The sequence below is a fragment of the Xyrauchen texanus genome, chromosome 13 (genome assembly GCF_025860055.1).
Source record: "Xyrauchen texanus isolate HMW12.3.18 chromosome 13, RBS_HiC_50CHRs, whole genome shotgun sequence".
Lineage (NCBI taxonomy): Eukaryota > Metazoa > Chordata > Actinopteri > Cypriniformes > Catostomidae > Xyrauchen > Xyrauchen texanus.
The window spans coordinates 32,234,253-32,378,431 of record NC_068288.1 but is presented as its reverse complement, the minus strand read 5'-3'; the positions used below and the strand labels follow the sequence as shown (position 1 = coordinate 32,378,431).

General features: G+C 37.7%; 3 protein-coding genes across 5 annotated transcripts in view; 1 reads left to right on the top strand and 2 right to left on the bottom strand.

Moving 5' to 3' along the window:
- Positions 1–2,173, top strand: part of cnga3a (cyclic nucleotide gated channel subunit alpha 3a) — a 4,902-nt gene extending 2,729 nt beyond the window's left edge. The window contains exons 5-8 of the mRNA XM_052141330.1: positions 1–9; positions 196–297; positions 379–485; positions 774–2,173. The exon at positions 1–9 is cut by the window's left edge and continues 156 nt beyond it. Coding sequence (XP_051997290.1) covers positions 1–9; positions 196–297; positions 379–485; positions 774–2,173 — 1,618 coding nt within the window. The remainder of the gene's footprint in view (positions 10–195; positions 298–378; positions 486–773) is intronic.
- Positions 2,174–2,956: 783 nt separating this feature from the next.
- Positions 2,957–19,134, bottom strand: ube3a (ubiquitin protein ligase E3A). 3 transcript variants are annotated; one of them, XR_007971912.1, is made up of 12 exons: positions 19,009–19,134; positions 17,982–18,054; positions 14,385–14,698; positions 10,779–12,025; positions 9,564–9,708; positions 9,067–9,272; positions 7,584–7,748; positions 7,327–7,482; positions 7,171–7,244; positions 6,647–6,790; positions 4,256–4,589; positions 2,957–4,169 (listed from the first exon to the last, which is right to left on the bottom strand). XR_007971912.1 is itself a non-coding variant. In XM_052141419.1 (11 exons), coding segments are annotated over exons 2-11 (2,574 nt in total). In that variant the 5' UTR covers positions 17,984–18,054; positions 19,009–19,134; the 3' UTR covers positions 2,959–4,468. The 3 variants fall into 3 exon arrangements, 2 of the variants coding, with proteins under 2 accessions (XP_051997379.1, XP_051997381.1); XM_052141419.1 differs by having other exon boundaries at positions 2,959–4,589; XM_052141421.1 differs by having other exon boundaries at positions 2,959–4,589; positions 14,385–14,502.
- A 27,392-nt stretch (positions 19,135–46,526) lies between these two features.
- LOC127653935 (phospholipid-transporting ATPase VA-like) lies at positions 46,527–143,723 on the bottom strand. Its single transcript, XM_052140806.1, has 21 exons — positions 142,963–143,723; positions 104,282–104,486; positions 103,572–103,657; positions 97,831–97,937; positions 97,467–97,598; positions 95,821–95,951; positions 89,746–89,998; positions 89,190–89,406; positions 88,880–89,075; positions 85,753–86,314; positions 81,176–81,279; positions 77,325–77,451; positions 76,665–76,849; positions 69,399–69,741; positions 65,143–65,219; positions 57,993–58,118; positions 57,624–57,824; positions 57,002–57,082; positions 56,283–56,387; positions 50,088–50,275; positions 46,527–49,867 (listed from the first exon to the last, which is right to left on the bottom strand). Exons 1-21 carry the CDS (start codon positions 143,388–143,390, stop codon positions 49,165–49,167), a joined length of 4,557 nt encoding a protein of 1,518 aa, XP_051996766.1. The 5' UTR covers positions 143,391–143,723; the 3' UTR covers positions 46,527–49,164.
- Between the last annotated feature and the right edge of the window lie 456 nt (positions 143,724–144,179).

Sequence of the window (144,179 nt, the reverse complement as noted above, 5' to 3'; positions counted from 1 at the left end):
GGAGCCTCAGTGAGTATGTCACACATTACAATGTAGTAGCAATCGTAGTTTTAATAGTTGGCTACTTGTGAGAACACAACATTGATTATTTTAAAGTTGTAATTTGTCTTTTCTAATAAGACTTCTATTATGTAATTTAGTTTGTATGTTGTTCTTTGAAAAAAGTCTTAAGATAAACGAAAATGTTTGTTTTAGGAAAGAAATATGGATCATGGACCCAGCCACAGACAAATATTATAGATGGCTCTCAATCATAGCAGCACCAGTTTTTTACAACCTGATGATGCTGGTGACAAGGTCTGTTCATCTCTCATGATATCGATGACTTTATATGTGCGGATAGATGTGTTATGTGCAGCATTGTTCTTATTACTGCAGGGCCTGTTTCAATGAACTTCAAAACACATACACAACCCTTTGGATGGTCTTGGACTTTACCTCAGATGTAATCTACTATACAGACACATTTGTCAGATCAAGAACAGGTATGGTCGCTTTTCATCGAGAGAGTCATTCAGAATGCTATTGAACAACTTGTGTTATTTTAATATTTACAAGCTATTCGTCTAGTACAGTGGCTCTCAAAAATGGTCCTAGATAACCCCTATCTGACACACCCAGTTCAGGTCTTTGAGCCTCTACTGATGAGTCAAACCTGGTGCATTAAAACAGACATTCAAGAGTGATGGTGTATTCTAGGACCAGGATTGAGAAGTTTCACTGTTCTGTGTACTAAACTCTTTTTTTCCCCTCTCCTTTATTTTCGATTTCAGGTTTCTTGGAACAGGGCCTTCTTGTTAAAGATGCCAAGAAGTTGATGGATCATTACAAGAAAATCCCCCAGTTCAAATATGATATGCTTTCCATGATTCCGACAGATTTATTGATGCTCAAAGTGGGGTACAACAATCCTGAACTTCGTTTCAACCGTCTCTTCAAAATGGCACGTTTGTTTGAGTTCTTTGACCGCACGGAAACCAGAACTAACTATCCGAACATTTTCCGTATCAGCAACCTCGTACTTTATATCCTGATTATTATTCATTGGAATGCTTGCATTTTCTTTGCCATTTCCAAAACTATTGGCTTTGGGACTGACACGTGGGTCTATCCAAACATCAGCCACCCTGAATATGGCCGCTTGGCCAGAAAATACATCTACTGTCTATACTGGTCCACTCTCACTCTCACCACCATTGGAGAAACTCCACCTCCAGTTAGAGACATAGAATATTTGTTTGTCGTTGCAGACTTCCTTATTGGTGTGTTGATTTTTGCTACCATCGTTGGTAATGTCGGTGCCATGATCTCCAACATGAATGCTTCTCGTGCCGAATTCCAGGCCAAGATAGATTCCATCAAACAGTACATGCAATTCCGTAAGGTAAGCAAAGATTTGGAGGCTAGGGTCATCAAATGGTTCGACTACCTGTGGACGGAGAAGAAAACGTGTGATGAGAAGGAAGTCTTGAAGAACCTGCCAGACAAGCTCAAAGCTGAGATTGCCATCAACGTCCATTTAGACACATTGAAGAAGGTGCGAATCTTCCAGGATTGCGAAGCTGGACTGCTTATTGAGTTGGTGTTGAAGCTGCAGCCTCAGGTGTTCAGTCCTGGAGATTACATATGTAAGAAGGGTGACATAGGCAGAGAAATGTACATCATCAAAGAAGGAAAGCTTGCTGTGGTGGCTGATGATGGCATCACTCAATTTGTGGTGCTCAGTGATGGTGCTTACTTTGGAGAAATCAGTATCCTCGGAATCAAAGGCAGTAAGGCTGGAAACAGAAGAACGGCAAATATTCGTAGTGTGGGCTACTCTGACCTTTTTGCCCTGTCTAAAGACGACCTCATGGAAGCACTTACAGAGTACCCTGATGCCAAAAAAGCCCTGGAGGAGAAAGGAAAGTCCATCCTAAGGAAGGACAACCTTCTTGATGAGGCGGTGGCAGCCGCAGGTGCAGATCCCAAAGATCTGGAGGAGAAGATTCACCGCCTGGAGGGCAACCTTGATGTTATGACAACCAAATTTGCCAAACTCATGGCAGAGTACACATCATACCAGAGCAAGATTAAACAGAGGATTGCCAACATGGAGAACAAAGTGAAAACAATACGAGTGGAGGATCTGTCAGAAGTTGTCAAGGACAAAAAGGAGGAAGACAAGAAATAATGAAGTCAACATAAATTAAAACAGCATAGACTTTGGGGTTAATGGGGTTTTCCTATGTACATATTTCTTAACATAGTATATTACTTTTAAAATGTTTATACTTACATTTATACATTTTAAATACGATGAGATTGTATTACTTGCCACATATATGACATATGTATTTAACGTATGCACTATGGAACAGATCAGATGACATTCATTACCATAAAATGCAGTACCTTATTTATCTGTCCCAGGAGTCACTCTTGCATGCTATATTTAAAAAAAAAAAAATCAGGGCTTCATTTGCAGTTTAGGCAAAGCAGTCATCGTCTACTTGTTTCATTTTGCAGAGCTGTGAGAACACTTAATTTATTCAAAATGATTCAGTACTTCTTATGATGTTCTGAATATCTTCATAAAGCAATCACATTATTTCAATTGTATTGCTAAGTGTTGCTCTAAGAAAAGCAAGAACTTAACATGGACTTCTAAAATCATCCCTCAAAAACATTTTAGTATGCCTAGAGCACACATATTATTATGTACCTACACAATATTTGGCAGGTGGTTTTAATGTTATGGCTGATCGGTGTATTTAACTGAACTTAAGCATTTTCACTAGATTTGGCCTTCTACAGGAAGAAGTGGAGAGCTTGAATATTAAGACCAACTACAGATTAATTTTCTTAAACAAAAGTCTGATGTGAAACACCAGATCACACGCAAAAAATCAACAGATTGAATCCTTAAAGTTTATTTTAAGCTAAACTGAACATTAGAGTTCAGATAGGAGCTTTGTTTCTATTGACTGTAGTTGGAAGGTACATTGGAAGGGTGAAAACGTTCTATTTGTAGTTAAAAGTTTTGGATTTGCTCACAATAGCATATACCCATAAGAATAATTTCTTGGTAATCCCATTTTGGATGTGTTACAACATTAACAAACAGTAATGCATTTTATGGTTTTATTCCACTACAGAAGAACTAATGCTGCAACAAGTCTTCTCTGCATCACAATTTCACACTTGGCTGTTTGTTTTTCAGTTTTGAATTTATTTAAGAATAACTTGACAATCAAATGTTTTAATTCTCAATATCAAGTTCTGTTCCCCCCTTTTATGTTAGCGCCATCAGCAGTGGAACAAACCACAGTCACATTTAATATGCAAGAGGGAAAAAGAAAAACAAAAGTGTAGAGGGCATTTCTAAAGTGGGGTTATGCTGATTCTCAGCATAAATGTTTGGCACAAAATGATAGTAGTAAAATGTGTGCCAAATTCCCCTAAATTTCCTCCAACAGTATAGCAATTTGGGTCAGACACTGTGCAGAGCAAAACAAAGCAACTCAAATATAAACAGTTTCATCATGGTGCACTGCCAATTAGCTTTCATTGACTAAAAAGTCTGCCATCTTGAATTAAAACAGAAAGCAAAATGAAACACTTTGAGGAAGCTGGGCTGAGCGAGTCTTATGGAAGGGTTCGATTTCTCTTTTGCAACACTACTCAATTTTTGTCAGGAGTGCACAGTGAGTGTAGACTGATAGCAAACAGATCAAATAGAGGAAAAAAATAAAAAAAGCGTAAGAGAGCAGAGCTCTGAAGCAATATGCAGAACACTGGCAATAAAAAAGCAGCACAACTGGCCAAGCAGCATTACAAACAATGCAGTTCCTCAATAAATACAGATTCCTGGAAATTAAATTGAGACAGGAGCTGCTCTTTACCTTTGAAATCATTGCTGCAAGTGCACATGGACTAGGGAAGACCTTTTATACATATGCAAAAAATAAATGGCAAAAGGGCAGATGTCAAAAAGAAAAAGCTAATAGACATTCTGAATTTTGAGTTAAGTGCACTTTCACATTTCAACCATAGTATGACAATAAACTTCCACCTCCTTCCTTTGATCTTTTTGTTTTAAGTTTAGATGGTGATCAGTCCTGCAGGTGTTGAAAACGTCTAACCGTCCCTCCTTTTTATGAATTGAAACCAAAGAATGAGTCGATTTCCTGGCAGACATGACAAAAGAGATTTTATCCCTTAAATAAATAATGCTATATCTCAGTGCATACAAAAAGGGAACATTAACACTTACATAAGAGGGAGAGAGCCAAGAGTCCAGTGTGGTTGTATCAACTATTTAGGCACAGGTACACGGTCACCAGAACTTTCCCATTTTAACCCATTTCAAGTTGCCTTACATTTATACTTGATATTTACTTTTTAGTTGTCGATGTAGCGGATTTCTCCTTTGACGGACAAATGAAACCTCTGAGGGTGAGTGAGTTATTTTGCTGATCCTGGTGCCTCAGAGCATGCCGAAGCCTTTGGCGTAAGTGATGGCTTTCAGAAGTCTCTCTTTTAGTTTCTCCTTGGTGGAGTATTCAGGGAGGAGCAGCACATTGAAGCAAGTATGAGAGGTTGGTAACCTGATCATATGAAGAGAAGAGGTAGAGAAATGTGTTCCATGTATCTGACATTTACTCAAATGATTGTGGTAAAACTGTAACTCTGCTTGGATGATGCCACTAAGTAACAAGAGTAATAGCTCAGTTTGGAAAAAAAAACGTCCGTGTTGACATAAATGAAACAATGGAATCTATTGGGCAACTGTTGGTTGTGTGGTTTCCCCATAGACTTCTATTGTAAGTGCATCATTGTCAACATATATATATATGTATATTTTTTTTTTTCTGGTTGCTGTTGTTCTGAGAAAAAATATTTTCTTTCTCAACCTTTCACTAGGAGTTGGATTTTTCTTGATTTCATCACAATGAAAGGTTGAAAAGTAAATAAGGGTTATTCAATGTCAATCAACCAAATTTCAAAAACATCCCCAACTGAAATTTGAGATTTTGTTTATAATTTATAAGAAGATAAACATAAATGATAATGAAAGCCAAAATATTAAATACCCTGGATCAATATTTAATGAGTAATCCAGTTATTTTGGAAGACTCAAATGTCTTAATAATAGTTCATTTTTGGACATTTTGGATTTTTGGAGATACTGACATTATTGTTTACATGAGAACAAATAATAGTACATTTCTAGTTTCATCATTATAGGTATAGTTCACCCAAAAAAGAAAATGCTCTCATCATTTACATACCCTGATGAAATCACAGATGTGTATGACTTTCTTTCTTCACCAGAACACATTTGAAGAACTATAATGTCTTAGAATGTAGGTCCTTCAAATGCAAGTGAATGGTGATTTCTCTTTAGGAGCTCCAAAAATCACAGAGAGTCAGCATAAACATCATCTATATAACACCAGATGTTAAATTAATGTCTTCTAAAGTGACATGATCACTTTTGGTGCGAAACAATATCAATATTTAAATACTTTTTAACTATAATCAAATGCTTCTGATAAGCTTCACGAGAATGTAGAGTTCAAGCGTTCTCTCGTGTGACGAATTCACGTTGCCACGATACAGACATTTTCACGTTCTCCAGTTGGTTGAGACATCCAGGATAAGCACACAAATGCACAATTGTGTGTAAAGAAACAGAAAAATACAGATCTAAACCAAAATCAAGCAAGCTACTGTACAGCGTTCCTCCTACTCACTTCTAAACAGCGCTGCTCTTCCGGGTGTGACGCACGTGCCTCAGTTCTCATGTGTTGCAAATGCGATTATGTCACTCAGAAGCGCATTCCACTGCAGAACGGAAGCATGATTTTAAGTTAAAAAAATGTCCTTAAATATTTATATTTTTCGGACCTAAAGCGATCGTGTTGCTTTAAAAGACATTAATTTAACAGCTGGTGTCGTATGGATGATGTTTATGCTGATTGTCTGTGATTCTTGGAGCTTCAAAAGAGAAATCTCCATCCACTTGCATTTTAAGGACCTACCGAGATAAGATATTTTTTTTTTTTACAATTTTCTTCAAATGCGTTCTGTTGAAGAAAGAAAGTTAAAGTAAATGAGTAAATAAAGTGAGAATTACAATTTTTGGGTGACCTCTTTTAATTGTTCTTCAGACCTTAAAAAAAGACAAGAAAAACTAGCTTCATAACCTGACCCACATTTGGTTTTCGTCCATTGAAAATGGGTAACAATTCATGGATGGAGCCACATTGATGTCCCCATATCTCTGAGAATTAACCATATAGGGCCATAAAATAAAGACTAAACAAAACGGAAAATTACAGACACTCTAAAATTTGTAATAAATATTACAAATATGTTTAAAAAAATTCCAAACATTTTCAGGCTCACACCATTGGCATATAATGGAACAACAAAGGGCGCTGAAGTCAACTGATAATAGTAAAAGTAAACAAAAAGGAACTGTAGTTGAGCTGGGGACTACTGGTGAAGTTGACATGGAAAGACATGCCCCCCACCAAACAACAGTGGTTGACAATGCAATGCTACAGACAACAGTTCTAATAATGTATGGGGCAAAGAAAAAGACATCAGCAACTGACTGACAGTGTAGAGGCGCATTGCTTGCCATTATAGAAGTTACCTGTCTGAGTCAGGGCCATTTTTGGCGATAATCATCTTCAGTTTGCCTAAGCCTCCAACAGGAGCTCTATCTGTGCCAGTGGTGAACTGAAGAAACAGCCTCTTCTGCTCCTGCCCAAAAGAGTGCACCGTCTCCCAGAAATCCCTAGAAATAATATAAAATAACACCTCTTTTTATGATCTGCATCAACAAACGCCATCAACACCTTTTCCTCCACTTAGGTAAGTAATATGGTTTTTCAGTGCCGATGCAACATCAATCATCCATTGACAAAGTTGTTGGTAGATCTAATGAACGAACACTTCTAATATTGATCACTGCTTTTGACCGATAATCTCAGAAATCATCAATATATTGGCAATCATAAAATACAACTATAAGGTTAGTAACATCTTAACGCAGAAAGATCCACAAAACATGCAAATGCATTAAAAAAAGCAATACAATGTCACTGCATAATAAATAACATTCCATGTATCCAGAAAAAGTTGCAAAAAATTTCTATTTAATAAGCATTCACATACTTAATAATACAGGAGTCTTTGTTGTATCCACCATCATATTCTGTACTTTCTTCAAGTGCTTGAAAGTCAAGATTCTGTACGAGAAAAACAGGTTAACATGTACGAAAGTTCTGCATATGTAAGAACAGCCTGGAAGTTCAACTGTAGTCTACTCACCCTGCTGCCACAAATAAGCAGCTCAATTTCCTCTGATCGAAATAGATACTTTAAAGGAGACTCGTTAGTAACCATGTGGAATCCTCTTCTGAAGGCCTTGAACTGTTTCTCCACACTTTTGTTCAGCATGTACTCTGCATAGAGTGCCACAAATTCCTGCAGAGACCCACAGGATGCAAGACGTATATTGGCACATCTGAAAAGGTTTATAAATCTTTTAAAGTAATACTGGTTGTTTCTTTGAAAACTGGACGGACCTTTCTGTTTTCATTGGTAACAGGAATTTTGTCGCCGCCTTCCTTTAAATCATGCATTAGCGGATTTCCAAACAGGTCTGTCTGTGAGATCTGGAAGGTAATCATCATGTCGTCTTCTACATTTCCCTCATACTCCAGAAGATCCTTCAGACTCTGATAAAGAACCTGCAGAAACAGACCTCAAATCAGTCAGCACTACGATGAGTAGGTCAGGTCTACAGACATTTTAAAGGAGTGGTTCACACCAAAATGGCAAGTTTATCATCATTTACTCAACCACATATCATTCGAAACCCACATCGTTCTCTTTTTCTTCCCTGTGGAACACTAAAGGAGAAGTTAAGCAGACTGTTTCATTAAAATGAAAGGGGATAGGTTCCTTAAATGTTCCACACAAAAAAAAGTCTTATGTTTGTGCTAGCTGTTTGTAACTGTGTAATCCAATTTATCGGAGTATAGCCTTTTTGTTTAAAAGTGCAGAATGTACAGCTTTACTCTTGCTAGCCCTGCCCATCAAATGACCACTATGTGACAATGACAAAGCATAGACTGGCCCCAGATATTTTGATAAGCAGTCAGCATGTGCTAAAGCCATAATCATCCTCTCTGTTACTAAAATGCTAATGTATTTTCCAACATCCCCTCCTGCAGTTACTGCTCTAAATCTACCAGTGCGATGTACCAGTGAGGACAGACAGCTGTTTCTTAGAATGCCTCTATTATGACTAAGGACAGAAGATACACACTTAGGGGCCATTCACAACAAATGCGAGAGACACAGTGCCAAGAATAGGGCCGAACACATGTGTCTCAAGACACGTCTTTAACAGTTGAAGTTTTTGAACTATTTAACTCGGCATGGTGCCCAAAAATGCAGCGCTCCTGTGCGAAACAATGAAAAACCAATATGACGTGATGGTCAAGTACGTCAATCTAGTGCATGTTTACAAAGGAAAACAATTGAAAAACAGCTCAACTCAAATACGTTTGGAGTGAATGGTAAAAGTAGCTTTTTATCAAAACAGAATCTTACAACAATCCAACAGTTTACATGCAGTTGAGCCTATGTTTCAAGCAAGCCAAAAAACTTTGATCTTCAACTTTAGGCCATAGTTGCAAAGACAAGTTGACTATGAGACCTATAATTAATGCTATCATTATGGTCACCCCCTCCTCTCAACCCAACAGGTCAGGTAAATAATAGTTGTTACAACTAGTGGTCGACTGATATGTGTTTTTCGATGGATGATGTGATAGCTAGTGAGCAGTGTATGATGGTTTCCATTTACATGGTAAAATTTAATGATTGCACATGAGACATCTAAAATGTTCTGCCAAGTGGAAAAAAGTACTGCATACATGTGAAGAAAAAAAAAAGATAATTAAATCATTGGGTAACAGATCTAAATTTCTAGTTTTAATTTCTGTGTCCAAAACAAATGTTCTCATAAAGAACAAATAAATGTAACCAGGTATGTATTACCGGATGAGAGTCTGCAAGGTCTCGAAACGTTCCTTTCTTTCCCATTAGTTTTCTGTAAACCACCATAGGGAAGTGTACGTCAAGAATGCAATTATTGTAGATAGCTAGGCCCAAGACAATGCCTATCAAGGTGAACTGGCCTTCATTTTCAAATGATGAAGGGTTGTACCAGAAAAGTTTTGTGCTTTCATCATAGGCAAACATGCCTGTGGGTAAAAACAGAAACAGAATGCATAAGATAGAGCTGATAATTGCAATCTCACAATCACTGAAATCTAAATCTAAATTGAGGAACTATATAAGAAATACTAAGAGGAAATTTGTAATTTCTTATTCCAGATTTAATCTATGCCTATTAAGACATAATAACGTTACATTATATAATTATTAATTGAACATTAATCTATTATCGCACTCACTGAACTGCCTCAGAATGCATAAAATAGAGCCAAATGTTATGCTGCATACCTTAAACAGGAATGATTTATGACAATTACCTATATCTGGGTTAAAGATCTCCTCTACAACGAGTTGAAAGAACTCTTTGGATACTCCTCCTTCGTCTACACCTTGCTCGCCCTCAAACTCCACATACAGCTGTTTCTTCAAGTCTGCTGGGTTTTCCATGGCAATCATCTCCAGCTGAAACCAATTAGATGGACATGATCATGGAACACATTCATTTTACATCCACAAACATACCTTGCACAAGTGACATTCATTTTTGTCCTATTTGGTCATCAAAATGGTTAAATAACAAACAATAAGCAAATAGTTTTTAATAAATTAAAGAAATAGTTCACCCCAAAATATAATGTCATTATTTACTCAAACTAATGTGGCTCCAAAACTATATGACTTACTTTCTTCCGTGGAAAAACAAAAGGATAATTTTTCAAATGTCTTTCCTCTTCTGAAGCACTACGATCAATTGTCTTTATATGCTCATTTACTTTAATCAAACAATTAAAGGGATAGTTCAACCAAAAATTACAATTCTCATTATTTACCCACTCTCATGTCATCCCAGATGTAAATGACTTTATTTATTTTGCTGAACACAAAAATATTTTTTAGAAGAATATGTCAGCTCTGTAGGTCCTCACAATGCAAGTGAATGGCTACAGAAATTTTGAAGCTCCAATAAGCCCATGAAGGCAGCATAAAAGTAATTCATAATACTCCAGTGGTTAAATCAATATCTTCAGAAGGGATATGATAGGTGAGGGTAAACAACCGTAGGTGGCAATATGCTTAAAGAATGCGAATTGCCAAAAACTAAATAAGTAGCATGTGGAAGTGAAAATAGAGATTATTAGTAAAAAAGAACTTAAGTATTGATCTGTTTCTCACCCACACCTATCATATCTCTTCTGAAGACATTGATTTAACCACTGGAGTCATATGGATTACTTTTATGCTGCCTTAATGTGCTTTTGGAGCGTAAACATTTTGGTACCTATTTACTGGCATTGTGAGGACCAATAGAGCTGATATATTTTTCTAAAAACCTTTGATTGTGTTCAGCACAAGAAAGTAAGTCATACATCTTGGATGACATGAGGGTGAGTAAATAAAGATAATTTTTGGATGAACTATTACCATAATAAAGAGCTAATATCAAATAAGAATTAAAATAATAAATTGAGGGTGAACTATTTCTTAAAGTAACCAATTACAAAATGAATTGTTCCATGCAATTCTGGACCTACCCTGACAAGAGCATCATCTATGACGTGGTCTCTGCGCACTTTGAGTCGCAGATAGGGGTTCAGCTGTTGTCCCTGCACCAAACTGTAGAGGGCAGTAATCCTGCGCTCGCTGTACATACGGATCCTGTTATCATAGTACAGGCCTAGATTCTTTGTCACAGCATTAAGAATGAATGGGCAGGTCATAAAGGAGAACTTGCTCTCGGTCTCCACCTTAAAAAAGGTGTAATCTTTGTCCATTTCCAGCACCTCATTAAGCGGCTCATTGATGAAATCCTCAAAAGGGATAAGAGGTTTTCGGCAGTCTGAAGCACGAATGCCCAGTTCTGTTTCCAGTGGATCCACGCGTGGGCCTTTCTTATTCCGTCGTTCCTCTCCCAGCAGCTCCTGCAGTGTCAGCTCGCTGGACTCTGGGATCGGTTCGTCATCCTCCTCCTCATTGTGATCCGTGTCCACGTCGCCACCCAGCACGTTTGCATAGTAGACGATTTTCAAGCACTTGGTGGCTGCCACAACACCATCATCCTCATTGACCAGGTTGTCACTGCTGAACTCGTTGCTGATGACAGTGTAGGTTATAAGCTGCTGGAAGGTCTCGATTAGACGTCGGATCTGGTCTGCACCATACTGAGACCACAACCATGCAAGCTTGGCCAGAGCCGGAAGAGGTAGCTTGCTCATGGCCTTGCAGAACTGAGGCAGGGCGATCTCCAGGTATTCCGGACTGTGGAGGTTACTATTCTCCATGACAATAATAAAGACGTTCAGGTAATTAGGGTCGGTGGCGTACACATTATGATAGGTAAGGTCACACTCTACATTGGGCGACAGGTAGACTAATGCATTGAGGAATGCAGCTTCGATCTTCTCGTTTGATAAAAGTCTGTCGTACACTCTTCTAACTGCCTCAATGTCTACAGAAACTTCAACAGGGCCCAACTTTTGGACGTTGTTCTCGCCATTGGATGGCCCGTCTCCACTTGATGCCGAGGCCTCAGGTTCCACCTCCATGGCTGTGGATGAACCAGAGGCTGTCTCTTCCTCATCTCCATCTTTGTCCTCATCCTTGGCCTGAAGGGACTTGAGCTCCTCCTTGGTGTGCTGTTTCGCCTTGTGGAAACTCTGGACGAGGCTCTCTGCACTTGAGAAAACCCTACCGATGACACGGATTAGAGGAGAATAGTCTCCAGATTCACTACAGAGGCTCAAGATTTCATACACCTTCTCCTCCGTCAAAGAATTCAGATCTGTATGGTAAAGCATACACAAAACATGGATGTGGTAAGTTTCTTTAAAGCTGTGGTTCAAAAGAGAGAAATGACACAGCATTGTACTGCCTGCCAACATATCTGACATTACTACAGTAACCATAGTTTAACTATGGTATTTGTAGTAAAATCATAGTAACCACAAAATTAACATGGTTACTGTCATGGTTACTATATGGAAACACAGTATTACTGTTGTAAAACCATGACTTCTGCTAAAAGTAAACAAACAAAAAAAAAAAAATCACTGTGACAGCAGTCATGGTTACTACAATATTACTATAGTACAACAATGGTAAATTTTCAGTTGGGACCTTACCCAAAATAAAATATATATATAATTACTATCAACAGTTTAACTTAATACCTGAACTATTATGCTACATGCATCAACATTAGGTGCATTTCAAACTCTTTTTCAAAAAGGAATAACTTTGCGATTAAGATGAATACGAGAAGGACTGTCGCAACAGTGCTTGAGTGTTTTAATCATAAGTGAAAATCCCACATCCTTATCACCAGAGAAGGGCAAAATAACTTTGGCAATGCACACCCAAAACACTTTAGTTATTGTTTCATGTCTGTCCGAACTAAGTGTGCCTGCTTAAAAGCAAAAGGGAGTGTGTGCAGTTTCGGGCTCACCTGTAGCTCTGTGCATGCAGCGTGCTATCTTTCCCTGGTTGATGTCTATGTCAATTATTAATCATATATCAATACATCACCAGTATATGACACCCGCGTTGAGCGATGTCTACAAACAGAGCCTGTTTTGTAAACGTTTTAAACCATCACTGTTGTAATTGACTGCAAAAAGAAAATGTTCCAGATATGAGACTTGAATAGCGCAGGCAATTCTCTATCAGCGGCTCGTTTTCTCCACTTGCCATTTTCAAACACACACAATGCACGCAGAACTGTAAAGTCATCAAGTTGACCCACGTGCAACAAAGGCGGAGCGTTTCCGTTTACAGATCCATTCAGGTGCAATAGCAGAGGTGGTAACCGTTCGTGTCTATAGGACGTTTAGTTTCTTCGGCAAACCTTGTGCTCCAGATGCATCATTAAACTCGAGGAAAATCGTGGTGCAAACTGTTTATCGAACCGTGGTTCGATTGTGCCACAACCATTGTATGAACCATACAATTTTTTGTACATTTTTTTTTTTTTTTTTTTTTACAAAGAACTGTTACAACCCTAATAAAAATACCTTCATTTGTGTTCCACAGAATAAAGAAAATCATGTAAGCTTGAGACGCCTTTAGGAGGTGTAACTGATGAAAGAATTATAGTTTTTAGGTGAAATATTCCATTAAAATGTCAAATAAGTAGTCCAAATGACTGGTACATGATATTTGGGTCTTTTAAGAGCTTTGTTGGAGCAAAAGACTACAATTTTAACTGTTATTCACCGACAATCTTCCCCTCCGTCTGAGCGCACAAATCTGCTTTGTGCTTTTTTCAATTCAAAAATTGCACATGACCAATCAGGTCACTTTAAAAACATAATGGCAAATTAAAATTGATCACACCGGCTTCAGAAGACTTGGAATACAGCACTTTAATGATACTTTTGTGGTGCTATTTTGTACTTTTGGAGCTGAAAAAAATCCTCCACTTTCGTTACGAAGATCTCCCTTTATATTTTATGGAAGAAAGGAAAACATACAAGGAGCAACATAGGGGTTAGTAAATTATAACATTTACATTTTTGGGTCAACTAATCCTTTCAGGTTTAATTTTCCAAAAAGATACAAACTCTGAGAATTAGAAGCATAATTTTTTATTAGCACCCACTCCACAAGATCTCCATAATGTTTTAAGTCCAAAGTATACTTTGGATAGACGCTAAAGCCTAGGTGACTGCAAACAACACGTGTGATGCAAATTTCGACATCAGCAGGTTGCTTGAGCACTGAACGCATGCGGCCAAATTTTCATAACTGTGTGTACTCCGAGCGTGCAGTATGTGCATGCGTCTGGAATTATTTGCACTAATTAGTGGGTCCACAAAGTGGTAACACTCACAACTGAGCCATTGCGTTAACGAAGAAGAGCAAGATGTAATCGCTGGTAAACAACTGAAGATGGTGGATACAACAACACCAGATGTGCACGTCAAGAACGCACGTGTGATGAGGTCAGAAGATACCTGCATTTGTATAACTTGAGTCTGAAGGACTATCAAGACATCTTTATGGATCTAAACTCCTGAAGAGAAATAGTCCAGTATCTCATAGCATTTGTAGCATGCATGAAAGGCTGAGAGTTTGACTATACACATACGCAAAGCGTTCGCGTCAAAACCAATGTATACTTTGGGCTTTACTGCAATGCTCACCTCTAAAGTCCTCCCTTGTGGCTTGCAGGTCCTTATGGTTCATCTTCCCGTTACTGCACGCAGAGAAGTTGTGAGCTCCTTTGGCACTGTTCTCCGGGAAGACTGAACTGGCTCCTTTCTTAGAGGGATGAGGATCACACAGTTTGGCATTATTCTTATATAACTCCAGGGCCTTGATGGCCGCTGCATTGTTATCCATGCGCTGGAAACCCGGAGAAGAGCCACAAGCCTCATTCGTGCAGGCCTCATTTCCACAGCCCTCTGTTAACTGGTGGTAGTAGCGCTCAATTAAATGCTTTGCAGCCGCTCGCTTCCTGTACCAGACAGTCAAACAGGACAGCAGGGGGATTAGTATGGTTCAATCTCGAAAATAAGTTCACAACAGAGCAAATAGCACTCTACTAATCAAACTAAAAAAAAGAAAAATTGATTATAGCCAAATCAGTACCCTCCACTTCAGTTAGGAAACAGACATTAAAACATGACCACTGCATATGCACAAAACAAACTTACTCTCAAAATGACAAACAATTTCACTGACTATATTACAGACCATGCCATCAATACATATTTTAATATACAATTGATGATCGAGCATTTTAACTGAACAAGTGTTACAAACATATGCATATTGCTTAAACGCATGCATTATACCATACTGCATTATTAGAAAAGGTTTCTAAAAATTGGATGAAAGGAATATCCCTGCAGTAATTCTTACAAAACCTGTTCAGAAAATGCCCAGGGGTCCAATTTTACACGAAAATCAAACTAAACTAATTCGAAGTTTTTTTTTTTTTTTTTTTTACATTTTAACGAGTTACATTTTACCCATTTCCCGCAATGCGAAAAAAATATTGTCAATGTGATACTAGTTCCTGCAATGTGAAAAAAAAGAAAGATGTTTGAATTGTAAAATACTTAAATACGTCACAGTACTCCTTTGGTACTGCCTTTTATTTTTATATACTTTCATGAAAAATCTAAATTTAACGACAGCATTTTTTACCCCTGTAATGCATATCAGCATTGAAAACAATTTTGAAAATTCAAAATAAAACGTCTAGATGCTTTACAGTACAAATGTCTTGAAACAATGTCCTAAAAATAACAATAATTCCAATATTACAATGGACATTTTTTTTTTTACAGGATTTTTTATTATTTTTTTACTATAAATTTGGATTACTTTTATGCTGCCTTTATATGCTTTTTGGAGCTCAAGTTCTGTCCACCATTCTCTAGCATTGTACAGACCTACAGAGATGCGATTAGGGCTGCACGATTATGACAAAAATCGTAATTTGCCTTGATATTGTAATCACAATTGTTAATTTCGAAGAACAGAATTTACATAAAATTATTTTTTTTATGTGGGGCAATTTACAAACCATTTATTTATTTATTTAGTTTTAACGCCATGTCAGCAACCAGGCTATTCACATGGCAAACAAAGGTCCATCAATAAATATTTACAATATTAAGACACAAGATTCATACAAGATAAAAACTGTAAAATCTGTTCAGATGGTACTTTAAAAGAAAAAAAATATATATTAAACAAGTCTCTGTATAAATGCGTTTTCTGATAGTTCCAAAAGTTTTACAGCTCAGGAAAATGTGCTTGATGGGCATAGGGGTTTGGCAAGGTATGCATATGGGAGGATCTTCAGCAGTCAGTAAAAACGCATGTGTTAGTCTTGAATGGCCCAGTCAGCATCTGGTAAACACTATTTGGTCATGCCTAGATTTAAAAATGTAAGAGTAATTTATTATGGATCCTGGGGTTTATTTTGTATAATTTATTGCTGTTGAGCTCATTCCATTCTGATTTCTGATTGCCACTTATTGGTGATATACGAGTTTATTAATGGCTTGAGGTCAGAGGGTGGTATCAGACATTCAGAGATCTCCAAGTTTAATGCCTCTTTTGCAGCATATCTGCCTTTTAATTTCCTGCCAGACCAATATGTCCCAGCACCCAACAGAGGATAATGTTGAAATCCTTATACTGTATTCGATATATTTTAGTAAAAATGTTTATGATTATGGGATGATCAGTCCCCATGGATTCAAGAGCTTTAAGGCAAGACTTCGAGTCTGAAGCGATTCAAAAGTTCCGTCCTCGACCCTGCTCAATGCTTTCCTGTGTCAGTAGCAGTGCTCGGGCCTCAGTTGTGAAGATAGAGCTCTGATCTGGAATACATATGCCATATTGTTGATCTCCAATCACTACTGCTACTGATACACTGTTATCCATTTTGGATCCATCCGTGAATACTGTACTATGGAGTGGGAAACTACACTTCAATTCCAAGAATTCCTGTTGATACACATTGGGAAGTGTTTCTGCCTTTTTTTTTTTAAGCTGTGCCAATGCCATAATAATAGTTGGTTTTTTCTAGGTCTAGGCAGAAACTGTCTTATGTTGTCCAGATTGATGTTCAAATTCTCTAAGTATGGTTCAATCCATATTCCAAAAGGTTTGATCGCTTTAGGTCTTGCTTCATACAGATTAGAACATTCTGGTCGGAATACTGGTGTAAAGGCTCGATTTGCTTTAAGTGACTGCATATTGTAAGGCCATTTTCAGATGCCTATTCTGGAGGAAAGGTTCTCATTTTTTTATGTAAGCTACACCTCCAAAACTAAGAACTTTGTTCCTTAATTATTGCTGTCATTTCATTTTATAAAAATGGGAGCGTTTAAGTTTTGTTGCACCGTCACTGACAGGCTTATGTACTCAACAATCATGTCTGCGATCGGTTACAATGCTAAACCACTCAAAAACATAAATAATAATGTATACACAATTTTACTCAATGGGTGTAGATCTAAATGGAATGCTGTAATTTACACTTTTCACAATTGGTTAATTGCAGCAGCCATGATTGTAATCTCAATTATTTTTTCGATTGCGCAGCCTTAGCTGCGATATTCTTCTAAAAATGCATGTTCTGCAGAAGTCATACATGGTAATGTAAATGATGAGAACATTTTTGGTTAACAATTATTTTCATGATCCTACTGATGCCTACGTGTAGGCTTTTTCTTAATGCAAAATACAATTTACTACTATTTTCTTCTACAGGTTTTGTGTGAATCACCCCTTAAAAATGCTCTAAAATGCAGTTAGTCATGCAAAGAATCTTTCGCAAGGAACAAAAATTACTCATGCAATATCCAGTCACAATGTATCATAATAAAGCACATTCAGTCCATAGTTAATCCTTCATATCACCATTGTTATGGTTTCATTATAATCCTGAATTCAACACTGACATTAAGGACTGCTATAATGATAATGAAGAAGTTGTCTATGAATTATGCAAACTATAAGGCTCATAAGGGCTTTACAGACCTATGGTGTGGATATAGTTTGTACTGTACAGTGCAGATAATTAAGAAACAGCCTATGTATTTTGTTAAGAAACGCACTAAATATACGATTTCATGTAAACACCCACCAAAAAATGAATAAATAAAAAACACTGGCAATTTCCACTTCAGTATTCTAGCACAGCAAATAGAAGAATACTGAATAAAAACAGTCATATTATGTTGAAAAAACACAGGTATATAGACAAAGACACTTACATTAGACTTGCTTAAGGTTTCCAATATCACACTCCTCTACAGCTCTTAACCAAAAGGTTGTCAGGTAGCAATCCTGCATTGAACAGAGAAATCTTTTAACATTAAACCATCAGCCATATACTGTACATCAATATATTCACTGCTGTAGATATAACAAGCTGAATAACAATTGCTCTTGACCATTGAGAAACTCTCTACAGTTGGTAAACAAGCACCCAACGTGCTTCATGTCTAAAGAGGGACAGAATGTCAGCGTGGACAGTGTTTCAAAACTAGCTACCTACCGAACTAGACAGCATTTTGGGCATCCTAGGCACGTTTAGAATGTTATGATACCCAAAAAATGCAGTATGTCTAGTCAGCTCAATAGGTTTTGAGACACAAGCAATGTGTCAGTAATACGAGTAGAGCCGTATAAACCTAAACAGAACCCAGAACTAAAAACACACTGGGTGGTTTCGAAATGGTAACATCCTGTGTGCTGGTAAACACTCGTGCACTCCGAGCAGGAGGAGAGGCCGCAGAGGGACAGGCAGGGGGTATGACAGTGCACAAACACCTTCAGCCCCCCACATACACCCTCAATCTCTTATATATCACTTAAGACACATTAGTACACACGAGGCAGGCAATAATATAGTGTTTAGATAATGAACGGGGCGTTGAAGGTAGACGGAGTGCAACAGATCTAGTAACCTTGCAGCAACTATCACGAGGAATAGAGGAACAGCAAGAAAGAGCTGACTAACCAGTTAGCCTAGCTGGAGCTAACCATGATCTGACATTTCAGAGTACGGACGTATTTTATTTATCGAGTCTATTTGCACAATCGAACGCGAATGAACGACTAGAGTAGAAGTACTTACGCGACTGGCACGGACTGGTTTCGCTTGTTTACCAGAGAGCCCTTCTGTCCCTGCCCGGAACGCGTTAGCAGCGCGGCTAACTGGCCTACAGCGCCTATTAAGAGCATCGATCGGGTGCGATTTGGACGGGAGGAGCGTGATTGATTGTTTTGACAGCTTACTTGTGCAGGTGTTCTGACGCGGGCGAAAAAATCTGGACTCTCAACATCACAATCGCTCCAAATGCGGCGTGTATTCAACTCCAGCCCCTCCACAAAATATTCGCGGCCATCTTGATCGGCTGACGCAAAAACAGAGAGCTATCCCATAATGCACTTCAGGGGAAACGAGGACGACCATCAGCAGGGCTGCCAGTTTGATTTTGAATACCTTAAATAGCGAGACAGTGTACATATCAAATAGAGAGAATATAAAGTAAATGGAAATAGACAGAATGAAATAAACAAGCAATTATATACTTGGAATTATACAGCACACATTTATGTTGTGCAATGTGTCATTAATTAACTTAATTTGTTAAAAGATGAATAAAAATACCCCTATTTGCCTATTTTTTTTTCTTCATTTTGTTAATTTATTTAATGCTTAATATTTTTGTACTGTGATACTAATATGTGTACTAGGCTATACGTATTAATGTGCCATGCTTTACTGTTTATTCATTTGTATTTAAAATTGCCTTTATAAATGTGCTCTTGTGCTTAAGAATAATTAGGCTATACTAATAAACAGAAGAATGCATGCTCTGATAACCAATAGCAGACAACAGATTGATATCTATCTATCTATCTATCTATCTATCTATCTATCTATCTATCTATCTATCTATCTATCTATCTATCTATCTATCTATCTATCTATCTATCTATAGAGAGAGATAGATAGCGATAGATAGATAGATAGATAGATAGATAGATAGATAGATAGATAGATAGATAGATAGATAGATAGATAGATAGATAGATATTATAAAAAGGATATATACGTCAGCCTGTCCTATGTCTTATTGTGTATTTCAATACATGTGCAAATAATTTATTATTAAGCAATATAAAAGACATGAATTATTCTGTCTCACTGTTATATCTTTGTGTGTATACTGGAAGATTCTGTCACTGAAAACAAATTGTGCGCGCGCGTGTGTGTGTGTGTGTGTGTGTGTGTGTGCGTGTATAAATACTTGGCAATAAAGCTCTTAGCTCTTCCTGATTCTGAATAATAGTGGTATAAAGATTTTCTGATTTATGCCAAGATTTTTTATACAAATCTTACTGTAACATGAATAAATAAATATAAAAACAAGAAAGAAATATGAAATTTGATAAATTCAAGGCTCCCGCAGTTGAGTACCCTTTGCTTACTTACATCTTTAAATGTTTTGAGATATTGAAATTGACATTGAACTGTACAAAACTGGTTGTCCAAGGTTTTTTTATTAAAGGACTGATTGCGAGTCACTCCACGTGACTGAGATATATGGAAATCTTTTGATTACAAATTGCTTGACTAAAATTGATGTCAGTAATGCAATCTCTTCAACTTAGTATTACTTATGTCACATACATTTGAGGAGAATAAACTTATAATATTTTGACATGATGTTGCTTGAATCAGACAGATCAGACCAGTTGAATCAAGGTCACAAAAAATTAAATAACTCTTTATTTATTTATGTTCTGCAGAAGAAATAGTCATACACATCTGGGATGGCATGAGGGTGAGTAAATGATGACATAATTTAGATTTTTGGGTGAACCACCCTTTGTCTTTTTTTTTTTTTTTTGCCAGATATTCTTCTTCCTGCCCAGTAGGAGGCGATAGGCATGACTCATTTAATCACCAAAAGCACAAAAAGAAGAATGTGAAAGTTAGACTGAAAATTTAGCACCCATTCACTTTCATTCTATGGACCAAAAGAGCTGAGAAATTCTTCTAAAACTCTTAATTTAAGTTCAGCAGATGAAAGAAAGTCATACAGATCTGGGATGAGTAAATGAGGGTGAGTAAATGATGAGAGAATTTTCAGTTTTATGTGAACTATTTCTTTGAACTAACAATAGATGTATATGTAATCATGTAATCCATAAAAAAAGCTATTGTAATCTTTTTACGAGTATTGTAAAATTTAGTTAAATCTAATTACATTTACAAGTACTTAATTTCTGCAATAGGATTGCAAAGATTAGAAGTAATCTGATACTACCCAGCACTGTACATAGGCCTGCACAGCATAAAACCAAAATCATTGCAATATTAAGCTTCATCAGCAGATGGCCCAATTTAAAAGAAAAACCTCAAAAATAAAATCAATATCTCTGAGAATAACTCAACGTAATTAATGGAAGCAGAAAGTGAATAGCTTCCCATTTACTGGTTTCCAAGAAGCATAGACGAGCACACAAGAAGCTAGTTTATTCCATTCCTGTATTGACAGCCTGACACACCTACAACTGACCCAATTCACATCTCACTAGCCTTTCACAGCTGTACAATTTTACAATATATAGATCTGAACTTCTGGCTTTTGTCTAACACACTCAAATAAACTCTAAAAAAAGAGAGCAATCTCTGAATGCAAGATCCCTGTATCAAACAAACACGATAGCACATAGAGACAAAATCTTTATTGAAATCCATTATTCCCAAATTCATCACTGTAGAAATACATTAACATCACCCCTGTTCAACCTCACATGCATCCCACTGTGTGCTTTGCTTATCTCACACACCTGCCTGAGAAAAGCGCTAGTTATTCTGAGAAAGACCAGAGACATGTTTTCTTTTTGTGAATTTTTGTAGGGCTGAATAATGGAAAAGGTGACTGTGTTTACGATGATGCAGCTGTGGAGGATGAGGATCTCATGAATATAGACAGCTGTTTAGCCCGGAGTCAACATGGTTTGAGATTCCACTCCACTCATACAAATTTGCTTCAGCATTATGAGTTGGAGAGACTGAACTAACAGAAAGAACGCAGCTGCCGTGCAGCCTTTAAATGATTTTGTGTGTTGGCAGCATTTCTATGAAATACAAGAGAATACCATTTACATTTTTTAACACGCAGGCCTTGCAAATGCTATTTTTGGCTCATTTAGCTTTAAAATAGCATGTTCTGTGTAATGCCAGCACTAAAGTGTCAGAAAGACAAAGAACTTTTCATAATTTCAGGATATGCAGGATACGAATTATAGATATTAACATAAATGCCGCGAGAGATGCTGAACGTGTTGGCAATGCTGACGAAGGTAGTAGCTGACTTAGAGGATCTTGTTGTGATATGTTGATTGATCACTCCCAGGCAAAGTTCACTGATGTGGTTACAAGTGTGGGGGATGTCGAGAAACAGATAGATTATCTGGAGTCTTCGAAGAGGGAATTATCTAGCTAATCCGCTAGCGACCAAGGTGGATTTGGAGCGTGTCTGAGAGAAGTTGGAGGACATGGAGAACCGTAGCTGGAGGAATAACGTCTGTATCGTTGGATTACCTGAGGGAGCAGAGGGACAGGATACAGTGAAATTCCTGGATGGGCTCTTTCCGAATCTGCTTGACATAGCAGGCCATAAGATGGAAATCAAGCTCACAGGGTTCCTGCTTATCGATCTCCAGAGGGAGACAGGCCCCGATCAACTCTGGCCAAATTTCCGAGATCATCTGAAAAAGATCTTGTGTTACATTTACATTTATGCATTTGGCAGACGCTTTTATCCAAAGCACTAAGTGCACTTATTACAGGGACAATCCCCCCGGAGCAACCTGGAGTTAAGTGCCTTGCTCAAGGGCCCAACAGTGGCATCTTGGTGATGCTGGGGCATTTTTTTTCTTTGCTGGTTCCACCTAGCGGCATGTACTGGTTCCACTTAGCGACTGTCAGTGGAGTGAGTGGGTCATCTTGTTGTATGCACGTTACAGCCGAGTGGACCGGCTCACTGAACATTCGCTTGACTGTTTGTGGATTCTGCATGCTCTTTTTGTGCTGGTTCTACCGAACGGCTGGATTGTATTTTGTAGAGTGTCACACCTTCAGGACAGTTTTATGGATGAAGCTGTATGCTCTTTGTGCTTATTCCGTCTATTGGCTGGAGTTTGTTTTATAGATGAACTTTTGCTGTGTAATTCTGTCTCACAAAATTTGCATAGAAACACCAGACTTCAGTTTGAGTTTGGTGGGACAGACATCAGTTGATCCTGTCGTGTGAGTGGTTAATGTGCATGTTTTTCTTTTGTCTGTTTGTTTGGTTCTGGGTGATGTTTGTGTTTTGATTGTTGCACTAATGTTGGTGTGTCAGGGTTGAGGGCATAATAATCAGGCTAATCAAGCCTCAGAGAGGGATAAAACCCAACTAGAAGCTGCAGTGCGACAGAGAGAGAGATTCTTTTGTCTGTTTGTTTGGTTCTGGGTGATGTTTGTGTTTTGATTGTTGCACTAATGTTGGTGTGTCAGGGTTGAGGGCATAATAATCAGGCTAATCAAGCCTCAGAGAGGGATAAAACCCAACTAGAAGCTGCAGTGCGACAGAGAGAGAGATTTATGGACAGCTGTCCGACACTTGTGTGTGTGTTTTTATCTTTTTGATTGAGTTTTATATTAAACCATTATTTATATTGTCAAGCTGGTTCTCGCCTCCTCCTTTCCATTAACCCCTTTACACTGGTGCCGAAATCCACGGGATGCGCCGTAGTAGAGTTCTCGCCACTACCATCCACCCCAACGGAGCAGCCGCGACCATCCGCCGGAGGGCGGAGGAGCCCGGCTGCCTGGAAGCAGAGGAAGGGCCACCAACCGCAAGGAGAGGAAGGGCTCTCAACCGATCACTGGAGCGGTTACCGCTGCCAGGGGCACGGGAGACCTCTACCTTCCACCAAAAAAGCGGCGGGGTGTTCAGTCCATCAGGGGCCGGAGGTCTGCCTCCGATCTGCCCGGGGAGGCGTGGCTGTCATTTTTTTTTTTCTCTCCCACTGCCGCTCTGTGTTGGCCTTTCCTCTCTTTTTTAAAATGTTTTGTTAATTTTTCTTTAATTTAATCTTTCTCTGCAGGAAGCTGAACATTTTTGAAAGATATGTGGTATGCTGATAAGTAAATATCTACAATTCAACTGTCTCAAAAGGAGTCATTGTTTTAGCTGAAATTTAGGGACAAAGTCTTATTTTGGCTAATATTTATGCACCTAACTTTGATGATCAGGGCTTTTTTAGAGATCTTGAAGGGATGTTGCAAGCCGCTGGCACCATTCAATTCCTTGATCATAGTGAAGCAAAAGTGTGCAAGCCCCCTAGAGCAACATTGACGCTTCAGAGGATGTGTAAAAATCTTGGTCTTACAGATATTTGGAGATTTTTTACCCATCTGGTAGGGACTATAGATTTTTTTCATCAGTCTATAAGATTTACTCTAGAATAGATTTTTTTTTATAAATATTTAAGTCCCTCATTTCATCTGTTGCTGATTGATCAATTGGAAACATTTTAGTCTCAGATCATGCAGTCACACATGAAGAAAAGGAAATCATATAGTTGGCGCTTTATTATATCCCTTTTACAAAATCCTGAATTCCAACAAATGCTGAAGGCTGAAATCAATGTCTTTATGGAGACCAACTGGTCCTCAGTATCCTCTGTAGGCGTGGCAAGAGAGGCACTTAAGGTGGTTCTCAGGGGCCGGATCATACAGTATGCCGCATTCACCGAAAAATCCAAAGCACAAGAACTCGTGGAGTTGGAAGGGAATATTAAAGGTGCAGAGCAAGAGTTACTGTCCAATTTCCCTGATCCAGCTAGATGTTAAAAGTTTGTCAAAATTTTTGTCTAACCGATTAAGTAAAGTTATGACATCTCTTATACATATAGATCAGGTGGCGTTTACTAGGGTCTGTAGCTCTTCTAATAACATTAGGCGTTTCATCAATATCTTGTGGTCAGTGGCGAATGATCAGACTCTGGTCGCTGCCATCTCACTTGACACAGAAAATGCATTTGATATGGTGGAATGGGATTATCTTTTTAAGATTTTGGAAATATACTGGTTTGGGAATACTTTTATTGGATGGATTAAGTTACTTTACAGACACCCAGTAGTGGAGGTACAAACAAATTGATTAATTTCAGATTAATGTACACTGGATTGGAGCACCCGGCAGGGTTGCCCTATTTCCCCATTTTTGTTCTGTCTTGCCCTGGAACCATTAGCAGCTGTGATAAGATAGGATGAAGATTTTCCAGGGGTGGTGGCGGGAGGTGTGGTGCATAAGCTTTTGCTTTATGCAGATGATATTTTATTATTTGTCTCCGACCCTACTAGGTCTATGCCTTGCCTCCACAGATTTATTAATTCATTTTAAAAGTTCTCTGGATACAGAGTTAATTGTTCTAAATCCAAAGCTTTGGCTCTGACAGTGTATTTTGCCATTGCAAAGCCTTTCTATTAAACTAACCGTTGATGTTAATTTACACCCTGTTATCTCGTATTTGCACACGGTATGGACAAAAGTGTCTAATTGGACAAGAGTGTTTAATTCGGACATTTATTTCAATGTTGCTTTGAGCATATGGCTAAATCCAAAGTTATGTATTAATAAGTCCCCTTTCTGCTGGACAAAGTGGATTGTGAGGGAGGTTAATATGCTCGCTGATCTATATGAGAGTGGAGTGTTGAGGTCCTTTGAAAATATGGTTCAACATTTTGAGATTCCCAGGTCTCAATTATTCAGGTATTTACAGCTGCGCCACCTGCTCTGTACTATTTTTGGGAGTAGCATACATCCCCTAGAGCGGCAGATACTCTGAGAGTGGTGATTACTGCTTTTGAAAAAGGCCCAAAAATGTCAAGTCTATATCTAGAGATGCAAGGGTGTGCCTTATGCAATTTAAGATTTTACATTGATTCTATTTGACACCCGTTAGATTGTACAGGCTTGGTCTTAAATACACACCCACCTGCTGGCGATGCCAATCAGAAGATGGGGACACAACACATGTTTTTGTTGGTGGGATAAGATTCAAGAACTTTGGTTGAAGGTTCAGAGTTTTACGTGTGATGTATTGGGCACTCAAATTCAATTTTGCCCTAGACTCTGTATTTTAGGCTATTAAAATAGGTCATTAAAATAGGAGATAAATGCATAAAAAATTGGTTCTTAGCCAGTGTTATGAAAGGCAGACAGATTATTCTTAGGGAATGGTATTTGGCTGGAGCGCCCTCATTTCTAGAGTGGTGTACAGAGATGGGGAGGGTAGCGCCACTCAAGGAAATATTATGTATAAGGCTATGCAACTTAGATGCATTTAATAAAAAATAGGGCAGCTATTTAGCCTTTTTGGAGGGATCTTGGGGAGGGGCAGTGGAGAGAGAAGTGTAGTTTTAAATATGTGTGATAATATTTTTAATATATATTTTCACACTAAAGTGTGACCACAGGGATATATATTGAGGGTCAGGGTGGGGGTGGGGCTGGGGATTGGGAGGGGGAAAGTGAATAATAGGGGTTAACTGTTGATTCTGTGAATATATGTTTTGCTTTTCTGTGTCAATCATGAAAAATATTAATCAGAAAAAAGAATGAGCAATTTAGTGAAAATTGAATTGTTAATATCTATAATTAATATCATGCATGTGATAAAATGTTGAAAGGGCTTGCAAAACTATCACTAAAATTCTTAAGTTTAGTAACCATGGCTATTTCAGTTAGCAACTCAATTTGAACATTGAACTTGAGATCATTGAAGATAAGTTTCTATAATATGGCCCTAGATATGGCTAGGGTCCCTGCCAAACTACACGTTGTATATAGGAGTTTTTAGAATGGAGTTGTAACTTTGAGGACTTTGATAGGTCTTGGCCAAGTTGAACTAAGGAGGCTTCTTTTTCACCACAAGCCCTCAGCTGTCAAATGAAAGACTGAAAAAAAATAAAAATAATAATAATAATACACATGCCCAAAACACCTCAGGCCCATTTTTTTAGGTTTAAAACTGCAACAGTGAGAAGCCCAAGAATATTTCTACAGAAAATAAACACGCAAAGAGATGGTCATGATGTAACCCAAAAATAACCCATTTCTCATGCTCTCACAGGCTATCAAAGCTGTCCAGTTCAGCCAAGATTATAGGCACACAGATCTTCACAGGGACTCAGAATGTTGCAAACACAGACTGACACAGCTGACATGCAAGTGAAGTTTGTAGATTAATGGAGGGAATTAAGGCTTGGTGTGACGATGCAGACTTTTGAATGCATTGATTTCAGTGTTTGGGAAAGAGCCAATGTGAGAATGTTTAAAACATTCTAAGAATTTGTTCTGATGATCATTTATGTAGACTTCTGCCAAAAACCAAAGTACACATAGTGTATATTTTAAAGTTTTAAGAATTGAAAAAATCAACAGAAGGTCTTTGCACTGAAGAATATTTTTTTTATTATTTATGCAGCACTGTCCTTCATCTATTCATTTACTTTTCATTCATGTGGCCTTTTCAAATATCAGAGGACTGAAAAAAAATCATGACAGCTATGTATTGCAGAATTAGATTTTTAAAGTAATTTAGAGTGAATTGGAATGTTGGGATACATGTATCCAGTTTGCTGGAGACAAAAAAAAAAAGAAGGAAAAAAATAAATAAAATTAAACTGGTAATTTATGTACACCACACAATGACAAAATACAAACTTTAATTTCACAGAAAAAGAAAGACATTTTAACTCCTACAATCCAATAAACAAACAGTAAGTGAATGTTCAATGTCTGAGACGTCCTCTCCTTTACATTATGATATGTGCATCTTCCTAGCTGTACCATTGAGTCACACACATAAAAAGACTGACACCAAAATGTATTTGTAGCAAGTGTGATGTTCAAACATATGGAAAAGCAAATAATATGCTAACGGTTGTGATGATTTCTCCATCAATATGTCTAAATACAACGCTTGTACCGTGGCTATCTCTTCTATTGTGAAACAGAACAGAATGCATGCTTTTGTCACACATAACATGATGTGAGTATCATGTGTCATAAAAATGGCAATATTAAAATGTATTGTGTTTATTGATGGGGCCTGGCTTGCAGTTGGTTTTCCAATTCATGCCAAAGAGTTCACTGGGTTTCATATCTGCCAATAGGCCAATAAAAATCTTCAAAACTAGACTGCATAAATAATTTCTTTAGGGACCTTGCTATGTGCACAGGGACATTGTTTTGGGATGGCAGATAAAGTTAAGATATCTGTTTCTCACCCACGTCTAGCATATCCCTTCAGAAGACATGGATTTAACTACTGGAGTCTTATGGATTACTTTTATGCTGCTTTTATGCACTTCTTGGACTATCTGACTTCTGGTCACCATTCAATTTCATTGTGAGGACCTAGAGAGTTAAAAAAAAAATCTAAAAATCTTCATTTATGTTCTGCAGGAGAAAGTAATACACATCTGGGATGGCATGAGGGTGAGTAAATTATGAGAGAATTTTCATTTTTGGGTGAACTAATCCTTTAAAAAGCTAGCTAGGACAAACTGGCATGTGACAAGAGGGAAGAGCAAGTGTGTGAGTTAACAGGAGAATTTGTTTAAAAAAGAGAATACATTAGATAACACAGACTGAAAAACAGCCCAGTCCCCCTGAATATTCTATGAAAATACCCTTAGGTCTCAATCTTCCTCTACTGCCATGATTAAAATGCAAAAAAAATGTGTTGCCAATGACCTTTTGAAGAACAAGAAGGTCCAGTTATATTTGTCATATAGCTGTCCCCTCAAAGCCCTTCTTCCATTGACCTTTTCAGCAGGGCTGTTTAACAGAGTGATAAACGGCAGCATTAGGAGGACTGGTGGCTGCAATTGCTGGACCTGGAAATCCTTTTGAAATAATGAAAGAGTGAATAGAAAGAGAGATGGAGAGTATTTCTAGATTTTCTTCACAGCATGACATCCGAATCTTCATTTACTGCCTTGTTTATAAATGTGTCACAATACTAAAAAAAGAGAGATACACTGATCTATTTGTTTCAGCTCATTTATTGACTTTAAAGACTTTTTTAATTTACATAAATAATTTACACACTTCATTACTTGACACTTCATTACGCTGTCTGGTTTTGTTCGTTCAGTTTCCACGGTGCAAAAACAAACAAACAAACAAACAAACAAAAATCATACAAACAAGCAAAATCAACATGTCATGATGCATTGAAGGGTGAGAATAGAATGGGAGTAAAACGTGTTGCAAATGGTGTTTCATGTTGACTTTAATACAACATCTGTTCCCTCTTCCCTTCTCTAATCCCCAAAAATAAGTTCAGAAGTGACGTCTCCTCTCTTTCTCTTTTTTGATAATAACAAATATACACCAAAGAATGCATGTAGACCAGATTGCAGTGTTCTAATCACCAGAGTTACATGTTTCATAGCCTGTGTCTTTGTCTTCTAATCTTGAGGAGAAGCAGTGACATGACTCCAGCCTAGTCAGAACATGGCAGCAGTCTTCAGTATGCACATGATATCTCATCATCGCTCAGTGCTTTCCTTCTCATCAGTTTTAGAATCTGGTTAAATGGCACTGATGAACAACAGCTCATCAATCAGCCAGCCCGCCCCTGAGAGGTTTTGTCTGAACAATTAATTTTAATCTTGAACACAAGCCAAAAAAATTCACTTTCTTAAAGGACTAATGGGCAAACAACTTTGCTAACATCCGCACAAGACATTTTGCAAAGGTTTAATGGTACTATTTTAATAAACTGAGAGTGTAGAAAGAAACACATTTAGTGTTAATTCTTTTAGTGTCCATTGTCCTTATTAAAATAGCATATGGAAGGCCAAATTATCTTTTAATGTTCCCAGTGTTACTCCTCATAACTGCATTTTTACATTAGAGCTCTGTAATTGAATTTTTACTAGTACGAATTTCAATTAGGGAGCTCTAAAGTTTGAATTAGTAGAAAATATATTTTAGAGCTTGCTAACTGAAAAATGGCTATTACAATTATTAGTCATTTTCACTAGTAGAATTTCACAATGATCTGTCATATTAAAAATGCAATTAAAGATATGTTTAATTTCTTACTTGTTCAAATTCCAATTTCACATATCAACAATGCAATTCTTAGTTAAAATTATAGTTTTTGATATCAATAATTGCATTGTTACAAATGCAAATGGCCATTACAATCTTTGCAATTACAAAGAGTAACGCTGGGAGAATTAAAAGCTAAATCGCCTTGCCTTGCCATTTTGTTTGTTGAGTTTTAACTATTTTAAAATATCTTATAACTTATAACACTAATTCATTTTAAATGGTCCTGGGGTGTGACGTTTGATGGGGTTTACTACTAGCATAAATATTCCATGTAGTCTCTCAATTAATGTGAAGTCGTAAAAAACTGCATGCATGATAAATATAAAAAGATGAGCAAAATGTTGTTTAAAATAATTCTACATGGAAGTAAAACATTTTTACAAAGGGATGTCAACTTTCCAAAAGTATTTTAAGCCTACCTACCCAAAATATTTATAATATAATAATAATTTCAAAATATTAACAGTTTAAAAAATGTGCAATCAGTAATTTCTATTAATGTTTTTATTTAATTTTACATGGATCGCCTCATGGGGCCATATTAAGATCAAATTAAGATCATATGATGATCTGAATATGACTTATGTATCTCGCATCCCCCTGTTATTGGACACTTTCGCTAACAGAAAAAATAATCATGGTTGATGGCAAAAATAGCAGTTTTACAATTTCATCAGTAACTGAAAACATTTATTTTGCGTGATGATCATCCACACCACTAGGTGTCAGTATAAATTCCAATACGACTGCCATATTGGCTAATGTAACATAAACACGACAAGGGTGGCTGTGGCTCAGGTGGTAAAGCGGGTCGGCCACTAATCGCAGAATTGGTTACAATATTTGTTGTGTACAATGGAAGAAAAAGAAGCATCAGGGTTTTGAACAAGCATTTTTTCTATTTGACCCCTAACACAAACCCTATACCTAAACCTAACGATGAGGTCTAACCTCTTAACCAAACCCTAAATGTAGCAATGATTTTGATAGCAAAATATATTTTGTGTGAAAATATTTGAAATTCTGTTTGATTGGTTGATCTAAAAAGTAATATTTTTTTTTTTTACAAGCCAAGTCATATGATGTCTTACAATTTCGGCACTCGTACAAGTTTTCATGAGACTATGTTTGCAAAGCCCATGTCACAGAGATTGAATATCCAAATAAGACTTCCTCATTTTCATGGGATGGTTATCAACTGTGGTTTTGAAGATCTTATTTAGATCTAATTTTCAGAGAATATTGAAGTCATAAATACGCACAAAATTTTTTATAGTCTTTATGCATGGCTGATTAATGCAGGCTTAGAGTAGGTGTCGGTTTTAATTTAAAGACTACTTGGGTAGATGTTAGCCACCTCTCAAAATTAATGGATGTCATGTCAAATGCTGCATGCTTGGGCTCCTTTCAGGAATTTATTTGTGAATTCAGACTCTGCACCAGTTGCCATAGATTATTTATATCCATTCAAGGTAAATATTACAGTCTGAATTATGTTTATCATCTCATGTAAGCACACTGTGCAGAACGCATTGGCCTAGTGTATGGCTCTGAAATAATTTTTTTTAAATAATGTATGGTTTCATCTAGAAGATGTATGTAGTTCTCACATGGCCTTGAGAGTGTTACTATTCTGTTATTGTATTGAATTGGAAATGGAGTCCAACATTCACTGTGACATTTGGTTTAGGCAGCTGTCAGTTGTATTTGTGGGTGAAAGGCTTTTGTCTTTAAATCAAACATCATGATTCTTTTGAGTTATGATTATAGAAGTGGAGATTGCTGAACCCTGATGTGAGGCTCAGTTTATTCATACATATGCTCAAAGACAGACATGAGAAAGAATAACTGTCTGGTGGGTCAGACATAAATCAATTATCAATGGCCATCACTATGATCTATGACCACAACTGATTATAAAGTGAAAACATGAATAGTTACATAAAACACTGTTGAGACTAGTGTGTTTGAAGGGTGATGCTTTTGCATTTTTCATCAAACCGCAGAATACTGATGTATCTGTTATTACTCACTTGAACACTGGATGTCTCTCTAATCTCACTTGTGTGTGATATTGCTTCCATTATTTTATTCACAGTATCTATGAGGAACTATTGTGCCATACTTTTAAGTCTCAATTAAAAAATATTGATTTTTTACAAAGAGAGGCTAATGATTAATTGGTAAAACTTTGCAACTAGTTTGTTAACATTAGTTAATGCATTATGAACAAACATGAACTTATAATGAACTCTACTTTCACCATATTTAATTACTTTTTAAAAACATTTTTAAAACATTGTACACTGTTCATCTATTTATATACACAGTTGCATACACTACCATAATTAATGTATTATGAACTAACATGAACTAAGAATGAACAGTTGTGTATTTATAAATTATCTTTAAACTAGATTAATAATGCAGTATCATGCTAATATTATTTGTACAATACGGACAACAACAATATATATATATATATATATATATATATATATATATATATATATATATATATGTGTGTGTGTGTGTGTGTGTGTGTGTGTGTGTGTGTGTACACATATTACTGATTAATAATTAATAAATCAATACAACTAAATTAAATCACACATGCATGCACGAACGCATGCATGCACACACACACACACACACACACACACACACTCATGTTGGTGCAGCTATCATTAAGAGAGCCCTCCATAGACATAATGATTTTTATACAGTACAAACTATAGATTCTATCCCCTAACCCTTTTTGTTTTTTAAATGGCATTTTTACATTTTCAATAAATCATTGTTTAGTTGGGTCCACACACACACACACATACATGCATACACATATATATATATATATATATATATATATATATATATATATATATATACACACACACACACAGTATATATGCTATTTGTGCAGGCATAAACATGCAGCAAAAACAAACACATAATATTTATCCAAATCACCCTTATTCTTATATTAGGTATTAAAAGATGGTGTTATAACAGCTTAGTTTATTTTGATGCGCCATCTCATGTAAAGTGAGTAAACAAATGCAGGCTCAACCTGTGATTCAACCACTGGGACATACAAGTGGAAAAAGCAGATGCTGACCTGGAGTTATACTGTCAGCAAAATATGATGGTACATTTCACATGCTGTTAGTACATGATTTATAGTAAATGGTTTACTGAGCCTAGTGTGGTTTAACTTGACTGTCCTGCACAAAGCTCAGACCTGAACCCCACTGAAAAACCCTGGGATGAAATGGTGCACTGACTGCAAGTCGGTCCCCATTGCCCAATGTTAGTGCCTGGCCTTACTGATGTCGGTAGCCATATCACCCTGCAGCTAGTGCCTGGTTGCCCACTAAAGCTAAGCAGGGTTGAGCCTGGCCAGTACCTGGATGGGAGACCTCCTGGGGAAAAACCAATGTTGCTGCTGGAAGAGGTATTAGGGAGGCCAGCAGGGGGTGCTCACCCTACGGTCTGTGTGGGTCCTAATGCCCCAGTATAGTGACGGCGACACTATACTGTAAAAAAAAAAAAAAAAAAAGCAAGCACCGTCTTTCGGATGGGACGTTAAACCGAGGTCCTGACTCTCTGTGGGCACTTCTTATAAAGAGTAGGGGGTTTAACCCTGGTGTCCTAGCCAAATTGGCCCCTATCTATCATGGCCTCCTAATAATCTCCATCCCTGAATTGGCTACATCACTCTACCATCTCCTCTCCACCAATAGCTGGTGTGTGGCGTTCTGGTGCACTATGGCTGCCGTCGGACACTGGTGGTGGTTGAGGAGATTCCCCTTATACTATGTAAAACGCTTTGAGCGCCTAGAAAAGCGCTATATAAATGTAAATTGTAAAAAAAAAAAAAAAAGTTGTGTCTGAATGAGAGCTATATATAGTATGTATACACATCTATATCTATATATATATTTTAGCAATATCATACGAGCAAGAGTGCAATATGGCCCTACATCAGCACTGCTATGATTCGGCCTCAGGCCGAGTCCTGTAGGTAATGCAGCAGTGCTGATGTAGGGCCATATAGCACTCTTGCTTGTATGATATTACTTATATACAACAGTTCAATGAACAAGTACATTTAAATTTTTTTGAAAAAAATGAGTACGGTCATAAAAACGCATTTGGGCGTGGAACTACTTTCTTACACAACGAATCAGAATCTGCCGTTGCAGGTTAAAAACAAATGATGCGTCCAAGCCTCCATTAGTAATTCAAAAGGTTCACTTCAGAAATAGTATCACAGCTTTTGCTGTTTCAAACAAGTTATTGGATAAACAAGGATAGATGGCTGGATAAGTGTGTGTGTCTGTGTGTGTGTGAGAGAGAGAGAGAGATGGAGTGTGTGTGCAATCAACTGTTGCCACACCCAATCAAATATTTCTCAGTGAGCTTTCTCAGTGGAAAATAGACGTCCAAGCGGTTGTATTCCTCTCTAATTTGCGGTAGCCGGTGTGCAAGAGTCATTCACTATAGAAATGGAGAATCCTCTGCTATTTTAAACAGTATGTATCCAATCATACTGGATACATATCTCCGATAAAAGGTAAGTACTTGAGTTCTGTAATAAATCAGTCTGTTGTGTCTCTCAGCATGAGCCTTAATCCTGAAGTTGTTTGTTTAAAGCTAATTCCTAGCTTTGGTAATGTATTAGTAATACAAGCGATCAAGGAGCGCAGTTATATGTAAACAATGACTAACGGATTCACTTTATGTCACTGGCTCATATTACACACAAAAATTATCTTTTACCACCACCTGCTGGTTAACATATGTAATTTCAAAAATAAAGCCAGTAACTCCTTACAGATACACTTTAGTTTAGAACAGCATGAACTCGGAGTGATACACATACAGTGAAGCATCCAATTGCTCATGGAACGTCTGTCGTCCAATCAGATTCGAGGATCGGAACTAACTGTGGTATATATACTGTACATATGTACTTCACACACACACAGTGCATATACAGTGCATCTGGAAATTATTCAGAGCGCTTCACTTTTTCCACATTTTGTTACGTTACAGCCTTATTCCAAAATGGATTGAATTAATTTTCCTCAAAATTCTACAAACAATACACCATAATGAAAATGTGAAAGAAGTTTGTTTGGAATCTTTGCAAATTTATTAAAAATAAAAATCGCATGTACATAAGTATTCACAGCCTTTGCCGTGACACTCAAAATTGAACTCAGGTGCATCCTGTTTCCACTGAGAACAACCATCTCTGCAGCACTCCACCAATCAGGCCTGTATGGTTGAGTGGCCAGACGGAAGCCACTCCTCAGTAATGTGCACATGACAGCCTGCCTGGAGTTTGCCAAAAGGCACCTGAAGGACTCTCAAATCATGAGAAACAAAATTCTCTGGTCAAAGATTGAACTTCTTGGCCTGAATGGCAAGCGTCATGTCTGGAGGAAACCACGCACTGCTCATCACCTGGCCAATACCATCTCTACAGTGAAGCATGGTGTTGACAGCCTCATGCTGTGGGGATGTTTTTCAGTGGCAGGAACTGGGAGACTAGCCAGGATCGAGGGAAAGATGAATGCAGCAATGTACAGAGACATCCTTCATGAAAACCTGGTTCAGAGCACTCTGGACCTCAGACTGGGGTGAAGGTTCATCTTCCAACAGGACAAAGACCCTAAGCACACAAGTCAAGTCAAGTCAAGTCAAGTGGTTTTTATTGTCGTTTCAACCATATACAGTTAGTACAGTACACAGCAAAACGAGACAACGTTCCTCCAGGACCATGGTGCTACATAAAAACAACAAAGGACCAACATAGGACCACATGAGACTACACAACGAAATAAAATACCTATATAAAAAACCTATATATATCTATATAAAGTGCACGTGCAAACATGTGCAAAAAGTACAGGACAGTACAACAAATTACTGACAATGAACAGGACAATAGACAGTGCAGCGCCGACCAGTACTCAGTAGTGCAAAAGATGACAGTTTCTAAAGATGTAAACATAACATACTATGAGATAGTGTTCTATGCACATAGCAGTTATTGAGGTAGCAGACAGTTATAAAGTGACAGTTATTAAAGTGCAACTCAGGACATGTGTGTGTCAAACCAGTCTCTGAGTATTGAGAAGCCTGATGGCTTGGGGAAGAAGCTGTTACACAGTCTGGCCGTGAGGGCCCGAATGCTTCGGTACCTCTTGCCAGGCAGGGAGGAGGAGTAAAGAGTTTGTGTGAGGGGTGTGTGGGGTAGGTCCACAATGCTGGTTGCTTTCTTGGATACAGTGTTTTTTGAAAATGTCTTTGATGGAGGAAGAGAGACCCCAATGATCTTCTCAGCTGTCCTCACTATCCTCTGCAGGGCTTTGCGGTCCGAAGCGGTGCAAGTCCCAAACCAGGCAGTGATGCAGCTGCTCAGGATGCTCTCAATAGTCCCTCTATAGAATGTAGTGAGGATGGGGGTTGGGAGATGTGCTTTCCTCAGCCTTGAAGAAAGTAGAGGCAGCTGCTGGGCTTTCTTGGTGATAGAGCTGGTGTTGAGGGACCAGGTGAGGTTCTCCGCCAGGTGAACACCAAGAAATTTGGTGCTCTTGGCGATCTCCACAGAGGAGCCGTCGATGTTCAGCGGAGTGTGTTCACCTTGTGCTCTCCTAAAGTCAACAACCATCTCTTTTGTTTTGTCGACATTCAGGGACAGGTTGTTGGCTCTACACCAGTTAGATCAGCCGCTGCACATCCTCTCTGTATGCTGACTCGTTGTTCTTGCTGATGAGACCCACCACGGTCGTGTCATCGGCGAACTTGATGATGTGATTCGAGCTGTGCATTGCTGCACAGTCGTGAGTCAGCAGAGTGAACAGCAGTGGACTGAGCACACAGCCCTGGGGGCCCCAGTGCTCAGTGTGGTGGTGGTGGAGATGCTGTTCCCGATCCGGACTGACTGAGGTCTCCCAGTCAGGAAGTCCAGGATCCAGTTGCAGAGGGAGGTGTCCAGGCCCAGCAGGTTCAGCTTTCCAATCAGGTGCTGGGGAATGATTGTGTTGAATGCTGAGCTGAAATCTATGAACAGCATTCGAGCGTATGAGTCCTTATTGTCTAGGTGGGTGAGGGGCCAGATGGAGGGTTGTGGTGATGGCATCGATCCGTTGAGCGGTTTGAGCGATCACGCAAACTGCAGTGGGTCTAGTGAGGGGGCAGCTGGGTCTTAATCTGCCTCATGGCGAGCCTCTCGAAGCACTTCATGATGATGGGTGTAAGTCGCGACGGGGCCGGTAGTCGTTGAGGCAGGACACTGAAGACTTCTTTGGCATGGGGATGATGGTGGTGGCCTTGAAGCACGTTGGAACAGCGGCTGCTCAGAGAGATGTTGAAGATGTCGGTAAGAACATCTGCTAGCTGGTCTGCACATCCTCTGAGCACTCTGCCAGGAATGTTGTCTGGTCCAGCAGCCTTCCGTGGGTTGACTCTACGTAGAGTTTTCCTCACATCTGCCGTGGTAAGACAGAGCACCTGGTGGTTGGGAGGAGGGTGGACTTCCTCGCCATCACGTCGTTCTGCACTTCAAACCGGCGTAGAAGTCGTTCAGCGCATCTGGAAGGGAGGCATCTTTGTCACAGGCAACTGATGTTGTCCTGTAGTTGGTGATGGCCTGGATGCCCTGCCACATGCGCGCGTGTCACCGCTGTCCTGGAAGTGACTGTGGATTCTCTGGGCGTGTCGCGCTTTGCCTCTCTGATTGCCCGTGACAGTTTGGCCCTAGCTGTTCTTAGGGCTGCCTTATCGCCTGCTCTGAAGGCGAGTCTCGGGACCTCAGCAGCGTGCACACCTCCGCAGTCATCCACGGCTTCTGGTTGGGCGTGTGGTGATGGTCTTGGAGAAAGTGACATCATCAATGCACTTGCTGATGTAGCTGGTCACTGATGCTGTGTATTCCTCCAAGTTGGTAGAATACGCCATATGTTGCAGCCTCCCTGAACATGTGCCAGTCAGTACACTCAAAACAGTCCTGAAGAGCAGAGATGGCTCCTGCTGGCCAGGTTTTCACCTGCTTCTGAAGCGGTTTTGTGCGTCTGACTGGCGGTCTGTATGCTGGAATTAACATAACAGAGATGTGGTCTGAGTAGCGAGGTGGGGGCGGGGCTCCGCCCGGTGCAGCGCCTGGGATGTTTGTGTAAACAAGATCAAGCGTTAGCCCCTCTCGTTGCAAAGTCCACATACTGATGGAATTTAGGGAGCACTGTCTTGAGATTTGCATGGTTGAAATCTCCGGCGACAATAAACAGTCCGTCGGGGTGGCGTTCTGCAGTTAAGCTCATAGCCCCATACAGTTCACAGAGCGCTTCCTTAGCGTTAGCTGGGGAATGTAAACTCGGTTATGCAAACAGTGGTGAATTCCGTGGTAGATAAAAGGTCTGCATCTAACAGTCACAAGCTCCAACAGCGATGAACAGTAACTAGAGACTAGCATAGAGTTCTTGCACCATTCGTGTTGATGTAAACACACAAGCCACCACCGCGAGTCTTACCGCAGAGAGCTGTATTTCTGTCGACGCGAAGCGAGGCGAGCCCGTCTAGCTGAATGGCGGCATCGGAACTCTGTCAGCTGAGCCCGTCTCCGTGAAAACAAAGAGGCAGCAGTCTCTAAACTCACGCTGCGTAGCCTGCTGGAGTCGGATATAGTCCAGTTTATTGTCCAGGAGCAAACATTTGAGAGCAGGATAGGCGGGAGAGCCGGCCCGGCTAGGGTTTGTTTTTAGCCTAGCATGGACCCCGCCCTCTTTCCGCGCTTCAGCTTTCGCACACCGCTACGACGTCCTCTCCCCGGCCACCGGCATCAGGCGACGCCGAGGGCTGGAGGCCTGGTCTCCGCAGCAAGCCGAGCACGCGTAGCACCTCCTGCAGGTCATCATGCAGCTTGGTTTTTGCATGAGTCTTATATTTGAGTAGTGTCTGGCGATGGTAGACACGAACACTGGTTGCTCCGATGTCCATGTGTTGCAAAAGTCGGGCTTTTTTAACAAAAATAGCACCATTGTGGATCCGGAGTGGCCGCTGCGTGCTACCGCGCCGCCATCTTGGATTTTTGGACAGCCAATATAACAAAGGAGTGACTACAGGACAACTCTGTGAATGTCCTTGAGTGGCCCAGCCAGAGCCCAGACTTGAACCTGATTGAACATCTCTGGAGAGATCTGAAAATGGCTGTGCACCGACGCTCCCCATCCAACCTGATGGAGAGGTTTTGCAAAGAAGAATGGAAGAAACTGCCCAAAAATAGGTGTGCCAAGCTTGTAGCATCATACTCAAAAAGACTTGAGGCTGTAATTGGTGCTTCAACAAAGTATTGACCAAAGGCTGTGAATACTTATGTACATGTGATTTTTATTTTTAATAACTTTGCAAAGATTTCAAACAAACTTCTTTCACATTTTCATTATGGGGTATTGTTTGTAGAATTTTGAGGAAATTAATGAATTTAATAAATTTTGGAGTAAGGCTGTAATATAACAAAATGTGGAAAAAGTGAAGCGCTGTGAATACTTTCCGGTATTATATATACACATACACACAGTATATAGTAGTCCATAATAATGCCAGAGAAAGATGGGCTCCCCTACCTGAATCTGGTTCCTCTCAAGCATTTTCTTTCCACCAACTAAACTTATTATAGAGGTTTTTTTTTCCCCTTGCTACAGTCATATTTTGCTTTCCGGCTGGAGGCTTAAAGATATTAAGGGTTGATTTTCTATACAGTTGTTCACTGGGGACCTTTCAGACTTGTCAAACAATAAGGCATGATTTACGTTAAAGCTGCTTGGAAACAATGATTATTGTGAAAAGCTCTATTCACTACAAATATAAAATTACTTGAATTAACTCACCCAGAATTCTCTAGGGCAGAAGAAGAGAAACAACATTCTGTGTTCTCTGCATTGCAGCAAAACTGAATCCAACACAATGGATACTGCACATTCAGTAGTACTAGTGGATGGATTATGGCCACTATTGCCCTCTTGTTCAAGGCTCCTGGTGATCAACAGAGAGACCGTGGCTCTATCCATCAGGACTAGAAGTGTTATTTAGAGGAACTCATTCACTACTGAACCCTCTCTCAACCTTTGTCCCCTGTGTTCAGGCCCTTGAATATCACTCAACAAACAAACAAGCTAGGAGCCACACTCATGTATGCTGATTCGCTAATTACAGCACATTCAACAAATGGAAAATCGGCTCTTTTATAGTAGCACAGAGCCAATTGCATGAACTGCTATGGATAAGCACTGCGAATGATGCAGGAGGTGCACATGGTGGAAGAGGAGGTAATAAAAAAATTATCTCTTTATTAATTATTAAACAAATCTAAGTTATATTAAACACAGAACCATTCTTTTGCATAACATCTTACTCATGGTTCTAACCACAAATTCAGGATTAGGGGGGAACCAGATTTAAAAATGTAGGAATCAACATAACATTGGTCGAACACTAATTGTTATATACAAGGTTGGGAGATTTACTTTTGAAATGTATTCCACTTCAGATTACAGAATACATGCTGTAAAATGTCATTTGAAACGTTTGTAGTGGAATACAGTTACTTATATTTTGTAATTTAAATACATTATCCCGTTACATGTATACCGTTACTCCCCAACACTGGTTAAATACCCTTCAATGTTTATGGTTGTTACATTACCTTATTACACGGCTCTCTGGAATACTCAATTTTGATTGGTCAGTGCACCATCCAGCTGTCAGATATTGCTCTGTAACAACCGCATATCCGTGGATTAAGACGTATCAAACCGCTCATTTGCACTCGTTCTGCAAGCCAACTTTGCTGCTTCTCAGCTCACGGTGCGATCTCTACAAGCTGATAAAATTATTTCAACTGAAATTAATGTTTTCATGTTCATTTATTTATTTGGCAAGTAGCCTTGTAGGCTGAATACTGAGGATTTTTACAAAGTAAACACCTACAGTCCTGATCACCCTGTCTGGGTTTATTGTGCGATAACAACCAGCTGACAGTAGATTATCCCTTACTTACTGCACAGATAGTGTTGTATACCAGTGTTGGGGAGAAACTAACTTAAAGTAGTACAATACTTATGTTACTACATTTTCAGTTGCGTGACAGTAAATGGTTCTTTAAAAATATTTTGTTGACTAACTCATTTTCAAAAGTGTAGCTTGACTCTATACTACTGCAAACTACAATTACAAGCGTAACTTGGAAGATTTCAGAGGTTTTAATGGATGATCATAAAGGCAAAACACTGATTTGTAACTTGCTTGATTTACTAAGGTAGCTAACATTCAATATTACAGTAAGGCTAGCACAAACCTCACCTGTCAGAAAACTGCTTTCATGTATTATTTACAGAGAATGTCCAACACCCATCACACAACCTGATGCACTGACCTATCACAAGCAGGATGCACATGAAACAATAAATAACATATCTCCCTGCATGGTCCTCATGAATATGAATGCCCAGCATGCCCCACCCCCAGGGGTGGGGTGCTGTAGGTGAGTGTTAATGAAGGTTGTTGAACAGGCTTTAAGAATATTAACAGCTGCTCTCCATTTAAAAAGTTTTGGAAATGCACCACAATTATAGTGAAAGAAGAAATAAGTGTGTGTATGTGTGTGTGAGGGACAGAGAGGCAATTAGGTGAGCATCAGTGTGGGTCATGATCCTTAATGAGACCTTGCCATCCACATACCTGCAGCAGGCTGTCAGACAGCAGGTCTCCTGTCTCATTTGTAATCTAATTGCAATCACAAGCCAAGCTTGATAACAGACTCATTGTCACATTCTTTGGCCATTCTATAAGTTAATAAGAGCACAGAATTCTCACAACCTTAAGTAACAACATCATGAAGATTAAAGGGATAGTCCATCCAAAAATTTAAGTTCTGTCATTATTCTGTCATTATACACTCAACTTAATGTTACTCCAACCCTATATGACTTTCTCTCTTCCCCAGAACACACAAAGAAACTCAAATACAGCCTGTAAATAAAATATGTCAGCAACATCAATAATATCGAGGGCACTACTGAGCGCTAGTGCTAAGCGCAACGATATGTAATAAGTCATAGTGCAAAATCAATGGGCATGGCCATGAAGTTTTGTTATTTTCGTGCAAGCACGTGCTAAATCTAGGCGCAAGTGGGAATTTAATCCTGAGGTTCTTCTCCAGTTATTGCACCGCCTACTAATGAGAAACAGATCAATATTTAAGTTTTTTTTTTTTTTTTTTACTGTAAATCTACACTTCTAAAAGTGAAAGTGGGGATTTATAGTAAAAAAAGGACTTAATTATTGATCTGTTTCTCACCCACATCTATCATATCACTTCTGATGACATGGATTTAACAACTGGAGTCTTATGGATTACCTTTATGCTGCCTTTATGTGTTTTCTTTTAGCTTCAAAGGTCTGTCACCATTCACTTGCATTCTATGGACCTACTGACCTGAGATCTAACAATGAATTTGTGTTCTGCTGAAGAAAGAAAGTCATACACATCTGGGATGGCACGAGGGTGAGTAAATGATGAGAGAATTTTCATTTTGGGGTGATCTATCCCTTAAAACCTCTTCTGTGTGTACTATGTGTTCTTAAAATGTCTCTCAGGGACAAATAAAATCACATGGTTCAGTTTTAAAAGTAAAATCATACCCACAAAAAGACCATCACAGATGAACAGACAAAGAGAAAACAGAAAAGGAGAGTGAGCTAAATTCTCTAGTGTGCTGTGCTACCTCAGAAAAGAGACAACGCTAGCAAGTAAATGGAGATCATTATCTCCTTGTCAGGATGACGGAAGTTAATTTTGAAAAGTGTGGTTGAAAAGACGGAGGTCAGTAATTTGCCGGTGGCAGGGACCTGAGGGAAGCTCTGTACAGCAGCATCAGCACAACCCCTCCCCTCCCCTTTCTCACCTGCATAGGAAATTCATTAATATCATCTGTCCTCTCTCCTGAAAAGGGACCACATTCTAAACTTACCGCCCAATGACCAGCAAGACAAACTCTGAGCCAGATATTATCCATCTTCCATGTTCACTTCTAAAGGCCTTGCCAACCCCTGCTTAGGATAAAATTTAGGAGCAGTATTTTTTGCTGAGAAAATATACAACATAAGAGGAAAAAGTTGTTCAGAGAGAAGAGAATAAGGTTAAGATTTCAAAGTTGCTTTAGACAGCAGAGACTAATGTCTAGGCCTTTATAAAAATGTACTATAGTAAACAGAGTTCCTACAGTTGTTTCTACTGTCAAGTCATAATATATAAATATATATATATATTTTTTTAAATAAAAACAATAAGGCAAGGCAGAAATGTTTTTGTGGATTTTTGCTGATTTATAACGGTAGCAACAGCTCTATGATAAAAGTTACAAATATTTAATGATCAGTGGAATATTTATTAAGAATTATGGGAATAAACAATTCTTCCTCCAAATAAAATGTAAGCAATATCACATGAGTAAGAGAACTGTTGTTCCACATATCAGCATAACTGTGATTTGGCTGTAGGCACGTCGTGCAGCAGGTGATCAAACAAGTCAATATTATTAAATGACTTACATTTCAGACAGAAATTGACCATTTCGTTTGTGCATTTCTCCTCCACCAGCGAATAGTTCCAAAAGAAGTCAAAGCATCAAGCAAAAGTTTGCTCTCAGTTTTGTTTATAAAATAATCAGTATTAAAGGAGCAATATGTAACATTGATATCAAGCCTTTTAAATGGGTACTGCAGTCCAAATTAAAAATATTGGAGAGAGTTGTCTCCCCTCCCCACTCCTCCACAGACTCAAAGCTCACGCAGTTTGCCAGGTTGAAGTCAAGCAACAGGAATGAGCAAACTGACAATGGCAAATGACGATACTTACACTGTATCTGCTAATGTATACGTTTGCAATGTTTTTTATTGTTTGCTAATTATAAACCAGCTCATGTGGATTTTTTTATACTGTGGTAAATTTTTGCCCGCTAACTTGTTTCTAATTTGGCAACCCGGGGTGTTTAAATACTATTGGGAAATGGGCAGTGTGTGGGATCACACAGGTCAAAACGCAAACAGAAATTCCAGCCCGGAACAGACATTTCAAAGTAGAGTATACTGTCTGTAGCATGTTTCCTAATCTCCGATAACATATTATGATAATTGTATGCTTTAGTACAGTAAATATATTACATATTGCACCTTTAAACAAATCAGTTGAGCTAATGATTAAATGTCTGATTCAAAACAAATAAGACGCTAATTTGTCGCCACCTACTGGTGCAAATATGTAATTTGCAGAAATGGTCACTGAATGATTCTCTCAATGAAATCAAAATCACCAACTTGGAAAGTCATGAACATGAAAAGCAAATTTGAACTTTGCTCATCCAATCAGAACTATCCATTCTATATGAGGATCTACCTCATATAGTGTAAGAAGCTTTGAATAGGTTTCTATAATTGTTATCTAAAAAAAATATTGATAAAAATAATTGACAGTGGATGGCAAATACCAAATTATTGGTACATTGTAATGTAATAACTCAGTAACTGGTATTTTTGATGAAAAAACATGCACTGTAAAATCTATTTGTAAGATAACCTAAAAAATGTGCTTCATGTAGTAACATCTAAATTAATAAAAAAAATAATTTCCTCTCCTTTTTCTCCAAAATTTGGAATGTCCAATTCCCAATGCGCTCAAAGTCCTCATTGTAGCTTTTGTGACTTGCCTCAATCCGGGAGGCAGAGGACGAATCTCAGTTGCCTCCACGTCTGAGACCATCAACCTGTGCATCTTATCACATGGCTTGTTGAGTGCGTTCACGCGGAGATAGCGCGTGTGGAGGCTTCACACTATTCTCCAAGGCATCTATGCACAACTCACCATGCGCCCCACTGAGAGCGAACCAAATTATTGCAACCACGAGGAGGTTACCCCATGTGACTCTACCATCCCTAGCAACCGGGCCAATTTGGTTGCTTAGGAGACCTGGCTGGAGTCACTTAGCATGCCCTGGATTCGAACTTAAGACTCCAGGGGTGGTAGTCAGCATCTTTACCTGCTGAGCTACCCAGGCCCCCTAAATATATATCAAATATATTCAATGATTTTGATAAAAGTTTATTATTTACAAAATTTATTTTAATTGGAATTATTATTGTGCAGAAAAAGACCAGGAACATAAATTAAATAGCAACAATTTGGCTTTCAAGTTGACTTTCAGCTCACTGTAAACACATTTTTTGGCAGATAACCTAAAAATAATTCACATGGTAACATTTAAATTAGCTTGTTTTATTTGATTAAAAAATGTTTTTAGTCTGAAAAAATTTACCTGACAAAATAATTTACAAATGTGAAATAAATTTTTATGGGTAGATCAAGAACACGTCTGGTAAGAAAAGTCCTGGTCCACCTCGGATTGACTTACTCGATTGCAGTGCTGGGAAGTAACTGATTACATGCAATATGGATTACATAATCAGATTACAAAAAATATAAGTACTTGTTATTAGATAACATTTTATTAAAAAAAAAAAATTGTAATCAGATTACTTTTACTTTTTATGGATCATGATCACATTTTAAATAAGCAATGGCAGTATATTGTTCGTTTATTAGTTTCCTTAATTATTCTATTTAAAAATCTTTAACATTACTCATTTGATTTCCCCAATACACTTAATTCTTAATCAGCCCGTCGAAATACGTTAGACCATGTCTTCTAATGATGAATAATTATGCAATTTACTAAACACTGCTGATGTATACTGATCAGCCACAACATTAAACTATCCCCCAAGTTGGACAACACTCCCCCCCACCAACACCTTCAAAAGTCTGTACCAAAAAAACCCCAAAAAAATCAAGCAGACAATGGTTTAAAAAAAAAATAAATATATATATCTATATATCTTGGCCAAAAATAGCAAGTAAAACACAATAAAATGATAGCAATTCATATATTTTGATTCATTATGCAAGTTTTCATAAATGCATTAATAAGTAACATTTTCAAAATAGTATAGATTATCCTACTCAAATGCATGAAATCAAATAAACAAGTTAGGTCAGAAGTAATCCAAAAGTAATCAGATTAGAATACCTAAAAAAATAATCAAAGACTTTACGTTACAGATTGCAGTTTTAGTCATGTTATTTGTAATCATTACCGGATTGCGATTCTGAAATAATCTACTCAGCACTGTCTATAGCGAAATCGATTGTAGAGGACTGTAGGAACGAAAAAGGTTTATGTTCAATGATATCAAAATAAAGCAAAGAAAATATTTACTCCTAAAGGCATTTTGTATTATCTTATCTTTACATCTAAGGTCTAAAAATTTTTTTTATACGATTTCTTTTGATAATTATATAATTATCTTTACTTTGGTTGAGCTTTTAGCCGATATTGATATACACAATTAATTTGATTATGTAATCGGCACCTCACATACATTTTTTTACAATTTGAGATCTATGGCGTTGGGGAAGTCACAAAGCTATCGTTTGAATAAGAAATCTTTATGGTGACAGAAATAAAAGAGAGAGAGCAGAGGAGATCCATAAACATTCTTTTACCATTTATTTCAGTTTTATGACATGAAGAAACACAGCATGAGTGAGCACAATTTTACAAACCCCAAAAATGTCTCCGAACCGCTTGAAACAGGTGCTTTTAATACAGAGCTGAAAATGTAGTGAATCTACAGAAGAGTGACTGTGACAAAAAATAATGATAGTACAATGAGCCAGAATGAACTGTCTTAGTAATGACAGTGATAAAAGCCATTAAAGTATATCAAAGTTTACCCAATGGTTACATGCATGTGCTATGACAAGCTAGAAAGGATGGCATTCCTTTCTTGTGATCTGCCCTGCAGGTCAGGAAAGGTTTTGGAATGCAGCTGTGAATGGCTTCTATTACAGCATGTGATGCTTTGCCAGGAACTTGACAGACACGAACCCTGGCATCCAATTACTGGCACAAACATGGCATAATCTCTTAAATTCTTTAAAAACAAGTGTTTTCATTAAACCTGATTCCTTAATAGAATTTTCAAAATAAATTAACATATACTTCATGTATTTAAATTCCCTGTATGTCTTGCCGTCTACATATGTGTTGTCCAGTGTTAAGGCATATAACATATATTCCACAATGTAAAAACTGATCTTCTGGTGTATGCTAAAGCAAAAGGCACTTCTGTACATACAACCGTTGCCAATTATCGGACTCTGAAGTTAAAATTATCAATTATTTCAGCATAACTTCCAGGATATGAACATTAAAATGTAAAAAAAAAAATATTGCTCCCTCCTATTGCTGAACCTGAGCTGTGCAGAAGATCAAGAAAGCACTTGTAGGAACAGAGGGAACTGAGAGACAAAGTACTTGTGTGCTCTTTGACACTGTATTGGCCTCCTGGTAACACTTGAGTTGTTTGTGTTTATTTATAAATGTCAAGCTGAGGAAGAAAGGAAAGTTAAGATTTAGTTTTTGGTCAGAACAAGTTCTGTTCACATCACATATTAAGTAATGAGTACACTGGTTCTCATAATCCCCCTGATAGGCTGTTGATAAAATCAACAATTTTGATAGTGACTGCCCAAATGAGATCCCAAATGAACAGATTGGCAAGGCCTTGAGGTTTTGCGAGCAGAAGATGACTAATCTTTCAATAAAAACTATTTTAGCACCTCTCTAGGGGATTATAACACACCACACCCCTGGCATTTGCAGCATTGTGGAATTTTCTCTTGTTGAAATAAAGCTAACCACCCATGTGCTTGTCTGAACATTGCATTTCAACATTACATGTAAAAAAAGAAATCACATCGTCATGCACATGCCCATTCATTAATTGACAGTGATCAAAATGGAATGTTTTTGTGAAAGTATGCTGCCGTTTCCAGAGAGCTAGTCATAAACATACAATAAATAGTGCTTCCTGTAATTAAAAAAGGACTGATTTGGGTAGAGTAATATGTGGTGGTGGTAATGGACAAAGACACTTAATAATGGAGTCACAGCCCTGAGCCAATTAACTTATCAAACAATCAGCCCAAACTACTGATTACATTACAAACACTCCAGCCAAGATCCAGAAGTCATGTGCTTTTTACATCTTTGGTGAAGGATCCAGCTATAGTAAACGGAGCAGAGAAATACAAGTTTATTTAAAACTATATCAACTGTACTAAAATAGACTTAAAGCCGCTCTTTTCTATGCTGGGTCAAATGGCATTATCGGCACATATCCTTCTGTTCACACATGCACTTAGTAAAATCCTGTACTTCCATCAACCAGGATCCCCCACTGTCAAAAAACTAAGTAGCTTGATGCATGGACCACATGGGTAGCAACCATGTATCCCTAGGAGAGTATCCCTTCAGGAGTAGAGTTAAATAGCCCTGAGAGTACAGTCTACTATTTGGAACTGGGGTGTTGCCAATTTAAGCAACAGTCTTTGATATAACTTAAAAAAAAAAGGCAAAAATTAAATCCTATCCTGCAGGTTTCTGTCCAAGAAAAGCAAAGCAGCAGCAAAAATTGATAAAATAAAAAAGACATTCAAACAATAGCTGGAAAATGCTGCAAGCCCCATATCAGCATATATGCATGGAAAGGTACTACTATGTTCAACTGCGCTAGTGGACAATTACATTTTAACATGCAGATTTAACAAGGTTTGTCTCAAGTTTATACTGATTATCAATATCTGGTACATTTCTAAGAGCTTCAACATAATCCTGTACTGGAGCGCAACATAGTCCTAACAGCAAAACATCAAATCCAAACAAGTGAATAGTGTAGAGTGCAACTTGTCATTTGCCTCCCAAAAAATTGCTAGGCACCAACTCAAGCCTAACAGAAAACATCTTAAGGCATATTTAAGAAATCTCTGTAGCTCCTGACATTTTAGGGGTGGGGAAAATATAAAAACACTGGCCGAATGTAGTGCTATCATGAGAGTGTGATGGTAGGAGGGGAAGGTTCTTTAAAGTGCGCCAGAACATCCAGATCCAAATAAACAGATAAAGGAAAGACTCTTGACTGCTTTTGCCTTGAGGAACAAACCTCCTTAACTTTTGAGATGGTTTAGAAAAGAAAAAAACTAAAGTATCACAAAACAGTCAATCAAAATAAAACATAAGACTAAAGCTAATATGCAAATTGGAATCAGCGTAACAGGAAGAAAGCATCACAGAAACGTTGTTTTGAGTGAATGTTCTTGTGAGTAGCTAGATGACAGGGTGTGGTCAATGTCTCCACCCCCTTTCAGTAGGAGTGGTCTTTTCTTTGAATTGTCCTTGTCTTCTAGCTTTGGTTGTAAAAGACTACTTGGTGGTGACATGAGCTGTATAGTTTCAGTTTGAGGAAGAAGTGGAGTGGAGGTGTGCAAACCGACCTGACAGAGGTCTGCTGGGTTTAATGTGGCCTCCAGGCCTGTGGTATCCAAAACAATCCTGGAGCCAGGAGTATCTTTGGTGTACGGCAGCGTGCTGGAGACTGTAATGGGACTCAAGAGGGGGCTTCCTGGGCCCTGTCTGCCGGAGTGCCCTTTTTCCTTAATTTTGAAGTTGAGTTTGATATGGTTCTCAGAGCTTAAATGTGTGTCCCTAATCTCCATGCTCTTGGATGGGACGGGGATGGCTATAGCTTTTTCCTTCTGTTTGATGCCACTCATTTGGGCTTGCTTCACTAAGGGCCCATAGTCTTTCTGGAAAGGCCTGCAGAAGGGTAAATGTGGGGTGCGAGGGGCAAACAGCGACCCCAGTGAGCCTAGCTTCATCTGGCTCTGGTTTAAAAAGAGCCTACACATGTCCACTGGCAGTTTGTCCAACTGTCGTCCCACGTGGACAGGGTTTGGGAACAGAGATCCCTGACAGGCTCGATAAAAGTATCTGAGAAATAAATACATGGGAAGTAATTGAGGAGACAGCAAAAATGTGAGGCAGAAACTGCTCCCATATGAGTACTGTATTTACTTGAAAAATATGAAAAAATTCTGGCATCGAACACCGACCCGAGCATCAGGTATTAAACAACACAACTATGGATGCTAGCTCAGATAATCAGAATAAGATGAAATAATTGTGACAAGACCTTATAATGGTTGGATACCTGGGAAGAAGTGCGGCTACAGGTGTGACTATACACAGCAGGTAAAATATGGATTCTCCCAACAGCCTCTGCATGGTCCAGTAAGTGTTAGAGGGAGAGAAGCAGGTTGGGCAGGAAGAATTGTAGCACAGAGCCACAGCGAAGAATAGAGCTATACTGAAGCCAATCGATACCCAGTTCATCCAAGTCTGTGAAATAATGTAAAAGTAGAGAGTATTGGCAAAAGTTGGACCAAAAGTTGCTAAATTGCATGAATAAGATGATTTGATATAGATTTTTTTTTTACCATGAATCAAACTGAGAACTTTTGTTTAATATATTTCAGAATTCATTAGTGAGCACAAACGCAAGAACACTGATAAAATATGATTGAGATTTTAATTAGACGACGCAATCTCGAAGATATGAACCAAGCAGAATATGGAAAACTTACAGCTGAAGAAGTGTGTAATTTTTAAATGTTAATATACTCTTGATACAATGCAGAGACAACTTTAGGAAAGCCTTAGGATGATTTACGTGAAAAGTGAAAAAAACCAAAAGTTGCTTTTTGTTTGAGAATCCTGACTTGCCCGACATAGTAACATTGGCTGAACCAATGGTATGAGTTTTAGGCATGACTATCTGACCGTTTCAGGAACCTTGTTTGAAAACAGTCATTATTTTTAGTATTTCCATTTGGTTAGGGTAGTAGGGAAGAATTTACATGGTTGAATGTGCTGGCAGACCAGTGGGTCTCCACGCTACCCTCACCTCGAATGGCCAAACACAAGTTTTCCTCCCTCTCTCAAGTGCATGTGTTAATTTTCCCGGGGAGCATGTGGAACGATGGACCTGCCAGCCCAACTATTGGAAACGTTTACTCTCTACTTGAGCCATTTACTATGAAGAACAGCCTCTCCTACACCAGAAGCCATCATCACGTCAGGAAACACAGTGAGGCTACGGAGGACATTTTTCACACACCCAAACTTGTCAGCTGAAAATTTACAGCACCAGTGTAATGGAAAAAGCTCTAATCCAATTCGCCCTCATAAATCTAAAACAGCATCTCACAAGAAAGAGGAGAGAAAGAGAGGAGGAGCAGGTATGAACTGGATTATTCCTGTTATGCAGTTTTCTTGCCATTGTGTAAATTATTAAGTTATAACCAATAAAGTACACTGACCAAAGAATATTTATGAAAGACTCTTTGTATAAACGTACTTCCTTGAATTACATTTCAAGCATATTTATTTTTTTAAAGTTAAAGAGTTCAAAAGGTATTGCACAACAGGAATGACCCACACATACAACAGAGCAGTCCGCAGTATGCCACTACTGCACAGGACATGCATCAACACATTCAACTATTAGCTTGGTGCGTGCTGGCAGTGTAGCTGCCACCTTAGTGACCGAGGGAGACGTGCACAGTGGGTTGGACTGAGGTTGCCTGCATGGGCTGTCAGGCTGATGCATGACCCCTGATGCCGCAGTGTGTCCTGGTTCAAACCAATCATTGAGACTCCCTGCATAAATTGATTTCGGTGTCAGCATCATCCTGGTCTTCCTCGCACAGTCCTTTCATAGCTGGAGAGAGTAAGGAAAAGCTTGCTTTCTCTTCTCACATACAAAAATGTGTGAGGGACGGGTTTCTGATTTCCACAAAGCACCTGCACTACATCATTTATGAATCCTAAACTTTGTCAGATGGATTGTACACAAAGGGTTGCTTAAAATCAAATTTAAGTCTTTTAAAGATCTTTTTTAAGACCTGAGCAAATACAATTAATACTGTATCCCCATACCAAAATAAATCAACACAATCTCAAAATAAATCATGTATCACAGACTCTTACTTAAACTGGCAGGGGCACACATTCAACATGGCCTTAATTTTGCTTATCAGTAAAACAGGGTTGGCTATATGCAAGTTTAAAATACTCAAGACATGTTGTTACACATGAAATGATAACATTAACTTGGATTTTGATTTTGTATTTTATTCCTCTTGCGCAGAACTCACGATGTACACATTTAGCTGCTGTTGTTGTAGTTTAAGAGTAGGTTTGAGTGTTTATGTGCACATTTATGTGGTCAAACTGTAAAACAAAACAATTCACAATTAATATGAAGTATTGTACCAAATAAATGTATACAAATGATAACATCAGCTTTTAGATGGTAAACACAAAAATATTTGCTTATAAATCAAAAATATCACATTTTGCATAAAAATGATCACAAATGTGATACAACCATCAATACAGAGAAAGTCTCTGCATTACAAAAAACTTATTTAAACTTTGTTTACCAACCAAATGCAACATATATTGAAAGAATATTTCAACAGGTAATATAAAACAGTAGATGTCTACACAAACATTAAAAACACAAGTAAATAACATTAGGCGTTTAGGCGCTAATTAAGACTTTGATCGCAAATACCGATATATATATATATATATATATATATATATATATATGTATTTGCGATCAAAGTCTTATATATATATATCAATACATCAAGAACCATCAATATACGTATAACAACCAAACTATTACTCACCACGCTGGGAATAGATAGTTTTAATTTATATGCATGAATTTCAGCTAGCAACACAAGAACAACATGGCTTTCTTCCTCAGTTTTTTTTTTTTAGGCGATCACATGAGCCCACAAATCAACGTCCTTAAAGGGGCGGCACCCAACACATGTTTTCCACATATGTATATAGAGTTGAAGACAGATGTTTACATACACTTTTTAATCACTCTACAGATTTAATATTAGCAAACAATAGTTTTGGCGAAAGTCGTTTAGGACATCTACATGACACAAGTAATTTTTCCAACAACTGTTTACAAGACAGATTGTTTCACTTTAAATTAACTAAATAAAAATTTCAGTGGGTCATAAGTTTACATACATTAAGTTAACGGTGCCTTTAAGCAGCTTGGAAAATTCCAGAAAATGATGTCAAGCCATTTAGTCAATTAGCTTTGGATAGGTGTACTGAATTGGAGGTGTACCAGTGGATGTATTTTAAGGCCTACCTTCAAACTACCTTTGCTTGACATCATGGGAAAATCAAAGGATATCAGCAAAGACCTCAGAAAAAAAAAATTGTGGACCTCCAAAAGTCTGGTTCATTCTTGGGGGCAATTTCCAAATGCCTGAAGGTACCATGTTCATCTGAACAAACAACAGTATGCAAGTATAAACACCATGGGACCATGCAGCCATCATACCGCTCTGGAAGGAGGTGCATTCTGTCTCCTAGCGATGAACATAGTTGGTGTGAAAAGTACAAATCAATCCCAGAACAACAGCAATGGACCTTGTGAAGATGCTGGAGGAAAAAGGTAGACAAGTATCTACATCCACAGTAAAAGGAGTCATTTATTTGCATAACCTGAAAGGCTGCCAAGCAAGGAAGAAGCCACTGCCCCAAAAACACCATCAAAAAGCCAGACTACAGTTTGCAAGTGCACATGGGTACAAAGATCTTACTTTTTGAGAAATGTCCTCTGGTCTAATGAAACTAAAATTGAACTGTTTGGCCATAATGACCATCGTTATGTTTGGAGGAAAAAGGGTGAGGCTTGCAAGCCGAAGAACGCCATCTCAACCGTAAAGCATGGGGTATAGCATCATGTTGTGGGGATGCTTTGCTGCAGGATGGACTGGTGCACTTTACAAAATAGATGGCATCATGAGGAAGGAAACTTATGTGGATTTATTGAAGCAAAATCTCAAGACATCAGCCAGGAAGTTAAAACTCGGTTGCACATGGGTCTTCTAAATGGACAATGACCACAAGTATATCTCAAAATGGCTTAAGTAACAACAAAGTCAAGGTATTGGAGTGGCCATCACAAAACCCTGGAGGCCTACAAACCTGACTCAGTTACACATTTCTGTCTTTAGGAATGGGCCAAAATTCCAGCAACTTATTGCGAGAAGCTTGTGGAAGGCTACCCAAAATGTTTGACCTGATTTCAACAATTTAAAGGCAATAATACCAAACACTAAGAAAGTATATGTAAACTGTTGACACACTGGGAATGTGATGAAAGAAACGAAAGCTGAAATAAATCATTCTCTCCACTATTATTCTGACATTTCACATTCTTAAAATAAAGTAGTGATCCTAACAGATCTAAGACAGGGAATGTTTTCTACGATTAAATGTCAGAAATTGTGAAAAACTGAGTTTAAATGTATTTGGCTAAGGTGAATGTAAGCATTTGATTTCAACTGTATCACATTAAAATTGGTTTACGTACCATTACATAGGTAGAGATCGACCGATATTGGATTGTGCTGATTCATTAATGTGTTGAAAGAAAGCCAGTTAATTTGACAATAGTTTTTATTTTTTTAAATTGGTAATCTATATATTTTTTTCTCTCCCATTTTTATTCCTAATTTGGTGGAGGACGAATCTCAGTTGCCTCCACGTCTGAGACCGTCAATTCCCGCATTTTATCACGTGGCTTGTTGAGCGCGTTACCGCAGAGATGTTCTCCGCAGCATCCACTCACAACTCATCACACGGCCCACTCAGAGCGAGAACCAAATTATAGCGACCATGAGGAGGTTACCCCATGTGACTCTATCCTACCTAGCAACCGGGCCAATTTGGTTGCTTAGGAGACCTGGCTGGACTCACTCAGCACACCCTGGATTCAAACTCACAAATCCAAGGGTGGTAGTCAGTGTCAAAACTCTCTGAGCTACCCAGGCCCCCATTGGTAAATGTTCTTAGTATTTTCTTCTTGTGATGGGGAGGGCCAGACAGAATCTACAAGAGTCCAAATGTAATTCAATATGCACTTTGGTTGGGAGATTTGATTAATAGCATGGAACTTTTAAGTTCACTTCAACTTTAGCATTCATTTTTAGGAGACACTTAAGCAGGTTTAATTTACAACGCATTACTATATAAACAAAAAAAGGAAACACTGTCATATTTCATCAACACAATATCATCAATATCAACAGTCAATCTTTAAATTTCCGATATGACTTAATAATTGTGAACTGCTCTGCAACAGCTGAAAACACTCACAAGCCCCCGCGTACTTGGAGAAAATGCAACGGTGTTTTCACTTTGAATGACACAGCGCATAAATGTATTTAATTAAATCATATTCTTTTGAAGTTTGATAATGAAATTAGGTCATATCACGATTCCTATCTTTCCGCCCCCCAAAATAAGACCTCTTTAAATACAATTTTAAACTTTTGTTATATCATTTAAGATATTTAACACTTTTTCTGAACTTTTGGAAAACAAAATAGAAGACATTTTAAGACTTTTTAATGATCCGTAGGGTCCCTGAGACATATTGTGAGATTGATTGAGAGGACATTTAAGCTACTGTGAGGTGTAGTGGCATGTGGAACACCCAAGTATACTTTAGCCTTTATGAGAAATGGTTCTGGACAAAATGAGATGCAAACTGATTCCACAAGTTTCCTCTGCAGTTTCAATATTAATTTGCACAGATCACAACACTAAAATATACTGTACAGTACAATTATGCTTTATAATGAATAACAGTGGGGTGAGAGTTGAGCAGTAAAGTCCAAAGTATACTAAAGTCAGGCTCTAACTGAACACGTGCGGTACAATTTTTTCTAACCGTGTTTACTCTGAACTCCCAGTATGTGTATGCACATGTTCCTGGAATTATTTGCACTGATTAGTGTGTCTACAAGGTAGCAACACTCACTGTTGAGCCGTTGCCATCACTAACTTGAACAAGTCTTAATTCCTGCTAAATATCAGGAGATGAAAGTGGAAACAACAGTGGATGTGCACGTTAAGAGCGCATGTGAGATAAGGTCTGGAGATACCTCCATATGTATAACTTGAGTCTGAAGGACTATAAAGACATCTTTATGGATCTAAATCCTGAAGTGAAAGAGTCCAGTATTTCATACAGTCATAGCGTGCAAGCGCCAACTGCCTGTGTATGTCCGCATAGTCAAATTAAGTACACTTTGAGAGGTGAGAGTTCAACTGTTCAACAAAAAAATGCTTTGGGCTTAACAAACACAATCCAATTAATAATAATGTGAATCACCAATATATTGAATCGTAATGTTTGTATTATGATGTGAATCATATTATGAGGTAGTTGGTGTTACCCAGTCCTACCAATTACATTTTATATTTTACAAAGCAAGACTGAAGCAATACTCACCCAGGTTTTGGTTTCGATGCCCAAGTGGAGCAAAATGGTGAAAAGGGCCAAAGTGGTGACTGGAGTGCCCCAAGTGAAAAAATCCACATCAGAATCAGCGTAAGCCTGAGAATGCATGAAAAGAGAATACAGTGTTGGACCTATCTCTTAAATTGCCAATTAGGCTTAAAAGGATAGATCACCCAAAATGAAAATTCTCTCATCATTTATTCACCCCCATGCCATCCCAGATGTGTATAAGTTTCTTTCTTCAGCAGAACATAAACAAAGATTTTAGAAGAATATCTCAGCTCTGTAGGTCCATACAATGGAAGTGAATAATGATCAGATCTTTGTAGCTCCAAAAAACAAAAATGACATAAAGGAAACATAGAAGTGATCCATATGACACCAGTGTTTAAATCAGTGTCTTCAGAAGCGATATAATAAGTGTGGGCGAGAAGTAATTTTTTTACACTAAATCTCCACTTTCACTTTCAAATCTGAAAATAACATGTGGTACCCGTTTAGATTAAATTTCAAATATGAAAGTGAAAGTGGAGATGTGTTCTGTGAAGAACTAAAGTCATACACATCTGGGATATGGCATTTTTGGGTGAACTATCCCTTTAATGGCCTTCATCTGAAGCGAGACATTTTTATGCTATTCTGACATGCATGTCTTGAATGGATTTTGCATGCAACTTTCAGCAAACACACAATAATCAAATTGAACTTACAAAGTATGGGATGAAGAAACAGATGAGGCTTTGGTAGAAGGCATCAATCATGTTCATCCAGAACATGTAGGGTTTATATTCCTGTAAAAGGAATTCAGGGAACTGAAATCAGTGCTTGTTTTATAAGAATGTCATTAGATGTTCAGCTAATGGAGACACAAAATAACAAAAAATAAAAGGATGACCACCTCTGATGAGGCATACTGTTAACAAAACAAAAGCAACTGCTGCAGTTTAATTATCCCAGGTTGCACAATTTCAGCACTCTGTGGATGATTAGTGTTTTTTATAAAATGTTTGCTCTTGCTGTTTTCCCCCTCATGAAACTTGGCACAGAATGAAAGACCCATTTCGAAACGGGTCAGCAAAAAACAATCAAAGCAATAACTGTGGTGACCGTGGCACGGGTAATATATTTCATCTGCTTATAGAGGAATGGCTGACACTGCACCCTGGAGGTAAATCATATGTGAATACATGTGACAAAATACTGTTCATGAGTTCTTATTTACCATTTACATTATGCTTGCAACAATCCTATCTATCTCTATTATAATTCTGTTTATGCTCTTCATTAAGGGTGTAATTGTGTTTCTGTCCAATCAGTGGATGAGAAATGCACCTCTGAGTTTTGTCCATTCATGTAAAGCTGAGGGAGCTCCTGCAAGGTTTCTGCTGACACATCTTTATCCAAGGTGCCAGTGATGAGCTGAGGGAATGCAGAGAACATCAGGTTGAAGAAGATCAGATACCACTGATCAACCATGGCTGACCCGGAGAACCCGCAGTAGAACTGATACCAGAAGATGAGGGCGACAAACATCTAGGATGAGAGAGAGAGAGAGAGAAGAAAAAAAAAAACACATCTTGTAACAAATCTGTTATTGGCTCTGTAATATAGTCCTTCAGTAATAAGACCCTTTAAAATGCATTTCATCCTATATAATAATGCTAATTACAGACAGGAAATGAGGAAACTTCAGGATCTCACAGCATTTTTGTAGAAGAAGTAGAGGATCATGTTGGCTAAACGAGAGTAACACCAATGGCCGTGAACCAAGAGCAGCTTCTGCAGGTATCGAAACCGTGGAAGGGCAAAGTCACTGGCCATGACTGCCTATGAAATCAAAGAGAAAAATCAGTTTAAAGTGACATTCACCCTTTTTCCTCCATTTTCGGTTTCCAAACGTCATAGTTTTCCAAATCATGTAGCGTTTTACAAAGTATTTGAGAAAGGCGAAAATGAGAAAAATCTATGCGTTTTTTAAACTGAAATGGATTAGTGTGGATGTGGCCTAAGACAATAACACATTAATAAACTGTTTGTTGGTACAAACACTCCCCAATACAGTGACATGTTGGCACATTGAGGTAAAACGCTACTGGTAAAAGTCTTAAAGAGAATTTTGATCACTTCTGCTTTGAAGCCCAAGATCCATCATAAGAGACACACAAACACAGTGGCATGGCATCCCCATTCATTCATAAGACAAAAGATGAACATCATCCTTGTGACAAAACACATGTTTAAAAAAAAAAAAGTGAGGACATTTTTGCATAAAAGAATTATGAAACCTCCCTAGCTAGGGATTCTGGTGAAAAAGATCCCCCCACCGTCCATCACCAATCTATTCTTTATGATACGCCTGTGACAGCTGCATGCGTCAGGCAGTTAACATGTCATTTATCAATGAGGCAGATAAGGTTTTGTCACCTCTAATGGTGGTTGGGGTTTTAATCAGTTACATTTGGCATGACACTATCACCAGCCATGTTCTCCGCCCGTGCTGCCATTCTCTCAAATTCTAGGATTAAAAAAGCATGCCAAAATAAGACATTAAGAATAAATAAATGAATGAATAATGGTTTTTCCAGGCAGGTGCGATCAGGTAATACACTACCATGTTCAGAACATACCAGGGATGTAAAAAGTATCAGTATTTCAAGGAATATTCCTGCTTCAATACAAGTTATGCTCAACTGGCAGCATCTGTGGCTTTTAATGTTGATTACCACAAAAATAATTTGGAACTCTCCCTCCTTTTCTTTAAAAAGCTAAAATCAAGGTTACAGTGAGGCACTTACAATGGAAGTGAATGGGGCAAATTTCTGGAGTGTAAAGGTAGAAATTTGAAAATGTAGAATTTCATAAAATCAATTACATTAATTCTTCTGTTAAACCTTGTATATTATTTGATCTGTAAAGTTAGTCATTTTAGGGTTGGTTGGTATAATATTGTCATGGGAACAAAGTTGTAAAATTGGCTATAGCTTTGCACAGAATATGTTAAGCAATTGTATCACACCAAAATTATGCTAACATGCATATCATTTATGTCTTGTGGCTATACTTTTGAAAATGTGAGTATTTTAAAGGTGCACTTCGTATCTTTTTGTTTGTGTCATCTTGGATTTACAGTGAAACCTAGTGGTGTGGATGCAGCATCATTCAAAATCAATACATTTTAGAAATGTACTATTCACAATCAGCCATAATTAATTTAATCCAAGCGTGAAAGTGTCCAATGACAAAATGGTTACTGAGATTATGCGAGTAGTATTCAGCTTGTCATGTGATTCTAAAATGGCAATGAGGGCGCTCCTGTCCCATGTTGAATAAAACAGCTTTTATAAGGTTATTAATATGACTAGAGTCCTCATCTCATGTGAACTGTCATGATTTTACAAATATATTTCAAAATTACAATTCATTTGTTTAGGAGTAAAACTTTTTTGAAAAAAATTACTAAGTGCACCTTTAATATTTAAAACATCCATTGAAAAGTGGCTCACTGTAACCCCAATTCTTTCTTTTTTAAAAGAAAAGGAAGGGCAAGTCTAAATAAATTTGTTTGGTAATCAATATTATGCCACAAATACTTTCCTGGGTAGCTCAGCAAGTAAAGACGCTGACTACCTCACCTGGAGTCGCAAGTTCAAATCCAGGGTGTGCTGAGTGACTTCATAGCAACCAATTGGCCCGGTAGCTAGGGTGGGTAAAGTCACGTTGGGTTAACCTCCTCGTGGTTGCTATAATGTGGTTATCGCTCTCGGTGGGGTGCGTGGTGTGCTGTGCGTGGATGCTGTGGAGAAAAGCGTGGGCCTCCACACGAGCTACATCTCTGGTAATGCACTTAACAAGCCACGTGATAAGATGTGCAGATTGACTGTCTCAGACGCAGGGCAAAAGAGATTAGTACTCCGCCACCCGGATTGAGTCGCCGCTACACCAACACGAGGACTGTGAATGTGCATTGGGAAATGGGTATTCCAATTTGGGGAGAGGAGTTTTTTGTTTTTGAGCCTTAAACAGATTCCTATTAGTCATGGGTTGTTAAAGGTATAGGCCAAGTTCAATCCTTTACTTCCCCTAATAGGCTGTGTTTACACCGCAAGGTTTAATGCACAGATCCAATCATTTGACTGTATCCTGATTTATTGTTTACATTCACTGAAGACTGACTCATTTCTAATATCTGTGTTTACATATGTGTTTACTGTGTTTAATATCTCTCGCTCAATTTTATTATTCCATTGCTGATCGCTTTCATTTATGAGCGACACAGATTTCTCACTGCCAAGGGAAGCACGGCTTTAATGATTGCAACATCAGTCAGACGGACAGAATTAGTTTTCCGGACATCTGTCCATAAAGTAATTATTACTGCGGACATCTGTAATATTTACCGTCAATTTGCAAGGGATAAGTGATTTCTATAAAAATCACATAGAAGGGTGTGTCTACAACATTTACATACTTCTGTCAAGTGTAACTAACCTATAGGGAGCATATAGGGAGCATGGTACAGCCTACTAGTAAATGTATACTGTGCTAATTATATATGCAGGACATAAACATGACCATAAACATAGACTGTATATGTGATTATAAGAAGAAAATGATTGGAATATCTGGTTAAATACAACTGAATTGGTAACATTAACAAGCCTGTAATCTAGTATTATACTCTTGAATGAAAAATATGGACAATCCCTTTGCATTATGTAATATTATGTTCCGAAATGCGGAGCTCAACACAAATTCCCGCACTCACTCTGCTCAAATCATAATTAAAAACTGCTCGGTAAATATTTAATATTTAAAAGGGCTCAAGTGCTGGAAAGTGCATCTATGTACTTTTAATTAACATGCCAATTCACACTGGATTCATATTACGAATAGTGATTTTTACAGGCCGTTTTATAGTAGGTAATAATCATGCTGTAATTCTAACCAGCACGGGAACACGAAGTCGAGAAAACATCCTGGAAAATTACTGACATGACTGACAATTACAGGCAAGTCTGCTTCAAAAGAACTTGCAGTTAAGAAAAGCCAATGGGAATCAGAAAAGTGTGTTAGACGTAGGTCAGATGTCCAGATATCAGATATGTATCAGATTTAAAACCACATTTGGAAGTGGCTCAGATCGGATACAAAAAAATCCGATCTAGTGTTGATTTTTCCATTTAGACGTGTGCAACCCAATCCGATCTGTGTCAGATGTGAGTAAAAAAGTAAACAGTCATATTGTTCCAAACCCATATAACTTACTTTCTTCCATGGAACACAAAAGGAGATGTTTAACAGAATGTTAGCCTCAGTCACCTTTCACTTTGATTGCATCTTTTTTTCCCATAAAATGAAAGTGAATGATGACTGAGGCTGGCTGTCTTTTTGCTTAATATCTCCTTTTGTTTCCCACTGAATTAAGTCATCTGTGAGGGTGAGTAAATGATGACAGATTTGTAATTTTGGGTGAACTATTCCTTTAATTCTGACTGTTGACCTTAAAGAGATCTTAGATAAGGAGGAGCACCTCAGCAAAGAGTGGAGTCTCATTATGTCCAGATCTTTTACTGAATTAATTTATTCGCATGACGCATGAGACAGAGCATCAAACAGATGAGCTCATGGCAGTTCCTGTCATTCTTCTTACCACATCAGGATTCATGTTCAGTTGGCTTGCCAATGCGAACAGGGAGAAGCGGGTTGGAAGAGTGTTTTGGGGGCAGAGAGTAACATTTTGGAGAATCCAAAATGGGACATTGACCATTTCTAGAGGCTGTTCCGAGAGACGAACAAGTGGAAGGCACTTCATAAATTAACCATTGAAGCAGGCATCTGCTGAGTATTACCCAGACACAGCCCAGCTGCTTTCATTGCATAGAGTGCATCAAGGTTAACTGCCATTAAGAAAGGCATGGGTCAATTTAATGTTGAGGTTGTGTAAGGTACCATTTATCAACGGAGTACGGAGCAACTCAGGATCTTGGCCAACAAACTTCATAAAACATGAATTATGCATATCCAGTTTCTTGGCACATTAAATGTGCATTCCTGCTTTCAAATGTTCATTCCTCTTTTACTTGGGATTAAAGCAGGGAGTTTACAGGGTATCTGCAGGTTTGAAGGAATTAAATGTTAGACTTAAGGCCAAATAAAAGAAAAATGTAAGATCACTTTCACAATAAAAAACAAACACATTTATTCATTAGCTGGTAAATACAAAACCACTGATGCTAATTGAATGTCTCTGGACAAGGTTTTTTTTTTATTTTATTGTGCATTTATGTGTTTAAAAGGTAATACAACATTAAAACTCTAGGCTAGGCTCTAGGAAACCGATGGAGTGCATACTCCAGGTAGGGAAGGAGGTTTTGCCCCAAGTGAAGGAGTTCAAGTACCTCGGGGTCTTGTTCACGAGTGAGGGGACAATGGAGCGGGAGGTTGGCCGGAGAATCGGGGCAGCGGGGGCGGTATTGCATTCGCTCTATCGCACCGTTGTCACGAAAAGAGAGCTGAGCCGAAAGGCAAAGCTCTCGATCTACCGGTCAATTTTTGTTCCTACCCTCACCTATGGTCATGAAGGTTGGGTCATGACCGAAAGAACTAGGTCGCGAATACAAGCGGCCGAAATGGGCTTCCTCAGAAGGGTGGCGGGCTTCTCCCTTAGAGATAGGGTGAGGAGCTCAGTCATCCGTGAGGAGCTCGGAGTAGAGCCGCTGCTCCTTTGCGTCGAAAGGAGTCAGTTGAGGTGGTTTGGGCATCTGGTAAGGATGCCCGGCACGTCCAGCTGGGAGGAGGCCTCGGGGAAGACCCAGGACTAGGTGGAGAGATTACATCTCCACACTGGCCTGGGAACACCTCGGGGTCCCCCAGTCAGAGCTGGTTAATGTGGCTCGGGATAGGGAAGTTTGGGGCCCCCTGCTGGAGCAGCTGCCCCCACGACCCGACTTCGGATAAGCGGTTGAAGTTGGATGGATGGAACTCTAGGCTACATGCATTCTTAATGATTTTATTTAAAATATATAGTCTATATTGTGACTTCTCTTTAGTCACTTGTTTCTAGCAAGACATGACGCATTAGACCAATGCTTTGGCAACGTCAATGCATTGGTCTATTTATAGCATAAATTTCTAACATGATTACATATTTTTTTATTAACATATCATTATAGTAATTGTATCGCTAAGAATATGTTTGTATTTATGATGGTTTTGTGTCATACTTTAGTTTAATCCTCTAATCTGTCAAATCTAACACAACAATCAGCGGGCTTTCTTCCACCACTTACTGCGCATGCGCTGATGTTTTTGTAAATAAGAGGATTGGTCAACAACTTTTGGAGGGGGGCCCTTGGAGATAATTGGCCACGGGTCCTTTGCAAGTCATAATCCGTCCCTGAGTGTTAGAGACGCAAAATAATGCCATTTGCATTTCGGATTAATGGGTTTATGAAGGTTTATACATGTGTAACATCATACATTCAGTATAAATGCGCTTCCCTGCACACACTCACACTAAACTCAAACGTCAGCTGCTAAATGACAGGTTTACGAGAGAGAGATGATTTTGACTCCCGCTGATTTTGCTGTTTTATGCGTCTCCTCTATTCACGCCCCGCAATATAATACCTCAGCAAACGAAATTTAAGACTTCTTGTAATTTAAGATAATTTAAAACTTTTTATGGCCTTACATTTTAAAAAGTAGATTTAAGACTTTTTAAGGACCTGCAGATACCCTGGTTTATAGAGTGCCCACATTGCAATATTGTTCATGCACTGGGAATTAATGAGAGTGTAATTATATGGCAGTGTTTTCCAGTACTGCTATTTATTTGCTGAATCTACAATGCATCCAAAACATACATCTATCCATCTATCCATCTATAAAAAAAAAAAAAACAACAACTACATTTTAAAGTTAAAAAGGTGGTGAGGGAGAATTTTACCCCTCATTTGGGGTAAAAGGCCCCTAGGGGGTTTAAAAAGATATTGTGTGGATAAAGGGGCGATAGTTACAGTGCAAAATTTGTCATCTAATGCAATTCATTTTGGGACACCAATATGCTTTTTTTTGTGTAATTATGATGTTTATTTAAAATCACCACTTTAGCAGGGGGGCTTTTTTTTTTTAACCAAAATGCTATCCTTTCACTTATTGGACATTTATTGAAACATTTTTGATTTAATGATCTTAAACAAAACTAAAAATGATAAATAAATGTTTTTGTCTCAAAAGAAATGTCAATTTCAGTGATTTTAATTAGCTTCATAAATGTGCAAAATATTTTTTTTTATCAAATTGCCCCAAAATCAACCTGTATGTACACACATATATCTCATGGATCAAGAAAATGTTGCTGTGCAAAAGTGTTTAGGAAAGTGCTCTCATTGTACCCTATATGTTAACATATACGAACCTTTTCTGTGAAAAATTATATACATTTTTACAACTGTGTTACTGTACTGCTGTAAACCCTAAAATGACTTAAAAGATGACAATCTAACAACTTTATGGCTCAAATAATACACTGGTTTCAATAGAAGAATTAATGTAAGTGCTTTTATAAATGTATAAGCTTTTTTTTTTTTTTATGAAAAGAAAAAGTCAAAATATTTTTTTGTGGTAACCAACATTATGCCACAAAAGCGGTTGATTCAGCTTAACTTGTATTGAACCTGGAAAATGTATTTAAAAGCTCATAAACTTTTATTCATTATAACTGACTGGTTGTTCAAAGTTACACATTTGAGTGTTTTTATATAAATTATATTTTACTTTTTCACTGTACCATGGCCTTTTTCAAACATCTCCTTCGGCATTACTTCCTCTGATCTTTTCCAGTTCTTACCTGCATGCCCTCCTGTCCAGAGATCCCAACCCCTACATCAGCCACTTGGATCATACTGACATCATTAGCCCCATCACCTAAAATAAATGAGAAAAGCAGGAGAGAAGGACAGAGACAAAGACAGAGATAGAAGAGGCGGAGTTATCACTTCCCATTCATATCGCACAATGTCAGCCCACATTAATGCAAACAATGCATCAGCATTGTGTACTGCAGGCAGAAATAAACAACATAAATTAAATGTTAAAAAGTAGACTAGAATCTAACTGGTCTCTGAAATCAACTGGAAGAGGACAGTGCATTAACAGGGTGACATTACCTAGAACACCAAGCCTACATTCCATGCAAGATAAATTATAGTTTAAAAAATGCTTACTACAGAGTCAAATTCAAGTATTAAAGTCAATATGAAATTGTGTTTGTGAAATTGTGAAAAGCAGCCTGTACAGTTTGTTGGAGGGGTTCAAAAATAAGAGGGATTGGTGACATCAGCTGAAAAGAAAAGTTGTTTTTAAAGGGGGTGCATGGGGAAGACAAACTATTTTGTTTTCTTCAGCAATAATGTGCACCAATTAATCATTTACAATAAGACCAGGAACATGTATTATGGAGTGGTGGTGGTGTAGTGGTCTAAAGTACATGCTCTGGGGGGATTGTCCCTGTAATAAGGGCTCTGTAAGTCGCTTTGGATAAAAGCGTCTTCCAAATGCATAAATGTAAATGTAAATGTATTAAGAAAACTCAATGGGGTCAATTTGGATTTCAAACTTGTGTTCCATTCACTTCACATATGATGTTGGGGAATGGGTCCGCAAGAATGGGTAGAAAGTTTGTCTTTTGTTTCATCCTCAAATTTAAGTTTGGTGAACTCTGACCTATGAATATGAATAGCGAAAAGACATTGGACCAAAAGAGGCCTAAATGTCACATATTGACCTCTTGGCTAAAGATTAAAACGATGAAACTCTATTGTTTGCATGATCCTGTTCTATCTAATTTAAGTTTAAAAGAACACAACCTTGAACTGAAAACTACTTAAACTAAATGAAGCACAATCCCAAAATAGTCTGATGACCACATTGGAAATGATTCGTACGAGATGGCAAAATCAAAAGATAACATACAAAAAGGTACAACTTTTATTCCCATAGAGACCAACCAACAGAATTTCTAATTAATACAATACAGGCATAAAGGTTTTGCTAGCCTCCTGTTCAACATTTTTATTTTAAGAACGTAAACATTTGTGAACAAATTTGGTAACTCATTCCATATTTATGCTATACAAATGACTGACGTATGTCAATAACCTGTAATACGCTTCCATTATCTCCTTTAGATCCCGATGTTTTCTATCTTCCGCAGTATAACATTTATTTTCCATTTAAAATCACGGGTAGGTTCAGGTTCTTGGTAGGGGTTTTGACTATATGGTTAGGATTAGGTGTGGGTTAGGGGTTAAAAATCATCATAGCATTGTTTATTGATTTGTTTATGTTACACTATGTGTGTGTAAAAGCTGTATGTTTTTGTGTGATCAAATACGTGCAATTTCGTCATCTTATATTATTATTATTAACACTTGTCGTAAGGGTTGACATTCAACAAGAATTAAATTAAATTAAAGCTGCATGGAAGTCTGATGCAATTTTGCATAATTACAATATATTGTGACAGCCATTGTATTAACATATAATTAATTGATTACGAATTTTACATTTGTTGTACACTTAAAAAAATAAAAATAAAAAAAACATTCACTACTGCCAGTTTTACTTAACCCTCCCATGTTCATGTTACTCAAAAAAGCCATGTAACAAAGGGAACTTACATTAACTAAAAACAGCATCTTATCAGCTTTACTTAATCCATTTGTGTTGTGACAAAATGTATATTTGTTGTTTGATTAACTGAAACAGGCCAGAGGATTTCTAGTTCCCAGGATGATTTGCATGGGACTCAACAGGGAAAGTAAATGTTAAAATGAAGTGTTATTTTATGTCTCTTTGTGCAAGATGAATATAAAAGGGAAGACTTGTTAGTGTTTACATTTTTTATGCTGAGATTTAGAAGAACGTTGTAGTTTTGGGGGTTACCGTCATGGGGAAGAGTTGAGTTTGAGCCCAGGTTGAGGACCAATACCTTTTGAGTACTCTAGATATTGCTTTATACATTGAGCAACTTACGTAGTGCTTCCCATCAGATGTATTACTGACACTAGCAACATTTCATTAAAATAGTTTTATGTTGAAATGTAAAATTGTGTTGGCTTGTGTTGGGTTCCCTCTACTTTAAGTATTTAATTAAAATAATATGGTAATTTAAGAAATCTCCTTTCAATCACGTGTACCAAGTTTGGTCAGAGTTCTTTTTTTGAGTGTAAGTCACATTTCTGCATAGGGAGAGGCAGACTGTTCCTCAGTTAACACACAATCATTGTTTAAAGATGTTTGGCTTGGACCTTTAAAACTGCCTTGAGGTTGTTTTTAAAATCGTTGTCTGTTGCCTGAGGCATAGAGCACAATGCTAACTTAACCCTAGCGATTATCAAAGCCCGACTTTTGAGCTAATAATCTAGTATGCTTTGAAGTATACTGAAAATGAATAACCAGCTGAGGCTGCCTTTGTCCAAACAAACATGGCAGCCAAATTCAACAAGACCACTTTGTTTTGAAGTACAACAACAAAGCAAATATGCTTTGCATGAGAACTGGTAACATCTGCTGTGAATGTTTCTCTCCCACGTACACCCTAAATGTCCATTCATTAAAGCCATGCGTTGAGGAAGACAATTTTTACAGCACCTCAGAGGCTCGTACTGAGCATTCCCTCCTCCCGTTCCTTCCAAAATGACAAAATTAGTTTTAAACATTAAAAAAAGATCTGCATTTAATGTTTTAAATGTTTTGAAATTAATTACAAAATATGAAGGGAAAAAAGTGGAGGGGGTGATCTGAGGTAACCTACTCTTCCAATTTGCTCTTTCCAAAAGGCAGGTGGCTTAGTCTTGATGCACCTTGCATCTCTCTCTCTCCCTCCCTAAAGCCATCTGGATAATTAGTAAGAGTGCTGCGTAGGCTTGTAGGCTTGTAAATGTGGCATTCTGCGTTGGGTAAAGGACAGACACGTGCTGTCCAGTCACTACTGAAATGTTTACTTGGCAACTCTGGGGACAATTAATCTCTAAATTCGACTTGCCAAGCAAAAAAGTATGAGACAAAAAAAAAAAAAACATCTATGCAACCTATTTTGTCCTTTTTTTTTTAAAAGGCAAAAACATTCATTGCTCAAGCCACTAGCATAATTACTGTGGAACACACTGATGTTTATTTATGTGTATTGTCTTAAGTTTGCAGTTATGTGAGGTTTACAGCCATTAAGGGCCCATTAGATAAAGAGTGGACCTTGAAGACTTTTTCTTCTCCGTTTTTGGAAAAAGACAAGAACAAAATATGCTACTTTCAATACATGGCCAAAAGTATGAAGATATCCCAAATTTCAAAACTATGGGCATCCTTTTGTTGTCATAAAAGCTTTCATTCGTCTGGGAAGGCTTTTTCAATAGATGTTGAAACATGGCTGTATGGATTTTTTTCTTAGACATCTGAAATCTACTGAAAATATGAATCTAAGGAGATTGGTTGTGAAGTACATTCTCAAGGTATGCAGGTGTGAAGAATAAATGCATTACATTTTCAATATTAGCATTGTCCTTTAATTTCATGTTGTTCTAAATCCATATGAACACAAACGTGAAACACAAAAGGAGATAGGATGAATGTAAGCCTCAGTTACCATTCACTTTGATTGCATCTTCCATACAATGAAAGTGAATTGAGATTCTGCTTGTGTCATACAGGTTTGGAACAACATGAGGGTGAATAAACCATAGAATTTTCATTTTTGTGTGAACTTTCCCTTTAAAGTCAGCATGAAATAAAAATGTACAAAATTGAATGATAACCGGCTCTGGCTCGAGCAGTACGGTGGAAGGGGTGCGTGTTTGTGTCGACTGAAACTTGCATTCAGATCTGCCTCCATTCCTCTATGCAACGCCCACTTTTCACAATTCAATCAACAACCGATGGATAAAGTCCACAACCTACATTTTTTTTTTTGGATAAGCAGTTTCACTCGGAAATACGTCGCATTACAGAATAAAGTCGGTCGCAACCTCCGTTTCATGCTGAATTTAAGATTAAGCATTTACGACAAATACTGGATAAGTGTATTAACATTTTAAATCCTGAACTTACCTATCGCCAAGGTCATGACCTTGAGCTTGTTACGCACTAATTTCACCACCATGCTCTTCTGCAGGGGTGTTGAGCGACAACACAGCACAGACCTGCAGCTTCTAGCCACGGCCAGGAACTTGTCCTCCAAATTGTTGTCCAGTGCGTAAGCCAGGGTGCGGCCGTCGATCACCAGTCCAAGTCGGTGCACAAGGAAGGTGCTGGAGTGTGTAGAGGAAGCCGGGGAACAAGCTAGAGAGAAGTGGACACCAGTATAGTCTCTAGCAGGATCTGGTGGTGAGTTGCAAAGGAACTTGGCTTGGATATAGTGCAAACTGTTCTCAAGTAATACGGCACAGGCCTCCTGATAAGTCCGCACACAAAAAAACAAAACAGTAGGAAGGTCACAAAAGTCACAATGAAGATCTCACATGGAATGGCCAACATCTGGCAAACAGATACCAGTGACTTTACAAGGCATGACTCATTCAGAAATGCAACTAAATCCTTTTTGAACGTGGATCACACTTACAGCAAATTCACATAATGTAACTGGTTTATTGTGTACTAAATCACTAGACATCTCTTCTGACTACTACAGCTAGTCACTGATTAAGACAATCTTATATATATGTTGATGTTTCACATGTTCTTTAAAAAAAGAAGCAAAGTCCCTTTAAGGAAAGCAAGTTCACTCAGCAGCCCTATTGGTAATGTCACTGAGCAGCTATTATCAGTCATACCAGTACAACTAGGGTTGCTAATTTTCTATCAGCCAAATACAGTCAAGCGTTTTCTTCACCATAATTAAGATTAGAGCCTTTTTGATTTTTAAAGCTCAATAAACTGGCTTTCCATTTGAAATCAGTTTGTAGACAGTATATGACTATTGTGTTAGAAATAGTAGGCCTATATAATCAAGGCCGCTGTCTTAGTTCAGGTCTTAATGTGTGATTTTTATGGGTGAGAAAACACTTAACAAGAAAATTGTGTATTTCTTCTTGGACTACAGTATCGTTGTTTTGGCATTAATTGTTTATCACAAGGGAAATGCAAGAAAATCAGGTTAAGCATTTTAAATAAACCTCTATTTGTACTTTTGATCTTAAAATAATAGATTTTTTTCTCACCTTTATTGAGTCTGTCCTCCAGAACGAGTACTGACATGTGCAATGTAATATCATGAAAAGATGCGATTACTAGTGTTTTGTAATCACAATGCTGAGAAACAATTATCATGCCCCCGAATGCTATATGTTTGACAAAATTATCCTGCTTCTGATAGAAAACACGACAGAAAACATGCATTAATTGTAACATTTAACAACCATTATCTCACACAACTCAAGCAAAAGGGGTGTGTTTCAGGTCCATTTCTTTTGGTTTGTGAAACATCCTCAGCAGTTTGGGTGTGATATGCAAAGACATGGGACAAATAGAGTCCTGTTTGGATTTAATACGGAACACAATTTTATTCCCCTAAATACGGAATGATTCTGTATTATAGCGGACAATTCTGTATTATATGAGATGGCTGGCAACCCTAAGTACAGCACCTATCTACTTAAATGGGGAACCAAAACCAGCAACTGAATCAAAACTGCTGGTCAAAATTAAGTTCCATTAACTTTTTTCAAATAATGGGTAAAATAAAAAAATAAAAAAAGGGTATAAACTGTGCTTCTTAAGCTCACATCATGCTTCTATAGCTCAAGGCTGGCTAATGCTCATGTATATTCTAGAGTAAACAAACAGGCAATTGGCAGAACTTCCATTCCCATAGCTGCCTTTGGAGTGCTTTGGTGCCTCTATCATATTTTAATTGTAAGGTGGGATGTTGTATTTATTCTTTCTTAATGATATCTCCCATTCATACATTATATATAGGATTGGTCCCTCTCCTCCCCTTCTAATGTCTTTAGAGGAAGGAAAAGTGAAACATCACACCAGAACTCATTCAAATCAATTCAGCTCTTCAGTGGGGGAAATATCTACAATCCAGACAATTTCATGCACAGCATACAGTTTGGCATTTAAGAGCTACAAGTGACTGAGAAATTAATTCAATAGCTCAATGGGGAAATGGAACTATGGTTTGTATTTTCAGCTGGGACAATGATTATGGGCAGTACCTTCAGACATTTCTTTTATTCCTAGTAGCAAAACACAGAGGAAAAAAAAATATTTAATGAATAAATAAATACAAGAACAACTATATAAACGACTCACAAGATAGACAAATGCAGAATTCTAAACTGGTTTTCTTTACTTAAGAGCACTGCTCTGAACATTTTTCATAACGCTGTAAAACACCATACGAGTTATATAAACACTTTGAATGTGAACAAAGTCACTTTTTTCACTGTAAAAAAAGAAAGAGATTACTTTTGAAAAGTATATTTAAATGACATACTGTATACTTGCATAAAGACAGTCACAGACAGTGATATCAGTGGCACAAACAACACCTTATTCTCTATTATTTTATTTGTGGAGTTGACATGTTGAGATCACATGACCCAGTAACCCCCAATTATTAAACACTTTTGTTTACAAATACAAAAAAATTAAGGGTAAAAAATATGTTTGTGAATAAGGTATTTGTACAATAGCCACAGTACACGAAAATGTTTGTTTGTGAGTGATCCACACTGTTATGGGTAATTTAATAAACATTATATAAACAAAAATTAATCTCTCTCTCTCCCTCTCTAATATACACTCACCTAAAGGATTATTAGGAACACCATACTAATACTGTGTTTGACCCCCTTTCGCCTTCAGAACTGCCTTAATTCTACGTGGCATTGATTCAACAAGGTGCTGAAAGTATTCTTTAGAAATGTTGGCCCATATTGATAGGATAGCATCTTGCAGTTGATGGAGATTTGTGGGATGCACATCCAGGGCACGAAGCTCCCGTTCCACCACATCCCAAAGATGCTCTATTGGGTTGAGATCTGGTGACTGTGGGGGCCATTTTAGTACAGTGAACTCATTGTCATGTTCAAGAAACCAATTTGAAATGATTCGAGCTTTGTGACATGGTGCATTATCCTGCTGGAAGTAGCCATCAGAGGATGGGTACATGGTGGCCATAAAGGGATGGACATGGTCAGAAACAATGCTCAGGTAGGCCGTGGCATTTAAACGATGCCCAATTGGCACTAAGGGGCCTAAAGTGTGCCAAGAAAACATCCCTCACACCATTACACCACCACCACCAGCCTGCACAGTGGTAACAAGGCATGATGGATCCATGTTCTCATTCTGTTTACGCCAAATTCTGACTCTACCATCTGAATGTCTCAACAGAAATCGAGACTCATCAGACCAGGCAACATTTTTCCAGTCTTCAACTGTCCAATTTTGGTGAGCTCTTGCAAATTGTAGCCTCTTTTTCCTATTTGTAGTGGAGATGAGTGGTACCCGGTGGGGTCTTCTGCTGTTGTAGCCCATCCGCCTCAAGGTTGTGCGTGTTGTGGCTTCACAAATGCTTTGCTGCATACCTCGGTTGTAACTAGTGGTTATTTCAGGCAAAGTTGCTCTTCTATCAGCTTGAATCAGTCGGCCCATTCTCCTCTGACCTCTAGCATCAACAAGGCATTTTCGCCCACAGGACTGCCGCATACTGGATGTTTTTACCTTTTCACAACATTCTTTGTAAACCCTAAAAATGGTTGTGCGTGAAAATCCCAGTAACTGAGCAGATTGTGAAATACTCAGACCGGCCCGTCTGGCAACAACAACCATGCGACGCTCAAAATTGCTTAAATCACCTTTCTTTCCCATTCTGACATTCAGTTTGGAGTTCAGGAGATTGTCTTGACCAGGACCACACCCCTAAATGCATTGAAGCAACTGCCATGTGATTGGTTGATTAGATAATTGCATTAATGAGAAATTTAACAGGTATTCCTAATAATTCTTTAGGTGAGTATATATATATATATATATATATATACACTCACCTAAAGTGAGTGTATATATATATATATATATATATACACACTACCGTTCAAAAGTCTAGGGTCACTTACTCATTCTTTTTTTAATAAGTCATTATTTTTATAAAAAATATTTTAAATAATAGTAAAGTCATCAAAACTATGGAATAATAGAAATGGAAATATGGGAATTATGTTGTGACTAAAAAAAAATCAAAAATAAATCAAAATGTTTATATTTTAGCATATTCAAAATGACCACACTTTGCCTAGAATTTGCAGAAATGTACTCTTGGCATTTTCTCAACCAATTTTTTGAGGTATCACCCTGGGATGCTTTTTAAGCCGAACCGAAGGAGTTACCATCTATGCTGGGCACTAAGTTGCTGCTTTTCTTAATTATTCGGTCCAAGACATCATTTCAAAAATGTAATTTAAAAAAAATATATTTTACTTTTGTAATTAAATTAACATGTTGGCACAATTATATTTTTGTCTACAAAACTAATTAAGCAAACACCTTCAGATGAAAATATTTTTAAGATCCTGAAAAACCTTTCACGCAAGCGATACCCAAACCTTTAAACTGCACTGTATGTATATCTATATATGTATATATATACATACATACATACATACATACATACATACATACATACTTGAATAATGTACAGATTTGCTGTTTCGGAAGGAAACTGGTACTTTAATTCACCAAAGTGGCATTCAACTGATCACAAAGTATAGTCATGACATTACTGATGTAAAAAAAAAATCTTTTTTTGGATCAAATCTAGACAGGCCACATGAGTAATCATGCTAAATTGCTACTAGAAAATAACTAGAATTATATCAAACATAGTTCAAAGCTATTTGGTTCGTTAAATGAATCTTAAAATTGTCTTTGTGTTTGTTTTTGAGTTGAAAATTTTTGGCCCCGCCACTCTGCAGAAGGATCGCGATTTCCGCACGCAGGGCAGTGGAGTTTTTGCCCCTCACAAGGTGAAACGGACACTGCTGAACAAGGGTGGTTGCCTCTCGAACTGAATTGCATAGCTAAGTCGGATCATCCTGGCCAGCCAGCGTGACTGATTGGAGAGCGCTAGCCATGCCCAGCCAAGCGAGCAATCGTGTCTGATATACCTGCGGTTGGGGCCTCGCGGTGGGGCAGGAGTTTCCATGTCGAGGAGCCTTGCGTCCTGAGCTCAAGGCTGTGCTGAGAGAAAGGTCAAAGCACTTACCTCCCTCCGCATGCCCACCATAGGACCAGTCAGCAACTGGGGTGGAGGGTGAACATCCTCTTGACTCGTCACAACCGCCTGATCATGGTTGTGTGTGTGCCGCAGATGGATGTGCGAATGTGGGGAACACGCTTCCGTAGCTCTAAGCCTGCAGTGAATGTTCGGTGTCTGGCTGTTGTGATAACGATGCTGTGTGACCCAGGAAATTAGGAAACCACTCTCTCTCTTTGAAAATGTGGATGCCGCAGCCGCTTTGGCATGCGGCGAAATCAAATTCAAAGGAAACAAAAGATTCTTCTCCCAGGATGGAGTGGTCTGTCCACCACATCCAAGTTTACAGCAGGTCTCCTCATCCCTGGGTCAGGTGGGACAGGGCAGTTGGCCCGGGCTGCGGCAGAGCCAGTGTCGTCACCGCAGGGAGACGCCCTTTGAACGAGCAGACAGAATGCAGGATGTGTTGGATAGCCTCCATCTACTTCTTGACCACAGAGAACTGCTGGACAAAGTCCTCAATGGTGGGAGTTGGGGGCATCATGGAAGTGTACCTTGTCAGCATCCTTCATCTCGACCAGGTTAAACAACAGGTGGAGCTCCAAATTACGCATGCAAATTCCACTTGCCAATTCCCATTGGCCTTTTCTCAAAGCTCAGAGGTGTTTGGGACTCCCAAAAGCGACCTCTAGTGTCACTACATCGACACAACTTCGAGTGAGTGACATATAGATAACTGAAGATTTCATACAAAGGTGTACACTACAGTCTTCAAAGACAAAGGACACCTGGCTCAAACAAGGACAGAAAGAGATGTGGATGGCCAGATGTAAAACTAAAGAGGATAATTACATCAGAGACTCTAGTTTGAGAAACAGATGCCTCACATGTCCTCAGCTGACCGTTTCATTGAATTCAAATTTTTGAATTTCTGCAAAGCTGTCATTGCTGCACACGGAGGATTTTTTGATGAGAACTCTTTGAAGTAGTTTACATTTTTTTTTCAAATAGTAATAGTAATTTCAATTCAATTCAAGTTATTAATGTCCTGACTATACATTATGATCAGCTGAATGCCACTGGTGAATAAAAGTACCAATTTCTTTCTATAAGAGCAAAATATGTACATTATTACAAACTTTTGGCCGCTAATGCGTGTATGTGTACTGTACATATGTATGTATATATGAGGTACACCGATATATCGGTTTTACTGATTAATCTATGCCAATAGTTGCTTTTTGGAACTATCGTTAACGGCAAACATCTATGGCGATAGTTGCTGATTTCATCATTTCGTAAATTTTAAATAAGGTTCCCAGTTGTTTTCGGCTCGTTTATACTTAAAAGTCCAGCTTTATGCACCAAATCTTAATTCTTTCTGGTTATTTTTTGGATTTTTGTAGAAAAATAAACTGCATCTGGGATTTAATTTAGGACTCCATGTCTGAGCCCGTCATAGTAGGGAAAAAACAATACTTTTTTTTGACATGCTACATAACAACTTTAAAAACTATATGCCTATTAATTGGTTATCGCACTTTCCCATCACTTTAGATATTGGTGTCGGCAAAATCTAATATATATCAGACGTCACTCTAATATATCACTAATATTTTAGTGCAGAGCCTAACTAGAAAAAAATATATTCATTATTGAAATTTCGAACACTTTTAGGATTTTATTACATTTCCATGCATTTTCCAGGCCTGGAAAAATAAATGATAAAATTCTGATATTATCTGGTTCTCCATGTGAACCCTTGAAAAATGACTTCATTAAGGTGACATTTTCATGCAAACCCTGAAGGGAAAATGTTGAAAATTACAAATGAGATCTGATTTGAAAAGGTGCAGTTAAAACAGAACACTTCCCCTTAGCACAACCAGAAATAGGAGTAAAAATTACAATAACCCTAGACAATACAGTAATTACAATTTCACTTTAGCTTGGCAGGCCTCTTACATCCCTTTTACACTAATTGAATCCTCTGAAAATCAGAAGCCCAACATAATTATACAATTATTAAACAAGAGCCTGCCACACACAGTCAGCAATCAGAGGGTGCAGGAAGTGATGAAAATGTCTACAGCAGTGTATGCTGGGTGTACCTGTGAGTCAGCATTGAGAGTGATGATCTCTTCCTCTGGGTCCAGCAGTTTGCAGGCGTAGGCGATGTTGATGGCCGTCTCTTGTTTATCTCCTGTCAGCACCCAGATCTGAAGGCCAGCTTTCCTCAGAGAGGCGATGGTCTCTGGAACCCCGTCCTGAAGTCTGTCCTCAATACCTGTTGCTCCTGGAAAAACATGCATAAAAGACTTTATGCATACATGCCTTCTTTGAAGAATACAGAGAGTTCCGAGTGGTTTTTAATGTGGTGCTATGCTGTTAGTGTGTTCTGGCTGATTGAGGAACGCGTTACCACATTTGAATACATACACCTAAGGGCACCTAACAATTTCGACAAGATAAAGTAACATAAAAGCTCTTTCATGTAAATCTGAATTTTGTCCCAAACAACTGGAACCGTTACACACAAAAGTGCATGCTTCAATTTCTGCAGTAACATGCTGGGTAACCCCACCCACTGCGGTAATAATAAATCTTATTGGTCCAAAATCCTGCTCCTCAAAATTGAAAATGATTTAGGACATGGTATTAGGCTTAGGGGTTTTTAGAAATCCTTGACACTCAGCAAGCACCACTAATTATTTTGAAAGATGCATCTCTGATGAAATAAGAACCCTTACAACAATTGGGACAATTGTTACCTAATAGATGAAGGTTGGTCTCTAGGCGTAAAGCAGACTCAAAAAGCAGCTCCTCCCTTCTCTGTATTGCTGTCTCTGCCTCCAGGTGGCGCTGTAGCCAACTGGCATACTCCTCCTTACTGAGGACCTGCACCACAAACACACATCACGATACTGACCACAACTCCACACACTCAGCTCAGCATGTTTAATAAAAGAGTGACTTTGAGAAATAAGAGTTTCCAAAAGTTCAGATAAATGGGAAAAATACCAAAACAACAATACAATAAACTTGTAAATGCATGTATGAATTCACGCTTAACCATGTTAAAAATAATCCTGCAAAAGCTGTTCAAAGCTTCCCATCTGTTAAGGCGGCTATTTATTAAGTGCTTGTGAAAAATGTGTGTGTGTGTGTGTGTATATATATATATATATATTACACACACACACTCATACACACACATGCACGCACACACATGCGCACGCACACACACGCGTTTTATGCACTTAGTGAAAAATGTTGCATGGTGAGGATGTCTTCAAAAATAATGCCATAACTAGTTTTCATTTATCAGTTAACATCATACAAAATCCAGTAAACATAAAAAAGCTAAATCAATATTTGGTGCCATCAATATTTTGCCTTTAAAACAGCCCCAATTCTCCTAGGTACACCTGGACAGTTTTACTTGGTTGTTGGCAGATAGGATGTACCAAGTGCTTCTTGGAGAATTCACCACTTCTTGGAGAATTCACCTATCTATTTAGGCTGTCTCAATTGCTTCTGTCTCTTCAAGTAATCCCACTGACTCAATATTCAGTGTGGGGCTCTGTGGGGGTAATGGCATCTCTTGCAGAGCATCCTGTTTTTCTATTCTAAGCTTTTCTATTTGCAAAAGTAATGTTTGGGAGTCTAAAATGTATTTTGTCTTCTGACGCACTAAAGCTGAAGATATAAATAACCATCTTAAGACAAATCTTAAGTGCCTAAAAGTTTTGCACAGCACTATATATACACACACACACACACACACACACACACACACACACACACACACACACACATACTGACTTGTATACAAGTCAGAGGTTTACATACACTTAAGTTGAAGTCATTAAAACTAATTTTTTAACCACTCCACAGATTTCATATTAGCAAACTATAGTTTACGACATCTACTTTGTGCAGGACAACAACTGTTTACAAATTGTGGACCTCCATAAGTCTGGTTCATCCTTGGGAGCAATTTCAAAAACGCCTGAAGGGTGAGGCTTACAAGCCAAAGAACACCATCCCAACCGTTAAGCATGGGGGTGGCAGCATCATGTTGTGGGGGTGATTTGCTGCAGGAGCGACTGGTGCACTTTATAAAATAGATGGCATCATGAGGAAGGACAATTGTGTGGATATATTGAAGCAACATCAAGACATCAGCCAGAAAGTTAAAGCTTCAGTCGCAAATGGGTCTTCCAAATGGACAATGACCCCCAAGCATACTTCCAAAGTTGTGTCAAAGTTGTGTCCAGTTCTGTCTGGAGGAATGGGCCACAATTCCAAAAACTTATTGTGAACATTTTGTGGAAGGCTACCTGTGGCAGGGCGGAGGGCGGGGCCGGGTCGTGATTCTACACACCCGGGCCCTTTTCAGGCTAATCAAGCCTCCGAGAGGGATAAATGCCGAATGCGGAGGATTGTGTAGGAGAGAGAGATAGTTTACGGACATGTCCGTCATATGTGTGTTGTTGTCTTTTAAGTTTATAATTAAAATATTGTTTACATTGTGAAGCCGGTTCTCGCCTCCTCCTTCTAATTGAACTTCTTTACACTACCCAAAATGTTTTAACCCAAGTACAAACAATTTAAAGGCAATGCTACCAAATAATAACAAAGTGTATGTTCTGATCCACTGAGAATGTGATGAATAAAAGGTGAAATAAATTGGCTTGCTATTCTCTCTAACATTCTGACATTCCACATTCTTAAAATAAAGGAATTGTGAAAAAATGAGTTTAAATGTATTTGGCTAAGGTGTATGTAAACTTCTGATTCAACTCATTCTAAACTAAAGTGTAAGAGCAGTGCAGCTCTGTTAAGAGCTATGGTTTGTCTTTTTTTTTTTTTGACATTGCATATGTTAGCCAGCAGGTGGTGGCAAAAGATTATTTTTGTGTGTAATATGAGCCAGATAGGTGACGCAAATTGAATCTGCATCAGCAGTTTACATACAACAGCTCTTCATGACAACTTACTACACCACACAACTATAAAGCTAGGAAATAGCTTTAAACCAACAACTTAAAAGCATTACGGCTCATCACAGCTCTGAGACACAACAACAGACTGATTAACACAATGGGTGCCGTTTAAAATGGCGGAGGACATTGCGCCTTCTATAGTGATCGACTCTTGTGCACCGGCTACCGCGAAATATCCCTGCTTGGATGCTATTTCCACTGAGAAGGCTGACAGCATCTCTGCTTGGGTGTGGCAACAGGTGATCGCACACGCTCCACTCACACACACACACCACACAACACACACACACACACGTTAATCCTATAACTTCTTTGAAACAGCACAAGCCGTGATACTATTTCTGAAGTGCCATTTTTGAATTACTAACGAATGTTTGGACACATCATTTGGTTTGAACCAGCAATGGTAGATTCTGATCCATCGCATAAGAAAGTAGTTCCACGCACAAATGCGTTTTATATGACTGTAAGAAATAGAAATGTTATTTCTACATCTCAGCTCTGTCCAAGAGAGATGCTGAGTTGCTGCATTCCTTTCTGTATGCATTATCAAACATCTGTTTCATATTGAGATGGAGCTGTGGAGGCCCCCTCCTCACTCTGTCTGAGCATACATCGACTGTTTGTGTACTTTGTACGATTGTGTATGACGTTGGTCCGACAGGCTACCATGGAACTTGGAGCCTTTTCCATATGAGTCTTAGGCTCTCAAGCAAGAGAGGAGCTTTTGCCGTATGGAATTGTTATCTGTATGAGGTAATGCGTGCTCTTATTGGATAATACTGTAACCCCCCTTTTCTTATTGCAGTATATCCTTGCATGTTACACTGTAGACGAGTGAGCTATTCTTTATCCGCTCCCCAATGTTGGATGCTTTGTACTGATTCATTCATGACTCAATAAAAGACGGAGAGAAAAGGCACTGCTATCGTTTAGAAGACTTTTATTTCTAACAATGACCGAAATCAGTTTTTCCAAATTTGTATAAATGTACTTGTTCATTGAACTGTTGCATATAAGCAATATCACACTCGCAATCGTGCTAAATGTCCCTAAATCAGCACTGCTGTACACACGTGTATGTGTGTGTGTGTGTATATATATATATATATATATATATATATATGTGTGTGTGTGTGTGTGTGTGTATATATATATATATATATATACACACACACACACACACATACATACATATATACACACAGATACAGATATAGAAAGAGAAAACTTGTTTTGCTGGTTAAAAGTCTGCTCGTTAATGATCATAGATGCAGCAATAGGTCCATAGGAGCATTTGAAAGTTTGGTAAAAAAGAAAAACATGTCTTGTTACATCATATGGCCACTAGACTCCCGCCAGAAGCTGGAGATAATAGAGTTAAAGAATTCTGTCCATGGGGAATGAAGCAAAATAGAGTGGTGGGGAGGCAAACAGTGAGAGAGAGAGAGAGAGAGAAAGAGAGAGGTTGTTGCGAAGTCACAAAGTTCAGCAGTCCGGGAAAAAGCTCACAGACTTGCAAATCTTTGCAAAAACAACCTTTTCTTCTCATCCAAAAATGTAATAATAAAAATGCCATTCATTGGTACTGAGAGACAAAGTTCTTCTGTTACCTTTTTGGCAATACAGAGAGTTCTCAGACCATCTGCGGCATAGAGATTTAAGTAGTTTTGCGTTTTATACAAGACTTTCCTTTGTCGTTTTCCTTTGACATCATCTGTAATATGACAACACAAGATAAAAACAAGAGAGACAATTTGGTCATTCCTCAGAACATTATAACACTTCCATTTTAAGATTTATCATAAAACGATTAGTTTGAATCAAAATTCTGATGAGATGTTATAAGCCATCGTAAAATTACTATAACGCACACCTGTGATGGCACATTTTAAATTAATGTGCCAAGTTGTTACACTGTTTGGCAACATCAAACAGTCTACAGCTGGGATAATTAACTACTGTATAATTTGGAGGAATTTATTATTCATATTTTTATTAATAATAAATGTTTACAGATGTATCTTTTATCATATTGCTAATGCAGCTTTTTTAGAAAAAGCAATAAACTATTGGACTGTGCCCAAGAACATCCCGTATCCGGGTAAAATCCCTACAATGCATGGGCCTCTCTTGGCTTATAGAGAGCAACAATATGGTTTCAGAAATAAGAATCCCATAAAGTTTTCCATAAGGGAATTTATGTTTCATTATAAAAAATAAACCTTTCAAAACAGACATACTATGAGCTCCGAGGTTGTTTATCGATGGAAGGCCTATATACTTCTGTTGACACAATTAATCCATGTTATAAAAAAAGAAATCATGTTTTATAGCTGAATTTGTGGTGAATAACTATACAACCCATGACAATGAATGGAGAAGATCTACCAATCAGAGAATCGCTGCCAATAATCTCCACACTCCCAAACTATTTATTTATTTGTATATACATGAATATTTGACAAACTTCAAATGCATTGCTTTTTTACATAATCAACAACTTTAAATTATTAGTTTTATATTTTTTCTATAGATATCAATTCAATTAATTTACAATGCTTCATGGGATTGTAGTTTGTGTCCTTGTGAAACACATGAAGTACACAGTCCAATTTTAAAAGATTTGAAGCAAGAAAAATTACGTTTGTAATGTTGTGATTCACCTCGGAGCTGGTTGGTTTGGTTCATGGCTTCGAAGGATTTATGAAGGATTTTATAAAACAAAAATAACAGAAAAAAAAATAAAATTCCAGAATAAAGACTGAAAAACTGGACGGGCACTGTGCTCTACTGCTTTATTAAACTAATGTTACATGCACACATACACACAAAAGTGACAAACACAAAGCCTGATCTAATGACTCCAGCCTTGTCAAGGTTGAATCTCTATGTTGCCATTGGCTTCCTCAACAAGGCCGTTAGATTTAATCATGATGGCAGACTGTTTGACAGGTTTGACTGGGTAATCGGACCATAGAGCATTTTGAGGGTTATTGCTCCTGTCTTATTGCTCAGTGCATTGCTTTCTGGCAGAGAGAGCAGAACAATCTGTTTGGGATGATCGCTTCCCAAAGCAGAGGACCATCAGCCAAGATGAGGGGGCGAGAGTGCCAAGCCTCACATTTTCACCAAATGATTCATCACCACCTTCACTGTGACTGTGGGACAACCGGACCTATTTTTCAAGAAACTAATGCTTTGATGTTTCTGAGGGTATCTTAATTCAGTCTTCTTGCTTCAGCCTGAAAGAAGTATACTCCCAAAACAAAAATTTCACACCGGCGTCACATTTATAATGAAAAATGGATATGACAGCCATTCTCAAAGCAAAACACAGACAAATCCTTTCCACATAATTTGTACTGAGGCACATTCAAGAACATTATGGGTTTTAGCCTCTCATCTTCTAACATGTTATATAATGGATACACAGGTGCTAGCCATGTTTGCTTTTCCAAACCTTTATGGCTGTCTGGTCATTACAGCATAATGTAATTATTCATTAGCAAAACATTTGAAAGCTGCGAGACTCAGACTGGCACATTCAGTCTGTTTCTGTGCATCGTGTCATTAAACAAGCGGCAAATCTCCTACTGTTTCTGAAAGGAGCTATTGTAACTTCTGTAGGTCTGCTGTGTTTATTGGGAGTCCACACCCAAAGGTGAGGAGCGCTCTGGATCCACAAGTACAGGAATATAAACTATTTGTGTCTATGTGCATAAAGAAGTCCAAGGTTCTTTGTGAGACAGAGGCCAGACACCAACTAAACACATGGCAGAGGAAATAGCTTCTAATAACGCTTCAATATTTATTACAACACTAGAACTGTGCTCCTTTAGCACAGTTGGTACAGCAATCTAATCTAATCACATCAATTATATAATAACCTAAGTCCATAAAGCAAAATTTAGACAAAAGACAAAACTTGACAAAAAAAGTGTTTGTTTTTTTATTAATATGAAGATCTGTTAGTTTTGCTGGCTAAAAAGGACAAATACTGAGAGGAAATGCATGCATAGAAATGCAAAAGGAGCCCAATGGACTTGCTTTTGATATATGACCTGATTAAATTATGGAAACTGTATTTCTTTTAGGAAGGGCATTATGAATTATTCTATGATTATTCTCTTGTCATTATCATCTCTACTTTCACCAGAAAAGCTGACTATTTCCAGCAATGTTACAAGTAAATTATTTTGACTCCTATAACAAGTCAAAAAAAGTTTTAACAGTAATGCACTTTGGACGTTTATGGGGAAGTCATTGCACCAGAATAAACACTAAAATACATACTGTTTCAAAAGCTCAGATACAATGTGTTAACATAAAATTAGTTTACTAATATCACTTACTAGTTGTGTCTGCAAAGTTATATGAACTCTTTCAAACTCATGTCATGGCCATGTAAAGTGGATGAGCCCTTAAATGCAAATTTACCAGAAACAGGTTCTATACAAGCAGAAACATGCACACACATCAACTACTCGGTAACACATAAACACAAGAATTGACATGCTTCACTTTTCTGCCTTTAAACCTTCCTGAAAGCCTCCATTGTAGAGTATATGATGATATATATTTTATATACAGGTACCCATGTTCTGATCTATTCTGCTCTTTTCCCAAAACATGGGAAACTAGACTGTTTTTTAACTTTACCAAGCAATACTTTAAGCTCAATCTTTTTTTCCACAGCTGTTGTCATGACATTCAGATGTAAAGAGCAGGGCTGTGTATGCACTACTTCTGTACAGTCATTTATGTACACAACATTAGAGAAAACTTGTGGGTCTAATAGTGCCTGGAATACTAACAAGCCTGCCTACCTATGCCATTAGGATATTGTATCACTGCTAAATCCTTTGAAAACATAAATATCCAAGAACAATCTGGAAGCTGTCCAGCAGATTGCCCATGCAGGATTCAAATATCTCACTATAAACAATAGCTACGTTTTTTATGTTAGATCAATAGCTAACATAAAAGTCCAGAGAACACTGTGTAATAACTCTAAAGATTTGAAAAATTCAAAACATTTCCCGACAAATCACCCTGTCCAATTCTTGCTTTCAATCAGAATGATGGAAGTAGATACTGCCTCTCATTTTCATGGATATAAAAAAAGTATTCATCCACATTCTGAAGAAATCAGATTACTTTTGGCCATTTGGCTGTGAGCCATTATCCATTTATTCAGCGAGAGAGGTCTCATGTGCCATCTAACTGGTGCATGGAAAAGAAAACACAGACTTCATTAAAACTTTAGTATGATCAAGTGTTTTAAAGCATAAATCAAAGTTGCATGTCAAAATAAACTAGCCCAAAATATTTTATTCATTTCTTATGGGAGAAAATCTGACAGCACACCAGGCATTTGTTAGTCTAAATGACATTTATAAGGAAACGGATTAATACAAGTTATATAAATTTGAAATATTTGTGAAATTATTGAAAAAGTTTTTGGAGAGTATTCTATTTGAGAGAACTTTCACAAGTTTATGATGGATAGGGCCAAGGCTAAAATGTCAGAACTGCCTCTCAAATTTCAATAGCATAAAATACTTTTGTTATAATAACTAGACAGTCACTTTTAAAGTTGCATTCATTCATATTTATATTTTTTTACTGGATAGGAAACAGTTGAGAGCAGGGTGTATGACAGTTAAAACTGGACAGCAGTCGTCAACCCTTAGACGGTATCAGCTACAATTAAAGGCAGCGGAAAAAAGTAACGTGAAAATTCTGAGCAGGACATGTCCCGAACAAGTCTATTTAAGAACTATTTTTAAGGGGTGTAACGTAAAGTGGAGTTTATTTGTTTAAGTTTGCCAAGCAACATCACAACTTAATGCATTAATATAGAATTCAAATGATGTGCATTCACAGGTGTGCATATTTTCCATTCATTTAAATGTGCGTCATGCTATAATTTTATTGTTTTGGGTCATTTGTTTTCAACTCAGGTTCAATTAAATTAAGACTTATAAATGATTTGTTATCCTTTTGGTTCTTTTAAAATAAAAAGAGATCAAATAGATTGTCTGAATATATATATAACTTTTCAATTGAATGTCCAGAAAAATAATTATATTTTCAGATAATTTTTTTCTGTGCCCACCTATTGTTACCAAAGGCACCCACAGGAGATAAAGGTGAGGGAGTTAGGTGCTCATTAGTGCAAGTGTACCTGTGGCCGGTCTGATCAAATCCATGATGACCGAATCAGCACCTTTGGTGTAGACTGTGATTTGCTCAGTTAGGGGGTGCTTGACCACCACCGACATCCTCTTTCTTGTGGAGTCAAACCCAAGTGTGTGTAACAGCTCAAAGCTTAGTTTGCCCAAGTGTGGAAGCTCCACAGTCACCTGATCAGGTAAACGACCAACCAGAGCACACTTATAAGCCTGGGCTGCATAAACTAGTGCTGCCTCGTCTGGTGACTCTGCCTCAAATCGTAGCTCGCACTCATCTTGAGCCAAGGCTTTTGTTTTATCATAGTTGGGTGGGATGGGACTGTAGGCATGTTGCAGGTTACGATCTGGAGGCTTCTCCCCGTTCAGCTTGGAAAGCGTGCCATTGGCCGAGGGGGAGGATAGCATGCTGGAGCCCACCCTGTGAGAGGAGGAACAGTTGGTTGCCAAGCTGAAGGAGCTGCTGCTGTTGGAGCCAGAGGTCAGGCGACTTGGGGTGAAGCGTTTGATAAAGTCCTCTATGGTCTTCACTGGAGACTTCAACTCGTATCGACGCACCTTGGTAAAGATAAAGTGAAAACAAATCCTACATCATTTTAAAGTTAATAAGTCATACAGCAGTTGTTTTACTACTGATTTAATCAGCCTAAGTGGAAGGTTGATTTTCAAAAGATTCTACAAAAAAAAAAAAAAAAAAAACAAGTGAAATGTTTTGTACGACACAGTGGCCCCAAAAAGTATGACCTCTTAAGCCAGACTTAAAAATGCATGTATGCAATTGCTTAAGATAACAAAATATCAAACTAAGTGGCATTTCGTTTTAAGAAAGATGACATAAGCTTTTCAAGAACAAGAACAGAAATACTGTAAGATCGTTAGAATTTAAGACATACCGTTGTTTATAATGAGTATACACACATAGACACTTCTGGATGTCAAACTTAGAGGAACATGTCGATAGATATACCTCTTACTCTGGGGGAACCTGTGCCTTGGGGGTAACTAATTGCATTCGATCAACTAAAAATAAGGCAGGGTGGGTTTAGGGGCATCTCACAGCATTAACCAGCATAGAGAGTCAGGATTAGACATTGTGCAAGAAAGTCACACCCAGATTTAAACACAGAAACAGGAAGTTGCACCTAGACCACCACAGGAAGTTAACTGCAGCGAAGACACCATGGCCCACATGGAGATTTGTGCAACTTAAAACACTGAATAAGCTACTTCAGTAGTTGTGAGAAAAATCTTTAAATCTATCAATGTCCGTGATTTCTACAGCTGTTAGTGATGCATAGCAGCTGAGAAAAGAGTCGCTATAGCTGAATTTAATTCATTATTTACACTAAGTTAATATGAAATCTGACTGTCATACTACACATTCCCAGCCTTTATTTTGGTCTAAAAAAAGAAAACATCCTTCACAACTAACTTTAAATTCTGTTATGACACACCCACTTTTCGTGATCCATTCAATACCTGATATTCAATTTATCTGAAATGTTCATATAAAATACCACAGTATTACGGTATCACAGTATTAAGGTACATGGCTAATATTATAAGCGGTTTGACATTTAGGGCTCTATTTTCATTACTGCGCGGAGCTTAGCAATATGAGCAATGAACACACATGGGAGTGTTTGCGCTACCTATGGGTGTATGCACGCAAACTGTAGGTGTACTGTATGTTAATGAAGTGGCACAAAGCGCAATTTGCTATTTTCCTGAGAAATCGGTCATTGCGCTAAGGTGTTTCAAAAGCAGGTCTATTTTATGCACAAAGTCTAAATTCAGTGCCTAAATTTGAAGTTTGGAGATTCCACTAGTAGGATTCATATTAGTAGGTGCTAATAAAGTTAATGCCCAAACTCTGAAAATATTGTGTAACAAATTATATCCCTCACAATAGTCGTTTTATGAAATACAAATTTAAGAGATTTGTGTTAAACTATCTATAGGTCATGGTTTATTTTTCATATATTATTATTATGTTTATATTTACAGTTGTATTTATGATAGAATTTGTATTGGTATTATTCCACCTGTCATAGAGTCATTTTGAAGTTACTGCAAAAGGGGTCAGTGGAAGAAGTTGGAGAGGGTAACATTTTTGGATTTGGTATGATTTTTTTGACCACTTCATTATTTTGATTATATGTTTTTTTTTTTTTTTTTTTTGTGTAATTTGAATTTAGAAATATTTCTGGTCAAATGTTTTCGTGTCCAACCGGTTGAAGTGAAGTGTGTGCTGTTACAATCAATGTTTATATACTAGCCATAATTTGTGTGTCAGTAGATGGAAATGATTAATAATACTTATTCCCTTTAATTTAACAGAAAGTACTGTACATCCAAATGCTAATGAGAATCACATTTTCTATGCGTGTCACTGTCATAGAAAAATGTATGTTCTTCGAATTAATTGCATACAGTCCATTTACACTACCAACGTCTTATGAATATGCTGTCTTTCTTTATATCACTGTTGTTTGACAGGGAATGGACTATATAACAGGAAGCAAACAGTGCAATAAAAGGAGAAGAATCTCTGAATTTGTTTGCACCCGACCCAGCCCATTAGTGCCTTGCATGCAAAATTTCACCAAACTCACTTAAGCCTAGACTAAGTGCATACTTGCATGAAAATGCCAAAACTTCATGGCCATACACATTGACTTTGTGCTTATGACTTAAAGTAGAAGTAATCTATAAGTCATTTTAAAATAGGGCCCTTAGTTATCTTTAACCCAAAAAATAAAATAAAAATGTATGTCCCTAATGTAATTTAATTGTATGCCAGACTACATAAGAATGTTTTTTATTATTATTTTATGACTAATGAAATTTAATTTAGCCAAAAAAATTAATAAATAAATTCAATTAAACTAAATTTGATTCATTATTCACTGTCTGTATTAAAACCGAGGTCTCCCATGAATCTGTGAAAACGTTACATCCCTCCTCAGACAAATGTCACATTAAAGTAAAATAGATTGTGCATGTCGATTCATGTTGCTTTAACACTTTCTCACCGTATAGCATCTTGGATCCAGCACCGGACCTAGTACTGCTGTTGTGTACTGTTTTGTTCCAGCTCGTACCATTTCTCAGTCTGCTTACCTTCTGCCGGGGTTGATTGGGCGAGGACACAACAACAGTGTTGCAGATGATGAGGGCGATGAAAAAGTCAAAGATGTCACACAGGTCAGGGGGAATCTTGTTCAGGGGCTGACTGTGGAAACGCATGAACTCCATCTGACAGCTACACTCGTTCACCTTATCCATGAGCTGAGGATCTGGTGTAATGTCCTTCTCCTGTCAAACCAATGATATATGTTTCATATGGACAATCTCATTAAGCATAGTATTACTTGGTTGTATATTAAATCTAGGGTGATAATATAGTGCAGCGTGAAAGTGCTGGCTAATCATGGGGCTGCTGAAGGCGGTGTGTTTGGATAGAATGCTGGCCCGTTTGGCTTCTGCTCTGCTCCCGGTACGACGGTGAGATTTGGTGCTCTGGGATCGTAACACCACTTTTCCGCTCTGGTTACTGGCGACACTGTCCCTACGTGGGAGGTTTCCACCATGAGATGTACAGTCCTCCTCCTCAGAGTCTACCTCCTGATACATAGCAAGCCTTCTCGCTGTGGGTGAGACACTCAGTTAGAAGTTTTAGGCTCTATTTGGGAAAAACACCATGTTTGAATAGATGACACAAAGTCTTTGGTAAAATTTTTTCATGAGAGTCTTTGATTTTGTTTGGCACCATGTTTGGAAAGGGTTATTTTAATAAAACTGGTAAAGGCTGCAAAAGGACACAACAAGATAAACCATAATATTTAAATAGATCTTCAGAGTCAATATATTGACTAGATGTTCAATATAAAAAAATATTATTTGTTCTAATACAAGGTCCTACTTATTGTGTCGCATTGCAACACTATGGCCCTTAGGCTGGCACTCCAAGCTGTTTGTATCCTAACCATTGGCATCATGTGAGTACTCCACTCCTGCCACAGTACAACGCCGGAACACCATCTTGTTTTCTGTGAGCGTGCCAGTCTTGTCAGAGAAGATGTACTGCATCTGGCCCAGGTCTTCAGTGATGTTCAGAGCCCTGCACTGCAGGTGAGAATCGGTCTCCTCATCATACAGCTCCATGTCCTGATGGATAAAGTACACTTGGCATATCTTCACTATTTCAATGGAGACAAAGAGCGAGATTGGGATCAGCACCTGAGGAAAGAGACAGAGAAATATGGACATTAAAGATAACAAGGGTTGTTGTAGATTTATGAAGACTCATTATTACCAACTAAAACACTCCAGAATAGAATAGACAGGAATTTTAGGAATAGTTCACCCACAAATTAAAATTCTATTAATTATCTACCCTCATGTTATTTGAAACCCATATTCATTTTCTTTGTCTGTAAACACAAAATTGGTCAAACGACATGCACAAACCAGTGGCATTTGATGTCATTTGAGAGCTACAAGTCATTGGTAGACTTTCAATAAATAAAGAATTAAATCTCATAATGGTATGTTTCTCACAAAAAAAAAAAAAAAAATCATATGGTTAAATAAGTTTAAGTCTTTTAAACTAATAATGCTTAATGTGACATCATCAGATACAAATAAAAAATCTATTCCGTCTTTTCACCTTGCTACAGTATATAGATCACCTGGGCCGAATTCTGATTTCCTTGATGAATGATCACATTTTAAAAAGTATCAGGTCTAGTAGTAATTGTGGGGAGAGCTTTAATTGTTGGTGACTTCACATTCACATAGATAATGAAAATGACACATTGGATTAGCATTTATCGATATTCTCAACACTCTTGGAGTCAGACAAAATGTGACCGGACAGGCCATAATCATAGGCTAGATTTGTGGAAATGGAGTTGATGTAACTAGGAATTCTGCTGCAGAGCGATGACATCTCAGATTATTACCTTGTCTCTTGTATGCTGTGATCAGCTAATGTTACTCAATCTACACTATGCTATCAATCAGGTAGAACTATTCTTTCGACCACTAAAGATAGCTTCACTAATAATCTTCCATAATTATCTTATATACGCAGTAAGCCAAAAAGTCTAGAAGAGCTTGATGTAATAACAGAAAATATAAAGTCTTCTCTAGCACTCTTGAGTGTCGCTTCCTTCGATTAAAGAAAATTAAAGAAAAAATATTACAAAATTAGAGGTATTTTGCGTTGCATGGAATGATAAGTGTCTGTAGCTACAAGCTGCCAGTTCAACATATTTTAGCAAACTCATAGAAAATTACCACAACAATCCAAGATTCAGTACTGTGGCTAAATTGGTTAGGAATAAAGCCTTGACTGAACCAGATATTCTGTTGCTGCACAATAGTAATGAAATCATGAATTTCTTTACTGATAATATTGAAATCATCAGAAATAAAATTGGAATTACAGTGTCTTAATTCTCCTCACAAGCAACTTCAATCCTTAGCTGTCATAGGTCATGAAGAGCTAACAAAACTTATTGAAACATCAAAAGCCACAACATGTATTTTAGATCCAATACCAATTAAGCACTTAACAGAGGTATTCCCTGTAATCTCAGAACCTCTTCTTATTATTATCAACCCCTTGCTATCTTTAGGACATGTCCCAAGAAACTTTAAAATGGCAGTTATCAAATCGCTTAAGCCACAGCTTGATCCTGGAGAATTGGCTAATTATAGACCAATTTATGTTGAAAATACTAGAAAAGGTTATGTACTCCCAACTATGTTCATTTCTACAGAGAATTAGTATATATATATGAACAATTTCAGTCAGGATTTAGGCCCCAGGATTTAGGCACAGTACAAAGACTGCACTTAGAGTTACAAATTACTTGCTCTTATTATCTGATCGCAGATGCATTTCTCTTCTAGTGCTTTTAGATTTTATTGCTGTCTTCGACAGCATAGATCATGACAAAATCTTGAATAGGCTTGAGAATTATGTTGGCATTTGTGGACTTAGCATGGTTCAGGTCCTATTTAGCAGACTGCTACAACTTTGTCTGGGCAAACGAGGAATTGTCAAATAAAATAAAAGTTAAGTATGGAGTGCCACAGGGATCAGTTTTAGGGCCTCTGCTTTTCTCCTTATACATACTTCCCCTGGGAGATATTATCAGTAATCATGGAATAAGTTTCCACTGTTATGCCAATGGTACCCAACTTTATATTTCTTCAAAAACAGACAAATTTCACAATTCTTCAAATTAACAAGAGTGTACCAATTAAATCAAAGATTGGATGGCCAGAAATGTCCTTCTACTCAATTCCCACAAAACAGAGGTACTAATTTTTGGACCAAAAACCTCTAAAAATAAGATGCTAAAATATAATTTGACTCTTGATGGATGTAGTTACATCTTCTTCTACAGCAAAGAACTTAGGTGTTATATTTGATACCAAATTTTGATTTGATAATCAAATTTCCAATGTTTGTAGAACACCATTCTTTCACCTCAGAAATATTGCCAAGTTATGACTCACTCTCTGTTACTGATTCCAAAAAATGAATTCATGCGTTCATGACCTCAAGACTAGATTATTGTAATGCATTACTGGGAAGATGTCCTGCAAGTTCAATACATAAACTTTAATTAGATCATAATGCATTTTAGCCAAAGTGCTGACTAGAAATAAGAAATATTATCATATTAGCCCCATTTTATCGTTGTTACATCGGCTAAATGTAAAATTTTATATTCATTTAAAAATGTTGTTAACCATGTACAAAGCTTTGAATGGTCTACCTCCGCAGTACTTAAGTGACCTACCACGCTATATTCCATCACGTTCATTACAGCCGCAAAATAATGATGACTTTATATACAGTTGAAGTTAGAAGTTTACATGCACTTAGGCTGAAGTCTTTAAAACAAATTGTTTAACCACTCCACAGATTTAATATGAGAAAAGTAATTTAGGACATCTACATTGTGCTTTGAGTTATTTTTCCAAAAATGTTTAACAGACAGATTGTTTCACTTTCAATTGACTATATCACAATTCCAGTGGGTCATAAGTTGACATACACCAAGTTAACTGTGCATTTAATCAGCTTGAAAAATTCCAGAAAATTATGTTAAGCCTTTAGACAATTAGCTTCTGATTGGAGGTGTACTGAATTGGAGGTGTACCTGTGGATTTATTTCAAACTCAGTGCCTCTTTGCATGACATCATGGGAACATCTAAAGAATCAGCCAAGATCTCAGAAAAACAATTGTGGACCTCCAAAAGATTTGTTCATCCTTGGGAGCAATTTTCAAATGCCTGAAGGTACCACGTTCATCTGTACAAACAATAGTACACAAGTATAAACACTATGGGACCACACTGTCATCAGACTGCTCAGGAAGGAGAAGCATTCAGTCTCCTAAAGATTAACGTAGTTTGGTGTGAAAAGTGCAAATCAATCCCAGAACAACAGCATGGGACCTTGTTTAGATGTTGGAGGAAACAGGTAGACAAGTATCTATATCCACAGTAAAACGTGTCCTATATCGACATAACCTCAGCAAGGAAGAAGCTACTGCTCCAAAACTGCCATAAAGCCAGACTACAGTTTGCAAGTGCACATAGGGACAAAGATCTTACATCTTGGAGAAATGTCCTCTGGTCTGATGAAACAAAATTTGACCATTTGGGCATAATGGCCATCATTTTGTTTGGAGGAAAAAGGGTGAGGCTTTCAAACCAAAGAACACCATTCCAACCGTGAAGCATGGCGGTGGCAGCATCGTGTTGTGAGGGTGCTTTGCTGCAGGAGCGACTGGTGGACTTAACAAAATAGATAGCATCATGATGAAGGAAAATTTTGTGGCTATATTGAAGCAACATCTCAGCCATGAAGTTAAAGCTCGGCCGCAAATGGGTCTTCCAAATGGAAAATTTACCAAAGCATACCTCAAATGTTGTGGCAAAATGGCTTAAGGACAACAAAGTCAAGGTATTGAAGTGGCCATCACAAAGCCCTGACCTCAACCTAATAGAAAATTTGTGGGCAGAACTGAAAAATTGTGTGCGAGCAAGGAGGCCTACAAACCTGACATGGTTACACCAGTTCCGCCTGGAGGAATGGGCCAAAATGATTGCAACTTATTGCAAGAAGCTTGTGGAAGGCTACCCAATATGTTTGACCAGAGTTCAACATTTTAAAGGCAATACTACCAAATACTAATAAAGTGTATGTACCCACAACTTCTGACCCACTGGGAATGTGATGAAAGAATAATAGCTGAAATAAATCATTCCCTCTGCTATTATTCTGACATTTCACATTCTTAATATAAAGTAGTGATCCTAACTGACCTAAGACAGGGAATGTTTTCTAGGGTTAAATGTCAGGAATTGTGAAAAACTGAGTTTAAATGTATTTGGCTAAGGTGTATGTAAACTTCTGACTTCAACTGTATATTACGGTTTTATTTTCTGTTAATGCATGACTTTCTGTAAAGCTGTTTTGAAGCAATGTGTTTTTTGAAAAGCTCTATACAAATAAAAATTGCTTGACTTGATTAAGAAGATTTGGAATATAGCAGAAAAATGGTGTGAACTACATTTCTCGATGCTGATACTGATTTGGCTGCTCATGTACTGGTACTTGCACATGTAAAAAGGCTCCGATACCAAAAACTGTTACCATCTGAAGTACGATTGTCATTACGTAAACATTCAGCCCACAAATTTAAATCATGTTATGTACTAATTATATTATTTAACCACAAAAGCTGTGATTTAATAAGATAAATACTGTATATAGTTTGCATGTAATTCAAATGTGAGCGCTTATGAATGTGTGGAGACAGTGTTGTGCTGACGCCGTCTGCTCATAACGTTTAAAGTGCCTCCTGGCTCATACAGGGAAAACACCATCATGAGCATCGCACGCTCTGTTTGTAGCAGATGACAGTAAACACAGTGCAAATTCACACTGTAGCATGAGGCACACACTTATTTAATTAAAAAGCAGTCTTTTGTGGTTTAATAATCACTTTGAGTCAAGTAGTGACAGGTGTCTGACTTTTCAGAGTGGGAATCTGCATTTCATAAGCTCCTTGGCCAAAAAAGAAAAACCACAGAAACACTTCAAAATAAAAGATCTGTTAAGATTGAAGGTAAATTTATAGGAAGAAAAGTATGACAGAAATATATTACCAATGTAAAGTTATGTAATATTCACTGTAATACTACTACTACTACTAATAATAGTAAATCAGTATTAACTGTGCTATAGTTATTAGTATCTAACATCTGTGATGCTCTGTTATGCAGCTGTTAATTGAAACTCCAATGTTGTATTTTGGATTGTGCTGTGTGGTTGTGTACAAGCAATTAATTTAATACAAATATGTAACACAGTTGAAGGATGGGCAAGGAGGAGGCGAGAACCGGCTTGTCAACATAAATTATATTTTAATGAGAAACTCAAAAACACATAAACAAACACACATGACGGACATGTCCGTAATTCTCTCTCTCTCGAACAATCGTCACCGGCCGCCTTTATCCCTCGCGCGCCTCATCAGGCTGATTGGGGACCGGGCGCGCGATATTCCGACCGGCCCCGCCCCCCTCCGCTCCACAAAATAATACAATGATTTGAAAAAAAAAAATACAAAAATAAATCCAATTATGTTGAAAATTAATAATATTTTCATTTGATAAGTTAATGAATTCATTCATTTAAATACCATTTTGATGATACATTTCAAATAAACTGGATTATAAAACTGAAATAAACTGTTTAATACGGAGTTTAAAAAAAAAAAAAAAATGTATCAGACTCTGTATCAGTGAGTACACAAAAAAATTAAGTATCAGTAAAACAATTTGTATTGGGACATCCCTAATATAAATGACTTTTTGTCATTAATAGAGCTTGTCGGTGTGAAACACCATCTATTTTCATTGTATGGAAAAGAGCAGTTTTTAAACGTCTTGTAAATGAGAGAATACATATTAATCTAAATACATAAACACATTGCAACATTTCCATCACCCCATATTTGCTATTCACCTGGAATACAATTATCATGGTCAGGAAGAGATAAATGGCCGAGACCACTGGAGACAAGTCTGTTCCTTCTGGGCTCAGGACATCAAAGACTGGCCGCTTATCTCCATACTGAAACATCCAGAGGCCATGCCCTAGAGGAGGATTCAGACACAAACTCTGTATAAAGAATGTTACAATGGAATCATAGTTCCTGTCCTTTTAAGAGACACTAAAAATGTTCAAGGTGTCTAAAAACCACAGCTTTCTCCAGAATACTTTCTCAAACCAGATACATTGATCAACCACAAGGAAACGGTTTATACCAGGGTTTTTGCAGAAAGCTGAAACACCATCCAAACGAGAATTCATTTTTCCTTACAATGCTGAAGGGATTATGATAAAGCAGTTTCACACACCTTGGTTTGTCAAGGCCTTTGTGCCCATGTAAAGGCATAAGTGGCGATCTGATGTATGCATGATGCATGAAGAGTGTGAATGTATGTGGAGCAGACCAAATAACAAATGTCATTGGATCAACAATTAAACACAGCGGAAATAATTTCAAATAACAAACACACTATTAACTCTACCAAATTGTATGCACACCAATTTAGAATATCTACAACTGTCCCTCACATCTGCATATATGTGCTCAAGAATCTTGGGAAATCCCAGTGTTTGCCATTAGAATTAAGCCCCACTATTGCAGTACAATTCATTGGAAAGTTGAGGAAACAAAGAAAGCACCAATTCTGGAACATTTGTAAATAAAGCGAAGCAACAGATATCCATCCATCCATCTTCAACCGCTTATCCGAAGTCGGGTCGTGGGGGCAGCTGCTCAAGCAAGACGGCCCCAAACTTCCCTATCCCGAGCAACATTAACCAGCTCTGAATGGGGGACCCCGAGGCATTCCCAGGCCAGTGTGGAGATGTAATCTCTCCACCTAATCCTGGGTCTTCCCCGAGGCCTCCTCCCAGCTGGACGTGCCTGAAACACCTCCCTAGGGAGGCGGCCAGGGGGCATCCTTACCAGATGCCCAAACCACCTCAACTGACTCCTTTCGACACAAAGGATCAGCGGCTCTACCCCGAGCTCCTCACGGATGACTGAGCTCCTCACCCTATCTCTAAGGGAGAAGCCCACCACCCTTCTGAGGAAGCCCATTTCGGCCGCTTGTACTCGCGACCTAGTTCTTCTGGTCATGACCCAGCCTTCATGACCATAGGTGAGGGTAGGAACAAAAATTGACCGGTAGATCAATTGACTCAGCTCTCTTTTCGTGACAATGGTGCGATAGAGCGAGTGCAAACCGCCCCCGCTGCCCCGATTCTCCGGCCAACCTCCCGCTCCATTGTCCCCTCACTCGTGAACCAGAGGTACTTGAACTCCTTCACTTGGGGCAATACCTCCTTCCCTAAGCAACAGATAATAAAATAATAAAACATTTCCCGGATCTCATGTTTGTTATTTACAGAGGCGTTATGGAGAAACCACATGTATACAGGAGTAAAGAGAAAGCTGATAAAATGGCCAATTTAGAGTCATTAAACGGCTTTCTGGTGTCCATGTAAACGAGGTCAATGACAAACGCTCCACTCAGCCATTAACTTCTAACTTTCATTGAATCACATTCTAGAAAAAGCTGTCCTGATGTGTTACTTACCAATTGCAGAAAAGAGGCACATGACCAAGAGTATGATGACACACCAGAACACATCTATGTTCATTTGCCGCTCCAGCTTGCTGCGTTTGTAGCGAGGGCCATTGTTGTTTAGCATTGCTTTCGTCTCATGACCTGAGAATAAGTAAACAGTTGCACCATTTTGGGACATGGAATAATATCCTTTTTTAATAAAATGCTGGAAATAAAATTAGACATGTTTTATGAGATTCATTAAAGAAATAAATGAAAAAAGAAAACAGATGATCAAAATAGCTGCAAGCTACAGCACTGCCTCACTTTGAAATTACAATTGAGGAAGGCCTGAAGTCACACAGAAGCCAAGAGTGGAACAAGGGCAGCGTACCTGCATAAACGACAATTCCTACAGCTTCCTCTGTGTTGCGTATGGTGCAGCCCCTGAGCAGCAGATTGTCTTTGTAAAGCCCGTCTCTCCTACCACTGTGATGGATTCTGTCATAGACAACATACAGCCTCATTCATCACACTTGTAATACCGCATGTCTACAAGAACTACACATAATCCAGTTTCAATCAGAATGACTCCATTCATGTCCTCATTTGCAAGAATTACATCAGATTTCAAAGTTAACAATGCTAGCAAATAAGTCCAATTGCTGTGAATATGGTCAAGGGAGACCTACATAACTACGTCCCTTGTTTTTGACCACATTAATCCATCATTGTTGACAGTCCAAAGGGTTTCCCTCAGGATCTCTCTTTCTCAGCACAAAACCAATAATAAAGCCATGATCTCGCAAAAACTGCTCTGTACAGGTAAAGCACAGAGGCCAATTAGATCCTTCATTCAGTCACAGCAGCACTTTTTGTAAAACCCCAAAGCCTCATCATAAATAAAAACCTGAACCAAAGATGATAAATGAGTGTGAGGGTGGGGCAAGGAATGAAATCTTTAATCCAAACATATCTGAGACCCAGAGGAAATGCGTGACTCGAACACCGGGAGAGTTCAAGAGGCCCCGGGACTAAGCTTCTTGATAAAAATGGCAGCAAATGCAAATTGAATGTGCATCGAATGAGCTATGAATGTTAAACACCTGCAGTGGAAGCTCAATAAGCTTTTAAAGCAAGCTTTAATCCCATTGATAACTGAAGGATTACATCGGTGTTGGTTAAAAAGCTGTTCGCTGTTTCCTCTGTCAATTACCTGATATGGCACCTGGTAAAGTTATATATATATATATATATATATATATATATATATATATATATATATATATATATATATATATATACACACACACACACACACACACACATACACACACACACACACACACACACACACACACTGTCAATATTGTGTAGGTTCCCCTCGTGCTGCCAAAACAGTGCCAACAGCATAGCATTCTGAGATGATGTTCTTCTCACCACATTGTACAGAGTGGTTATCTGAATTACCATATACTTTGTCATTCGAAACAGTCTAGCCATTCTCTGTTGACTGCTCTCATCAACAAGGCACTTTTTGTTTTTGGCACCATTCTGAGTAAATTCTATTGACTGCTGTACGTGAAAATCCCAGGAGATCAGTATTTCCAGAAATACTCAAACCAGCCCATCTGGCACCAACAATCATGTCACAGACCAAATCACTGAGATTATTTCCCCATTCTGATGGTTAATGTGAACATTACCTGAAGCTCCTGACTCGTATCTGCATGATTGTATGCACTGCAGCGCTGATTAGATAATTGCATGGATGATTGTTGATGCCAGACACCGCATCTTTTTGTTATTTTGAGCAGTTGTCATTTTCGGCAAATAAATGCTCTAAATGGCAATATTTTTATTTGGAGTTTGGGAGAAATGTTGTCAGTATTTTATAGAATAAAACAATTTTTAATTTTACTCAAAATCAAATAATTATAAATAGTAAATCCAGAGAAACTGCTAAGTTTGCAGTGGTCTCTTAATTTTTTCTAGACCTGTACAGTATATACATACATACTTCATCTTACTTGGTTATAGTCTCATTTATTTGTATCTTGAAGGAAGCAAACCAAAGATAACACCAATTTCATTATTAATGTTATGCCTGACATCAGTGCAAAAAAAAGGAGTTAAAAACAAAACTCAAAATGGTTATAATAATATGGATAGTTCTGATGAAATTCGAATTAGTTAGGTCATATTCGAAGCCACTGTAAAATAGCCAGATCACTTGAATTACATATTATGGTGTGTTCACTTCAAGTTAGATTCAAGTGAGATACACTTCAACCTAAACAGCCCTGGATGAGATAAAGCTCAGCAGTTTGCTCAGATATATTATCTATGTATGCTAATCCCAAGCCTTTGACCTAGGCTGTATGCTTTAGCCACCATTTAAGACTGCAAGATAAACTGAGAATAATCTTTATCCACAATTTTTAAGTCTACAAATCAGATTAGAGTTTTCAAAAGTGAAAATAAATGCTTAGAAAATAATAATTTTTTGTAACCCCCCCACCCCCACAAAAAACAGCTTAAGGCTAGTATACACTACACGACTCAAGCTCGTCTCTTTTGATCATTAAGCGACTGACCTGTGACGAGAAGCCTCAGATCTCACGATGAACGTTTGTGTATTGTATGCACTCCTGCGACATGCCGGACAGATTTCAAACCAGCTAGATATCTAGATGTCTTGTCCTGACAATCGAGAGTGTGACAATGAGCCACAGCCTATGAAATATTGAGAGAGCACAAAAGGAGATCAAGGTATTGGGTAGCAGGAGACAAAAAATTCTTAGAAAATAAAACATCACCAAAATCTCCCTACACGCTATCTTTATTATTTTAATTTGCTGGCAAAAGCTGTACATTGACCAAAAGTACAAAAAGTACAAAAGCTGGTGTGAGCTGTTCTTTCATGTTTGCTGGCATCTTATCACTAATAAACTGCACGAGTTAATGAATTAATTTCGTTTTTGTAAAACGTGTGTTTTGGACGATCCGTTTGAAATGGGTAAAAAGGTGTGTAATGGGGTCCAAGCTGTTTTCAGATTTGTTCACTTCAAACACATTCAGAGATTGGGCTTGTAGTGCCACAGCAGCGGAGCGCTGCATAGTAAAACAACGATTGAAAGGGAAATAAACCTAGCAAAAAAGCAAATGCATGTACATATAAAAGAATGTTATGAAAAAACTTTTCTTACTTTGCTTTTTCTTTTTTGTGCTTTATTAATATTCATTAATATACAGATATAATGATTGATGTATGTCCTCATGCGGACACCCCCCTCAAAATCCGAACACATGTGGTCAAAAGAGACAACCAGGTGTAACAATGATGTGTCTCACTTGCACACTTGTGATTAGATCAAAAACTTATCTTAAAAGGAGATAGCAGTTCACTCAAAAATTAAAATTCTCTCATTATTCACATACCCTGATGCCATCCCAGATGTGCATGACTGTCTTTCATCAGAAGATTTTTAGAAGATGAAGCTCTGTAAGGTCCTTATAATGCAAGTAAATGGGTGCCAGCACTTTGACGGTCCAAAAGTCACATTTAGGCAGCATAAAAGTAATCCATGCAACTCCAAATGATCAAGGAATTTCTTCTGAAGCAAATCGATATGTTTGTGTAAAAAAATTAAATTAATAATTCAAATGTTATTCACTTTTAAAAAGTGCTTCCTGCCTGCAGTTGAATCATCACGTAGCTGTCGCATAACGTGAGTGCGTCGGGGAGTTAATGCGAGAATTTGGAAATGGTAGTTTACAACAAAAGAATGATTCTCACGCGAGAGTTCGGCCATTTCAAAGAGCATCAGAGCCCTGGACAAAAGTGCCGATTTAAAGTTATTTTTTTTTTATTATCGACTTATTTTCTAAATAAACCCATCGATTCACTTCAGAAGACATTCATTGCACAACTGGAGTCGTGTGGATTACTTTTATGCTGCTTAAATCTGACTTTTGGACCGTCAAAGTGCTGGCACCCATTTACATGCATTATAAGGACCTGACAGAGCTCTATCTTCTTCTAAAAAGGAAGAAAGCTAGTCATACACATCTGGGATGGCATCAGGGTAAGTGAATAATGAGAGAATTTTTTGGGGTGGACTATTCCTTTATTACCAGGTGTACACAGGGCCTCACTAGGGGACGAATAGTCAAGTAGTTGATACACCATGTCTGCGATCAGTCGTGCAGTGTGCACACCAGCATGATGGAAAACAAGACTACGATTCGTAGAGTGCTGACACAGCTAGTGTAGTATCATGTAGTGTGCACTTGGCTTTAAAATAAAACTTGGGCAAAAAATACAAATAAAAAATGTATTTCACTTATACATTAGAATTTATATTCTAATGCCAATCAAGGTTACATTTTCAGATTAATATTTTCAAAATATTTGCTCAATTTCTCACATTCATAAAATGTTATCAATATAAAATAAAATACTATATATAGTTACATTTTTCACATTAATTTTCATGAAATATCAGTCCTAAAAATTATTTGTAGCTAAAAATAAATAAAATAAATAAAAAAAAATCACATATTCACAAATTATTAAAATACTAAAATAAATATATTTTGTTAATTTAGAAATTAACTAAACTATTAAATAAAAAATAAATATCAGTAAAATAAAATTTATATTTTTAGCTAAATTTTCACATTCCCAAACTATTATCACTATAAAAGTTAATGTTTTAGTAAAAAGCAATTGACATATTACAAAATATCAGTTTAAAACTAAATCTATATTTTGCTACATTTTCTTGTGTAAAATGTCACAAAAAAATATTGATTGCAGGTGTTAGAATATCAATACAGTATCATGAAATATACAATTTTTCCCACTTCTAGTTTTAAGCTGGTGTGTTTAGATACAAGTATATTCTGCATTTGTTTTATTTTCACTTTTGAGAAGCCTTGTTAATCTGTTTTTTTTAGAAAAGATAGTTCAGCACATGTTGCGCAAAGCACCAAAGTCCAATGAAGATGAATAAGAAACAAGTGAGTAAAAGATCACAATATGTCAAAGTTTTGAATCGCAAAGCATTAATCAAAGAATCATAGTATTATTGTATTGTGTATATGTGTATCAATATAATATCCTATAACCAGATCCTCTGCTGATTCCTACTCCTACTTTCAACAGAGACGACTTCAGAGGGAGAAATTAACTTCGCATATTTCATTTTAAGTATGCCAGCATTATTTATGGTCTGCTTACAGCCCTAGTAATGAAGAAAAGACTTATCCGTCCATTCCTATGGTCCTCCATCAGAGACTCCGTCTGTGTGCGTGAAGTGTGCATTAATTAGGCAGCATAACAGGGTTGAAAAGTCATAAGAATTATGCTAGGGTAAGAGAAATGTACTACGCCTCTCCATTAGAACTATATTAAAGTAGATATACATGGGTCACATGAATCTCAGTTGCTAATGGATTTTTAATCACCATCGGCAAAACAAAAGAGAGACTGATCTGTTTTGTTAGAACTGGTTTACAAAAAGGAAAAGTCATTGCATGTAATGAATGAGTATATTTCCATATGGTAAATTACATTATTAGCATTAGATACATAGTCAGGGACATATTTTATTAACAATAAAGTAGACCATGTAATTGTGACTCTTCGCTATTGTCATCAAGTTTCCTAGAAACTCTGGTATTTTACAGATTCATAATGTTTTTAATGGTTCCCATTAAAATTCTCGGCAGGTTAATGTGTTCCATACCTTGTGGTTTAAGTCAAGTTTATTTAGTACCAACAGAAAGCCAAACTACTTCAGGTTATTTTTCAGCTCATCTTTGTCTAACACAAACTTGACAATTTGACAATCATTATTGCAAAGAACTCGAGGGCAATGAAAAAGAGGTTTGACTGTTGTAAAGGATGATGTCTGAGCCAAGATGATTGATCAACATAGAAATAATACTTAGTTACTTAGCAAACAAGCATTGAATATTGTGTTATTTAATTTGACCTCTAAAGTGTCCTGATTATCTGAACACCTAAGGGTGAAGAAATGTCCTTGCCATTGAGAATTTTGGGTCGAATTCACCAATATAATTTTCTTCCATAAATTATTTTATTAGTTAATACTGCATTGTACTTACATGTATCCTCGAAACCTGTTGAGGTCATTGTTGGGCTTCTCACATTCAATAATGCTGTTGTATTTTAATGGGTCAAACTCGCAGTCCTGCAATTGAAGAATACATTTGGTCATTTGTGATTTGCACAATAAAGCTCAAATTAATGTATGAGTCATATGGACAAAATATTTTATATTTTTATCTTGCTTTTTTGTCATTTTAGAGGTTGACTGCCCACAGTCCGATTCACTTTCATTATATATAAAATAGCAACCAGGATATCAGTAAAAAAAAATTAAATAGGTGTTCCATGGAATAAAGTCATACAGGCTTGGAAGGACATGAGCTAGAGAAAATTATTGAAAAATAGAATTTTAATTTGCGGATGTACGATACCTTGAAACATGATTTCAATTGTTAAATTGTTTTTAGATCAACCAACTAATTGACATTTTAGAACATAACACAGGATGAGCAGTACTAAGGCAAATTAATATTTTACTTTGGTGATTGGTGTGAAATTACTGAAATGATCTCAATTGGCAAACGCAGACCAGCTGAATACACAAACATGAAAAGCACCACCATCACATTAACTGTTCTTGACACCAGGATACTTCCTTTCACTTCTTTACCCAACTTTTGGGATCTTAACTGCAAATACTGCACAGTCCTAAAGACTTATAATGAAATGTTGAAATGAATCAGTGTAGTTGGAGATGTGGTCTCACCAGGTCGATGAAGCTGCGCACCACCTGCCTCTGTTTGAGGTTGGTCTCTCCGTCCAGTGTGGCCGTCTCAATGTGACACAGGCGGTCAGGGTCGCTGGAGCTGAGCAGCAGAACGTCCGCAGGCAGAATCTCATTGCAGCGCAGACGAATGAAATCTCCGACCAGCACCTCCTTCCAGTATTTCTCGACAAAGTGTTTCTCACTCCTATAGAGATACGAGAAAACACGCGTGGAAGACTTATTCAGGATACTTTGGTCCAAAGTTCTGTGGTTTAAGATGCTTAAGCACGGACCCATTAAGACCAAATGCTCTCTTGTGCTAAAAAAACTAGATGCAGTGCAACGAATACAACAGAACACCGATGTTTCAAGACAAGCTATAAAACAACTGACATTCAATTTAACTTAAAATAAAAAATAAAATGTATTTCACGATACTGTATTATATTATATTCTAATGCCAATCAAGGTTACATTTTCAGATTCATATTTTCAAAATATTAATATAAAATAAAATTGCAAATCAATTCAACTCAATTGCAAAATCGTTCCAGTATACTGAAACATTTGCTCCCTAAACAAAATCTTACAATGCACCGTAAAAACCAGGGAGCATCGTTGTTCACTATGTTCCCTTACCGGAAACATTGTCACGTCTTCTGAAGTCTCTCAAGCCACCAGGAAATTAGCACAAGTGTAAATATATACGATGTCAAAGCATTAATTTCTCTTTAAAAGAGATGTTATTTGTAATGTTGGTCATCCATACTGACCATGAAAGGGAAATAATCTTTAAAATGTTAAAGTTGTTAAAAATAGTTTTAAAATACACTCCTTCATATTTGTATTTCTAATTTATATTTATAATCTTAATTGAAAATGAACAATAGTGTCATTTATACGGCGACGGTACTGATTAATAACAGCTGTGCTTGAATGCGTGAGCTCGTTAACGTGTCTGGTGATCGAGTCACAAGTGTCCCAATGTTCAGTGGATGAACACCCTTCCCAGTGCCTGAATTAGTGTCTACGATATACTGATTCATAACTTAGGGAGCTAGGGAGCTGATTGAGGTGCATTCTCTGTAATTGTACATTTATGGCATTTTATTTGGTGGGGGTGGGTGTATGGGGGATCATGAATATTGGGAGACAGAGTAAAAATTTGATTTGACACGTTCTGTGCCATGTGTGTCCAAAGATGATACCCATACACTACAATTTAATTTTGCAATGTTTCTTTTAATATCCTTCTCTTTAAAGTCAGTTGATGGTTTAAAAGGAAAAAGAAACATGAAATCTAATCACACATTGCCCAGATATGGTATAAAATAACGGACAGCTCTTATCTCGTTAATGTGCACTCAACTCAACCAAAGCAACCTGCTCACTGAACTGTCGATATTCTTACAGTATTTTTACAGTTCCATTTTAGCACTTGTTAGAGCCGTCAATTGAGCAGATACACGAAATAAATAAATAAATAAATAATAATAATAATAATAATAATAATAATATAATAAGTCAAAAGTAAAATGAGGGGCAGTCCACATGTTGTTACACTTGCACTGATGCCACAGTATACTACCCTAGACTCAAGCAATAATCACTGTGAAATAACACATTGTTTTTTTTTTTTCTTCATTGCAGTTGTATGTAGGGTAGCAACATTCCCAGATAGCAGAGGTATTATGCTGAACTCAGTGGTGAATTGAGCACAGGCCAGGGCCTGTTCAAAAAGACAAATCAGAATGGAACAGAACACGAGAATCTCGAGACACACATTTCCAAGTTGAACTCCTTTCCTGAAAAAGCGTTTAAAAAAAACTTGTATTGTAATGTGAGAAATGCTTATGAGAGAGCAAGACAGAACGGACAAGTACCTCCACCAATTGTAATGGGCTGTTCACACCGAACGCTTTTGCAACCATCCATTTGTTTTTCTATGTAAATGCGTGCTAGACGAATGTCTTTGTTTCGCTTTGTTTTTTCAGCTTCTAATGCAGGAGTGCTGTTTCATTAGATGCTGTTTCTAATTAAAAACAACTTTAAAAAGCATCTTCGGACACCTGCTTTCTGTTAAACCGTATTTATTGCGCGGTGTCTAGCCTTTTTTAGTGCAAGAATGTGATCAGTCTTCGTCAATTATTGTCACATATCCAAAATTCAAATGCACAGTTTTAGCATTCGAATGTGCATATTTTTTTCTTAAATTCAATAAATATTCTAATTTTTATTTGACAGCCCTAGCAATTGTTATGCATTTCAACCTAAATACTTATAAATCATACAAATTATGCAAATGTATGTCCACAGCACAAATGTATTTTTTTAGCAAACATGACAGCAGACAAACAAAATAGAAATTGCAGAAAGCCTCTAGTTCTATAAGCCCGTGTGACTGCTGTGTGCATTTTCCATTTCCCTTTTTGATCTGTAACACGTAGGACCTAATCATACTGTTGTCACGGTACCAAAATGTCAGTAGTCGGTAGGCTACAAATATCAGTGAAATTTCACGGTACTCGATATAATTTTCGGTACCAAAGCAAAAAACAAAAACAGGTGACTGAACAACACATTTATTAACAAAGTTAACAAATTAACAGCTGAACTAAGAACAAAAATATATCATTCAGCAACACTTCAATTTAAATATATTACTGTTGAATAATAACAAAACTGTACAATGTATGCTTAAAGTATTTTTGAACACTTATATAAGATTTGCTTCAACTTTTACTTGAAAATAACTAAAAATTAACTAAATAAACAAGCATATACAATATAATGAATAAAAAACAATTTCCAAACTAATGCGCAAGGTGCTGCATATTGCCATTTTTCTTCACGATAAGAAATGCACAGTGACATTATGATTAAATAAGTAGCGAGCCATCGCGTTCTAATCTAGCTGCATTAAGCGTCCGCGCTCGAGGGATGAGCGTCCCCGAGGCAGAGTCTCTCTTAGCCGGGTGCAGTTTCAATCTCTCCCCTTAGATCGGGACATTTGCGCAACTCATAGAAGAGGCACCGACCACACCGAGAAATGCCAGTTTCTGAGTTTATAGTTATTAACATGAGCTGCTTCTGTATTATTTGAATTTTAATAAAGTTATATTATATAAAGTTAAATTAAAATAACTGCATTTAAGATGTAACGCATGTTTCCTTTAAAGAGCTCCGGCTCCGCTTATTCCACAACGAGAGTGCTTCTGAATTTTTTTTAATATATATATTTTTTTTTTATAATTCCCTAATACTTTGGGATCTACATAAGATGAAGCTGTGAAAGTTTAGAGTGCATCTGGACTGTGATCTGTGTAATTCTTCTCCGTCAGGTTTGAGCTGCAGTGCTGCTCTCACGCTTCATCATTACAGTTTATTGTGATTTCATGTTACCTTAAATGAGATCAAACGACTATTAGACAACGGAAAATTCCCGACAATTTTTTATTTTTGACGTTGTTGATAATGTCGACTAAACATTTCAGCCCTAATGCAAATGATAATATGCTTTTAAACTCACCTGCTTTAGTTGCTTGAATAAATCCGGGTGTCTGTCTTTCGGGTGCTTTATTAAGTTTGATGTGTTTCCTCCTTTCGTCAGAAAATAGTGAAAGCAGCGTTTACAAATAGGTTTTTGCTGATCTATGATGTTTCCCTTTTCATCAGCCTCAAATCCAAAGAATTTCCAAACCTGGCTTTTTCCACTTTTCTTTTCGACAAGATTCAGTTGAGACTCCGCAGCAGCAGCTACTTTGCTTGTCGTCATCTTTTGCTTGTTGTGAGCGTTCGAAAGTTCCCAACTCTGATTGGGAACCGGGTAGACCCAGTACTCAGTACTCCAATACCTTCAGAAATTCTGCTATCTTAAATTAGTCTTAATTAGTTAAATCGAGTACTGACTTGGTATCGGAGTACCGGTATTTTTGACAACACTAAAACAAGCAAAAGCAAAAATAAAAAAAATTCTAGAGCTAATACATTTCCTAAAAATGGACATCCAAATATGTGGAAAGCAAGACAATGTTGTGAAAATGTTAATAATACCAAGCTATAGAAAGTATTTGAATTGTTGATTAGGTTTCCAGGAGTGTTGGTTATTCATGTTTTTAAGACATTACAGACATTCCCAGGTAGCAATAAGTCGGCGGTCCGCTGGCGGTGCGCCGGCGGCAGTAGAAGCGGCAGAATGGCGATATCGCAAACACGTTTGACGGCGGTCCGCCGTCAAACTATATAATAATATATATATAATATATATATAGGATTTACAAACTATAATAGAATTGTTAAGCACTGACGGAATGAAAGAAGCCAATACTAAAGTCACGGTAAGTAGAATATTTGATACCAGATAAAGTGCAAATATCAAGTATTAGATGTATAATCTAGGATTTACAAGCTATATTTAAAAATAGAATAGTTAAGCACTGTAACAATGAAATAAGCAGCAAATTGTATATGAAATAATTGAGATCTTTGGTATCAAGGAATGTGCAGGATAACAGGTATAATATACAATTTGACATTCAACTTACACATGACAACAAGTGGGAATAAATATAATTAACAGCAGAAAATCTGGCTGTAGAGAACACAGCCAATCAGAATGTCTGGAGAGGTTGGGGACTGTGTGGCGTAGTGGGCTAAGAATCACCGGTTTTCCCCGACCTCCAGAATGAGGCAGTGCAAATTAGCATATCTTCAGTGATTCCTCGTGCACCTGTATAAAAGGACAAACCATCCCATATTCATCCAAGGAGCTGCCCTCAAAGCAGGGTCACGAGAAAAAAAAAAAAAAAAAAAAAAAAAAGAACAATTTCCACAGTGAACAGTGTGGATTGGGTGAGTGTAGTCTGACACTTTTAGCAGGCTTTTTTAGGGGTCTTGATGTTACTGACTGCAGGATAAAGAAAGGGTTCCAGTTGTCAGTGATGCTGGGGTGTCAGTAATCAGCCTAGGTTTAAGGGGTCGGCTGTGGGTCCCTCTCAGCTGTGCGGCGCCTTTTTCCACCTTCATGTTCAGATGCTCCTTTCAGGTAACGTTAACCTGGATCGCCTCATCAGTGGCATCCTGTGTTGCCGGGTTCTTCCGGATGGCTCCTGTAGAAAATAAAGATCTGTCATTCCATTTGAATGGCATAAGGTCATACACATCTACTTAAATATAAAAAAATATCCAACTTACTTTGAACAATGGTCTTCAGGAACATGTCTCTAAAACATGCTTTATCCCCTACACCAGTCCAGGTTGTATTGATGGAAAGGTGATTAGAGAAGATACTCTGAAGCATTCGCCACACGGTTGTCTTTAGGTCCCTCCCACATTTGATTGCCAAAAACCGAAGCTGAAAATACAAAAAAAAACATGTTACAAATTACATTTCTCTGAAGCTTCTCATAAATTTAAAATGTGACAGGCTGTGGATTCAGACTGTAGAATATGCAGTGTACGATCTTAATTTTACTTTTTAGATTACCCTATACCGTTATAAACGAAATCGGCACACTTACAAATCGTTGCTGGAGCGCTTTATCCTGCCTCAAACTGTTGTCAAGCAACGCCAAATCTTCCTGGGTGTCTAGGGGGGAGTAACAGATCCCCTGGCAGGGATAACTCTCCAACAGACACATTGGCACTGAAACGTTGCAGCATATCATTTTGTCGTCCATGCTACGCACAACATCGCCAAATTCCAAGACGTCACAGCATTAGGGTTTGATCTGCACCTACAGGGGTTCCCAGAATAAAAGAATAAAGTAGTCAGTCCTGGTCCTTCAACTACTAAACTATGACATTTATATCTAGGTCTACTACATGTACAGGTGGCCCCAGTGGGAATTAAACCAACAACCACAGGTGTTGTTTGCAAGTTGTACCTGATTGCCCAGTGCGAGCAAATGTCTTCAACATTGTCCCAACTTGCTTCACCTGCTCTTGAAGCGAGCCGCTGTCATCTGGGAAGTAACAATATATTGATTAGCAATACACTAAATATAATAGTAATATAATATAACCACAATTATCATACCAGTAACTTTCCCTGTAATTTCTATCCACAGTATGTTATGCATGGCATACAAGTTCATAATGAAGAACCCTTATGATAACATCAATTTCATTTTTTTTCTTTGAAGCAGAATATTTGTTTGTAAAAGGGGAGGAAAAAGAAAATGAAATATTGGTATACAGATTTTGGTTGATATATCATACTGTACAGTGAAATGTGCTATTGTTATATCCCTACTCACCTGAAGGACGGATAGATCAGGCAAATCTCCAGTCAGGCCTTTGTAGAGTGTGTGCTCCTGCATATCCACAGGTATTTTAATTCAAACATGCAACATATTGTAATAAATCTACAATATTCAGCCTTTACCTTACACCCTCGGTTGTTGCTCTACACTTTTATTATATTAAATACTTATTTATATAGCTTGCTCACTGTATAATCATGATAGCCTAATACTTATAACACAAGATTGCATCTTAAACTAATGACTGAGTTGAAAACTTGAATAAGAACGCATTTTACACAGAGGGGACCAGCTAGGGAAACTTACCTGCCTACAATAACTGTTTTCATTTGATTTGAGTTACATTAAACATGAATAACCTTAGCCGAAGTCCCCAGGAACATCGGGCTATTAAAGTAACAAGCCTATAACTGCGGTCTTATCAATTCTAGCTTCACCATACACTCAAACTGTGAGGTTTATCTGCTTTTACATACATTGCTCTGTACATAATATACTGTTTTTTGTTCTTTATATACAGATTGTATTAGATTTGCACTACGTGTGTGTATGTGGGTATGTATGAAGGTGAGTGTATGTACGTATATGTATAATTATTTATTTTGTGTTCTTTTTGTTTTTAATTACCTATGTCTTGCTGCTGTTTTTTGGTATTGTTTGTATTGTTGTTGACTGGTAGCTCCTGTCACCTAGACAAATTCCTTGTATGTGTAAGCATACTTGGCAATAAAGCTGATTCTGATTTTCTCATGGACCTGTAACACAATGCCCTGACAGTGACTTCACCGGTGTCCTGGTCTTTATTAGAAACTGAGAGGAGACTAAGTTAATATAATTGATATCACAATTATCACAAAAATTAACAAACAGTCTGCTTTAAAACTAAGAAAAACAAGCTTCTATACTAACGCTACATTAAAAATGAACACGTGGCTGAACTAGCTTAGCCGCTATCTGCCGAACACCACATTAGATTAAAATACTTACCCTTGTAGTTGTGCAGATAACTCGATATGTAGAGTTTAAAGCCCTTGTCCCTCTTGCTTGTCGGAGCAGGGGACCAGGCATCAACAATGCGATGAACATCGCTGATGCGTATTTTCGGAAGATTCTGGAGACATCGAGTAAAAAGACATTTTGGGCGTACGCCAAGTAAACCGGAAACAGATATGGCGACAGCGGAACTTCACAGTTCAGTCTTTGTCATGTGTTTTAGCAATACATTTTTAACATTTATAATGCGTTTAGATTTTTTTTATTGCCTTTACAGGGACTTTAACACTTTCTTAAACATTTGTACAGGTCATAATTGCAAAACCTGTAAAAGGTAAAATAACAAAAAAAATCGAGGTTGGAAAAATGTAGACATAAACGAAATTTCTAAGCAACTGTGAAACCAGAGGATAATTTCGCTTTTCATTGAGTTTATCCTTCACGCCAAAACAGGGATTTTCATGTTTATGATAGATATCACCATGGTTGCAAATTAATAAAAAATAATTAAAGTATACCCGATATTTTGGCCATGTTGCAGATGTCTTTCACTGTTCACTGATACAGGCATTGGTGAAAAGTCTAACTTCATCAATTTATTCTGCTAAATTGTTCATACCCTTTATTAAATATCTATTTTAAAACCTAATCAGAATCAGAAAGATATTTATTGCCAAGTAAGTTTTACAAAAAGGAATTATTTTTGGTTTATTGCATGTCTCAATGTGCATCAATCAAAGAAATGTAAACAATTTTCACCTGTGCATAAATAATTCAATATATTTTACATATATTACTGTATAATCGCTTCAGAGTTTCAAAGTAATTTAAATGTCATTTCCTAAACCTTACCTTATCATGGAATCAAGAGTCAAGAATCTGTTATAAACCCTAATGGCTTTGGAGCAAAAATAATAATAGCCAACATGGCTGGTCGATTTTGAGAGTCTAAGCTGTCCTTGTAGGCTATTTCAAAGCGGCTTGCCGCCGTCGCGTCGATTGCTGCCGTCGGCCGGTCGATTGCCGCGAGGCAACCGCCAGAGAAAATTAAGCGGCGCCCGCCGCCTGATCACGGGCGCATCTCGCAAGAAATGGGAGGGACGAATTCGGCGGCAAACGCTTCATCCCCGCCAGTGGGACGCACCTATAGCCGACAGCTTGGGGACGGCGGCAAAAAGAAGCCGTGCGGACATTTTTTGCTATCTGGGTAGATGCACAGATAAAGTTTAGATGAAGGACATCAATCTAACTATAATTTGTAAGGCCTTTATACTGTGAAAAGGGGAGCATCGCCCAAATCTACATTTATATAACACTGTACTGAGATTTCTTCATCAGAAACAGGTTAAGCAATCAATTCTGGTACAGTTTACATGCCGCTGAGCTGAGATTCCTTCGTCAAAACAGACTTACACTTTAATACTGAAATTAGGGTTTCTTCGCTAAAATCATATTACTCGTACACTGATACCTTTTGAAAATATGCTTAAATGTGTTAAGACTCTTTCAATTACAGTAGAGATGTCAATTCAAGCCATCACTTTATCCGCATCCAAACAAGCCAGCAACTAGTGAATCAAATGCCGTTTCGCATGTCGTGTCCTATTCTGACCGGAATTATTCAATGCACACTTTTAGGTTGACAGTGGTTCAAGCTCATAACCTTTGTTTAATCATGCCCGCATTCTCCACCATTATGTAGCGAATCAGCTCTATGAAATATTCATAATCGATTATAACAAGTTATGATTGATTATTAATATTTCATAGAGCTGATTCGCTACAACAGTGATAACGGTATGGCAACGTTGATGGCAAAGCTGGACGGCGTGTCCCTCAAAGAGGAAAAGGATTGCGCATATGAAGCCTATTCTTATTTTGATGGCATAACGAAGAATAGTTCAGTTTCCATGGAGGACTATATTATTGATTTCGAACACTGATACAACCGAATGAAAAAGTATAATATGATGCTTCCTGATGCTGTGCTGGCTTTTAAGCTATTAGACACGGCCTGTCTCGACGAAAAAAGAAGACAGCTAGCATTGACGGCCTGCACTGAGTTGAAGTTTCCCTCCATGAAGTCTGATCTAAAAAGGATTTTCAGAGGGAAAATGACAGGCTCGTCGAACGGAATACAAGTGAACCAGGACGTGACGTTTTTCACAGAACAAAGAACACAAGTAAGAGGAAAATGTACCGCAACATTCCAAAGTGGACAACTAAAGCAGCCATTACCTGGGACTAATCCACTTGATAAGTTCAGTAAGAGATCCAGATGTGCTATTTGCCAGTGTACATTTCATTGGGCGAAAGACTGTCCCCACAAGAAAACTGAACAAGTAAGAATAACTGATGATGCAAATGTAGAGGAATGTAACATTACATTGTTTACAAAGGCCGCCATGTCAGACGCAGAGATATTTATGACTGAATCGCTGGGATCAGCCATTATTGAGACTGTACTGTGTGTGGGGAGAAATGGTTGGAAAGCTATATTGATGGTCTCACCCAAGATCAAGTGAACCAGCTGATGCAAACAGAAACTCCCAGTTGCAGACAATTTCAGTTCGGAGATGGGAATTTGGTATATTCCACAAGAAATGTGAAACCAGCTAAAATAGGACTGACAAAATGCCAAATTGAAACTGACATTGTTAAGATTGACATTCCACTTCTGCGGAGTACAATTTCCCTGAAGGCGGCAGGGACTATTTTGGACATGGAGAAGGACAGTGCAGTGATGTTCAAACAATCCATTCCTCTTGAATTTACTAGTTCTGGATATTACTGTGTCGATATCAGAGACAAAGAAACAAAAAAAGGCCAAACTGAAGAGGAAGTCCTAAAAGTGACAGATAATATGTCTCCAGATGAAAAACATAAAGTCCTTCTGAAGCTCCATAAACAGTTTGGTCACTCATTGGCAGACAGGCTACAGAGGCTCATTCACAGTTCAGGAAATAGCGACAAAGAATGCTATACTATCTTGCAACAAATAATATATGACTGTGAAATATACCAGAAGTATTATTAGACAAAGCCAAATCCTGCTGTGAGATTGCCCTTAGCCTCGGAAAAAAACGAGATGGTGGCGGTGGATCTGCACGAGTTGGAGCCAGGTGTATGGTATCTCCACATCATCGATCACTTCACACATTTCAGCGCTGGAAACATTGTGAAAACAAAGTCATCTGAAATTGTCAATTCCTTCATTCACACTTGGAGGCTGCACAGTGACAATGATGGAGAATTCAACAACGAAGAGATCAGAGACATAGCTGAAAACTTTAACATTGAGACAAAAACAACAGCAGGATACAGTCCCTGGAGCAACGGACTACTCGAGAGACGCTATAATTCAGAAGGTCAAACGAGAAAATGGATGTGACATGTCCACTGTCCTTGACTGGGCCCTCATGGCTAAGAACAGTATGTTGAATGTTCATGGCTACAGTCCATATCAATTAGTGTTTGGACAGAATCCTAACCTTCCTTCTGTATTAGTTGATAAACTACCCGCTCTAGAAGGTACCACTATGAGTGCTAGAGTAGGAGAACACATTTCACCTTTACATGCTTCTAGGAAAGCATTCACTGAAGCAGAGTCTTCAGAGCGGATAAGAAGGGCACTACGTAAGCAGCTCAGGCCCACAGATGACATGTATGTGACAGGAGACAAGGTATATTACAAAAGAGCAGACTGTCTTGAGTGGAAGGGACCAGGGGTAGTTATTGGTCAGAATGGAGCTGTTGTATTTGTAAGACATGGGGGGACTCTTGTTATCAATCCAGGCTCTGTCATACAAACACATAGGATCAGGAATTTAAGGATAAGAAAACTGAACAAGACAACAGCGAGACCGCAATTGAAAAAGGCAGCTTAAACAATGTAGCAGAAAGCTCAGATAATGAAGAAAACACAGACCGCGAACAGGAAAACATCAGCGACAGGGAAGTGAATACATGAGAAGAGGTTCATCTAAGTATAACACAAACTGAAACAGATCAAAATGTTTGTGGTAACCCTGTATCTTCTACTGATATGAAGTTAAAAACAGGACAGACCATAACATTCATGAAACAGGATGGTGTGGTCTACAGAGAGCCAAGGTTTTAGGCAGAACAGGCAAAGCCTCTGGGAAACACAAAAACTGGTTTCATCTGCAACATATTTAACCTAATGACAGTGATGGTCAAAAGGAGTCTATGGATATGTCATGTGTTGATAATCTTAACATTGAATCAACTGATACAGAGACTGATGCATTCATAACAAAAGACATTTTATTTGATGCAGCCAAACAGGATGAAATTATGAATTGGTACAAAAACAATGTCTTTGATGAAGTTGATGATGCAGGTCAAAAATGTGTCTATCAGATGGGTCTGTAGTCTCAAAGAAACTCCTAATGGTATCATGCCCAAAGTATGACTCGTTGCTAGAGGTTTTGAATAGCTTAATATTCACAAGCTGCAGAAAATTCCCCAACCTGTGCTTCTGACTCTGAGACTATTATTAGCAGTAATCTGTCAAAATAAGTGGCATGTCCATTCTATGTTCATATATTCAAATCTGCTTTCTTACAGGGTGTGCAGTTGTCCAGAGAAATCTATGTCCGGCCCCCTCCTGAAGCTGGAATGGAAAATATTCTATGGAAACTAAACAAGTGTGTTTATGGCCTTGCAGATGCTTCATTTTATTGGTATAACAAGGTGAAAGAAATCATGCTGATTGTCTCAAGTAGATCCAGCAGTATTTTATTGGTTGGATGAACAGTGTAAGTTTACTGGAGTATTTGCATGTCATGTTGATGATTTTCTTTGGGCAGCCTCAGAAAACGTCTCAACAGATGCGATTCCCATACTAAAGTCTGCGTTTCATGTTGGACGTGAGGAACGTGAACATTTCTACTATGTGGGAATGGACTTTGTTTCTATTAATTATAAAAATTCTTAATTCTATTCACGAGACAAATAAGGTAATTAGAAAGCTTAAATCTGAAAACGTGACTCTCAAGTTTCAGAAACAGTTTGGGAAACAGTGATGCTCTGAACTTTAGCATTTTCAGTGATGCTTCCCTTGGAAATCTCCCTGATGGAGGTACACAAGGGGGAACATTGATTGGTCTCATGGGAGTAGGAGGGAAATTTTCTCCTTGCTTTTGGTAATCTAAGAAAATTTGACGTGTGGTGAGGAGTACTCTGGCATGGGAAACTCTGGCCCTGTCAGATGGAATAGACAATGCTGTTTTTCTGGCTACCCTTTTTTCAGAGCTCACAACTGGAAATGCTGAGCTGAATGCTCCTCCCTTGATCTGTGTGACGGACAATCACTCTCTGTTTGATGCCTTTAAGTCAACAAAACAGGTCACTGAGAAACTACTTAGACTGGAAATAAGCAGCATAAAGGAGCTCATACAGAGTAAAAGGATAAAGAAGGTACTCTGGTCAGACACAAAAACTCAACTAGCTGACTGTCTAATCAAAAAGGGAGCATCTGCTCTGGTGCTATTGAAAGCACTCAGTGAAGGGCTCTGGTGCTATTGAAAGCACTCAGTTAAGGACTGTGGAGACTTAAAAAAAACAAAAATATTTTGGGAACATTTTAAAAGACTGATCACTTTCAATTGCATATGCTACAACTGTTTTGTTGTTGTGACTGTGAGCTTTGTTATACAAGTTTATTTATAAATAAAATTGTATTTATATGTTTTTTTGTTTAAAGTATAGGGAGATTGTTAACATGTCATTTCTCCTCTACTCTGTTCACCTCGGCACAAGGTGCTTATACACTATTGGATACTGCACATCGTGCCGTATGTAGTTGAGGGAGATGAACTGTGATGGTGGTTAAGTGAAACCTACCTGTGGACTAAATAAAGAGAATTAATTAAATAAACGTAGTGTTTATTTTGAATAAAAATGACAACCGCTTCAGTCCCTCTCTGCTGTAAAACAGTAGGGCTGAGAAAAAAAATATATTCTGTTACAAATGACGATACTTGTAATTTTAAAATCGTCTCCCTTATACATTTTTTTTATTTATTTATTTAATAATAAAAAATAAAAAAAACATGCTTATCTTAATGCTACAATGATTAATAGATAAATATTGGAAGCTATATTTGTGCAGAAATCCCCATTAACAGGTGTGACGAGGAGGGCGTGGCGTGGCCTGAATCAGCTGATCAGGGGGAGAGCGAGATAAGGGGCGACTGGAGGAGCCGGTTTGGGAGAGACGCATTCGGCCGCGTTGCATGTGTGTCCGTGTTTATGTTTGCTTTAAGTTCGTTTATAGCATACATTTTTATTGTGACTGTTATGTTGACAGCCGGTTCCAACCTCCTCCTTATACCTGTTACAATAGGTTTTCTCTGAGAAGTTTTGTCTCTATAATTCTTTATACTTCCTATAATGGTCCTATAATGCACCGCTGCTACAGCCATCAAAGCGGCGTTTGTTCACTGTCGCATGTGAAAATCCTCTGCTGGGATCAATGTTTCTGTTATGCATAATCCTAAAGTTTATTTGAGAGGTGTTATGGAGACTATGTCAGAATTCATTCTAAAGATTCTCTCTGACACTGCTTTAATAAATAGCTTAGCTGTAAAAAGGCTTATCAAACTGTTAAATACCATAAACTACACGTCACACTGCCGCAATATTTATAATCTAACAGTCAGTGTATTCATGCACAGTGGCAGTTAATTTTGCACATTTACCTGCCACTGTTGATAAGAAATGATGCTGGACACAAAGAAAGCGTGCTTAAGGAAACACAACTGATTATATTTTGAAGAGGAGGAAAGACATGCCGGCGATGCACAAGTCTGATTTGCTTTTTTGTTCAGAAGTTAATTTGCTTTAGCCTCCATTTATGTTGCAAAATGATCATGATAATAGTCATAGCCTATAGTAATATATTATATATTCTAAAATAACTAAATGTGTTTGATACGTTAAAATGATATATTGCATATATTTATTTGTTGAATACAAAAGGATATAATGCAGCCTTATGGGTTCCTTTGCACGAACTAGTCGCCTAGCTCAGACAACACACTGACTGGTCGATTGGTAGTTTTGCACATCCCTACCTTTTACCAGCAAATTATATATTACAGAGAGAAAACAATTTTCATTTCAGACACAACTGTTCTTCAATAGACATTTATTTATGAGAAAAAGGATTTCAAGTTTTTCTTTTCAACTTTTTAATGAAGTTTTTATAGCAAACCACAATACCCAGAATTGCATTATCCCAATACATATCAAATAGGCTAGGAAATATAATTGTAATATTGAACTGGGTGGTCTGTGGACATTCCCAGCCCTAGTAAACAGAAGCATGAATGCATGATCATACGCGTCAGAGTCCAGTCTAGTGTAATCATGAGCAATATCAAGTACAGCAAAATTTAGAGCCTGATCTCATGAAAATTCATGACAGTGGTGAAATTTTGGCAAAATTAGCCAGTATTGCATTGTTCTGGGTATCACGTAGCAGTTCCAAGATGAAATTTCCACTGTGTGGTGATAGAAGGGAGTAAAATTCTCACAAAAAGATGAGGTTTTTAAAGTAAATGTTCGATCAAATTATAAATCAATAAAACCTACCTACCTTAAACCTAAACGATAATGTCATAAAAAGCAAATGTGACCTGAAAAACCCAATTGCAGAAGCAATGTTCAGATGTTCTATGTTCAGACTGTCAGTCCAAATAAACATTTTGTGCATATCCAATTGGAATTTGATCATATTTAGCAAGTCTGAACAGCAAAATAAATAAAGAAAAAAATCATGAAACATGATGGAAATCCATTTCAGCCTGACAGCTCTGATCAGATTTCAAGTGGCATTTTGCTGTATGTAACATTTTCTCACAATGGTAAAGACCATTCATTATATGTCACACATCGTAGCAAGAAACATGCTGGCAAAGGTGCCGGAAATAAGCTGTGTGGTTGCAACGGTATGAGATTTTCATGGTATGATAACCGTGTAAGAAAATATCACGGTTTCATGGTATACGGTATTACACAATTAGTATTATCAGTGAAAACAGAAGGGTTATTTATTTTTGAGCAAACACTTTATTATAATTGAAACTTGAAACCATTTATTTTATTGAAGTATGTGTAAAAAAAAGTCTCCCTTTTGAAAATAAAATAAATAGAAAAAATAAGAAAGCTAACAGAATGATAATAAACAATTATAATCATGATAACATAATAGCATGTAAATATAACATGTTATATAACTAAAGCATGTTAATTTACATGTTAAATGAACTACTAAATGAAAAATAACATGCGCTGTGTGAGCTTTTGAAGTAATGTCCTATGATTATTAACAGTTAACATATACTGTTGATGCGTGACAGTGAAGCCAGAGTGCTCCTGTCAGTACCTTTAACTCAGTGCTTCTCAACTGGTTTTGCTTCAGGACAGATTTTACATTGGAATTCAATGTCGACCTGCCATAGATTAAACATAACCTGTATTTAATGTATCCTGGGTTGCATTTCCTTTTATGTTGCATAGTTTTGTTCATGGTTTTCCAGTACAAGGACATGCATCAAGTGACATAATTTTTGTTGATGATGTCAACAACAAAATCTACAGGAAGTTGTCTCTCCCCCCTTTTAAAAATTGAAGAGCATATTTACTTATATGAGCCCATTATTATCCCATTTGTTACCTAATATTACATATTTATACACATATTACACAGGAGGAAAGGCTCCTCATTACCATGGTTAGGTCAGTGTGCTAGTCTTAAATAATAATAATAATAAATTAATGTATTTATGAAAAATAAATATTAGCTGAAACACATCTTGAAACGTTAACTAAAACTGCCACTGTTGATATAAAATGAGGTCCAATAGATTCTACCTTTAGATTACTTCATATGAAACTATAACAGTTTGTCAGAATATAACAGTTTATTTTACTCATGTAAAATCCTGAAACAATGAACTTTTCAGGTTTGTTGCAAAGCAGGCGAGTTTACTTGTTTTTTTCCTAAAACTTTCCCCGTTTACATGCTAAAAGTGTCATGATGCGGGTCTCCTGGATGGTTTTGCATGTCAATGATTACCCCTCCGTGTGTCAATGATGCCGAGATCTACTTCTATATTTAATTTAATCACCGAGAAGGTTTACCTGCAAAATTAGTAGCACCAAACATCACAAGCAGCCTCAAGAATGGACAAAGAATAGCCGTATAACACTTTTCCTTGAGCAGAATATTGCACAACAGATCGCTAAATTTGATCAAAGGGGATAGCGAGAGACAGAAAAAGTGCACTCACGTACATGGTTGCCAGATTGCACAAAATAAGTATAACATTAGGTGGAATATTTCCAATTTGCGCAAGTATTAATCTCTTATCTGGCAACTCTGAGACACGTTAGGTCCCAATGCAAGTTGAAAAGTGAAATATCCAATGAAAAAAAAATGCTTTTACGATAAATGAGCCATCTTCAATGGGAGAATAATGGCATTGTTCTTTCCCTGCAGTCCACGACCCAGTCCGAATAGATCAGTTGAGAAACACTGCTTTAACACACACAAACACTCATGTCAGACCCCCTTGCCTCACTTCTCTCTAACGGTTTCTCCACTGCGTGTGTGTGTGTGTGTCATAAGTTGCCGCGCCTGACAGGCAGACAAGGAGGAAAGGAGATGCGCACGCGCATGTGAGATTCTCCGTCCAGTTGCATTTTTTTCTCAATACCATAGATAAACAAATGTACATGGTATAATATCCGTCAGTTTTCAAACCGTGGTATACCGTGAAACCGGTATAACGCTGCAGAGTGTAGGTGTAGCTAAGAATATTATAATTGTAATCTTTGTTGCTTTACTAGTTATTTGTGTGAAAACAAAAGTCACTGTTGTAGTGCCTCGTGTTCATTTCAATGCTGCAATATGTACAACGAGACACATAAAAATTAATTAGCAAAATTGATTTTAATTCTATTAGACAAGGTTGAAAATTTTGTTGCATGCTATTAGCATAGTATTAGATTAGATATCCATTTTGCAAAGACACATATATTTATTTATTTACCAAGCGTAAATGTAACGTGCATTACAATTGGATCGATTAAGACACATGGCGGCCCATAGATCAGTGGTTCTCAACCCTTTTGATTCCAAGGCCCCCTGTCCAAAACAATATTTGAAGGCCCCCCTCACCAGAAACTAGATGTGTCTGATTAAAATTATTTATCATGGATAATTTTTTTATTCTAGAAGTTTCAGAAAAAGTCTGTTTATAATTTATAGCCATATATCTTAAATTAAATATTTTTTAGCATTTTAATCAAGTTTAATTATTTTAATATTTCTTAATAAATAATTAAATTTAAGTCAACTTGAGGCCCCCTTTGAAGTGTGCTGAGGCCCACTAGTGGGTCCCGGCCCCCTGGTTGAGAACCACTGCCTTAGATGATAACCGCACAGTGTTCATCCTGCTCTTACTTAACTCTGTTTCTCTTGCTGTCCAAATTGAGCATCTACTTTGTTTGCTGACATCTCAGAGACCCAGCAGATCAGAAAAGTTGAAATGTAATAATTACCTCAAATGTGTATTTAGGAGGGGGAAATTATGTGGCATAAACATGTCAAAACAGAAGAGCAAGTCAACACTTCATAAATATATCCAAGGCCAGAAAATAAGGTTTTCCTATATCACACACACACACACACACACACACACACACACACACACACACACACACACACACACACACACACACACACACACACACACCTGTTGATTGTGTACTGGCATTCAATACATATCCTACCACACATACACACACACAAGTATTTTGCTAACCCTGTGGGATTCATTCAGTGTAATTGTTTAAACAGTTTTCTTGTGTAAGAGAAAATCACTTGATGCATATATTGCATCCAAGTTGAAAGTTCGACTGAATAAACTTTTCAGTGGTCAAAAACTGTACTGAAAGTTGGAAAATATTAGTTGTGAAAATTAGATGTGACCTAATCCTTGTCATGTGATCTAAACATGGCGGCCACCATGTGGGGGGTACCACAATTATGCAAAATAAAATAGTTTTTTGTAGGTAACAATACGACTGGAGTCTTTATCTCATCCTTTTTAAACATGTCAAGTGTCATATGTTTTTAGGTGTAAATTGTAGAATATATATATATATATATATATATATATATATATATATATATATATATATATATATATATATATAATATCAAAATCAAAAGTAACAGTCAGTATCTTGTGTGCCACATGAGGGAGGAGGATGTCTTCCCTGTATGCACAGCATTGGGATTGCCTGCAATGACAACAAGCTCAGTCCAATGATGCTGCGACACACCACCACGGACCATGAAAAAACTCCACCCGCAAATCAATCCCGCTCCAGAGCACAGGCCTCGGTGTAACGCTCATTCCTTCGACGATAAACGTGAGTCTGACCATCACCCCTGGTGAGACAAAAATGTGACTCGTCAGTGAAGAGCACTTTTTGCCAGTCCTGTCTGGTCCAGCAAAGGTGGGTTTGTGCCCATAGGCAACATTGCCGGTGATGTCCGGTAAGGACCTGCCTTACAACACAGGCCTACAAGCCCTCAGTCCAGCCTCTCTCAGCCTATTGCAGACAGTCTGAGCACTGATGGAGGGATTGTGCATTCCTTGTTAAACGCAGGCAGTTGTTGTTGCCATCCTGTACCTGTCCCGCAGGTGTGATACACGTGGTCTGCCACTGTGAGGACGATCAGCTGTCCATCCTGTCTCAATGTAGTGCTCTCTTAGGCATCTCACAGTACGGACATTGCAATTTATTGGCCAGGCCACATCTGCAGTCCTCATCCCTCCACGCAGCACACCTACAGCACATTGACACAGATGAGCAGGGACCCTGGTCAGTAGAAACATCTCTTTAGTTTTCAACCACAACCACATTGCGGCCTCCTCAGCGCATCAGCATGACAACTGTCTGGACTGAGCTAAGTAGGGTAACATCTCTGGGGTCTTCAAGTGGGCACCTTCCATCCTCAATGTTTTGTTGACAAGCCCACGACACCTCAAGAGGGCTCAACAGCGATTCTGGCATACCAGCATCACCCCCCTCCGTCTTCCACTCAACTCAGCCCAGCTTGTGCTTGAGATCCCCAGCCAGAATCTTTCTGTTTCAACCATAGCCAGTTGCTGCTCCTCTCTGCTGCTTCAGATAAGGTCTTCGCTGTGCGACGCAACTCTTGGCCACTGAATCCGATGTCTCTGAGAAACCGGGTTGTAGAGTGTGCCACAAATCCTCAACAACCCACTTCCTCTGGGTAAACCTGGACTTTCCATCCTCCCTGTTCTGCTTCAGTGGCTAGTTGAGCATACCGCAGTTTCATCCTCTTATACACCTAATCTATAGCATCCTCCCATGGCACTGTTAACTCTACCAGGTGAACAAGTCCTACTGATCCAGACCACAAGACAATATCTGGTCAAAGGTTAGAGGTGGCAATCTCAGGTGGAAAAATAAGTCTTTGACCAACATCTGCCAGCATTTTCCAACAGCTTCCAGCTGTCCTGGGCAAGGATTTTTTTTACACCTTTTTTTGGTGGTTGCTCTCCTGTGAGGAGGAATGTAGTCTTTAGTTTGTAATGTTTTGATGGAACAGGTGGCAACTTATTGGTCATGTTAAGCTTGTCTTCCAATGCTAAGGCTAAACATCGCAGCACCTGGTCATGGCGACAATTAAACAGTCCTTGGCAAAGAGCCACCTTACATCCCATCAAAATGTGCCTTAATGTAGCAGGTGATGAACACAAAGGACATGTGAGATCCTCTCCTACCCAGAGGTTTAGGTTCTGTGGTGATGGGAGAACATAATATGTTGACCTGATGAGGAAACTGATCCTGCTCTGTTCAATTGACCATAGGACTTGCCAGCCACTATTGCATTGTTCCACGCTCTCCCATCTCATCCATTCTCCCTGCTTGGCTTGGGAAATGGCCTTTATACAGCTGAACTGAGACCAAGACCCCCTCTTCCAAGCTGAACTTGCCCCATGATATCACCAATTCGATGGGCAGCCTTTGCATCTTCCACAGCTTTCTTTGCCGCCCACTTTCTTCCAGTTTTCAACACAGGTACTGCCTCCTTTACGCATTTGACGTGTGACTATACTAATGTAATTTCCAATCTGACCTCGGCACACTTAAACTCCTAGGTTAGAGCAGAGACTGGTAGCTGCAGTATTCATTTAACATAAAGTCCTACTCAGCTGAGGCAGCGTGGAACTCCCAACCATTTCCTGATGTATGAACTGATTAAAGCTTTCAGCTTCTCTACTCTTGTCAAAGAAACCTCATACACAGTCAGTGGCCACAGCAACCTCTGCATTAGACCAAACTGAAAGCACCAGAGTATAAGTTTGCCTGGTAGAGAGCTGCCAGTCTATGCTCTTCAATCCTTCCACTACTTGTTGAACAACTTCTCCCACACAAACTCTGTCCTTTAGATCCCCATCATACCATCTCCCAAGACTCTTCACTGGCTTCTCAGACACAGTTGGTATTGCCTCACCATTAATGAAAAAAATTGTATCTACTACTTTACATTTAATTATAGAGATGCTCCTTGATTTAGCGGGCTTGAATTGCATTAGTGCCCTTTGAATGTCATTGGTTAATTTGCATAATAACCGATTAGTGCAGGCTACTGTTGTAGTCATGGTTGTAATGTCATCCATGTATGCACGAATTGGTGGTAGTCGCATTCTAGAGGCCAGGGCTCTCCTCCTACTACCCATTTTGATGCACTAATGATTACTTCCATTGCCATGGTAAAAGCAAGCACTGTGCTCGGTGGCACTGAACCTCATGCATTAGCCAAATCCTGGAATGTCACATGGAGCTCCTTCCTCTCCATTTTAGCAGATTTAATTTGTTGCCAGATCACATTGATGTGTTCCAAGCATCCTGGGAAACCTTATGCCTGCTGTTTGTATTGAAGTGTCAGTGAAGCAGTTCTTTAATAAGTTGACAATCTCTGAGCAATAATGCTGCCTTCTATGTTTAATAGGGGAAAAGGACAAAACTGACTGATGCTTGTAGAATCTAGTTTAAATTTCACAACTATGAAAAACAATGTCAATATAAAATGTTACAAAAGCACCTCTGTTGCATTTCATACTGATATATATATATATATATATATATATATATATATATATATATATATATATTAGGGCTGTCGATTTAACGTGTTAATTCAGTGCGATTCATTTTACAAAAAATAACGCATGAAAAAAACAAATTGAACCCATTTTATTTACGCAATTCCCCCGGACCGTAATAAGGAAGATTCCTGAGAAATGCAAGCTTTTAGTACCACCTTTTTACGCCAGAGGGCAGTAAGTAAAATTTCAGCTGTATGAGCAACACACAGTTCATACAGTGAAGAAAACCACCATCCAGCATCACAACAGAAACATGCGTTACGTTCTTGCGTTCAAAACACTTGAAGGAGTGCAAATCCGAACTAAGCAATCTCAAGATGTGTTTAAAGATTGAGTATTAAACTATGTTTAACTTGACACAGTGACCTAAACATTTAATGTTTATAGCTAGACGCTACACAAGCATGTCTGACGCTTGTTGAAATTGACAGGTCCTTAAAAAAAGCCCTCATAATAAATCTCGAACTGATTGACAAATTCACTTGTGAACTGGATTCCTGTGAACTGTATGCCAATGATTGGCTTATGTTCAATAATATGGTAGTAAACAATACATTGTATTCTAAAGCCATTTTTTGTATTGTCTTAGCATTCTTGTGGCAGAAGAGTTAATCATTGATATGTATTTTAATGATCTGAATATCTTTTATATATATATATATATATATACATTTTTAATATTTAAAGATAACTATGTATAATTATTTCATCATTATATATTGAATTATAGTTATATGAGGGGGTTTCAGCAAATATTTGTATATGCGATTAATTAATCGGGACACCATGTAATTAATTTGATTACAAATTTTCATCGATTGACAGCCCTAATATTTATATATATATTATAATTGGTGGTAATAAGTGGTTTCATAATGAAACCTTCTGCTTTAGGTACAACACACTTCTTATTGTGCTCTGTTGATATTTCAATTATTTGTTGCTTTTTCACCGCTACTCAAACATACACTAGAAAGTGAAATCTGCGTTAGTCATTAAAACAGTTATTAAGTAGTCTCAAATTTTAATTTAGTTTTTTTATTTCTAACTCGTTTTCAATTTGTTTTAGTTTTATCTAAAATGATCCCTTTCTAAAATAAATTATATATACGGAGATGTCTTCCTGTTCAAAAGTTTACATTCCCTTGGTTCTAAAAGGATTAGTTCATAAAAATTTTAATTCAGTCATTGTTTTGTCACCCGTGTGCTGTTATGACTCCAAATGTCACACAATGGCAGTTTATGGTGATTACGTTAAGTTTCAAAAGGACACAAAAGTATAATTCAGAATGTAATTCAGCATAATTTTAAGGAGACTCATGTCTGCTTCTGAAGGAATATGATAAGGTTTGGTGAGAAACAAACTGAAATCTGATGTATTATTAAATTAAACTCTTCAGCGTCCGTTGATCTCCTGTGCGCGTTAATGAGACAGACTGCATGAGAGCAAACCCTTTAATATGGTGTGCTGCTTTCTCTGTGATTAATGACTGTTTGCGTAATAATTGTTCATGAGTCCCTGCTTTGCCCTGACTTTGAAGCTGCCCACTTATCTTATGAAAAAAATAAAATAAAAACACTGTACATTCTTTGGTTTCCCAGCATCTTCTGGTCATTTGAGTTCTTCCCAACAGTTGCTAAACGATATAAACATCCAGCTTTTGACACTTAGGACAATTAATGGACACATACACAACTATTACCAATGGTGCAAACATGCATTGACACTCAAAAAGGCAACGCTAGAACCAAGAACCAAGGGGATGCAAACTTTTGAATTGAGTGATTTGTGTAAATTACAGTACATTTTGTGTAATGTAGCTTTTGAAGGGCAGTACTACATCAAATTTATAATCTTTTATCTTATATTTGCATACCTTCTGAAAGGGGTGTGAAAATATAGTTTGTGAAAATATACATTTTATTTTTCACGATTTAACCACATTTTAGATTTTTTTTTTTTACAAATTCCATGTAGCCTATTCAATCCATATCATTTCATATTTCATGTGTAAGTATGCGTAGACTTGTCATGTCAGGTACACATTTTAACACAAAATTCACAACATTGGAAGCTAAAATTCAAAATACAATCCCCACAACTCAACACTGAAAGGAATGTTCCAGGTTCAATACAAGTTAAGCTTAATCGACAGCATTTGTGACATAATATTATCACAAAAATTTATTTAGACTCTCCTTTTAAAAAAGCATAAATCGTTACAGTGAGGCAGTTACAATGGAAGTCTTTGCTTTAAGTACTTGTACTATGTAAAAAAAAAAAGTGCAGGTTAGTTGTCTGAATGTGACACTCTGCTGATTTACCTCCATGCTCGTGGGGAAAATGAACATTCAGAAAACACCCCAATTACATTTTCAAGTGTTGCGCGAAGACATGGATCCGCTTCTATCAGTTTGTTGTTGAAAACACATTTTTGCATTATTTTGGGCATTTGCATGGATGTCATAGCTGAAATGTATCTGTAAATGTATCATAGCAGATTTGCAATAATTTATTTTCTTCTCTGCAAATGATACCGGAGACAATATTGAGAAAGACAATGAGGGGATTTAATTTAAGAAGAAAAAAAAAAATCAGTGACCCTACCAAAAACCACGACTGTCCTGTGTAATAAACTGGGACGTCTGATCACCCAATCTATAATTAAATTATATTTCGCTGCCCAAAATAACTTTTCATTGTGCATTTTATTGTGGGAAAAAAACTGTAAAAGTAAATTTTAAGCAGCTTGTCAATACTTTTGAAAAACAATAAATAGGTGTGGTTTATCTGTTTAGAGTTGCTGTCATCTTTAGCAATAATTTTTAAAACTTAATAAACTATTTAAAAAGTTTATTAATTCATCAAGGACCAGTTAAAGCTGACAACACTGCATGGACCACAAGAGATTAGATGCCTACATGTGTGGATACAATATGAATAATATTTTCATAATTTTGATATGTTGTTTTAGTAAACTGTGAGAGACATGAGGAGGGTGACTTGAATTAATTAAGTTCTTAACCACGATGCAAGCACCGTCTTGGATGCACAAACGCTGCATGCAATTTTACCAGTTGTCAGGTCCCGTGCCATGCAAAATTGCCTTGTAAGTTTCTAGTTCATTGGCTACATCCCTGTCTTTATGTGTTCGTCGAGCCAGCCGAGTAAATCGATGTTATATAGCAGTCTCTGTAATAACATTTAAGTGTATTGGTTGACTGAGTGTGCCGATCTGCAGGTGTGTTTGATCAACAAAGTGAAACAAACTCTGGCTACATCTACGACATAAAAAATGTAAATAACCATCTTAAGATAAACGTTTCTGTGAAACATCTTAAGTGGCAAGCATTTGCGAAGTGCTGTATATAAACTATACACACACACACACACACACACACACATGTTGTGTTTCCATGTTTTATGGGGACTTTCCATAGACATAATGGTTTTTATACTGTACAAACTTTATATTCTATCCCCTAAACCTAACCCTACCCCTAAACCTAACCCTCACAGAAAACTTTCTGCATTTTTACATTTTCAAAAAACATAATTTAGTATGATTTATAAGCTGTTTTCCTCATGGGGACCGACAAAATGTCCCCACAAGGTCAAAAATTTCGGGTTTTACTATCCTTATGGGGACATTTGGTCCCCACAAAGTGATAAATACACGCTCACACACACACACACACACACACACACACACACACACACACACACACACACACACACACACACACACACACACACACACATTAAAATCACCTGCCTAATATCATGTAGGTCCCCCTCGTGCCACCAAAACAGCTCTGACCCGTCGAGGCATGGACTCCACAGGACCTCTGAAGGTGTCCTGTGTTATCTGGCACAAAGACGTTATCAGCAGATCCTTTAAGTCCTGTAAGTTGCAAAGTGGGGCCTCCATGGATCAGAGGATGCATTATCCTGCTGATAGAGGCCACTGACATCAGGGAATACCATTGACATGAAGGGGTGTACGTGGTCTGCAACAATCTTTAGGTAGGTGGTACGCATCAAAGTAACATCCACATGAATGCCAGGAAACCCAAGGTTTCCCAGAAGAACACTGCCCAGAGCATCACACTGCCTTCGTCGGCCTGCCTTCTTCCCACAGTGCATCCTTCAGCCATCTTTTCCACAGGTAAATGATGCACACTCACCCGGCTGCCACATGATCAAAAAGAAAACATGATTCATCAGACCAGGCCACCTTCTTCCATTGCACCATGGTCCAATTCTGATGCTCACATGCCCATTGTTGACATGGATCAGCATGGGCACTGTGACAAGTCTGTGGCTACGCAGCAAGTTGCAATGCACTGTGTGTTCTGATACTTTTCAATCATGGCCATCATTATGTTTTTCAGCAATTTGTGCTACAGTAGCGCTTCTGTGGGATTGCACCAGACGGGCTAGACTTTGCTCCCCACGTGCATCAATGAGCCTTTAGCACCCAACTTTTATATCCCTACTTTTGACAGGTGCCATTTTAACGAGATAATCAATGTTATTCACTTCACCTGCCAGTGGTTTTAATGTTTTGGCTGATCAGTGTATACACATATACATACACATATACACTCACCTAAAGGATTATTAGGAACACCATACTAATACTGTGTTTGACCCCCTTTCGCCTTCAGAACTGCCTTAATTCTACGTGGCATTGATTCAACAAGGTGCTGAAAGCATTCTTTTGAAATGTTGGCCCATATTGATAGGATAGCATCTAGCAGTTGATGGAGATTTGTGGGATGCACATCCAGGGCACGAAGCTCCCGTTCCACCACATCCCAAAGATGCTCTATTGGGTTGAGATCTGGTGACTGTGGGGGCCATTTTAGTTCAGTGAACTCATTGCTCAAGCTGATAGAAGAGCAACTTTGCCTGAAATAACCACTCGTTACAACCGAGGTATGCAGCAAAGCATTTGTGAAGCCACAACACGCACAACCTTGAGGCGGATGGGCTACAACAGCAGAAGACCCCACCGGGTACCACTCATCTCCACTACAAATAGGCAAAAGAGGCTACAATTTGCAAGAGCTCACCAAAATTGGACAGTTGAAGACTGAAAAAATGTTGCCTGGTCTGATGAGTCTCGATTTCTGTTGAGACATTCAGATGGTAGAGTCAGAATTTGGCGTAAACAGAACGAGAACATGGATCCATCATGCCTTGTTACCACTGTGCAGGCTGGTGGTGGTGGTGTAATGGTGTGGGGGATGTTTTCTTGGCAGCTCGAATCATTTCAAATTGGTTTCATGAACATGACAATGAGTTCACTGTACTAAAGTGGCCCCCACAGTCACCAGATATCAACCCAATAGAGCATCTTTGGGATGTGGTGGAACAGGGAGCTTCATGCCCTGGATGTGCATCCCACAAATCTCCATCAACTGCTAGATGCTATCCTATCAATATGGGCCAACATTTCTAAAGAATGCTTTCAGCACCTTGTTGAATCAATGCCACGTAGAATTAAGGCAGTTCTGAAGGCGAAAGGGGGTCAAACACAGTATTAGTATGGTGTTCCTAATAATCCTTTAGGTGAGTGTATGTTGCAACGTAATCCCCGCAACACTTCTGTAAACAACAAACATGGCATCTGAGAAAGACTTTGCTAGCGGAGGGTCATTCCATCAATTAAACTGGTGTGTATAAATGAGTACAGTTTACTGAGGATGTGGATATGCTTGTTTTTCTCAACAAAAACATGACATGATATACAATATACTTTTTTGTTTTCGCACATTGCTTGTTTAAAAAGGAAATGTTCTGTTTTGATGAAGAAAGAAACTCCGATACATCTTGGATGGCCTGAGGGTGAGTAATTTATCAGCAAAATTTTATTTTTGGGTGAACTATTCCTTTAAATATTTTCAAAAAAAAAAAAAAACACACAGGACGTAATATAAGCTTGTTTTTGATGTAATTAGAAGCTTGTTTTTTTTTAAATGGTGATGCAAACTTTATGACAAAAAAAAATATTTTACAATGTTGCCTTCTCATTAATAACAAGAGCTGCCCCCTGATAGTAGACCAAATGTTAGTCAATGAGAAGAGCCTTGGTCGATCAAGTTTTGATTGGTCGCAGAAAAAAACACGAACACCAGTATTACCGCTGGTTGGACGCTAGGTAGTACCATGTAATTTTCGTTAAGCAGGTTTAGGGTTAAGCCAACATAAAGCAAGACACCTTGATTTCAAACTTTGAACTTTTATGTCTTTTAACTAAAAATTCAAATGAAAATGTCAAAAATTAAGTGCAATTAAAATGTGTGTTGTTAAACTTTTTGAAAGATGGTTTTACAACAATTGTGTAAGGCGACATCTCTCTGGCAAAGAAACTACTTCATCTGTGCATTCTCTCCGGTCGGGTATTTCGTTGTCTGGGAAAATACATCATGTGTGTGAAATAATTCATTTTGTTCCCTCGTTCACAATATATATCAATATTGCAAAATCCAATTACATAGACAACCCTCGGGCTGAGGGATTGGTGAATATTCTTGCTTTAGTGAGTTTGCATTGAAAATTTAATTTATTTAAAAAACAAAAAACTTAAATCAAATACCTTTCTAAATTCAAATTGCACTCCAAACAAAAAAGCTAATAAAATAACAAAGTGATTATATATATATATATATATATTATTACACACACACACACCTTTCCATTTACCATCAGGCAAGTATCCGTCTAAACATGCAGTCAGAAAATTACTTGCAAATGAAGACATAAAAAAAATTATAAATAGAAAAATAATAATTAAAATTATCACTGACATATAAATCATGGTTTAAGATGACTGTGTTTTTGTATTATTTTGTTTTAAATCACAGATTTAGTGGAAATAATGTGAATTAACGCAAAGCACCTCCTGTGCTGAGATGTCTGAGGTAATTTGCAGCACTTATATATGATACAGTTCTTGCAAAAAAATTATTCAGAAGAGAGAAACAAAGAAAGAGTGAGACCTTTTAAATGCATGTGTTCCACGAGACTGCACGCCTCTGAACAAACAGCGTGACATACATGTGCATAGATGCCTTTTCTGTCATCCACTCTTAATAATATAATAACGTGTTTCTTCAAGCACGTGTCTGTGTCTCTACGAGCAAATTATTTGTAATATTAATTTGATAATAATAGCCAAATAATAATAATAATTTAATACATCAATGGGAAAACAAGCCAAATATCATCTTGACATCGTCAAAGGCATCAACTATTGGCGATCACTCTTACCATCGTCCATCCCAGAGATCATCATCTGTCGGCACAACCCTAATGTGCATTTACCTCTATTAATGTTGTCACGGTACCAATACCAGTGAAATTTCACGGTACTCAATACCATTTTCGGTACCAAAGCAAAACACAAAAACAGGTTTCTGAACAACACTCTTTTAATAACAAAGTCTACAAAACATTAGCAGCAGAACTAAGAACAGAAATATGCCATTGAGCAACACTTTAATTTAAATATATTATTTTTTAATTATAACAAAACTGAACAATGTATGCTTAAAGTATTTTTGAACACTTATATAAGATTTGCTTCAACTTTTACTTTAAGTTTTTACCAAGTACTAAAAAACAAAACCTAAATAAACAAGCATACAAAAGAATGAATAAAAAACTATTTCCAAACTAATGTGTAAAGTGCTCTCTTATTAATAAAGCTTTCCATTTTTCTTCATGAAAAGAAATGCATAGTGACATATATATAGATATTATGATTAAATAAATTCTAATCTAGCTGCATTATGATGAGCGTCCCCGAGGCAGTCTCTCTCAGCCGGGTACAGTTTCAATCTCTCCCTTTGAGATCGGGACATTCGCACAACTCATTAAAGAGGCACCGACCACACAGAGAAATGCCAGTTTCTGAGTTTAAAGTTATTAACATGAGCTGCTTCTGTATTATTTGAACTTTAATAAGGCTATAACGCATTACATTTTACTGCATTTACGATGTAACACCGGGATGTTTCCTTTAAAGAGCTCCGGCTCTGCTTATTCCACAATGGTACATGCTTTTTTTTTTATCATTCCCTAATAATTTGGGATCTACATAAAATAAACGGTGAAAGTTTAGAGTGTATCTGGACTGATCTTTGTAATTCTTCCTCCATCAGGCGTGAACTGCTGCTCTCACGCGACATCGTTACAGTTTATTGTGATTTTATGTTACGTTAAATGAGATCAAACGACTATTCATCAACGAACATTTTTCTCATCAATTTAGTATTTTCGACGATGTCGATAATGTCGACTAAGCGTTTCAGTTCATTTTGACAGTTTTTTAATTTTGCAATGTAATAAAACCCATATAACCATATGACCATGACTTTTCTTAAATGTGTGTATATTTTATTCTAACATTGTTATTTTATTAAAAGAAAAAAAAAAAGAAAAAGAAAAAAAGAGTTCTGAGTGTATCTAACTTGAATGGCCATAACGGTCATTTTGACCATAAAGGAACAAAGGATGCTGTTCACCACAGAGGTGCAGAGAAGTGACAATGCAAAGCTCACAGTCTATCAGTGCAAAAGAAGGAAAGCACTGTCCACACAGCTGTTGTCATCACAAGTGGCCAAAAGGCTAAACCAGATACAGTCACATATTACAGAACCAACAGAACCAAGCTTCCATCATGTTCAAGAAATGCACAAATGAGAGAATGTCACAGAGGAACTTCATAATGCGACTGGTAAATGAACTTCGCTACAGCCATATGAGAGCAAAAGCCACACAGCTGATGGTGCCAGGACCCAGGCAGGAGCAGGGGAAGGCAGTGCCAAGTGTGGAGAAAATGCAAGAAAAACAAAACTAAGGACACTTGTGACAAATGTCAAAAGGTAGTGTGGGAGCCACACATGGAAGGTAGAGAGTACCTGTGTTGACTGAGTAATCGATCCACAAACGTTAGTGAATGATGTGCGGTGTTTGCCCCATAACAACCAGATGCCTTGTTCAAGTGAGCCCACTTTTAGGAGAATTCGTTCATAATGATTTTACAGCATAATATTTTCATTATAGTTTTACAGCATGATATTTTTGCTCACTGTAAAGCAAATATTGCTTTCTAAATCAGTTTGTTTTCCCACAGTTTAGCGAATGTTCATATTCTTTATTAACTGTTTTGGCCATTTTGGGTTAGACCTATATGTGTTTCATACATGTCTAAGGTTTTTACTATGCATTGAAATACACATTGGTGATGTTTTTATAAGCTATTGCATTGATTTGTTTTTATATTACAAAGAAAACAATATAATATAAATAATCAAATTTCTATCTGTAATTACTCCAAGTTCTGTGGTTGTCGATGAACTAATACATTTTCACATTCATTAGAATTTAAATTTCGTGTCCTGGTGTTTATTAAATAGGATTGTTTCCGATTCGTGTTGTCCAAACATTTCCAATAAATCCAGAGCGTTGTAAAAAAGATAGCTGTAATAATTTCCAAAATTCACAACATGTTTTTATCTAACTAAATATTCTGCCTCAATCCATGTTTGTTGGTGTTTAGACTTTCAAAAACATTTTCACTGTGGTGAAAAAACTTGCTGGACACAAAGCGAGGCACGCACCTTCCGGGGCAGTCTAGCAGCTAATATATATATTACAAAAAATATCGTATTATGTAGGCCTATCTGCGTTCGCTTGGCGCTCCATGCTCCATTTAATCCATATTGTACTATTTTATTCAAATTGAGGATTTTGTTCGAGGATTTAAAAAAATGTTTAGGGTGATAACGTCATAAAATATGACGACAGACATTAGAAGCTTCATTCTAAAACCTCAATTGAAGTTTCGAATGTAAATATGACATGAAAAAAAATGACATTTGGTACAGTCTAGTATGAACGGTCAGAATGACCACTATGGCCATTCTAGTAGTTATAGAATTCTGGTAGTTCTAGTGATAAACTCACCTGCTTTAGTTGCTTGAATAAATCCAGGTGTCTGTCTTTCATGTGCTTTATTAAGTTTGACGTGTTTCCTCCTTTCGTCAGAAAATTGCGAAAGCAGCGATTACAAATAGGTTTTTGCTGATCTATGATGTTTCCCTAACCTATGAATTTCCAAACCTGACTATTTCCACTTTTCTTTTTGACAAGATTCAGTTGAGACTCCGCAGCACCAGCTACTTTGCTTGTCGTCATCATTTGCTTGTTGTGAGCGTTCAAAAGTTCCCAACTCTGCATGGGTACCGGGTAGACTTTCTGGTATAGTAAATATATTTTTGTTTGTGTACCGACTTGGTACCGGTATTTTTGACAACACTAATCTCTATAAATTAACAAAATGTTCAGACAGTCTCGTTGCTGGTTTTTCCAACACATTCAGAATCATTACTACTTTTGCCGGCGACGCTGCGGCTCGCTTTGTGCGTTTGCTTGTAAAATATATACTTCAAAGACTACAGTTTAGCATTTCTCTGTAATGTAGAACAGTGTTAACAATGCAACTTATAAAATTCTTTCTCAGCCCTGGAACTCAAACCATTTTCTAATGCCCCCCCACCCCCCCAAAAAATATATTCAAATAAATTAATATCGTAAACATGCGACTAGTCGACTAATGGCTTAAATTAATGCCTACTAGTAGACTAGGAAAATCTTTGTTTGGGGGCAGCCCTGTTAATTACCTTAATTTAAATAATACAATATTCAAGAATGTTTTTATCTTAAATATTCAAATACCAAATTATTGATGAATGCCCACCCCTAATTTACTTCTGAAACAGAAAAATCTGTACATTATTCCAAACTTTTGGCTGCCAGTGTGTGTATAATATATATATATATATATATATATATACATATACACACACACACACACTATCTCACAAAAGTGAGTACACACCTCACGTTTTTGTAAATATTTGATTATACCTTTCATGTGACAACACTGAAGAAATGACACTTTGCTACAATGTAAAGTAGTGAGTGTACAGCTTGTATAACAGTATAAATTTGCTGTCCCCTCAAAATAACTCAACACACAGCCATTAATGTCTAAACCGCTGGAAACAAAAGTTGAGTACACCCCTAAGTGAAAATGTCCAAATTGGGCCCAATTAGCAATTTTCCCTCCCTGGTGTCATGTGACTCGTTAGTGTTACAAGGTCTCAGGTGTGAATGGGGAGCAGGTGTGTTAAATTTGGTGTCATCGCTCTCACACTCCCTCATACTGGTCACTGGAAGTTCAACATGGCACCTCATGGCAAAGAACTCTCTGAGGATCTGAAAAAAAGAATTGTTGCTCTACATAAAGATGGCCTATGCTAAAAGAAGATTGCCAAGACCCTAAGAGCTGCAGCACGGGGGCCAAGACCATACAGCGGTTTAACAGGACAGGTTCCACTCAGAACAGGCCTTGCCATGGTCGACCAAAGAGGTTGAGTGCATGTGCTCAGCCTCATTTCCAGAGGTTGTCTTTGGGATATAGAGATGAGTGCTGCCAGAATTGCTGCAGAGGTTGAAAGGGTGGGCGGACAGCCTGTCAGTGCTCAGACCATATGCCATACACTGCATCAAATTGGTCTGCATGGCTGTCATCCCAGAAGGAAGCCTCTTTTAAAGATGATACACAAGAAAGCCCACAAACAGTTTGCTGAAGACAAGCAGACTAAGGACATGGATTACTGGAACCATGTCCTGTGGTCTGATGAGACCAAGATAAACTTATTTGGTTCAGATGGTGTCAAGCGTGTGTGGCAGAAACTAGGTGAGGAGTACAAAGACAAGTGTGTCTTGCCTACAGTCAAGCATGGTGGTGGGAGTGTCATGGTCTGGGGCTGCATGAGTGCTGCCGGCACTGGGGAGCTACAGTTCATTGAGGGAACCATGAATGCCAACATGTACTGTGACATACTGAAGCAGAGCATGATCCCCTCCCTTCAGAGACTGTAGTATTCCAGCATGATAACGACCCCAAACACACCTCCAAGACAACCACTGCCGGGCTAATGAAGCTGAGGGCGAAGGTGATGAACTGGCCAAGCATATCTCCAGACCTAAACCCTATTGAGCATCTGTGGAGCATCCTCAAATGGAAGGTGGTGGAGCACAAGGTCTCTAACATCCACCAGCTCCGTGATGTTGTCATGGACGAGTGGAAGAGGACTCCAGTGGCAACCTATGAAGCTCTGGTGAACTTCATGCCCAAGAGGGTTAAAGCAGTGCTGGAAAATAATGGTGGCCACACAAAATATTGACATTTTGGGCACAATTTGGACATTTTCATTTAGGGTGTACTCACTTTTGTTGCCAGAGGTTTAGACATTAATGGCTGTGTGTTGAGTTATTTTGAGGAGACAGCAAATTTACAAATTGTAGCAAAGTGTCATTTCTTCAGTGTTGTCACATGAAAGGTTATAATCAAATATTTACAAAAATGTGAGGCGTGTACTCACTTTTGTGAGATACTGTATATACACACACACACACACACACAATACCAGTCAAAAGTTTTGAAACACTTGACTGAAATGTTTCTCATGATCTTAAAAATGTTTGATCCGAAGGCGTATGCTTAAATATTTGAAATAAATTTTGTAGTCAAAAATATAATTGTGCCACCATATTAATTTATTTCATTCTAAAACTAAAATGTTTATAAAAAAATAAATACAAAAAGTTTATGAAATTGATGACTTGGACCAAATAATAAAGAAAAGCAGCCAATAAGTGCCCAACATAGATGGGAACTCCTTCAATACTGTTTAAAAAGCATCTCAGGGTGATACCTCAAGAAGTTGAGAAAATGTCAAGAGTACATGTCTGCAAATTCTAGGCAAAGGGTGATTATTTTGAAGATTATATAATATAACACATTTTTGATTTATTTTGGATTTTGTTAATTCCCCTAGTTCAATTTATGTTATTCCATAGTTTTGATGTCTTTACTATTATTCTAAAATGTGAAGAAAATAAAAAATTGTATATATATATATATATATCTCAAAACTTTTGACCGGTTGTGTGTGTGTGTGTGTGTGTGTGTGTGTGTGTATTTTTTTTTTTTAGAAGAAAATAATAAAACATATCATAAACATAACTTCCATAAATTCTCTGCTGTTTTGAAGTCTGTGTACGGTCAAATATTTAAATGGGAGGATCTGTGGGAGATGCAAATAGCCTGTCAGGAGAGTTTCAGAAACATCCACATTCCTGTCTCATCTTACACACTTGTACGTCTCTGTACAATACAATACTGAAATGTTTTGACAAATGATATTGACACATATATTGATATACAAGTTTATAAAGTTACTCCTTTGCTATAGGTCTATTAAATCACACATCAGGCAACAAATGTGTGTAATTAGAGGGCAGTGCCTGGATGCCATGCACACATGGAAAACATTGTGCAAATATAAAAACACCCTGTCAAACCCAGTGGAAATGTTGGAGAACACTACAGCAGAGCTTATAGAGGTGTTTGGATGTCAAACCATATAAATAACATTCAGATTTTTCAAAACACCTCATTCATAAGCTCTTTCACGTTTCAAAAGTCAAAATAGGGACAGAATTATCTGAAAAAGTCTCCTGTATTCTTCAGGTCTTTCTGCCATGTTATTCCAATGAACAGCACTGGGTTATGTATTATAGTCTTATGACTTTGCAATCACATAAAGGTCAATTAGGTTCAGTTGTGACATCATACTTTGAGACCTCGATCAGCTGCCATTCCATATGGTTTGGTTATCTAAGGGAACAATTTTCATAATAGAGTAATTCACTCTAGAAAATTCAATCAAGCCCAACCTTGAGAGCAATGTTAGCAGGGCACTAGCTCTGATTGTGGAGTCTGAGAAACACTGTGGCTTTTGACAAGAGTTAACTGTACATAGCTGAAAGAGATGCTTTTCATCAGAAATACAGTCTCCAGACTGACTCCATGACTCCAGCAAATAAACAAGCGGAAGACCTCAAAATGCTGATGAGAGTCAGACAGATTCTAAACAAGCCAGAATTCGCATGGGCAATGCCTGTTTTACAAGGGAAAGCAAGACAATGGCCTTCATTTCAGTACAAAGCGAAATTCCCTGACAAGGGTTATCTGGTAAAGGACTGTAGCTCAAACTCTCAGCACACTGCGTTTATCACCATGGCCAAAACTGAATTTAAACATCACACGTACAATAATCTTTTACTATAAAAGTGTTCAGCAAGATTATTTGACACACTTACACAACAAAGGCCCAGGGCAATAATTTGGCCTCATATTATCAACATTGAGAACATGGTTTAATCTTTGATCTTCTTTTACAAAGATTAAACCATTTAAAAAAATTGAAATTGGGATTCCTCATTAAACCAAGGGAATAAGACAAAAATGAGCACATTCATGTCTACAACATAACTTCCATGGAAATAAAACACTATTTTAGGTGATCAGTTACAGTTACATAATCTGCCCAGTGATAATACATCTAAACTAAATTAAATAATGTATAAGATAAACAGTTATTCTGACTAGAAATGGCAACGCTAATAACAACAACTTACAAGAGTGATACCGAGGGTTGGAACGCACAAACATCTCAGCCATATGCCATCCTGTCAACAGCATTTATTTTCTTGGAGATACATTTCAGTTCTTACTTTGCCTACATCAGTACTGTGTCTTTTGCCATTATGTGGCGGGACAATTTTTTTTTTAAATTCCAAAAATACACACAAAAAAAAATATCAAATAAATGCGTTGTACCATTAACACAGCCCAAACTACCGAAGCAAGGATTGTGGTTATGTATCAAACATTTGTGAGCTGCTAACATAAACTGAATCATAAGCACATGCAGCATTATTAAAGATATATATATATATTAGGGCTGTCGATTTAACAAATTTGACTAAATGTATTTGACCAAAAATAACACGTTAAAAAAATGTATGCAATTAATCGCACTGCCCTCGGACCATAATAAGGAAGATTCCTGAGAAATGCAAGCTAGAAGTACCACCTGTTTACTCCAGTGGGCAGTAAGTTAAATTTCAGCTGTATGTGGTTTATACAGTAAAGAAAACACTTCATTAGGCAGAACAACACAAACATGCGTTACATTCTTGCGTTCAAAACACTTGAAGGAGCGCAAATGCGAATGAAGGGATCTCAAGATGTGTTTAAAGACTGAGTATTAAACTATATTTAACTTGAAACAGTGACCTAAACATATTATGTTTATGATGCAACGCACCCGAGACACTACACAAGAATGTCTCATGCAGGTGTAAATTGACGGGCTCTTAAACAAGCCAAAAAATAATAAATAAATAAATGTAATAATAAGAAAATAAATAAAGGAATAAATGTCTTGATAAAACAAATATAATTAGTTTTTAATGAAAGTTATTCCTGAATTTATTTTTGTATGACTTTTTTTCCTTTATTATTTTCTCTTTTTATTTATTATTTTCTCTTTTTATTTTTATTTTTGAAAACATTTTTTATTCTTTCATTTGTTTTATTATTTATTTATGCAGTCATTTATTTTTATATTTATTTATTCCCACATGTATTTATTTCTATATTTAAATATTCCCACATTTATTTATTTTTGTATTTATTCTTACATTTCTGTCTCTTGTATGATAATTATGTGGGCGGGTCCTGCTTACCATTGGCTTATTGTAGATTGAAGCATGTGCTCGATTACTCTTGACTTGTTTTGATGTGACATTAGGTCATAGCCATATCGCGTGTAAACTATAGCTATTTGTGGGGCTAAAAAAACAGAAGAGCTTAAGTCAATCCAAGATGTATTGGTTATACTACAATCACAAAATAAATGGGGAGCTCTTTCTTCAACAAAACCACAAAATGAGCAAGTTTCATAAATGATATGATTTAGCCTTGTCCTTTTCTTTTTTTTCTGTGTATTTAACTTCATATTTTGATGTCTGCAAATCCATAATACTGTTTTCTGTTGTTATGATTGTTCATTGTAAAAGATACAACCATGCTTCATTTCCCTGATTGTTTATGTATGTATACATCTGCAATAAAAAAATCTATTGCCAACTCTTCACATATATCTAGAGAGTTGCACAACATGCGAATGAAGTCGATAACCACGCATCAAATAACTATGTTTCATTTAGAGTAGAGGTGCTTATTGATGTTTTAGGAGAGCTCTATGCTGGTATGAATGTCGTAGCACATCCTAGATTGTTAAACTCTCTGCCAAATGTTTCCCTGCATATTCAAAATCTGTGCGAGTCAAAGGGTGCTAAGGTGGGACGTCCATCTGCTTCCGATAAGTACTACTGAGCTCTCATCCAGTGATGCACTGGAGCTCCGCAAGGACCGCCTCCCTCATTTCCATGTTGCACACAGAAAAGTAAAAATAAATACATGTATAAATAAATAAATATATATGGGAATATATAAATATGGAAATAAATATCTGTGGAAATAAATAAATATAAAAAATAAATGAACACATAAATAAAAAAATATGCATAATAAATGAATAAATAATTAAAAGCTAAAAAGAATAAAAAATAAAGTTACAAATAAATATAGAAAATAATAAAAGGAATAAAGTCATACAATAATAAATTCAGGAATACTGTTTAATTAAAAACTAATTATATTTGTTTTATCAAGACATTTATTCATTTATTATTTATGCCGGTTTGGGCCTCCATATTGTAGAAATACACTATTCACATTCAATTATGACTCATTTTATTTAATTAGTTAAAGTGTCCAATAGCAGAGTGACTAATGAGCAGCTGGCCAAGTGATCCAAACATGGCAGCCCCCATGTGGGGTCCCGCTCCATGTAGAATAAAAACACCATTTATACATTTACTGATAAGACTGGAGTCTTCATCTTATGTGGCTGGACATAATTTTATACATACGTTTCTAATGTACTATTTATTTCCTTTGGAGTCAAACTGTTGTAACGAGGAAAACTGTTGTAACGAGGAAAAATGACAAGAGTACAACTTTAAGAAGATACCTACGCTACATGTGTATGCACTTTTGACATACGCCTATGATGCTGCCTGCTGAATAGGTCTCAACCTCGTAGTAGTAAAGTTTTGTCGAAAATGAAATGTAACAAATGCACATATACTGTATTAGCTTTATAACTGTTTTCACGTGCTCACCTACTGTAAACGAGACAGTCCACATGGTTTATTTCTTTATCCGAACGGTGGCGTCTGTAGTCCTCCCATAAATCCTTGATAGCTGTAACAGACAAAATAAACACCACAGGGGCAAGAGCCAACTCTGGTTGAAAAGCTTTGACCACTGGCACAAAATTCAGTAAGGCGATGAAAACAAAATACACGTTGGCAAATCGATGGAACTGCTCGAAGAGGTTCTTCGGTAGAAAAGAAAGCAGAGTGTATTTTGTGGTTTTGATCTTATTGTCTGCATAGTGTCTGTTGGGGTTTTCCCCTCCTTTGGTATGGTCATACAAAAGGTTGGCGTGTACAGTCCTTGTTTTGCTCTCCTTTTTGCTTTTCCTTCTTTTATGCTTTTTCACTTTGGCACTTGTGGCTTCTCCAGACTCTCCAATCTCTCGCGCCATAATTCGCCCCAAAACTGGCCAAACTTTTTCTCAAACAAGTAAAGACGGTATCTATGTAATCATGCTTATTCTCGTTGTTGATGTCGGATAGTATCAAAAGTTCTCTCTGTTCTGTCTTTCTCACCCATCGTGGCGATTCATTCTCTCTCTCGTTAAAGCATTGAAAAGTTTTACAGCGGCATCTTTTTTCCCCCTCAGTTGATGAAGATGCTTTTAAGGCCGAGCGATTATACACGCGCGCTGTTACAAATAGAAGATTTGTGGCTCATTCATATAAACGTGTCCGTTCAAAGTTACTATTTAAATTCTTTCCACATGACTGTAAATGCGGTGTTTAGCGCAGACCTTGTCAAAGAACAAGCGTATCACGGGGAGGTACTAACTCAACATCACCTCTGACGTGCCCAAAGCCCCGCCCATTTATCAATTAAACTGCATAACTTGAAGTGCCACGCGTTACCATTGTGGAGAAGTGTTTTTTCCCTGAAAGGACTATGCGTTAATACAGTTTTGCTTCAAAAGGCACTCTATATGGTGCCTCTTCAAAATTGGGTACATTAGCAATGTTGACTTTTAGAAAGTAAATTCTAGTTGACATTTTTTTCACATTCTATTTATTTGTTTTTTGTTTGATCTACTATAATTGTCCAACAGTGTATGTAGGTCCCACAACAGTGTCATTTCAAATACATCTCAAATTCCGTATTGTGTTTAATAGAATTCCATGGTGGAAATGACAGTGATGGTATATATTTTATTTGAATAAATAATTTATTATTATTTTGAATA

Bases quoted from the DNA above. Each gene is read 5' to 3' on its own strand.
- LOC127653935 (XM_052140806.1), bottom strand. From the start codon at position 143,390: ATGGCGCGAGAGATTGGAGAGTCTGGAGAAGCCACAAGTGCCAAAGTG. The intron at 97,938-103,571 runs GTAAGTACAATG...TGTCTATGACAG, and splicing joins AACAGGTTTCGAGGATACAT to AATCCATCACAGTGGTAGGA. The intron at 57,083-57,623 runs GTGCATTTCTCA...TTCCTTTTACAG, and splicing joins TGAATGGACAAAACTCAGAG to GAATATAAACCCTACATGTT.
- ube3a (XM_052141419.1), bottom strand. The intron at 7,245-7,326 runs GTGAGTAGACTA...TTTCTCGTACAG, and splicing joins TGCTTATTTGTGGCAGCAGG to AATCTTGACTTTCAAGCACT. The intron at 6,791-7,170 runs GTATGTGAATGC...TATTATTTCTAG, and splicing joins AAAGACTCCTGTATTATTAA to GGATTTCTGGGAGACGGTGC.